Genomic DNA, 124,162 nt, shown 5'->3' on the forward strand with positions numbered 1-124,162 from the left:
TTCTGCTGCACACCATCAGCCCTCACTGCAGGACCTACAGTAAAAGGTGTTGTGTACCAGAGACCGATGGTTTCTTGGGGTATTTTTGGTGTAATTCTGTCACTTCTTCTAGAAAAGGGAATGGCAGCAGCAATGTGCAAGGTGTGAGGAGTGATCTGGAGCTGACAACTGTTCAACAACCCAACTGCAGCAGGCTGCTGAGGATGGTACAGCTGGAGAGGAGGTGTGTATGGGTGAAGGAGGGATGGTGACAGCCCCAGGTCAAGAGGCAAGGTGGCCAAACAAGGAGGCTGTGAAGGGATCCAGCACAAGTCCTGTGAGGAGAGGCTGAGGGAGCTGGGGGTGTTGAGGCTGGAGGAGGCTCAGGGGAGACCTCATCACTCTCTCCAACTCCCTGAAAGGAGGTTGGAGCCAGGGGGGGGTCGGGCTCTGCTCCCAGGCAGAGATCAGTCAGACAAGAGGCCATGGGCTTAAGCTCTGCCAGGGGAGGGTTAGGTTGGATATTAGGAAGAAATTCTTTGCAGAGAGGGTGCTCAGACATTGGGATGGGCTGCCCAGGGAGAGGGTGGATTCTCCATCCCTGGAGGTTTTTAAGAAGAGACTGAATGTGGCACTGAGTGCCATGGGCTGGGAACCAGGGGGGGAGTGGATCAAGGGTTGGACTGGATGCTCTCGGAGCTCCTTTCCAACCCGGATGATCCTGTGGGATTCAGGCTGACACCCGGGAAGGGCAGACACATGGCGGAGTCCCGGGGGGCAGCGGGTGACACAGGAGAAGGGAAGAGCCCAGGCAGCGCCATGCTGGGACCTCAGCGAGATGGGGTAGGGGTGTGAGCAGGATCTGGGACTCTCGTAGCACTGAGAAAGCAGGGAGAGGTACCGGGACCGGGCAGAGGTACCGGTGTGGTGTGGGTGTCAGCAGCCCGCTGTGTGTGTGTGTGTGTGTGTGTGTGTGTGTGTCAGGGTGGCTGTATCCGAGTACAGGCAGCGTGTGTGTGCTCAGGCCTGGTGTGCATCAGGAGGGCCGAGCACAGGCAGCTGTGTACAGGCTTGTCTGAGCGGCTGTGAGGCGCTTCCCGCCGCATCCTTCCCGCCGCCAGCTCCGCATCCCCAGCCCCGCATCCTTCCCGCCGGGCGCAGGCCGCGCCGCCCTCACACGCTGCGGGTTGGGCGGCGGGGCCGCCTCCTTCCCTCCCCCTCCCCTTCTTCCTCCTCCCTCCTCCTCCTCCCTCCTCCTCCTCCTCCTCCCGCCGCCGCCGGGCCTCTCTCCTCCCGGGCCCACCGCCCCCGGGCCCGCCGCCGCCCCGCCCTCCGCCTCCCGCCTCCCTCTCTCCCTCTCGGCCGGGCGGCAGCCGGCGCGGCCCCTTTAATTCCCCCGCTCCCCTCCCCCGCCCGGCCGCTCCAGCCTCCATTTTCCAGCGGATCCGGCACCTGGAGGAGGAGGAGGAGGAGGAGGGGGTGGCGGCGGCGGCGGCGGCGGGAGCGGCCCGCACCCAGCCCCGTCACGGGCATGGCCGCCAACATGTACCGGGTGGGAGGTAAGCCCCCCCCCTCCACCCCGTTCTCTCGCCACCCTCCCCCGGGAGACCCCAGCCCCGCCGCGGCCCGGTTCGGCCCCACCGCGCTTCCCTCCCCTCCCTTCGCTCCCCTCCTGCGTGCGAGCGGCGCCCCGGGGGCCCGTCGGGCCGAGGCGGCGGGGCAGGCCCGGGGCGGGGCGGCGGGAGGCCGGGAGGGGAGCGGTGGAACGGGAGGGGAGCAGCCCGGCAGGGTGTGAGGCCTCGGGGGGGATCGGGAGAGGAGGGAGCGGGGTTAGGGGCCTGGGGAGCTGCGGGTGAGGGGAGGCCTGGCCGGGGTTATGCGGGGTGAAGGGGCTGCGTGGGGAAGGCCTTGCGTGAGGTGAGAAGGGAGGGGGTGCTGGGGTTCTGTGGGGTGCGGGGCTGGGGTTGAGGGTGTGGAGATGGGGAGCCCTATAGGGGTGGAGGGTGCAGGGATATGGTGAGGGGCGGTGGGTGCTCGGGCAGATGGGGAACCCCGGGTTGGGTGAGATGGGTGGGGGAAAGGCAGGAGAGGGATCCAGAGGGGCCGTGAGGAAGAGGAGCCGGGATGGAGCCTGGGATGGAGTGAAGTGAGTGGTGAGATGGGGGTCATGCGAGGTTGTAGGGGTGGGGGACCAAGGAGGGCTGGCTGAGGGGAGAAGGAGCACAAAGATGGGCAGAGGCTGCCAGTAATGGGGGCACACATGTACACACACACAGACACAGGCATACACACACTCACACACGTACACACACACGTACCCAAATACACACTCACTCTCACACACTCACTCACACACACTCACACTCTCACACACTCTCTCTCACACACTCTCACACACTCACACTCTCACACACACATACACTCACACACACACAAACACACACACTCACTCACTCTGCCTGATGCACATCCCGCTGGTCTTGGCCTCCCCTTCCAGCCTTGCTGTTTTGTTGTGTGCTTCCCCATTAGTCTTCTGTTGGGGTTGTGCTGCTGTCTGATTGTCCTTTGTTTTGACTCCCGTGAAGAGAAAGGGGAGGCAGCAGGGTTTGGGGCTGCGTTTTATGGAATATAAACTGAGGGTGGTCTGGCATGAATGTGTGCTCGGCCATTTTCCCTCAGAAAAGATCTTCTGTGAAGCTTCCTTCTCTTCAGGACTATAGGATTTGTGGAAACATGTTTTAGGGTTTGGTTGGGTTTTGGTTTTTTTTTTTTTTTTTGAGGAGGTTCTCTCCTTTCCAGACTGCCCTGTTTCTCATGGAGTTCTGTAAAACTGGAGTAAAGTAAACAAGAGAAAAAACACAGCAAAGGTGGCCCAACCACCCTGTCTGGCTGTTCTCCATCAACAACTGCTTCATGTTCTTTCTGCTTTTCTGGCCTATCCTTACTTTGTGCTCAAAAAATGTAGTGGTTTTTTTTTTTCCCCACATTGGTACCTCTTTTCTGGTTGCACATGGTTTTGTAGAGGGATAAAGTGGCTCTCCTGGCTTTGTTTCATGGGTTGCTCTAAGCTGGTACTTTGCATGTAGTATTTGGTTGGTTTGGAGATGCTGAGAGTGGAAAGATGGAGGGCGAGGTGATTTGTGGAAATTCACAGTTTGGTTCTTGGTGTAACTTGCAAAGGGAAATGGTTCATGGGAATTACTCTGTGGCATTTCATGTTACAGGTGCTGACTGTTGTCTCTAGGATTGTGTATGGCAAAATACTGTGCACCCCAGAGGTGGTGAGAAGGGAACTGCTGATCTGGAGCCTGGAGCCTTTCCTGGTAGAGCAGGGTGCTCAGGGCTCTGTCCAGCCTGGTTCTGGGTGTCTCTGAGGGTGGTGATGCCACCCTTACTTTGGGCTCCATGCTGTGTTTGGCTGTGCTTATAGCAAATCCTTCTTTCTGTGTCCCTGCTGGGCACACAAGCAGTTCCCTTGTCCCTCATCCTACCCCTCTGCATCCTCTGAGCAGATCCTGGCCCTACACCTCCCCCTCAGGAGTTTTAGGGAGCAGTAACATCCCCCCTGAGCCTTCTCTTTCCCAGGCTCACCTCACCCATCTCTCTCTGCCTTTCCTATGCTCCAGCACTGACCACCACCACCACCACCACCTCAGTGGCCTTTGCTGGATTCCTTTCTGTATGGCACTGGTGCTGGGGAGCCCCACTGGGATCCAGCACTCCAGGTGGCCTGAGGAATTCTTAGCAGAGGGGCAGGATCTATTCCCTTGTCCTGCTGCCTGCACACCTGCTGACCAGCAAGCAAGGGTGCACTGCTGGCTCCAGGGCAATTTGTTGGTTTACTTGATGCTTTCCTCTAGAGGTGCTTTGCTGACTGTACCTAGCAGGGTGTTACCCCACCCCAGGTGTGAGGCTTTGCTCTAGCTGTAGCTGAACTTCTGGAGGTTTTCATCAGTCTGTTTTCCAGCTTGTTGATGTCTCTCTGGATAGCAGCCCTGCTCTCCAGTGTGTGCTATGGTTTTCCCAAGTCCCCAGACTTTCAGAAAGTTGTCCTCTGGTCACTGTCCAGGTTATTTAAAACCATCTGAGCAGGGCTGGCCCCAGTGTTGATCCCCCAGGGGTGCCATTAGGAACCAGCAGCCAGGTGAAGGTTGTGAGGGCTGATCACCACCCTCTGAGCCTGGTGTTCTGCACAGTGTGGTTATCCAGACCACAGCTCAGCACTGCTTCAAAAGATCCTCTGGGAGACTTCTCGTGGCCTTTGACGTGAAGTTAAGGTGTCCAACATCCTCTGCTTTCCCCTCAGCCATTCTTTGTATCCCAGGAGGGGAGTCAGGTTAGCCAGGCATGATTTGTCTGTGGTGTTTAATCCATTTTGGTCTCAATCACCTTCTTGTCCTGGAAACTGTGTCCAGGATTCACTCCATAACCTTTCTGGGCAGAGGACAAGGCAGCTGGCTGATAACCAAGGTTACAGTGCTCCATTATTATCCATATGGATAAAGTCTGGATTTGACAGATTACCAAGATCCATGGATGGATGGATACAGCTGTTTCTGTATGAGTGCTCTGTTCAGCCTGAAGAGTTTGTATTGTTGAGTTGTTTCTGACCTCTGGTGCTGCTGTCTCCCACTAAAGGTTTTGTACACTGAAATTGTGTGTGAATTCCAGGGCAGGATTAAATCCTGAATGGGATTTGTGCAGTCATTTCAGACACTTCCCACTGGAGGACAAACATTCAGCAGATAATCTGTTATTAGCCTTGTGGCTACCAAATTGTGTTGTATGAACTCCAGACCTAACAGCTGCCAAAAGCAGCTTGTTCACTATAGATCAGTAGTGCTCCTGGGAGTATGTGTTGAGTCAGAAAGGAGGGTGGTCAGAACTCCTGGCCTTCTGAAACATCATGAATTTTTTTTTTCATTTAAATTTTGATTTAAAATCAGGCCCACTGTGCTTCTCTGGCAAAGACTGATTTTAAATACAGAGTTGACAGCTCTTCCAGAGATTTTGAGGTGTCTTGTTTCTTTTTAATGTTGAAGTGGAGTGGTTCCTGGATAGAAGAGCTGAGGAATACACTATGGGGGGGCTAAAGGTAGCATGCAAGTCTTCTCCTCTGCCTTGTGTAGCAGAATGGGTGTTTTGGGGGGGGGTTAGGGGCTGTCTCTGGAATGGTTGTAAGACTCTGTGGATAGATTGGTGGTGTGGAGTTGCTTAGAGAACCCAACTGTTTCCTGCCAGGTTTCCACTGGTACATTTATGATGGGGAGAGGGTTGGTTCCTGATACAAATGGGAGATGCTTAAGGTAGCACAGCCCATGGGAGATGTGAAACTTCTTAAATGTGTGGGAAGATGCCAGGGTATCAAATGCCAAAATCAAGTATGGCATCTTTCTCTTTGTCCAGAAGGAAATCCTGAATTGCTCCAGTGTAGTAGAAGTAAAGGTTTTCTGAACAGCTGCTACACAGCCATGAAATAAATGGCAGAATGATGATGTGAGTAGGTTGCTTTTGCTTGGAAGGGGTTGTGGTGGGCTGGCCTGCTGCTTTATGGAGTGAACTGGCAGCCTGCAGGATCCCAGACTGTATGGGAGTGTTGGATAAACACCAGATCTGAGAGGCTTGGGACCTCTGAGCTGGAATCTGGGGCCTCTGATGAAAAAATGCATGTGGGAGAGAGATGTTCATTGTTCTAGCTAGTGCCAGGCTCTGCTTTCAGGAGAGTGCTGTGTCAGCTGCCTGGAACAGGTCATCTGGGTATCAAGAGACTTCCCAACAGTTCCTCTGTCTCCACCTTCTCCAGCAGAGTTTAACTGGAGTACCACAAGGATTTCTTCAGTGGTAATAACTGCCCAGGTTTATGCCCCTGTGGTGTTCCCTTGGTGGAGTTAAACAGCAATTTCTGCATTTCCATCTGATTTGAGGAGTTTAGTAATTTTCCACCTTCTCTTCTCCTCAACCTTTGTTTTTCCTGGATTATTTTTAATCTGCATCAGCTACCTGATCTGGTTTACTGTGGGACTGTGTGAACAGCTGAATGGGCTCAGTGGGAGGGCTGGGAACAAGGGGATGGGGAAAGAAAGGAGAGGAAGGAAGGTGGAAGAAGAACTATTGAAGCCAACACTTTTGCTGAGACAAATGCCAATTTATACCTTCAGATGAAAAGCTTCTTTGTATGTTCCTGACTTTTAAAAGTGACCTTCTTGTTTGGGAGCATACTGGCCTACAAGATTACCACCACTTCTGAGTTTGGGACACTGAAGTTGTGTTTAAATGGCACTGGGAGATGTGATCACAGGTCAGTCAAGCACATATATGCTAGACTTACCTGATATGAGTGAAGTGAGTGACCCGACAGTGCCTGGAGTGGGCACCCAAGTTTGCCAAAAGCTTTATTCCAGTGTGCTGAAGGCTGAAGTTCCACAATTTAATAATTCTCCCTTAATAGATTAGTCCTGGTATTGGTGCTGCAGTCATACTTCTCTTTTCAGCATATCCAGCCCCAAAGTTGTTATGAATGGCATAATTTCTCTGTTATTAATTCCTGGCTGGGGACCACAGTTTGACCATCTCCCTGTCCCTTTTCCATACTCCCATGTGGAATCCAGGCTCTCCTGGTGGCATACAACTCCTAACATCCATCTGCAGCCAGAGAGCTAGTTGGATGCACTGTTCCTCTGGACATCACAGTGTTGTCAGGGAAGTTCTGTGCTTTTTCTGGTAAAGAATTGAGGTACAGAGCTATTAAGGAATAGGAGCTTGTTGTTAAGTCCAGATCTGGAGCAGGTAATTCAGATAATTTCACTTCAGGGTCATGCGTGAACCCTTCTCTGTCCCCCCTTTCTTTGTTATCAGCATGTCTGTATTTTGAGTTGCAGGAGGGCTTACTGTGGGATTTCTAATGTTGTTTTATTTTGAGGTTTTTTATTAACTTTTAGCTGAAATTGAGTATTTAAAAATAACCTGATCTGAGAATGCATTCCATGGAGAGAGGTATTAAATAAGAAGTAAAGGTAATAAAAATGAGTTTTTTCTTGCAACTTACTAATAGGTTTCTCTTGTCATTTGCCCCAGTAAATATAGGATGGCTTCCAGCTTATCACCTTTCAGCACCAGCCAGGCAGTGGGTTTCTTCATCACTTCCTTTCATTGTTTCTGCTTATACAAGTTTATCTCCTTGTGTTTCACAGTCTTCCTTCCCTTCTTCCCCCATATTGACCTGCCACAGTTTTCATTAGTAACTGAGGTTGCCTGGTGGGAAGCATATTGTAGGCATTGTGTTGGTGCATGCCCTGTGGATTTGGAATATCCATAAAACTTTCTGGAGCTGGCAAAATGGAGTGAAAGCACTGAGCTTGCTTCTGCACAAGAAGGGACAGCTGGTTGTGTTCTCCCTGGCTTTGTCCCCAGCAGGGTGGTGCTCACCTACTCCTTCAGTCTCTTAGTGGCCTCTTTGATGGCTTCTTGGAAAGTCAGCCCAGTAACAGAGATGATTTTCTGCTGGATTAGGGATTTTAAACAGTTCCTGGGCTGGTGTGTGAGAGGCTGGGCCAGGGTAGCCTGCCAGGAGGGCTGGGGTTTTGCCTTTCACTGGTGGTGAATAAAAGACACTTGGTAAGAAATTGTGGACAAGAGACTTTTAGAGTCTAAGCATCTCTGTTTGTTTAACTAGTGAGATTTTTGGTGAATACAAGAGGTTTGCCTTTCACTTGCATCCTGGTGCTGCTTTTCAAGCAACTTTTGATGTTTAAACATCCTGATTTTAAAGGAATTTATATTAAATATATATATAATATACATAATATATTAAATATAATTTATATCATATATATGTTTAATATATATAAAAATATATTAAATAATTATTCCCAGTAGGACAAGAAGAGAATAAGGTAGTTGCTTTTATTGTTTTACTTTGGGTTATAAACTACTGAGCACTTTGAGGTTGCTTGAAAGCATGAGAATGAACCCTTGGAGATCACCTTCTGGTTGTTCCACACATCCTCTGACAAGAAGTAACCTCTTAGATCTGTGTCACTTCTGCTCCAATTAAGGAGTTTTTGCACTCTACCTCATTGTTCTGCAAGTTCATTATTTTTTTTTAATCACAAACAGGTAACTCAGCTGCTTTGGCTGAGTTCACCCTGAGGTTTAGATAACTGGAATTGTTGAGAAAAGATGCTCTTTTTTTATTATTACACTTCTGGGTCTTTAGTATCTTAGAGATCACTGCTGCACATCTTGTACACAAAGAGGCTTTTGCTTCAAAGTGTTTTTTAAAGTCTGGTATGATCCTCTCTTCTTCACTTGTAAACCCAAATTTGGTCTGTTGGCCTGTCTGTTGTTAACAAGAACTAATGAGTTGCTGCAGTAATTATTTAACATGTAAGAAAGCATTTCAGTAGGCAAAGGAATTTTTCACATTAAAAAAGACAACTTTTTTTTAAAACCAACTTGGTTATGTCACAGTTCAAAGGGATTTGAGCCCAGGTGTTTAAATGAATGATTTCATTTATTCTCCCTTGCAGACTCCCAAGTTTCTCATGTCCAGCAGGCTATGAGATACAGCTGTTCTGGAGGTTAATACATGGTGAGCCCCTCAGCTGGTGCTGGGTATTGAAACATAACAAAATTAAAGACTTAAATAAACCTGGCAACCTATTTATGTCCATGTGTTTCGTTAATTTTCTTTAAATATATGGTAAAGCCTAAGATGAATTTAAGGAAGGAAGCGTTCTGTTTAGAAACTTCAGGAAATGCCTTATCCTCTCCCCTGTGCTAGTCCTGCACACTTGTCTTTTTTGGATATTTCTTAGTGATTTCAACACTATTTGATGCCTCAGGATACTTGGAAACCATTTTTTATCCCAGTGGAGAACTTAGCAGAGCACTGTCTTTAAGGGCTTGCTTCTGATGGACTTGTGTGCTCCAAAAAACCCCAAAAAGTTGGAATTTCAGCCTGACCTCTGTGCAAAAAGTTTGTGTTCACTTTAAAGCTTTGATGGTTGGATGAGGTCTGATGGAGGAGTCCCCCCCTGATCCTGGATTTGGGGTGATAAGTTCCCTGCCAGTGTGGGGACTTGTCCTTTACCTACATCTCCATTACTTGGGGGATGTGGGTGCCAGTAGTTTGTCTTGTGAGAAACGTGAAGACTTCCCCAATTTGTTATCCCCTTAAGCTGTAATGGAAGGCTTAAATCTTGAAGAATGAGGTTTTCATCATGGTCTCATGCAGAATTAAACATCTGTTTGTTGTATCACTCCTAACTAAACCTCTGCTTCTGCTTGCTGAAGCAAGTGGGGGATGCAGATGAATCTCCTTCAGAGGAAGGACTCGTAAAGTATCAGTGAAGATTCAGGCTGCATCTCCCAGCCCAGAAGGAACCAGGCAGACATTCTCCTTTTCCAGCTTTTTGGCTGTATAATTTTCAGGAAGGAGGAGTGTTCCTCAGATAATTTTCTCTTGATGTTGATCAATGAAGTACAGCAAATAAGTTAGTTGGCAGCTCTAAAGTGAGTTTGCAGGCAACAAAAAAAACCCAAAAAAACCCAAAGGTTTCTCCAGTCTTTTACATATGTGTTACTTGCAAGCTGTTTGGTCTTTGTGGTGTCTGGGATTTCACAGCTCTGGTTCTGCCTCTTGCCAGACCACTGATTGTGATTTGTGTCAGATGTGGCCCATGGGAATATTCCTGTGAAACTGCACATGATGTGCACTGATTAACTGGGGGATTTCATACTTTTATGCAAGATCTAGGAGAACAGACAGTACTTGACCAAGCATGGAGTGGTCTGTTGGCCACTGGTTTAGCTCAGAGTTTGTCCTTACAGAGTTTTCAATATCTGCACAAACTGGGACCAGGCAAGTGAGGTGATTTCTGCAGATGTTTCTTTCAGTAGCAGTGTTGATTTAAGCAGTGCCTGCTCATAGGCACTTGTTACTCTCCTCCTGTTGCTTCCTTAGCTGGGCTAACACAGTGTGCAGTGAAGGAAATCAGGAAATATATCTATATATTTGGTTGGGAGACAGGTTTTTGGCTGGGATGAGTTCCTGATCGTGTTTACCAGGCGTGTGGCTCCTTCCATCCAAGGAGAAGCTGTCATAACTTGAGGGGGTGGTATGAGAGGGTGAGGGATGAATCAGCTTCACTGGCATTCTTGTTTGAAGAAACATCTGCAAAACTGTGGCAGGAGTTGGTACTTCATCCACGTTGTACACTGTGAAGCCATGATGGGTTTGAGCTGGCACTGAAACTTCTGCTCCTGGATTTAATACACTGCCATACCATGGCCTAAGCAGTTAATTGACTTCTACTAAATGAAGACAAAGTGCTCTTAAACAAAATAGAATAGTAAAACTTGTTGTTTTGTGTATTTCTTGAGAATGATGCCAAACTTAGGGTCAGAGTACTTCAGAGGTTCTTGTTCTGCAGCTCTTGGGATACTTGCATGGAACATGAAGTGGATTTCTTGTCAGTGTCTGTGCTACCCAAGTATCTTTTGGAATATTATGTTTTTCTTATCTGCCCTTAGCAATGAGAATTGCAATCGAACAGAGAAATGAGAATTCCAATGCCATTGTCCCCTGCACCCTAGTACTCTCTTCCATGATTAAAGGAGCACTCATCTTCCTAGATTCTCCATCTGCTCAAGTGTTTCTCTGGCTCTTCAGTAAATTAGACTGTCCTGGTTTTCCATTACAACCCACCTTAGACAAAGGTTTCTCATTTTTTTTTTTAGGCCAGGATTATTTCCACAACCTGGTTCATGGTAGAGCCCCACAAAGAGCTATACCCCAGATGAAATGATGTAGGTTCACCATTTTCCTGCTGCAGAAAATAGTTGTAAGCCACGTCATCACGAACTGAAGGGGCAGGAGGGGTAATACAAAGCAGGCTTTGTGTCCAGATGACTTTGAATTGTACTGAAATATCTGATGTAAAACAGAAGAACAAGTGGTTCTCCAGGAAGATTAAGTGTATGCCTGCAGGAAGCTGGAGGGGGATGGCTTAGTGAACCAAAAGGCCCAGTACCACATGCAAATGTGCCTCAGTTACAGCTGGGGTATTGAGAGGATAAACTGAATTTTCTTCTACTTCCCCTTATTGATTCCTAGCATCAGAGCTGCTGCTTTATCCTTAAGGTAGTGCTTTGGAAGCATTTGGTTGATTTCCAGGTTTCTCACAAATTCTCTACTCAAAACTTGTTTGTTCACAGTTTCCCTACCTTACCTTTGAGCTGGCATCCCTAATAGAAGTTACTTCAGTGTGGCTTAGTTCTTAGCCAGGAAGTGACCCATCAAGAAGAGCACCAGCAAATTGGTGTCCTTTGTGGGGTTTTTTACCCATAAATCTCTTGCACACTGAAATCAGCCAACAATGCCATAAGAAACAGAAGTAATCACTTTGACTTTATGTGAAATTTGTGTTCTTTTTTCTCTTCCCACCCCTTTTGTGTTGCATTTTTCCTAGGGAAGAGGCTGTATGAACTCTGTGTCTCATCCAGAGCTCTCATCTCTCGAGTCTCTGGATTGTTGCTGCTAGGCAGAATACTTCCCTTCTTTCCTGGCAGAGAGGATAAACTTTTGGGAATGCACATGGCCATAATAGATAAAATCAGAAGTTAATTGAGCCCAGGACCTGCCTGGAACAGCACTGACAAGAGCGATAAGAGGAGGTGTGTAGGAAACCAAGCACTTTTAATAATTCTCCCAAACACTGTGGAACCTCCAGTGATTTGCTTTAAAATCGAGTCTATTAATTGTTTCTGAAGTGGGAACCACTTCATATCCCTGATCATGTCTTTTACCTTTCTCACTTTCTCCTGTAGTTTTAGTATCACTGGTTTCAAGATAGGGAGTGGTGATCAGAACTTAATTATCTTTGAGACTTCTGTCCCTCTGAAATGTTTGAAATCAAACAAAGGGTTCAGGAGTTAATAGGGAAGAGCTAATGCATGGGTAATGGAGTTGCATAAACCTTGTTTCACTAAAAATTAGGCAAAAGAATGATGTGGGGGAGCTGGACAGGGATTTTTCTTCACTTCTTTGACGTGATAAAAAAGAAAGAACAGCAGAGCTTTGAGTAGTTCCAAATCCCTTAATGATCCAGAGTAACTGGATCAAGCAGTGATCAGTTTGTCCAAGCAAGTTTCATGTCACCAAGTTACACAAGTGTTTTTGCTCTAAAATGGGAGAGGATATTTCTTAGCTTGAGTAGAGGTCTGTGTGGTAGATACTTGAGTTTTTGTTTGTAACCATTACAGGTCCTTCAGAGGTTTGAGTTTATTTACTTTTGTTTTTAATGCCTCTTACTACTAGAGAAGAGGTTGGACTTAATAAATCTTGTATCAGCTTTTTCATAGGTCTGTGTATAATCCATGGTCCTGTTACAGGAGTTTAGGGTTATAGTGTGAGGAATATCAAACCTGGATTTTTTGGAGGCAGCTAAAATGAGAATTTTCATCTCAAAACAGCCAAGTTATTTTGTTTGTGCCTTTCCAGATACAAATTCTTCACATTTGAAGATTTTAGAAAATTAGAAAATGTCACATGATCATGAGGATCATGTTTGATCATGATCAGTTTGTTTACTACATGAATGTGTAATAATCTTTGCTTATTCAGAGTGTTACAGTTTGGGACTTTTTAAGGTGACAATATTAAAGTCTGCTCCTGCTGCTTGATCATCAGGGCTTTGATCATGTTCTGCAGTGTAACCCACCTTTAGAAATAAGAGTGTAATCACTGGAAAACAAGATGGATTAACAAACCCTAGAAAATCACCTGCTTGTTTCTTACAAGCATGCTAACTCTGAGATAAAGCATGATATTAAAGTGTTGATGTTTGCACCAGTTATCAGCTTCTACCCATTTTCATACTGGTGCATGTTGCATGGGGACTTGGCAAAAAATACATAGTTTTTTCACTTGTACATTTATAAATTTGCCACTTTTTGTTTTGTTCTTACTGCACGGGGCTGGACTGGCATCTTGTTCTGTGTTTTATTATTGCAAAGAAGAGTAGAAGCTGGTATGAAACTGAGAACATGGACTTCTGCCACATGTTTTGAATACGTGGGGCTGAGCTTCCTTTAGTACAAAGCAATTTTGAGTGGCACTTTGCATGTGTGTAGATGCATGCTTGGAATTTGATTGTCATTATCAAGGCTTTAGTGTATTAAATGAAACTGGGTTGTCCTTTCCTTCTGTGGATCCGGACTCTTCACTTTGCAGCTCCAGGGTCCTTTCAAGTCATGTTGTTTTTCTTGGAGAAATGGTGGAAATAGGAAGTTGAGCTGAACATGGTGCATATTTTTAGAGGTTTTACAGTATATGATAGAAGCTGATAGAATCTGAAGAGGCTGCATGCTTGCTCACCACTAAAGTGCTTGGCACGTGGGTGTTAGGATGATAGATTTGATTTTTTTTTTTTGATATCTGGGTTGTTGACTTCTCAATACAACCCCATAGGTTCAGAATTGCACAGGCATCCTTGTTACACTCTCTACATGCCCTCCAGGAGGGTAAAAAACCAACTTTCTGGTTTAAGGGCTGTTCTCAACAAACATTTCACCTAATTACAAGACAGCATTGTAAATCCAAATTTATTTATTTTTTTTACTCTATGATTTCAGAGTGTAACTAAGTAGTCACGACTGCTGTTTTAGGACTGTGCTCATGTAGCTCCCTATGTGTAGGCCAACTCTGAATGTCTATTGAGCTGGAAAGGTAGCAGAGGAGTCATGTTATAGAAACACTTCAGTGAAGACAATTCCCTGCCAGGCTGAACTAGGAAGTTGGGAAGGGAAGGGAAGAGAAGAGAAGGGAAGGGAAGGGCTGCAGCAGTTCCTTCAAGAGTGTTTTCTGGCTCCAGTCTGAGAAGCTGTGAGTACATCAGGAGAATTTGGCCATGGAATGGTTTGCTTCTGCATGGAGCCATCCCACCCTCAAACAGAAACTGCAATGTCTGGAGACCTGATGGTGACTTACATACATTTTCTTGACTTCCCATGGCTGACAGCTCTGCTGGTGGCAGCCTCTCCTGCTGAAGGAAGCTTGCTCTGGTGTTACCAGACTTGGAACTCTTTCCATGGTGTGGTTAGAGATGGGGTGGTTGCTGGTCTGGATGGATGTGCAGGCACTGAGTTGGGCTCTGGTTGCAAATCTATATGTTGGAAGTTTACTGCAGGCTTTGGACTAAAGAAAAGGGTTCAGTGGTGCATTATTTATTTGTTTTGATCTCTGTCTCCAGGAGCCTTTTTGATTTGATCACTTTAAATGATCACAATTGGATCACTTGATTTAGCTGAGGCACCTCAGTCAGTCCCTATTGGATTTAGTGGTGGTTTTCTCTTAAATGTATGAAGTGGAGATTTCTGCAGGAGGTGCTGCTTTCATTTGCCATGGCCCTCACTCCATAGCTCCAGGCATTTCAGGTTGTGTGTTTGTATTGCTGCACCACTGGAGATGGAGATTGCTTGACTTGTGGGCTGACAGCAGTTTTAGGCTCTCCAAGCCTCCTTTTTCATGAGAATGGAGTCCAGGAGGGATTGAATTATCCAAAATGTGAAGTGATTGACAGCTGCAGGACCAAGCTGCTGAAAAGTTGAAAACTGGAGCTGTCTGAAATATTGGTCCAAAGTTGATCACTGAAGTCTCTTCCAACCTGGCCTTCTGTGAAAGCTGGATCAGAAATCCATAGTTAGGAGTTTAAAGTATTTAAATATATAAAAGATTTATTTATTTACAGTATAAAGTAGTGTACAAAGGAGTATTTGTTTCCTGTAAGAGAAGTAAGAAAGCAAGCAGGTCATAAGTTCGTGCACTCTCTTGATGCTCATCTTTAATTCAGGGCAGCAGCTTTGGGGATTGGGCAGGGGAAATATTTGCAGCTGTGAAGTTACATCTGAAAATGCACATTGTACCCAACTGCTGTGGTGAGGGTGGGAAGAGTCCTTTCTTGTGGGCTGTCACTGAGCAGTGGGTAAGGTTTTCTGGAGGTAAAACAGGGAATATTCAGCAAGGTCACTCCTCAGAAAGCACTTTTAGCTTGAAAGGCAGATGTAGGTTGTGAAGGATAAAAATACTTTTGGGCATTTTTGCAACTTGATCACCTAAAATCCTTTAAGGTTATTAGGTAGCTCAGACATGTCTGATCTTATACATATATAACCTCCAGACAGTCTCTGTTCTTTCTCTTGTGGTACCCCCTTCTGTGATTGTCTTTTCCACGGACTGATGTCTATTTAAATCAAGAGCTGATATGAAGAGGGCAAAGGGGGAAGCTATTTAGCAATAGTGTCTTAAAAGCATATGAGGACCAAAAGGAAGTTTGTTATGTTTATTACTAATTGATAACAATTATTTTACTGTCTTTGTGGAAAGTTTCTATTTTTGATAGGCTGTAGGATGTCATTCTAGTTTTAGGAGCTGTGCTGTTGCATGAATATTTTTTCTGGCAGCTCAGTACCTGTGTTCACAGCATTGCTTTCTAGTAAGCTGTGCACAGTCTCAACTTCAGAAAAAAAAGTCAGGGGATGTCAAGGTTTTTGGGATAGATTTATGTCTGCAGGTCCTGCTCTATAACAGCATAAGCAAGAGGAAGAAATACACCTGGAGTTTGAGTCAGAAGGTGGTGATATTTTGATGGTCCTCACTTTCTTGTGGTGTTGCCACACTCCTCAGTCACCCCTTAAGTCTGATCACAGATAATTGGGTGAAATGCAGGAGTGATGCTGTTAATTGTCATGATGTGGCTGCATGGCTGGTTGTGAGTTAAAGCTGCAAGCTGGGTGCAGTTGTGGGATTGAGTCTCCAACCTTTTTGTTCAGGTGGTGGGGTGGTAAGGGGTGAGCTTCATTTGCTTGATAGAGTTTCTAAGGAGACAGTGTGAGGGATGCAGATGGGCTCATCCTTTTACTCAGCTGGGTAAGTAAGAAAGCAAATAAACCAGCAGTTTGTTTCTTCTCATCTGTTTGAAGACTCTGACTTGTTTTGCCTGGCTCTACTTTCTATCCCTAGACCTTATTTTTTGTTTTTAGTGTACTCTTTCCTGGAGCTGAGGTGTGTATCTTCCAGTTGTTAAGAGGGTTATTAATTTTGTCTTTTTTTTCCCCATCCTCAGCCCTGGGTGCTGTGCACACCCAGGATGTTTCCCACTGACAACTCCAGTGTCAGGAGACTGCAGAGATTCTGTTATCCAAAGTGTTTGTCCATGTGGGGTTGTAGGGTGTGGGATTGAGTCTCCAACCTTTTTGGTTGGGTGGTAAGGGGTGAGCTTCATTTGCTTGATAGTGTTTCTAAGGAGCCAGTGTGGGGGATGCAGATGGGCTCATCCTTTTACTCAGCTGTGTAAGCAAGAAAGCAAATAAACCAGCAGAGTTTTTGTTTTGAGTGTACTCTTTCCTGGAGCTGAGGTGTGTATCTTCCAGTTGTTAAGAGGGTTATTAATTTTGTCTTTTTTTTCCCCATCCTCAGCCCTGGGTGCTGTGCACACCCAGGATGTTTCCCACTGACAACTCCAGTGTCAGGAGACAGCAGAGAGATTCTGTTATCCAAAGTGTTTGTCCATATGGGGTTGTAGGGTGTGGGATTGAGTCTCCAACCTTTTTGGTTGGGTGGTAAGGGGTGAGCTTCATTTGCTTGATAGTGTTTCTAAGGAGCCAGTGTGAGGGATGCAGATGGGCTCATCCTTTTACTCAGCTGGGTAAGCAAGAAAGCAAATAAACCAGTAGAGTTTTTGTTTTGAGTGTACTCTTTCCTGGAGCTGAGGTGTGTATCTTCCAGTTGTTAAGAGGGTTATTAATTTTGTCTCTTTTTTTCCCCATCCTCAGCCCTGGGTGCTGTGCACACCCAGGATGTTTCCCACTGACAACTCCACTGTCAGGAGACAGCAGAGAGATTCTGTTATCCAAAGTGTTTGTCCATATGGGGTTATAGGGACTGCCCTGAAAGCTAACTGGGAGGAGTTGGGAAGCCAATAGGAGAAGGATGTGCTTCCCATGGCATTGGAGGGAAGTGGAAATCAAGGGGAAATGGTGCTGATGGGGAAAGGAGGTGTTTTGGGGGGTAAGGGGGGATGGAGCATGGTGCTGTATCTCCTTTAAAGCCAGTGTGTAGGGAACCAGCCCTTGCTGGGTTTGGTGCTTATGAAACAGTGTCAAAAGGATCACTCTCACCTGATAAAACATCAGTTTGGGGAGGAGTTTGGTAAACTTAAAAGATTTCCATTTCCACAGTGAGTTAGGAGCATTTCACTGGATAGCTTCATAATTTTAGTGAAAGTAGTTAAAGTCTTTATGAAAAATACAAATTATTCCCCCCTGATCTGCTGGCATTCTGTTTGAGGGGATTTGCAGTGCACTCTGCACTACTTGCAGAAACCCTTTTTCCAGGTAATTTGAGTAATGGGAAATAGGTTTCCATTAGTTGCATAGCTACTGGTGGAATGCTTGGCATAGTTGTGGGATTAGTCTGAAAAATGGATGATAGGTACTGGGCTGTGCTTCTGTGACACAAAGAAGCCACCAAAGTGTGCACCTCTACCCTGTGCCATGGCTCAGGACTCCCAGGGGACAGCTTGGGATCTGCCAGCACTTACTTATTTTGTGTGAGCTTCTTCATTTGCAGTTCCTGATCCCAGAGTTTGGGCTTGGGGGATGTTCCTACTGCTCATCAAAGCAATGTTTTGGGAGTTTTATTATTCAAAATTGTTGGGTACCACTGTTCTTCATTCACCTGTGATAAACTTTCTTGATATCCATGCAAGGTTTTACAACCAATAAGCTGTAGTTGCATGAAAAATTAAGTTAAGGTGCACTTGAGGTAGAAGATGTGTCTTTGGGATGATAAGCACGTGTGCACACACATAAAATAAACAGAAAAATTCTGTGAACTAGGAAGATTTGTGGAATTAAAAGACAAAGTTGGGTTTGCAAGCATTCCAAGGAAATTGAGGCTGACAGCCTGGGTGGTTGTTCCTGATAAGAACCCATTCAGTGGGGGAGCCTCATGCTCATTCCTTCCTTGCAGATGACCTGAGTTGTGCCCAGAGGCTATGGATGTTCTGCTCCAAACACAAATGAGCTGGGAAATGTGGGGGGAAATCGGCTTAAATTTAGTGGACAGTCTTGGGGAGGAATCATGGCAGGTCAGTGACAGGGAGGTGACTTCATTCCTCTTTTTTGCTTCACTTCAGACTTATGTTTTGCCTTCTGGAGTACTGGGAGATTTATCCCAAGTCCATTCAAGACTCCTGAGCTTATGTTTCCTTACTTTTAAGGAGTGTTAAAACTTAGAGCTCAGTGATATCACATTACTCATATGGCACCTCTTGATGCCATTTTTTTATTTTAAGGAACTACCTTGAGTAAAGAACTCATTTTCTTCCTGCAACTGGTTTGTTTTTCTTGGAAGTAGGAGCATTACTGACCTGTCTGGTTTACTATATGGGGTTTGTTGATTGTATTTTAGGATAATATAGGTGTAAAAAACCAGAAAGTAGAGGGAAAAATAGGAAAGAGAGGAACTATTTGTATGGTAAGTAAATGGGTATTACATGGAAACTGAGCTGGAAGGGAAGAAGAAGGATCATGTTGATGGGGAGAAGTGGATTTTGATGTGAAAAAGAGGAAGCACATAAAGAAAACCCTGTGATCAAAGTGGAAATAATCTGATCAGAAGGAGAAGGAAGATCATATGCTTGGCTTTCCAAGCTGACACTAGAGCTTCATTTTCTTCTTCTTCAGATTGCACTCAAGGCATATTCCTTCTACTGGCATGGATTTTGTATTTCCTCACTTAAAATCCTGTATTTAACAGGAACATCTGAAATACTTTTCATGGGAAGAAATGTGTTTGGCATGGTGTCTTTCACAGGTATACATGTGAAGCTTTGATTTTTTAATTTTTTTTTAGCAGTTCATGTTTTAAAGAGTTCTTTTTCTCTTTCTCAGATTATGTCTACTTCGAAAATTCTTCAAGTAACCCATATTTGATAAGAAGAATAGAGGAGCTCAATAAGGTAAACAGTTTTTCCCATCAAGCCTTTGAAGTTTAATTGAATTTATGATCTGTTTGAATTGATTAATATCAAAACAGTTATTTAGCAGTTCCCTGGTAATTAGAAGCTTAAAAAGACTTTTTGTTCTGATAATTTGCTGGAATGCTTTGAGATTTGCTAGGTTGTTCTCTTCTCATCAATGAGAGGTCATGCTCAAGGTGATTATGCCCACCTGGAGGGCCAGAGGTTTCTGCAGTTCTTCAATCCAGTGCCAGGATCATGTGATATGAAGATAAAATAACAGTTTGCCTACAGGATGGAGAGCTTTGTAATTTGATCTTCCTGGGGGTAGAGTCTTGCTCAACAGGAAAGATTGGAGCTATTATCTGCTCCCTCAGACTTTATCTTTGCTGGTTGTGTCCTTTGTGCCAGTGGCTTACTTCACCTGCCAAATTTCCCTTTCATTGCATCTGAAAGGGAGGGCTGCTCATTTCTAATAGTTTGTGGGAAGCCTGGTGATGCTAATTTTACCTCGTTGAGGAGGGAAGGCTGTTCTGACTTGTTATCCATGTCCTAAATATGCAATGCCCTAAATATGCCACTTGCTCAGGTTTAATACCATTGGAGTGCAGCCCACACAGAACTCATCCCTGGTTTGGATTGGAATTAAAATTAACTGACCAAAATCAGGTCTTTTGTCTTCAAAGGTGAAGAAACATGTCTTTCTTTCTAAAACAGATCCTTGGAAGAGGACATTTAGCAGTAGAATGACAAGGAATCTGAAGATGAGGACATCCTTGTAACTCCTTTTTAATGGAGGTCTTTTGAAAAAAATACTTTTGTCTCTCTTCCATTAAGGAAAAAAATAGAGTTTCTAGAGTGGGTCTGTAGCCAATAGTGCAGATATGTTGACTGCTTCCTAGGGAAGTCATTTTTTTTCCCCCTCTTCATTCTTCCCCAGCAAACAACACTTGCAGCCTGGATCTTTTATCTCAGTGCAAGTCTTGCTTGAGTTACAATTTCTCTGCCCTACTATTTGAAAGGTTAGGGGGTTTTTTAGTTTGTTTGGCTGTTTTTTTCCCCAGGTTGAAGTGAATCATGGATCTTGTGCTGCCTTATTTTTTACAGAGTGTGAATGAAGCCTGGGCAGTTAAATGAATGGATAATTCCATCTTGTAGCTGTCTGTGTTTTAACAAGATGGCTCCTGCCTTTTTATTTTAGTTCCTTAAAATGTAGAAGTTCTGAATTATTTAACAGAAAAGGATAGAAATTCTGCAGGCTCAGTACCAAAACCTGATAGGCTGCAAGGGAAATATTTGGGCATTTTTTATTATCTTTGTGTTAGGAAAACAGGTATTATGAAAGATCAAACTTACACTGCATTCACATCTTGGCAGTCAGCATGTATATCAGTTTTTATTTCGTTTCCTTGTGCAGGGATTGCTGTTCCACTACCTTTATTTGAGACTTCCCAGAGAGGAATTCGTGTCTTTTAAGTTACATTTGTATCTTTTAATTAATTGTTGATTTATTATAGAGGCAGTGGATGGCAGGAGCTGTTAGAAACCAGTAGGTGTCTTTCCTTTTAAAGTTTGTAGAAAGCCAGTTTCACAGTTTGGCAGATACCATGTTACAAGAGATTCATCACCTTCCTCATTTTAAGAGTTTAAAAAAAAAAAAAACCAAACCCAAACCATCCCAAACCTTTCAAAAATTCCAGACTTTGTTGTCACTGGTTTAATGTCTTGCCTGGTGCAGCTTCCTTGGTTCTCCTTTTGGGATGAAATATTTGTGCCAGTCATTGTTTAGCTCACCACTATTGTCAGAGAAAGAAAACCTCATGTGATTTCTTTAGTGAAATAGTGGCTGGGGTCTTTCTTGCTTTCCCTACTGCCTTAGAGAGTTTGGAGAACCTGCTAAACTTGAATTCTGTTCTTTTATTTCACAGCAATTTTTATTGGGATTTAAAGATGCTTTGGAGTTCTGCTAAACGTAGGCATCTCCTCAGGAGGAGCCAACTGACTTTAAAAGGGATTGTAACTGCAAGGAAGTGTTTGGTGTTGATTTGGGGTATTTTTTCTCAGCCCTTGAAACATTTTTAGCTGCTAAAAATGCTGACCCTGCAGACACAATCAGGAGGGAAGGGCCAAACTTGGTTTTCCTATAGTGGAATGTTCCAGACTGGAGTTTGTGTGTTAGACCATGGGTGTGCAGCTTGAGGGCCTCAAAGGTGATGCTCTGTGACTCTTGTACAAAATTCCAAATTATTTCTGAAGTTTTCTAGTTTGGTGTATTCTGTTCTTGGTGTGTTCTCATTTGGTTTTTCTCCCTCTTTTCCTGTTTCAGACTGCCAATGGAAATGTGGAAGCAAAGGTGGTGTGTTTCTACAGAAGAAGAGACATATCAAGCACACTCATCGTATTGGCAGACAAACATGCAAGTAAGCTTGTTTGTGTTCAAATTATTTCTTCCTAGCTGCCAGACTTGAATAGAACTCTGAACATCTCAATATTAGTAATATTTTTTGCTTTTTATATGAACGTGCTCAGTAAACACATTTTAGGACTTGGATACTGCAAGTGCTTTTGTTCAAAATAAAATAATGTCAAGGTTGAGAGGAGACTTGTGAGATGGAACTGTTTTTTTTAATACCAGACTTTCTGATTTAAAAAAAAAAACCTGAAGTTTTTAACATATAAGACATTGTTCATGTTACTTCATCCTCCTTTGCATGCATGCATTGTATAACTGATTTATTGATTTCTGTTATTTTATGGGATGTTAATTTATGTTGCTGTGTACTTCTCTGTCAAGAGGGTTTAGAGGCATGTCAGATCTTTAGCTGAGTAGAGATGGCAGCTCATTTCTACACAGAAATTTAGCATTACAATTCTCTTTTAATTACAGAAACAGTTTTAGAATTGTAAGAAGTGTATACAGAAGTAATTATGTATCTGTATAGATCAGATGTTTGCCTGTGTAAATCTGTATAGACAAGGTACTGGAAAAAAATTCAGTTTCCAGTAACAACAACAACAGCAATAATAATAATAATAAACAAATCAAAACCCAAACAAACAAAACAAAAACCAAACCAAACCAAAAAAAGGTACAAAATAGCTGAGAAGCTGCTCCCAGAAGGCTCTCAAGAGGAGCATCCTGCTCCCAGGGAGAAATAGTCCAATATATGACACATCATTGGGTGCTTTTTCTGGCCCCTCATTAATGTATTTGAATATTTCCTTTTGTAATAAATCCTCCTGTAAATAAGTCCCCCCCTTTGCAACTATACCTTGGAAAAAAAGTGGCATTGAGGTGAGATTTGGCTTTGTTGCAGAACTGCAGTAGCAGGCAAAGCTTTTTTTCAGTGGATCAGTGGCTATTTTATCCCAGAATACTGAAACTAATAGGAGCTTCACATAAACAAGGTGACTATTGATTATTGTCTCACTTCACTAGGTTCAGCAAAGGAAGCAGGTAGGAATGATTCAAAGAAACACAGGTCTGAGACTGGAAATGAAAAATACTTCAACCCAGAAAGATGCTCTTTGAACCTGCAAAGGATGAGTCCTTTCTGCAGTAAATTAATTTTTCTGCAAAAAAAAAAATGGAAACAAGTAATTCATTTTTTATATTAATAAGTGTTGGAAAGGCAGGAAAATTGTTCCATAGCACAATGCTATTAATAGAGCAAGCAGAGATAACTGAGGCTGTCTCTTAATGTACATTTTGTTAGTAACTAACATTTTTTCCAGTATATTTCTTTCTAATGAAGAATAAAATTGCTGCTAAATTACTCCCATTTATTTAGACAGGCTGTTGTGTAACTTCCTTTCTCTTTAAGGAGAGAGAAGAGAGTAAAAAAATAAAGCTTTTGAACAGCCACTAGTTCTTTATTCTGTAAAAAAACCCCACAAATCATACATCCTGCATGATGAAATTGAATTTTGTGGATGTTAAGATTCTAGCAGAGATACTCAACACTGTCATTGGCTTAAACTTCATTTCCATAAAGTCTCCTGTTGCCTCATTTTGATGCATTTGCAGTAGATGTATGTATCTGCATCACTGATCTTTTAACTGCCTTTGTTCAGCTGATTAATGGAGCTTTCTGACTGCAGACATTTCTGGATTCAGTCTTCTCTTCAAGATGCCTCTATTTTAGACCCACTGTTGAGATCAGTGCAGTGAGAGAACCAAATAATAATGAGAAGATACAGACAGAACATGATGGCAGAAGTATATATGTAGATTAATATTTTTTTTTCTCTTCCCATAAAGAATAAAATGGGATTGTCAAATGAATCTTGCAAATTTATAATAAAAGCTCTTGAGCTCTGGCTTGTATAATCCATCAGATATCTGAAGCAGACAAGGCTGGGAGATGCCTTTTCTGCTTTATGAGGAGAAATGAGTTGGAAGCACTTTTTCTGCAGTTGGGGACTGTAAATTAGTACCTGATGTGTGCAGCTTGATTCCTTGATTTGATCTGTGATCTTACTATTTTTATTACATGATATAAACCTTGTCTGGGCTATCCTGTAAATCTTTCAGCCTTTTAGTGGTTTCCATACACTGTTAGCACTTTTTATTCATAAACCTCTTTAATCACCTCACAAATTTCTCCAGCCTGCAGAACAATTTCTCCACCTAGCTCTGAAATGAACCTGTTTTGCCTGTAGGAAACCACTTCATGTTTTTGCCCAGAGACTTTATAGTGGTATAAGGTAAAATATTGCATGCAGGCAGAACTTGCTGGAAAAGAAGTGAGAAAGATGTTGCTCCTCAGCCTGCACTTGGATGCTGTTACTCTGTATTTTCTCCCTATATAGTTTTCTATCTAATGGCTTGCACAATTCCTTAAATCATTAAATGATTAATTCCAATAGCAAGAATGTGACTCCTGCTTTCTAACCACTCACCTTTAGCCATCTCCAGTTAGTTGTGAGCTGCCTTATGACCAGGTTTTTGCTTTATTAGAAGTATTTATCCTGATTTGTAAAGGTGAGTGACTGGTTGTTAGTGGCTGGAGAACTGACTAGTTAGTGCCAGCCAGCTTGGCAGGTTTGGAGCTGCTTCCAGCAGCTGATGTTTGGGTGCCAGGCACACATGACTGCATGGTTTTAGGAGTGCCAAAGCTTCTAAAAATAAATATCTTGCAGCAGCAATTTGTCATAACTCAATCAGTCTGAGTTGCTTGAGACCTGTGTTCCTGAGCAGGTAGGAAGGCTGTAAACTTAAAAAAAAAAAAAATTAAGATAACATCAGTCTAAATGCAGTTTGACAATGATTTCCCAAATGATAGATTTTGATTTATTCTTTATTTATTCCTTCCATTTTATTCCCCTTCCCCATTTTCTCCCAACACCACACATGCAGATTGAAGAGGACTCAAATTCATTAATCCACTTAATGCCACTTTTGGCTCTGTTGTTACTGAGAGGAAGAAACTGCAGTTTTTCTTTTCTGTGGGTGGTGCAGAGAGGAAGGATCAGCCAAGGGTCTGTACAAGTGTCTGTTTGCTCTCTGTGCCACCTGAAATAGTGGCCATGGCTGCAAAAGATGATCAGAAGGCATTTTGGAAGGGATCATAGTGAGGTGATTTGATTAGGTGACAAACTCCTGAAGAGTCAAGGTGTAAGATATTTCTATTTGAAAATTTTCACCATATTTTCTGTGGGGTTATATAGCTATGAATCAACATCTGGTTTTCAGTGGAGAGAACATTAATAGAGCTGAGGTTTAATATTGAGTAGCTGAAACTGGACCTGGGAAAAAGAGTCTGGTCTGCACTTGCAACACTTCTTTATTATCTTTCCAAGCTGCTTAGTTGAGCTCTTACAGTCCCAGGAGTTTTACTTCTGAAGGAATTGTTCTCCAGGTCAATACCTCTGTGTTTCACAGTGTTTTGACCACAGTTATTTTTATTTTACTTAACATTCTGTTGTTAGTGACACCATGCTAACTAATTCTTTTGTTAGTGCAGACAACAACTCTCTACACCCAGTTTCTGTATCTTGTTTGCCTTTATGTACATTTCTGAACTCTTCTGTGTAGCTACTCAGACAACACCCAGAATGCAGAGAAAGGTTTGCTGCTGTTGTAGAGAGCTCAATCTGATTTATATAAAATTGCTGTTCTTCTGTCTAGCAAATATTGATGTTTAATTTCACATCTCACATGCCAGTCACTTTAAATTACAATGACTGCCTCTTGGGATTCTCCTGCCAACTCAGTGTTTACTCTCCCTAATTATTTTTCCCCATATATCCTAGCTTCCATTTGAGTCTTGCTGTTTGTGTCCAACCAAACAGAAGTCATCCTCAGGCTTTGTTAATGTGCTATTAATGATTCTGTCATCAAATATAAAATAAGACTTAATCTAAATGCTCCTTGCAGCATTCCACTGGCTACTTCTGGATAGCTGATACATTGCTCTTTGTATTAAGACTACATATTTAGTTTTAAATCTGCATGAGCACATCTGCCAAGCCAAGAGATTAATTTTGAAGTGAGGCTTTATGAGGGCATTGAAGTCCCCATATACTCTACCTGCTGTATTCCCATGCCACTTACTCTGCAGGAGTGCAAGGGATGCAAGCAAGTCTTTCTGAAAAGATTTCTTATGTATTTTTTATATATATCTTTAGATATTTTCAGGCTATGGACCTTATTTTTCAGCATTCTCAAGGTTGAAACCTGCTTCACATAGAGCTTGAGTGCTTGATATAGAAAGGTGAAATGCAGATACCCCAGGGTCAGCCCTGCTGGGGTTTTTTAGTCTGATTATTGTCTGATTAAAGCCTTTTACTGCCTGCACAGAGGCAGTGAGGTGATGTTAGTTTCTCTTTTTGCCAAAACCACTTTTGCAAGACTTCAGTGAGCTAGAGAGGTTCTTGTGCTGGATCTATCCCTGTGTCCTCTCCTCCTTCCCTTGCTTCCAGATGCCTCCACCAGCTTCTTTCTTTTCTGTACTAAGTGGTTGTGTAGATTTTTTTGTTACTTCTCAGAGTATCCCAGCCTCTGTCTTAATGAATTACATGTCTGTGTTTGTTACCTGCAGAAATGTCTCTCTTTAAAAAAAAATAATTATGCCTTTTCAGTTTGAAAGATTGTGCCTAGTGCAGCTGACATAAGAAAATACATGCTTCCCACCTTTCTGATTTTATTTAAAAGTTAGACAAATAAATAAAGTCCCAGTTGAATGATGAGCCAAGCTGAAGGGATGCAGTTCTTGGGTTAGTTTGGTGGTGCTGGGTGGTTTAATTTTCTTTGTAGATTTGATTACTATGTAGTGATTAATATATATATTTTTTAACTGTGTTTTTAAAAGCTCTAGGCTTTGAAATACACTGAAGATATTAAGTATTTTGGGTTGCTCCTCACAGTATTTTTCCCTGCACTACACAGTGCACTGCTCTCATTTTCCAAAACCTTGTTAGTGCATAGATGATGCCTTTTCATTTGTGCATCCTTTGGTTTTTGGGCAGGCTAGCATGGAATTTGCTGACTTGGTTGTGGATTGCTGCTGGTATATTTACAGCTTAGCTCAGCAGCCCCAATATTAATTTTCAAATAAAACAGAATGCAATTCAGTAAGTAAAATGCAGAACTATGAATCCGTGGCACAAATGTAAATTTTGTGTTCAAGTTCTTAAGAAAAAAATGCTAAAATACTAAAAGTGCATCCAGATGGATGCTTAGCAGTTCATCTGGTGTAAGATGTATATTGCAGTCTGATTTAATTATGCTTGGGTTTTTTTCCTTTGTTATTAATGCAGCTTACTTAAAGGTGTGTATAAACCTCATGTCTTTTTCCAGGACAGTGAAACAGTGATAAGTTGTGGGGAACTTGAAGGGTAAATATTTTTTGTCCCCCTCTTTGGTGGCCCATTTAAAACTTAAATGTGATTTTAGTGTTTTGTAAAATGGAGATCTCTCCTTTTTGTTTGCTTTCTTCTCACAGGATTAGTTAACTGTTTATAAGGGTACAGCAGTCATAACTCTGCCTGTGTGTGTTTCTGACTAGGAATGTTTCTTGGGAACAACTGTTGGATTAAGCTGCAGGCATAGGGATGCTCTTTTTTTAAGAGTATTACTCCCTTTAAACTAAACTTCTACTGCTAATGGCTGAGACTTTACAGCTCATTCTACTGGAGTCTGGGAAACTTTTCCCAGGGTTTTGGGAAATGCAGTAGCTGCCCAAATTTCACAGGCAAGGAAAAATTCTGTTTTTTTTTCACAGTCCTTGATCAAGGAGAGATGTTGTAGTTTTCTTGGAGCATTACAAGTTTAACTTATAATGGACAGGATACTTGCTGTTGAGCACAAAACATACTAATTGATTTCTCTACAAGAAAGGTGCCTAGAGATGCTCTGGATCAGTTCTGTAGTGGTGTGGATGTGATTTTTAGATACTTACCTTGGCATTCATTGAAAAAACTGATTGGGTAGAGATTAGGTGGCTCAAAGGCAGAGGTGGTGGATCCTGACTGCAGAATAAAGCCAAGATTTTGAAAGGCAGAAGTCCTGCCAAGAGCTGAATCTTTGTGATGTGGTTACAAGGGTGGCCTTAGACCCTTGTTCCATCCCAGTCAACCTTGTGACTGTGATTTATTGGCCGTGGTGAAGGTGAAGAGAATAAAATGAATTCAACAACTTGCCCTTTTTAGTGGACATTTGCTGCAGAAGCTGCTGGAAGTCAGAATGGGAGGATCTGTTATATCCCAGAAAGAAGAGGAGGGGTCTGTGGTAGCTGATGCCTGATAAAAGGGAAAAATTTCATTTTTACTGCCTCCAGTGAGGCTGATGGTGAGAGCAGTGATGGTCTCCAAGAGAGCTGGTCTGGTGGTGGCAGATTCAACAAGTGTGACCTGAGGGTGCCTGGAATGCTTTGAACCCAGTGGTGAATAAATAACAATTCTTCCCATGAATTATTTAATGGATCCATGCTAATTATCCAGTTGTTCAGTTGGCTGAAGTGTGAGGATTCAGACAAAGTTGGATTTCACCTAAATTATGTGTATCTTTAGCAAAAGTTTTGGAACAGCTCATTCTGACTGGCTCCAAATCAATACTTGCACTTTTCTTGATCATCAATTTTTGTCTCTTCATAACTAGGAGAGATGGAAGAAGAGATGGAAAACCCAGAGATGGTTGATTTACCAGAGAAGCAGAAGCATCAGCTACGCCATCGTGAGTTGTTTCTCTCCCGCCAGTTGGAATCTCTGCCAGCCACACACATTAGGTAATGACTCATTTCTTTCAGCCCTTTTTATTCCAAAAAAAAAACCCCCAAATTAATGTTATTATCACTGAAGTATTTTTCAATGTAAGGATAAATGCTGTGTACAACTTCAGCAATGCCATCTTGTGAATCACGAGACTTTGAAATGATTTTTTCATAAAACCTATTTCTCTTTTTTTAGAGGCAAATGCAGCGTTACTCTGTTAAATGAGACAGAATCCCTTAAATCATATCTGGAACGGGAGGTATGAACCCATTTTGTGAATTGTCAAGCTTGAACACTTTATTCTGGCACAATTCAGGGTTGGTGGCATTTCACAACTTTTCCAAAAAAGAAAGTTGTTCTCTCTTGCTACACTTGCTGGATGGGCACTGACAGGGGGAAGCTTTAGGCTTCATTCTGATATAAAACTTTGTGAATCTGGACTCCAGAGCTGCTGGTTACACCCTTGCAACAGCAAGCTGCCTCTCCTGTGAAGAGAGCCCTCCTTGCTTATCAACCTGGCAGCCTGGAAGTTCAAACCTGGAGGCTCATGCCCCAGAAAAGAAGAAGTTAGAGATGGAGTAAATGTGAAGAAGAGAGCAAGCTCTATATTTACTTTATTCTGAAGTTTTACAGATTTATGTTCCTGGGTTTTAAGCTTGATCTGAGTTCAGATTTCTGAGGAGCTTTATTCTCTTTTTTTGAGTTCATTGTTCAAAGTACTTACCTGTAGTCATCAACCACACAGATCCTTGAAAAAGTCTTTCTCTGTTAACTTCTAAGTCCTGCAGAAATTTACCTATCCTGGCTCTTTAAGGTTACCTTAAACAGAATGCTTGAAACAGCACTCTTGTGCTGTTAATCACTCCTCAGAATGTAAATCTTGAGGTTTACTTTTCAGGTATTTTGGGAATTTAAAAATGGCAATTATATTTGAATGCCTTTAATTGTGGCTAGACCTCTGGCTGCCAGCTGGGTTAGACAGTCTTGGAATATGACAATCTGGGAACTTTACTTTGGGAGATTAGCAAACTATTTCAGTGTATTATTTGAAGACATCTGCAGGCATTACATTTGCATCTAAAAACTTTAAAATGTTATACAAGAGAGGAAATCTTGTAATTAAAAGCAGTAGGCTCACAGTCATCACCAGCCTTTAAGAAACAAGAAGAAAACAGATCACTTGTTGCAAGGAGCATTCTGTAGTCTCTTATAGTTGGACTTTCTTTTTAACTGTTGGGTTTTTTTGTAGTTTTCTTTAATCTTTTAGCTTTCTTTAGTGTTTATTTAAGCATAAGATTAATTTTAATCCGATACTCTCGTTTAAGAGAATTTTAAACAAAGCACAAGGATTAAATAGTTGCATTTCTCTTTGGAATGTGAAAGCAAAAACATGTTGAGGCTGCTCAGGGCTGCCAAATGGCAGTGCATCAAACAAGGGATTTTGTATTCAGCAAGGCTTGTTACCAGCTAACAGCCTAGGATATGCCAGTTTGAAAGCAGAAGTTAATCAAACTAAAATCAATTTAGATTTCCTTGTACCCAGCTTCTAAGTAGTGTTTGTTCTCCATTGCTCCCAACACCTTTTTTATTCTATGTATTCTATTTATTATATGTACCCACCCATAACATTTTATTTTTATTTGTTATGGGTGGGTACATTGAGGCAGAGGAGGGAATTGGCTTTTTCTAATCATGCAATAGCTCATTTGCAGATGTAGGAACAGAAAGACATTTCTCTTTCGCTGCTTCCACTTGAACTCTCAAAATGGAAGAGGAGTGGTGCAGGTTTATTTTTAAAACTAAGCAAGCACTTAGAGATTTCACAAAATGAGAGAGTTCCCTGAATGTGTCCTGTCACTTTGCATGGCATTTTGCTGTGGTGTGAACTGACTTGGACAGATGGTAAAGAAATTAGAAGCTCAGGAACACAAATGTTCTTGGGTGGAAGGTAAAGAGATCAAGAAAAGAAGGTAGTTGTAGCCTGATGATTTGGTAGTACTGGATAATACCCTTTTTAACAGTTTCTTCTCTGCTTTTTTAAACATTTTTTTTATCTTCCCTGCCCCTTCTTAATCCATTCTTTGCTTTCAAAATGCTTTGAGATTTATGGGTTTTTTTACTTCTGTCAATAAAGCCCAAGCAGTTCCAGGGAATCTGTCATTTGTTCTCTTATATGTTATGATCACTAAAAGTGTAGGTTTTCAGCCCAAGACTTGTCTGCCTTGACTTGAAAGTAGGTTAAGCATGCAGACAGAATCTTTTAGGGAGATAGTAAGCATAGCAAAATTATTTTTGTGTTACCTGATCTCTTCCTTCCACCCTTTTTCATCTTCACTGGGAAGATTGGCCATTACATTCAGAGAGCAGGCTGAAGAGGGGGATAAGTGGTGACTTTTTTTACTGTGCCTCACAAGATTGGGTCTGTGAGTAAGGATGGTCTGGAAGTAAGGATGAAAAAAGAGGGGAAAAAAAACCTGGGAAACCTCAGTTTTCCGTAGATAGTGAGGAGGGCATAGCCAGTTGTGGCAAAACCATTAGATTCCCTTATTTTACAGGAAACTATTTTATATATATATTTTACTGTTCTGCTAGGGTTTCCCCAGAGTCCTGTGTGAGTTTTGCCTGCTGGGCAAACATCTGGCATTTCAATACCTTTTAGTTCCTCCCCCTACAAGTGAAATCTATATAGTTAAAGAATATTTCACCCCACTTCACCCAAACTGTCTTCATGAAAGTAAGTTTGCAAACTGATGAACTAACCACTCTTTCTGTACTGTACTTCCACTTGGAGCCTGTTTTCTTTTTCCAGTTCTTCAGCAGTTTCTTGGTGGTTTTGGTTCTTGGCTGGAGGTACAGGTAGCTCAAGGGGTTGGGTAGGGAAGCTTTGGGCATGTGTAGCACTTCAGAGAAGTAGAAAGTCATGGCTTAATTTTAACTCTTAGCAGGTTATTGTAATTTTCCTGAACATGTTAGGGGCTTTCCTGGGATCTGAAATTAGAAGAGAAAACCCTTCTTTTAATTCTCTGCTTCAAACTCAGCATCCACAGCTTCGATGGATAAAATGAGCATGGAGGATTTTGAAGAGCCATGTTTTGGTGTGAACATCACTTTTCCTTGTTAAGGCCTTCTGAAAACTCATTCATGTAGTGGCCATCAAGAGTTCACATGCAGTTTAGAGTATTAAGGATCTGCTGTGTTCCATAACTGCAGTTCCCACTTGCCCTAAACTTGACATTTATTAATATTTTCAGAAATCTCACTTTACTTTGCATGAACTGAGTTTCATGCTTCTGTGGACAAAGCTGGTAGGGGAATTGCATTACCCCTGAGGATTACAGTCTGGTTTGTAGTCACACTTCAGCCCCTAAACTTCCATCTTCTCTTTGTTGAGAGGCTCTAACTGGGGAGAAGACACCACAAGCTTTTAATTCTTTCATTAAACCTGCTTCATCAGAGACAGAAGTGGACACCATACCGAAAGCCTGAGCCAAGCAGAGAAGGATGAGTTTATTTTTTAGAGAACCTTCACAGCAGCAATCTGTAAAGAGAAGGAGCAGGGCATTCAGCACTGAAATATGGAAGGAAACCCTCACTGAATTCCCCTCCCTGGCCAAGACAGACTGTGTTAACCAGTCTGTAGAATTTTCTTTCCTTGGGGCCCACACTGTTTGCTTTGCATATTTGCTGGGCAATGTGCCTGCAGAGCACTGATGTTGCCCTGTGTATACTTTGTGCCACAGTTTTGGTATTTGGGAGCTGGAACAAAGAAAGCACTATTTCTAATATGGGAGCTTGCAAGACAAAACCTTTCCCTCTGTTTAATTTATGCAAAATGCATTCTCAAAATATTGTGATACCTTTGTGTGTCTGTGTGTCAGGGAGCAAGAGACCCAGGTTTCTTTACACAGCTATAATATAAATTAGTTTTCAGCTACTCTGAAGCTTCTTTCTGTCAGCTGGGGGATGCTGTTTGACCCTGGTGCTGGTGGGAGGAGGATTCAGCTCTGTCAGAAACATCACTCATTTAGGATGCTGCCAGATCTCCCCCCCAGCTCCAGACCCAAGCACAGCCAGCACTTCCAGTTGCCTTTTCTGGGTATTTTGCCACAGCATTTTGCCAAGTGTTCTCTGTGACTTTTATGCTTTTATCATGACATAATATGAGATTGTTCTTACCCTTGGAGTTCATGCTTTCCCAGTGGGGAAATGGCATGTTCTGCTGGAGATCAGTGAGAGTTATTGTCCTGCCTCTTGTGCTGTGCTTTATAGGTGATCCCTTTTTGTGCAGTAGCATTTTTGGGGTAGAAAAGCAGGTTTGGTTAGCTTGTTTGGCTATTTGCTGGTTTCTCTCCTCCCTTCTATAAATACTGATCTTTCCCTGAAAAAAAAAAAAAAAGCTTATTTTTGTTAAAGTTTGAGCATAAAATACAGAATTGATGTGTTTAACACTCCTAAATTCTGTTATTGGATGCTGGATGCATTTTACATATAAAGAAAACACAGGAGACCTTAACCCTATGGCATCAATATTGGATTAGTATGTGTTATGTGCAGGGCTGGGAAACAGATGTAGTATGTACCTTTGAAGCCCTAATCCCCAGAATTTTTGCCATGTTACTGGAGAAACTCAAAGTGATTCTTCCTTTTTTTGAGCTTTGTATGACAGATTGAGGAACTCTTTTTTCCTTTGCACCCTCTTCATGAAGATGAACAGGGCTTGCAACTGATGCTGGTTTTGTCCTGATTTTTGTTTCATGCTGTTGACACATACAAATATAGGGAAAGGGAAAATGAGGTGAGCATGAAATGAGATGTATTTAAGCAGGTTGCCTGCTATCAGCACAGAAAGATGGAGAAAATGAGCCAGAAAGCAGAGATGACACATCCTGTGTTTCTGTTCGGGAACATTTCTCTTTCCTTGTGGTGTGGATGGAGGTTACAAAGGGGCTGTGATTATTCAGGACCTGATCTCTCTTTCTACCCCATACCCCACACTATGCCTTGAAGGAGCATACCTGCTCTGTGATGTGTGCAGAAAAATTCACTTACTTTCTTGTTTCACTTCTAAAGAGTTAAAATTGTGGCTGTTTTCTTTCACCACCCTGGCAGGACTTTCTTATTCTGATGTGAGTTCTTGCTTTAATTTTACATGCCCAGCTAGCAGAAGCCAAGCAGCTTTTCTTAGGGTTTTTCTCATTTACTTGAACAAAAGCAACAAACTAATTTATTGCCACCTGCAGCTACTTACTGCCACTGCTAAATCTGCTGCCCCTCTCCTGGTAACAAGCAGAGGGAAACATGGGGAAGCAAACAAAAAGCATCCCAAGCACATCCTGGTCTGTACAACAAGAATTTAGTGGGCAGGTGAAGGGCAGAGATTCTTCCCTTCTACTCATCACTTGCAAGACCATTCCTGGAGTGTCATGTCCAGTTTGAGCCCCTCCCAGAGCCATTGACATACTGGGAGTCCAGCAGAGACCACAGAGGTTGTCTGGGGCTTTGTGTCTCTCTGGAGCATTTTGTGGTAGAACTGTAACACTCTGAAGTCACACTTGAGTTTGTACTAATATTTCTGTTTGGGTAAGTCCCTAGCATCTATATGCTTTTTTGGTATATAGGGAGGTGCAATTTAATGGTCTGAAACAGCTGATGTTACCAAAAATTATCTCCTTGCCCTCCTGAGCCCTGCTTGTGCAAGACAGACTTTGTTCTCTTCAGCTTCAAAGAGTGTATGTTAAGGGAATGGCCACTTCTGAGGAGAGCTGTTGCACTTGCAGTATAGAGGAGGTGGCATTAATATAGGGTTAAAAAATAGTATTGTTTGTTCATCCACTTAAAAAATCTATTTATAGGTAGTAAAACAAAATTTTAAAATATAAAAGATGCTGCTATGTACACAAGGCTGGAAGTAAAAGCTAATAACACTTTACTTTTTTGCTCTTGTTTCATTTTTAGGATTTCTTCTTTTATTCACTAGTATATGATCCTCAACAAAAGACCCTACTTGCTGATAAAGGAGAGATTCGAGTTGGAAACAGATACCAGGCAGACATAACAGACTTACTAAAAGAGGGTAATTTCCATAACTTATTTAAATTGCCAAGAGGCCGTGGTGCATGTGGTCACTTTTATGTGCCTGGCTTGCATGAGGTGTGGAAGGTAGAGGTTTCCAGTGCCAGGTCATGTGTACAAAGCTGGCTTGAGGTGTTGGTGACTGCACACAATTAGTTATGTCTCAAACCAGGCTTTAAGTGGGCATTTGTCCAAATTGTAAAAGTTCAAACAAATTGAAATAATTGGCTGTCTCAAAGCTTGCAACCTTTTTATTAACCAATTTCAGAATTTCCATGGGAAACACAAACTTCCATTGCATCTGAGAAGCCTTTTGTGTTTTCAATCAAGCCCCACTTCCCTAGAAGTGCCCCTCCCAAATTATTGCCAATTAAATGCTGTTTCTCCTCATCAACTTGCCCATTATTGCTGGGTGCTTTTTCCTTGGAGCCTTCTCTCCATCTGCTCTGTTGGCTGCCAGCCTGGATTTCTCACCTGCAGAACAGGCAGGAGGAAGAATTTGCTATTCCTGAACATGTTGGGAGACCTCAGCCTGGCCCCTCTCTGTCATGGATGGAGCAGCAGGATCACAAGGACCCTGGCCCAAGGAAAAGGGAGTAGTGGCACTAATTTTTAGTAGCTACCAAATAAAACTAACTTTAGATTTGTCTTTGCACTTATCCCACAGATCCAAAAGTGGGTGAAAAAACTGGGAGTGCTGCCATCCAGTTTATTTTTTTTTTTTCTGAGACCTGTGTAATGCACAGGGAATTGTTGGTGTGCTCCATGGTGTCACCCATGTGGGAAGGACCTTCCCCAAACTGCATGGGGAAGGATGTGGGAGCAATGAGGTGCTTCTGGCTTTGCTTAGGAGCTTTGCTGGTGCTGTTAGGCTCATGTTAGAACAAATTGGTTAGGATTCCTGTTTAATTTCTCTGTGAAACTGGTATTTATCCAGCAGCTGGGCAAGTCTCCTAAGTGAGGATGAACTAATTTGAAAGGCATTCTCTTCCTTCAGCAGGCCAGTGTGGGGCTTCAGAGAAGGATAATCTCCAGATGTTTTAAAGGGAGCAGAAAAAAGGGGGAAAAACAAAGAAAAAAGTCTCAGTAACTCCTGTATTTTTCCAAGGTGTTTTGGTGTGTGTAGAGTCATGAAAATAGAAACAAGAGAATCAGGTGCCATGATTTCCCCCTTAGAAAGCATCTGACAAAGCTGAAGCAGCTACTTTTTGCCTGCTCAGAGCAGCTGGAATTGTGCCTGTTTTCCTGGAACTGCTGCAAGATAAAGGAGAAGGAGGAGGAGGAGGGGCTGAGGAGAGGCTGTCCAGTTGGGAGAAGGATGTGCTGTTCCCATTATGTGAATCCTTTAAAACCAGCTCTTCAAAATCTGATTGTCTGATTCTGGTGAGCTGTGTTGCTGTCACTGTGAAGCTGAAATTGTCACAGATGAATGAATGGGTGAATGTGATTTTCAGTGGCCTGTTTGGCAGAGTAGCTGAGGTGGATTAGCAATTGAATTCTGGTGAGATTAAAAAAAATTTAGAAAGTATTTTTATTTTAAACCAGCTATGCCAAACCTTTCTCATTTGTTTTTCAAGCAGGTGAGGATGATGGAAGAGATCAGTCAAAACTTGAAACAAAAGTCTGGGAAGCCTTTAACCCACTAGTAGACAAACAGATTGATCAGTTCCTGGTGGTAGCACGGTAAGAACATTTTACCTCTCCTTCAGACAAGTAAATGATAACTCTGCCAAGCACATTTTATGCTCTTTTTGCTTACTATTATGAATGCCACTTTTGGTTGCTTGATTTACTTGCTGCACTTTGAAATGATGGATATTTTACATGCCTTCCTAAGAACTGCATGGCTTTAGGAACAGTTACTCAAATTTACAACTTCATTAATCACTTTCATAACAGAAAAGCAAATGGCAGGTAATAATTAGAGTGTAATTGGTCAGGTTTTCCAAATACATTGGCCAGAATGCAGATGTCTTAGTGGATTAAATTCTTGACAGTTCATTAGTCTGTCCATTTCCTCCCTTTTTCAAATCCAGTAACATTTTAACATCCATTGATAGCTTGCTAAGACATCTGATAAAGTGTTTTTCATGGAGCATGGATGCTCTATTGCCTAGATTCCAATAGGGGAAGCACAATAAAGTAAGACCCTGCAAATCTGTACAGATGGTGAAAATGGGTGCTTTTATTTAAGCCCAAAGCAATCTTTATTGATCAACTCTTCTTTAAAATGTTCTTGAACTTTTTCACTGGTCTTCTGGCTGTTCACTGCTGCCCCACTGGGTTTGCTGATACAGCCCCTTGAAGGTGTGTGCTGTAATGAGATTCACTGGAAAGATCAGTATAAAAATCACTTCTGTCTGGCATCAGCAGAGAGATCCAGTTTATTATTAGATAATACAGAAGGATCAGTTCAGCTAAAGCTGGGGATGGGGGAGTTGGGAGGCTGGGAGGAGGTGGAAGTGTGAATTGCCACGGAAACCTGGCTGGGGGAGGCTGCTTTGAATTTTGGCCAAAATTGGCTATTTGATGACAACTAATGCTTTAGCATTTATCTTTCCTGCATGATTTGGCACTAGAATTTGGGTTTTTTATGTGCTCAACTCGTTTAGGGAAATGAGCTGAGCAGAGGGGAAAAAAACCCACACTTTTTTCTGTTGTAGTTTCCCAGAGGAGTTCAGCTCCAGTTCACTGTGCAGGAGGCATTTCACCCATGTGGTTTAGCAAGTAGCAAAGGGAGTAGGTATCACTAGAACTACTGCTCCTGTTTGAAGGTTTCTCCAACTATTTTTTTGAGAGATCAAATGAGGAGTATGGGGACTGTGGGCTCACAAGGATACATGACTGACACTGGGAAGTATTTGAGAAGTGCTATATTCTTATGCAGGGTATATAATATATTTATATTGTAATATAAAATGGTTTCTAATTTTCCTGAAACGTAGAAGAAATGCTTGCATTAGTTAATTGTTTTTTTCTGTCTTTGTGATCTCTCTCTGTGTGGACAGTGCAGTGCTTCTCTTGTCAATGTGGAAGGGATTTTTGCCATTCATAAAACATCCTTGTAATTGGTTGCTGTTAAACTTTAATTCTTGAGAAAGAGGGGGTAAGAGAGCAGTTCAGAACTTCTGTTAGTGATCCTGGAGTCTTTCACTCTTCCCCTTCTTATTCCTAAGCCTTTTTGGTCATACAAACTTAAGTAGAGTAAAACATTCTCAGTAACAAACCAAACTGTCTTGTAAAGAATGCAAATTATTATCTGCCTGCCTGCAGTGTGTTACAAAGCCAGAATGCCACTCCTCATCACTTCCCCAGCACTGGCACCCTTGGGTAAGATTGTTAGGGAAGAAAGCAGTCTCTGGCTCAGCAATAGTGCCTAACCATGTCATCTTCTTACTGAGAAACAGGAGCCTGCTGATCTCAAAAGTGTTTGGGTGGGTGTTTATATTGATGCTTGTTTTGCATGCACAGTTAATGCTCTGCTGGATTTCTTACAGGTCTGTTGGTACCTTTGCCCGAGCCCTGGATTGCAGCAGTTCTGTCAGACAGCCAAGTTTGCACATGAGTGCTGCAGCAGCCTCCAGGGACATCACACTGGTAAGATTGTAAAGAGGACCTTTAAGATTTGGAGAGCTGCAAAATAATTCACCTCAGCAGTGACAGTTGGCAAAGAGAGAGTGGCAGATGGATTGTAATTGTGGCCTGCTGTGAAGCAGATCATGTCTTTGTAAAGGAGCCCTTTATTTACATGTGAAGTAACATTTTTTGTGCCTCCCATGGTCCATCATGGAGAATTCTATCATAATAAAAGAAAACAAAAAACCAACACCAACAAAACAAGCAAACAAACAAAACCCCAAACAAAATAAGTGTTTTGACAGTATGCTTCACAGCCCATCTTTTGCATGGGCTTAGGGACTGTCTTGTAAAGAATGCAAATTATTATCTGCCTGCCTGCAGTGTGTTACAAAGCCAGAATGCCACTCCTCATCACTTCCCCAACACTGGCACCCTTGGGTAAGATTGTTAGGGATTAAAGCCTTGTGGTCAGATAAGAAATTTCTGTTGTTCCAGTTCTTCTCTTTGACAAGCTTCCTTTTTAGAGTACACAAGGAGTGATGGCATTGTTAATATTCTGTAATAAGAAATGATTCTGAGTAGATAGAGGAAAGGTAAAACTTGAACTTCTATGCTAGAAAAAGTTTAATGAAAATTTTAAATTATTTATGAAGTCTCCAGGGAACTGTTATTGAAGCCTCATCTCATAACTGCAAAAATGTGAAATCATTTAGAACAAATTCTGGGATAAACCACTGTAAATTAATCATGCACATACAAACTGGTGTGATGAAAGGCAAGTAACATCCTGACTAAACCAACAGAGACCAGGAAATAAAGCCAGGCTTGCATCTAATACCAGTTTCTCCCTTGCAGTGTGTTGTAGACAAGTTGCAGACAGTTGTAGCTCAGCTTTCTGAGGTATAATTGCTTCTGGAAGTAATTATTTTTTCCTACTCAGCTATGATATGTGACTCCACTTGGGGTTTTTTTTTGGTATTTGTGGCCTTTGGAGGGGGAGTGTGTCCTTGTGTTGCTCTTAAATATTTTTCTTAAGCAATTTTCATGGATTATTTGACAAAGAAAGTGAATGGCTAAATTTATTAGAAGTGCTCTGACCTCTAGCATCATGCCCCATCTGTGGATGGCACCTAACAGTGCTGCTCAGTCCTGGAGTGAGTAGGGCTCTGTCCTGTGCATTTTCATGAAGCATTGCTACTGTGGTGCTAGTGGTGAGTAGATAAAAGTAGAAATTATTATTATATAAGGAGTTGTGTTCCAAAAACCTCACTATTATTAGTGAATATTCAACTTGTATGCTCACAGTTACAGTGAGTCTGATGCTGGAACAACTTTTTACTGATTTTGTGTTAGAATACAGCACCTTCAAAGCTTGATGCAGAATTTTTGTGATTGCTGTTTCACTGTTAAGCACTTTTCCCCCTAGCTGCTTGTCCTAACATTTGTCTTTCTCTTTTGCAATCATGTAGTTCCATGCTATGGACACTTTGCACAAAAATGTCTATGACATTTCCAAGGCAATCTCTGCACTTGTGCCACAAGGAGGGCCAGTCCTGTGCAGAGATGAAATGGAGGAGTGGTCTGCTTCAGAGGCAAACCTCTTTGAGGAAGCACTAGAAAAATATGGAAAAGATTTCACTGACATTCAGCAAGATTTTGTAAGTATGTAAAATAGGGGCCCAGATGGTGACCAGTTCCAACCAGTGGCAGAGCTGGTTTCTGATTTGTCTAAACTGTTTAAGTTTTCTTAGTGCTGAGAGATTGAACTGCAGCACATGTCTGGCTGTACACTGAGGAAGGGCAGACCTCATGCTGATGACAGCCTGTTGGGTGTTAGGATTCCAAATCACAGATGATGGCTTTTCAGTTTAGAGATGTTAATTTAAAATAGACTGTAGCTGAGAGAGGATTTAGGAAAGTGTTGTGACAGCCTCACTGCTGTGGATTAATTTGTGTTAGAAGGAGTAGTACTGGGCTCTCTGAAACAGGAACATTTAGTAATTTTTCTAATGCTGTTTCAGAAAGGGCCCTTTGAAAGTTTTAAAAAGGAAACCTTGTGCATCCAAGGTAGGAGAACCATAGCTTGGCCAGAGCTTCACCCAGGTGCTGCAGATGGGCTGGAGCACTGTGAGGAAAGCCAGGTTTTATTCTGTCACTTGGAGTCCTGGAGAAAACCAAACAGTTTCAGTGTAGCTTGTCCCATCTTTTAGACAGGGAGATTTAGAAGCAGCACAACACTGTGGTCCTGCTGAAATCCTTCTCAGGCAGCAGAGCTGACATGGCACAATTCTGTTAGTAGGTATTAATATTATTTTTATTTTTTTTTCATTAATGGGACAGCTCCATAGAAGCTCAGCACACCAGAACTGGTTTGAACAGAGTTTTGAGCTGTGCTGGCATAGCTGTAGCTCTTGCTGCTCAGGCAGAGAGAGTGAGATTGAGCCCTTTCACATCTCTTGCCTGGTTTACTGTGGAGCCAACTCAGCTTGAAGGTTTCCCTCTAACCTGCTCTACTTCTACACTTAAAATCACTTCTACACATATAAATTCACCTTTACAGATGGTAAAAATAGATGAAGTAAATAATATCCTATATTTTGAAAAGGACATTTAATTTAGCATGGTTCCTGTGTGCATCTGATGCTGTTGGGAGGTTCAGGCAATGACTGACTTTTTTTGTTGGCAGACTGCTATAAACTGTCCTGTCAAAGGAATCCTGTGAATTTCAGTGAGGCTGTATGCCAGCTCCATGCAATGACTCCTGCTTTTCCTTTATGTCCCTAGCTCCCATGGAAGTCCTTAACAAGCATAATAGAATATTACTATATGTGGAAAACTACAGACAGATACGTTCAGCAGGTAAGAGTCAGAATCATCTCTTTCCTTCTAACAGAATCTGGTTCTCTTGCCTTTGAAACCAAGGACTCTTGTTGTATTCTCTCTCTTGGGATTCAGCTTGGGATTCAGGTGAATTCTGTAACATTCTGGAGCAGGGAACAGTCTCTCTTCACTGAACTTGTCAGCCAGGCTGTAGATACAAACCTGTGGCATTGGTTTTTGTGCTTTATTTTTGTGGTTGCTGCTGCTTTACTGTTTTGGAGCAACACTTAATCTCTACCTCTGACAGAGTTTGAGGTCAGCATTAACCTCTATTTTGACTGTTTCTGGAGGGTGGGCAGTTGCTTTATAAGAAGCACCCATGCTGATTCCCCACCTCTGCCTTCTGATGTACAGAAGTTTCCCCACATAAGTGCTGTGAGTGAAGTGTTTGTCTGGGAAGTGTTGATGGGTCGAATTCCCAGACTTGTTATACTTGAGAATCAACTTTGACTGGTGATTACAATAATATTTATCTCTTACTTGTTTAAATATGAAAGCTGTTTGGTCCCTTAAGTGGAGAAAGCACAATGCAAGCAGCATGCAAAATTGTGCAGACTTATCAGTTTCTGAAAACTACTTATAATATGGGAAAATTAATTAAAAGAAGGGGGAAATATACAATGGATGCTTCATGATGATTATCAGTATTATGTTTAGGCATCTATTTAAAATATTAAAGAATGTAGAGTTATAAAAATGTCTTGCCTTTACTTGCTTCATTGGAAGTTCATCCTGGGATAAAGTCTAGATGCCTGAGGCACTGACCAATATTTGGCTTGTCCTGTGGTTGGGCACCTGGGTCTGGAATGGGATTTCTCTGATTTCTTTTTTGATTGGATCACTATTTAAATTCCAGAGGGGTCCTCAGGAAAAATGAAAACCCTTTTTGCATCAATTCTGAATTAATTTTAAAAGAAATATTAACTGCATCCTCACTCCAATATTTTACCAAGTTCATTCTTTGACTGAAACATTTCCCTCTGGTTAGGAAGTGGCAGGAAAGTGAGATGTGATGGAAGCTGGCACAGTGGGGAAAAATTCTTACAGAGAAATGAGGTCATGGTCTTTCTTTCCCCATTGAGCTGTGTGTGTGTTGTTGATAAAGTGAGTGCTGTGTGACTACAGCTGTTTAGGAGACAGTAGCTGAGTGTACTCAGCCTCTACTGAGCTCAATATTTGCACTAAGTGGAATCCATTTATCTTCTTCCCTGCCTCTTTTGATGTTACCCCACTTCTTTTAGTTATAAAAATCCATCTAGCAATATGGTAGGTATCAGAGAAGTGAGGGAAGTTGTTTTATCAGTCAGTGAAAAGTAGGATCTTAGGCTGTTGCCTGAAAACATCACTCCTGTGCAGTCCAAACAAGAGTTATTGATTAAAGATGAAAATGAAAAGCATCTCTCTGCTGCTCAGAAAGTCCATGATACGTTTGCAGTGGTGAAGTTTTGTTTCTGCCCATTTTGAGGTGTGTAACAGTGAGGAGAGAGGAATTTCTTTGGAGTGGCATTTGGGGAAAGCTTCCAGTTAGTGATCTGCAGTTAGGAGGCAGGATGAGTAGAAGCTGGAGAGGTAGGAATTGCAGTTCAGACATATGACATCAGTTAAGCCTGAGCTGAAAACCTCATCTCAAATTCCCACTCCTCTACAAGCAAATAATGCTATTAAACATTTATAAATAGCCTGGAAGAGCCATCTATAAATAACCACAAAAGTGCAGAAAGTTGTATTTGAAATAATGGTATTTTACTTTTAGATTTTACTTGATGTATGCAAAGTCTTTGACAAAGCACATCCCTCACCACTTTTTCTGTTTCCTCCTAGTTTTTTGTCTGTGTAGATTTTTTCCTTAACTCTAATACCACAAAATGGTTCTGGGGCTGACAGCATTTTTCTAAATAACATTCTCAAATGATTAAATATTCCCCAGATGTGTTATTTTCTTTAAAAATAATATTGATACCTGGCTCATTCTTGTAGAATCTTTGAATGAACTTACAGATGTCTGATTAAACTGCCTCTCTGACTTACACAACATAGTAATGAAGTTTTTTGTCATCAGTCAGTTGCCTGCTTTAATGAAAAAAGTTAGTTAGGAGTTAGTTATTTAGGAGCTGTGTCAACCCTGTATTTCCTTTGAGATTTTCTTAGAGCAAGAAATAATCCTGTCATAATCCTGAAGCAGAATCCATCTGTTTCTTGCCACTGAGGAAGGTAAATTTTCTGTTGACTTCAAACTCTGCCTTAGATCTGAACAATAAGGTAATATTTTTGGTATACCTGGGATCAAAAAGCTTAATCCAGCACTTCCCTGACTTGTGAGTAGGATACTCTGATTCAGATCCATAGAAACTGACTTGTTTTGGGGTGTGCAATTGGATCTCTTGTCCAGTATTTTTTATTTGTCTTTAAATATACCATGCTTTGGAAGTTTACTTGTGTAATTAGGAGTTCAGTGGCTTTTCAAGAGAAAAATTGACCCTCCAGGTATAGGATTGCTAGAAGGAGTAGTTTTACTACAATGTCAACACAAAGTTTGTGGTCTGATTACCTATCCAAAGTTAAAACATAACACTTTCTGACTGTTGAGCTGCAGTTGAGAAGAGCTCAGGACATGGCAAAGGATATGCTTTATTTTATATGCTATATGCATATATTTTATATAGGCTTTGATTTATTTGTTTCATTTTTATGAAATGAGGAGCATGCAGCTTCAACAGGAAGATCAAATATTATGAATTTCTACTCTTCTGTTTCATATGTGGAAGTGTTGTTAGGAAAGTGTAGGAGGAAGAGACAGAGAAAACAACTTTTAAGGTATGGATGGTGTTGAGAAGATGCTGGTGAAAGTGGAAGTGTCCTATTTGGCTACATGAGGTAGGGAGATTAAAAGGAAGGAGCTCTGAGTAAATCCTCATGTAGGTAGGAATTATTTTCATTGTGACACTACCTTGCTTTCTACTTAGCCAAGAGCTGTGATTGACATCTTAATGTAGTAGCCTTCATTAAGCAGTGTGCTGGCAAAGTAAGAATAACATCAGAGAAATGGTTTTCTGCCTAAATAGGACATTTCATCCCCAAACACCTCCTGTTAAGTCTGTAGTAACATGGAACTGTGGTATTTTTGGCAAGCAAGTGACAGAGAAGGTGGGTGCTCCACAGCAGTTCTGAGATGTGTTGATGGAGCACAAGCAGCTGGAAACACTTCTCCCAAAAGCATCATGGACTGGGTAACTTTTCTGTCCCATTTTCCCCACATCTCAGCAGCACTTTATGTTCAGAGTGTTCAAATAGAATAAACAGTTTGTAAGATCTCCTCTAAATCAAGAAAATGGAATTTACCTTCCCCATCATCAATGAATAAAGGCTTAAAATTGAGGATGTTTGAGATGTTGCAGTGCTCTGTGGACTTCCTCTGCTACCTGGATTTCTTCTGTTATTTCCTCTATAAATATTCACTCTTTAGGAAATGACCACAAACATTTGCTATGTCTTGTGCTGTAAAACTCTTTCAGACTCAGCAGGTAGAATGGAAGATGTTAAATCCAGAGATGTTGGTATTAACTCCATGACAGCATTAAGTATTTTAATTATTTGGTCCCTGTGGGATAGACAAGTTGGTAATAGTTCACCTTTACAGATGGTAAAAATAGATGAGGTAAATAAGAGCATATATTTAAGATGTACATAAATATCTCAAAATACTTTGTTTAGATCATGCTACTGGAAAAAGTTTAATGTTCAGGAGGTTTCTTTTTAGGGTAGAGGGCATTCATAACTACATAATGTTAAGAATTTATAGCATAAATACACTTCAGGCACAAATTAATAGCTGGCAAAGGACCTTCCAAAGCACTTTATGTGAAAGGATTATTCTGAACTACATTTCAGGCACTTTTATTTTATACTTTCTGGTATCAGTCACTGTCAGCAAACATGAAACTCATCATACCTGCTCTATTCGTTGCCCACAGTTAGTGTAAAACCAACCTCTTCTTACCTGGTACATTGTGTTACCTTCTAAAACCCTTCAGTTTTTCCTAGTTTGTTAGAAAGGTGTATGCTTATTTTGAGCTGTGTGCTGATCCCCAGGCAGCTGCAGGAGAGGGGGGTTTGCTAAGTCCAGGTGACTTATTTCAGTTGTTCACTCAGACTTAGCACCATCAAGCAGACCTGGGGGGTGAGGTTAACATCCATCATCAGTTTACTAAGATGGTGTTTAATACCCTGAATTAAGCAGGAATCCAAGGCAAATGACTTTATGTTGTGGACAGCAGAATATTTCAGCTGCTTGTAATGCATTGTGCTTGCATGAAGCTTTTCCATTTGTGTATTTCCAATGCTATAATATATAAGTGCTAAAGTTTTTACAGGTCTATTACTTGACTCCCAGGTTAAAATAGTCCTTGTTTTCCTTTTCCTCTAACTGTTTTGTTTTTTCTTTTGGTTTTAAAGAAACGATTGAAAGCAGCAGAAGCAGAGAGCAAGCTAAAACAAGTGTATATACCCAACTAGTAAGTAACTTTTTGTATTGTTTTGTTTTCTGTTTCATTGTAGAGGATCTGATATACCAATTCCATGGCCTGCCAGTGTTATATATTTGCTTTAATTACATAATGAGAGACACAGTTGAACAAATAACAAACCATCTACTGATGCTTTCCATACCTGCTGACCTCCCACTTCTGGAGCAGAGGGTATTTCCTCCACGAGTAGCCAAGGGCTTTTCCTGCAGGGCTTTTCCTGTGCTGTCCCATTGCTGGTTTCCTTCATCCTGTGTAAAGCTCCCATCTAAAAGCAATTGTTAGTTATGTTCTCATTTTTATTTTTACAATAACTGGGATCTGGGGACTTAGTGAAGAAGAGAGTAGCTGATTTAACTATTCAACGTGTTACTCATTTTTTCAGTTGCCAGGGGACCACCAATTTATATATAGCTATATAAAAAGTAATATATAATGATATATAGTATGTGTATATATATATAAGGATATATTTATGTTTAGAGAGTGACTGTAATGTGTTTCTTCTCTTGCATTTCTTCATAACCCAGTCAACAGTTCTTACAGTGTGGAACTTTTAATCTCCTTTGTCCTTTCTTTTTTCAACTTTCACTCCCACATCCCTTCCTATACATAGCAGTCCAAGTAACTCCTTTGCTTTTTTATGCTCTCTTCTTTCCAAATGAACTTTTACCACATTTTGTTACTCAAGACAAAACTTAAGTTTCATGTATTTAGCTTGCAAGACAATCCCTTGTTTCTTGTGAAAATCATGGATCCCTGAGTTGATTTCTTTTTCACTTTGAACAATTTCAGTACCTCTCCATGAATGAACTAAAAAAATTAAGTGTAATATTCAGGGTGAAATCAAACAGATTTCTTGTCATGTGGTTTTTCACTTGTTGTGGATGGTGTGACTCTGCAGGGAGACACTGGACATCAAATTAAACATTAAATTCACAGTGTGCTGAGCTTGTGAAGTAAGAGCCAATGTAATTTAGACTGGAGATGCAAAAGGAAAGTGCAGCTGAGAGAGCCTGGTAGTGTTGCTGTTGTGTTTGCAAGGTTGTGGTGCTCTTGATAATGGCTGTCTGGAGTGGTATCTTGTTCCTCAACACTCTATCTCAGCAAGGTAATCTTTTTGCTATCTAGAAAATGTAAACAAATGAGTAACTTACCTCTCTACTTTAGGAAAAGGCTTCTGTCTCTACCACGGTGGTTGCTGGTTTTGTCTCTGGCTTTGATTTCCAGTCACACTTGTGGATGTTATACCTTAGCATACATATTGTTTAATTGATAAATGGGTCTGGTTTTTCTCCTCCTTTAGTATCCTTTCCAGTGTATCAGGACAAATAGCAATTGCCTACATGGCTACTTTAATCCTACATGAATGCTTCTGGTGCTTTTTTGCTGTCAGTACCTCCAAATGTGGGAACAACAAAGTATTTTTAAGATTTTGGGGTTATTTCTACTCAAGTTTCAGTACAAGGTCTCGGGGAACGTATTGCACCTATGTGACCTGTGTCAATTTCTTGTGACCCAGAAGAAGATTTTATTCTTGGCTTGTAATAGCAATACATGGTGTAGGGATCTAAATATCAATGTTACTGATTTGTCCTTATCGTGTTACTGACCCCATTCCTGTTTTGAGGCTTGAACCATAATGATCCACTTGTCACCCCCAAAATAAATTGCTTGATGTAGGCTGTCACACCACCCTGTGCAGAAGCTGATTGAGTGAAAACTATTCTAGCAATAACTGGTGTAAAATTGTTGGCAGAGAGACACCCTGGAGGATATCAAACACAAATAATCTTAATTTTTTTTTGGTGTCGTGGCTGTCTGCCACTGATAGGACTTTCAGTTGTTCCTGTGATGTTTTCAGTTGTTCCTGTGATGTTAATAGGAAAATCTAAGGAGGGAAGAGTAAAATAATAAGAAAACCACTTGAAGGAATCTTTAAAGGTTATTTCTTATGCCACATACATATGATGCAGTGAAAAGTAATAGCTCTATATGAAGCTGTAGAGCTGGTGGTTTTTAACTTGAGACTGTTTCCCAAATTTATTATGTGGATAACTGATTCATGGAGTGTCATGTGAGGTTATCAGGTCCTAAACCAATATCTTAGATATTGGAAAAACATACACATCCAAGGTATTGGACAAACATTTCTCTGTTCCTTCCAGGAACAACTCTGGGTTTGGGACAGAACCTGTAATTGATATACCTAAATCCCATGCTTGTATCCATGGCTTTGCAGTGCATCCCTTAGGTTGAGAAGCACTAATACTCTTTCCTGGTGAAAGGAAGAAGTCTAAAACCAGTTGGATTCTGCATTCAGGAAACAAAAGAAATATTTTAGTTGTTTGCTGTAGCAATTTTATCTGTCAGTGGCATTAAATAAAGCAGCAGCAGAATGCACAGAGACATTCCATGTTCTTACATGCTTCATATTCCCATCTGTCAGTGGGAATGTGGGGCTCAGAGACTTTTCTTGTTGCAGATGTAGTCTCATTCTATTTCTCCTTTTAGTGTGTACCCAAACATATTCTTCAGACTGCTGTGGAAATCATATTCTGGTTTTACTAATCCTCCAGGCATCATGTGGTCTGCTTATGTTGCTGATGCTTTTTGGGATTCAGAAATCATGAAAGCTGAGACACAGTTTTCTGTCCCTTGTCTCTTTTTTCCTTTGATCTCAGTGATAACAGCAGAGGTGAGAACAGAAAAAACAAGAATGAAGTGCTCTGTACAATCCCCAGTCTTCAAAATGTATGGATGTAAAATGTACCTTTTAAATTTAGATCAGTAAATGTAAATGAATACATTCTACTTGCAGTATTTTATCTGAGAATCACAAAGCACTTCTACAAGCTTCAAGTGCTGCCTCACAAACACTTGTAAAGTGGGGAAATATTCTCCCTCTCCTGCCTCTTTTTTTAACTGAATAGAGAAACTGGAGGAAGAGTTGAAAGCTTTGGATGACTACAAGATGGATAAAATGTCTTTGTTTCTTGGTTGTGCTCTGCTTTAAGAGCAAGATTTTTATCCTTGCCTGTTTAACTGTGCAGAGTCCATTGCAGTGCTTGTCCAGTTTCCTGAATACCTGGAAATCTTCAGGGATGTTTAGCTTGTAGTTGTTTTTAAAAACTAAAATTCTCTCCCTGTGCAGTGGGTTAAATTCTAGTAATTCCATGTCATGAAGGGACTTGTGTATTCTGCATGGTTTGGGATTATCTTCAAATTGGGTTTTTTAGACAGGGTCTTAATTCCAGGATGTGTGGCTCCCAGTGCTTGCTTTCCATGTGTGTTTTATCACCTTGGTTCCTTTGGCTGAGGCTGATACTCTGCAGAATACAGCTCAGAAATGGGTGTTTGTGATCCCTGTTCTAACATAGCTGACTGCTCCATTGCAATTTAAAAGACTTCCAGTCTTGATGGAGGAACTGGTAATGATAGTTTACCACACCATTAGTATTCTCACTACCTTATTTGCATCTTTCACTTCAGCCTCATTAATTGCCTAATGATTCATCCAGTTATTCATCTAATTCTCTTGTTAATAGCTGTAGCAGGCTTTGGTGATATTAAGCAAGTTTAATTAACGTATCATCAACAATTATGAGCCTTTTACTTCTCAGATGATGATGATGATGATGATGACATTAGCTGCCTTATTGTTATTGCCACTGTGGAACTTGGGGCAGCTCTGGAGCTCCTTGCAGTTACTTTAATTGCACTTTTCCAGAATCCTGAAGTCAAGTTACTGTCACAGCTCCAGCCTGACAGTTTTGTCATCAGCTCTCACCCATGCATCCCTTTCACTTGTGTTTGAAATAGACATTTGGTGGGGGTTGTGGGGAGGACAAGGGACTCAGACCATCACCCTCCTTTCTGCAGGAAAATCCAAGGACATCTTTGTACCTGAGGCATGCATCCCAGTGCCTGCAGTCTTCATAGAATCACAGAATTGGCTGGGTTGGAAGGGACCTCAGAGATCATCAAGTCCAACCCTTGATCCACTCCCCCCGTGGTTCCCAGCCCATGGCACTCAGTGCCACATCCAGGCTCTTTGGAAAGATCTCCAGACACGGAGAATCCACTACTTCCCTGGGCAGCCCATTCCAATGCCTGAGCACCCTCTCCAGAAAGAAATTCTTTCTCATCTCCAACCTAAACCTCCCCTGGCACAACTTGAGACCCTGCCCTCTTGTCTTGCTGAGAGTTGCCTGGGAAAAGAGCCCAACCCCCCCCTGGCTCCAACCTCCTTTCAGGGAGTTGGAGAGAGTGATGAGGTCTCCCCTGAGCCTCCTCTTCTCCAGGCTGAACACCCCCAGCTCTCTCAGCCTCTCCTCATAGGGTCTGTGCCCGAGTCCCTTCACCAGCCTGGTTGCCCTCCTTTGGACCTCTTATTCTCTACTCAGCATTTACAACCAGGTGCTGCATGATGCTCAAAAAAACCCCAAAACCTTTTAGTGCTTTACTGATGGACTGAAGACTCTTTTACTGCATTTTTTTTTCCAGAGGATAAATCAATGAATAGAAGGCAAGCAACATGTCTGATACTGAGCCCTAAAACCTGGAGTGGAACCTTAGTTTTCTCCCAGTCTTTTGCTCTCTTTTGTAACAGTCTGCATCTGTGAGGACTGTTTGTTTTACAAGCATGTTGGGAATGTTTGCACATGGAGCTTGCTAGTGAATCATTGGCAAAAGTTCTTTTGAAGCAGGTTACTATAGTGACATCCCAGAGAAAATGCCAGATAGCATGAATGTCCCCTCTCAACTTCCCCATTGTTAAATGTGTTTGCAGATCTCCTGCCATCTGTGGTGTCAGAATTTCATGCCATTCTGATAAGCCCCCCGAAAGACTTCAATCTTCATAAGAGCCAGGCAAATTAGTAAGCAAAAGGAGAAGAAAACCTAAGCAGGCTTGTTAATCTAAATGCTTTTTCTTTTTTTTTTTTTTTCCCTGTTTTCTCCTTCTTTTGGGCTGAATAAAGGCTGCTCAGTGTACTGAAGGAACAGTGTTTCAGTGCCACGTAGCCTCCTAAGCTTTCTCTTTGCAGGAAGGCCCTGAGCTTTACAGTCTGAAGCACCACCAGAATATTGTCTGATCTTTTACTGAGACTGGGCAAATATTGTCTTACCTCCTTATACAATGTCTGTGTGATCCTTGTAGGCCATTTACAGCCAAATCTGTTATGTCTCTGTAGATATGGAGCTTTACTGAGCTGTGTATCTGGACATTTTCAGATGAGCAGAAGGATGACCTGGCTTCCAAGGCAGTGTAAGCTTTCCAGTAGTGTTTGGGTTTATTCTGGAGCTTCAAGGACCAGGTGTCTTCAGAATTCAGTCACTTTGCTTTCAGGGCTCACTGCTGAGAAAGTGAAACCTAATATTGATGTCTTATTAGAAATGAATTTGGCCATATTCCCCCAATGCTGCTTTTGCAGTGCCAGCCAGGGTGAAAAGTAACAACTATTCCAGGTCACTGAAATATCTGTGACCCTTTGTCAAGTGTGCAACTGATGCACAGAAAAATGTTTTCAGGGAGGCTTTTTTAAGAGACATTTCTGCTTGAATAAGTGGATTCTAAATCATGGGTTTATAATTTGAAAAGAAAAGGAATATACCCACTCCCTTCCATCTTCAGGTAAGAAAACAAGAGGGAAATGAAGTCAGCACTACACTTCAGGTTTATGTTCAGAAGCTGCCACCAAAAGCTGCTGCTTTTTGTTGGTTTTGTATACTGAGCTCTTCACCTGGGAGTCTTGGGTGTTTTAAAAGCTCCTGTGGTATTCTTTGAAACTTCTTGTGTGACTTTTTCCTCCATTCCCCAGAAGTCCTGTTGCCTCAACACCAACTCTCAGCCCTTCTTGTTCCCTCTCATCCTCAGGATTTTTTGGGGGACACCAGAATCTCTGCAGAGGTTTTGTAGTATTCCATACTGCTCTCTGCACCAAGGATTTGGTTGCCTTTCCATTCTTAGCTCTTTCCAGGAACTTTTTTTCCCTCTTGAGTCAACATTTTGAAGAGGAGATTCAGATGATATATTAGAATGTGTTAGTGACAGCTCTCAGTGCATTTCTTCCTCTCTGGATGTTAAGCTTTCAGACTTCTTCCTTTCAGTAGAAACCCAAATGTTTTTTAATACAAGTGCAGGCCATAGTTTCAGCCTTGCCAGCAGGCTCATGTTCATCAAAATCTCTCTGTATCTGCCACATCCAGAGATTTTATTTGACATTTTGAGTGTGATTGTGCCAGTTGTGTCTACATGATGCAAACATTTGCAGTAAGGCAGCCTGAAAATAAAGACAGGTAAGTACAGCTTGCTCTGGAAGCCCCATGACAAACAAACTGTAAATCTGCCAATATTTTTGGCCCCTATTTGTCTTAAAACAGGTAGGAAACTGCGTGCCCCAAGTAATGCTTGTCCTCCTTTTTGCTTTGTGTTTTAAGTAACAAGCCAAACCCCAACCAGATCAATGTAAATAATGTCAAACCAGGAGTGGTAAATGGTACTGGAGTGCAGGCACAGAACACGGCAGCAGGACGAGCCTGTGAAAGCTGTTATAGTAAGTGACATGCCAGTGTGGCACTTGTGCAAAGAGAGTGTGAGTGCTGGGGTGCAAACAGGAGCCTAAAAGCTGTGTTGTGGGGTTGGGAGGGGGGAGAAAAGGCTTTGGAAGGGTGGGGGGAGAAAATTTGATGCAGCAGCATTTGAGCAAAGTTGGGGTTTTTTTGTGTTACTGGTGTTACATTGGTAAATTAATTATGGAATACTTCAAGGGGGAGTTAGGAAATGTAGCTGCTGGGCAAAGGCTTTGATCACTAAGGTGTGAAATGGACCATTTTTCATGATTTTTATTAAGATACCAAAATACATCATATCTTTGTATTTGATCTGCTGCTGGATATTAATATACTGAGTTCTAATACTTGACCTCCTTTATGGAGAGCCTTTAAAGCTGCTCACGTGTAGGACTGTGTAGAAATAAGTCACAGATCCATCTTACATTCTTCTGTTGTAAAATTAATATTTGGGGAGGTCCTGAAGACAACCTCCTCTCTCTCTCCCAGGGTCTGTAGAAATCGTTGTCTACTCCACTTGCAAAACAAGAGCTTTTAGTTCCATTAGCAAGAAACTCTCCCACCCTACTACTTATTTTTTCTGTTCATGCTTTAAAACGGGCTTAGATGTGTAATTAATTTTGCTGAATCCCCACCTTGAACAGTGGGGATGGCAGTGAAGCCAGCAGCAGCAGGTTTTCTAAGGTCTGTTTGAGCTTTGCGCTGTCTGTGTGATGGTTTTTCCTTTTGTGATGCCTTTTCTTTTGTGATGCCTTTTCTTTTGTGATGGTTCTAAAGATAATAAGCTCTGAAAAGGGATCCGGTTTAAGGATATATATAATTTCCACCTTTGTTATCTCTAGCCACACAGTCTTACCAGTGGTATTCTTGGGGTCCCCCTAACATGCAGTGTCGCCTCTGTGCATCCTGTTGGACCTACTGGAAGAAATACGGTGGCTTGAAAATGCCAACCCGGTTGGATGGGGAGAGACCAGGACCAAACCGTAATAATTTGGTAGGTATCACAAAATGGATTCCTTGGTGCTCTGGTCTGGAGAGCTAGGTGCCATGATAGCTAATGAATTGTTGGTTTTTCTTCAATATTTAATGATGAAATGAATGCCTTCAGGCTCTATTGTTGTCTCTGGGTTTGGGATTTCGTGTCTTCCACCTCAGCTTTGACTAGTAAGTAATTCATGGCTAAGTACTCCCCTGAGAAAAAAAACAAACCAAACATCATTTGCTTAGCAAAGCAGCCATCAAATGCATGGGATAACTTAATGAAGATGGAAAAAAATTGAAATGCCAGCCACTGTTTCTGCTATTCAGTTTCCATTGTTTTTGCTGTAGGGAGAAGAAGACATTTTTTTTCCATGAGGGGATTTATTTATTTAACTTGTTCCCTTTCCTGAGGCACACTGAGAACTAGATCACCCAAATAGCTGGTGGCTTTTTAGAGATCCCTTATCTTGTTTTTCTACTTCATTCTAATTTTTTTAAATTGATTCTCCTTCCTCTTGGATAGGTGTGAGTTATCATTACGTGAGTTTCTTCTGATTTATTTTTCCCCTTTTATATAAAAACCAAATTCTTGGAATTTTGCTGAAATTTGTGAAAGCACATGCTGCAAGCATTGAGCTTTCTGGGAAAAGTAGCTGCATCACATAGAAGGGTAGTGCACACTGACTTCTGGTCTTAGATTAATTTTCTTTCCTCTCTCCTAGTCTTTGCTGTCATTCCCTTTCTGTTCTTTTTCTTGTGTTTAACATCTGTCCTTTCCAGGCTTCTGTTTGCCTTCTGAAGCTACCTTATTGCTTAGATAACTGCCAGGTTTTATCAGCCTTATACCTCTTGTTTGTTAGTTAAAAAAGATGTAAATAACCAGAAAGGGGAAAGCCTTGTTCTCCCCAAGCTGAAATTTCTTCCCTGTTTTCCAGCCTTGGACAGGTTTGAGATACCAAGGTACTGCTTCAATTATCTTACTGGTTGACTTGGTTCCTTTTCATTAAGGAATACTCTGTTTGCTCTCTGTAGATAAACATCTTTCACTATTATTATTATTTATTACACGCAGTGAACATTTGACAGCTCTGCAGATGCATTAATTGAGTTCAGAGTGAGAATTAAAAGCAATGTTTTCCAACTTTGAGACAAAAACATTCTTGCATGCTCAAAGCTTACTTTGGGAAGGGAGTTTGTGATGTGTATTTTAGCCATACAGCTACTTTTGTCATTTTCCTCTCCCTCATACAATTGTTTTTTCCTAAGGAGTTTGCATTCTACATCCAGGGCACCTCTAGGCACCCAAAGTTTGAGAGTTTCTATTGGCTCTGTAAGCACCAAATCATATGATAGCACCAGGTAACTTCTTTAGTTCTGACTTTTGGATTCCTACTTTAAAACTTGGGACAGCACAGAGATAAATACTTCCCTCTGAAGAGAAAAATGTTTACCCTCCTATTATTCTTTTAAGGTATTTTGGAAGAAAATCATAAATGTTGATGGGTGAGATTTGGGGAAGGGGGGAATATTTTCATCTGTAATACTGTTTCTGTTCATATCTTGTGAACCAATGGTTTAAAAGTGATTTTATATTCTATTCTTCTTTCCAGTCATACTTTCTAATAGTTATTTATTAGAAACAATATTTATTTTTCTGTCTTTTTTAGAAACTATCTTTATTTTTCTGTCTTTCCAGAGTCCTCATGGGGTGCCAGTACGAAACAGTGGGAGTCCCAAGTTTGCTATGAAGACAAGACAAGCTTTTTATCTCCATACAACAAAACTGACCAGAATTGCCAGACGTTTATGTCGAGATATCTTGCGCCCTTGGCATGCTGCAAGACATCCTTACTTGCCTATTAACAGTGCAGCAATTAAAGCAGAATGTGAGTGGTGATGGAGCCAATAAAGTTTGAGTTGCAACTTCTTGACATGCTCTCTTGCATGTAGCTACTTGTTTGACAGAATCTGTGTGTTTTTAACTGAGTTGATTTATTTAGCATTCTGTGTTAGTCTCCTGTTGCCAAGATGCACTCGCAGCTTGTAACATTCCTTTTGATTGGAAAGCTCTTTCAGGACACTTGAGTTTATTCAATTGGTTCTGCTATAATATCTAAATGTCTTTATTACTCTAAATATTCTTCTTTATTTTGCAGGCACAGCACGTTTACCTGAAGCATCAGAAAACCCATTGCTGTTAAAGCAAGTGGTTCGGAAGCCTTTAGAAGCAGTACTCCGGTATTTAGGTATTAAAAAAAACCCCACAAAACCCCCATAACAAACAAAAAACCCAGCTAATTCTCCTAGCAATTTCTTCTTCCATTTAGCTACTGGCTCTGGATTAAAAAAAATTATTAGAATCTTCCCATGAACTTGTCCTTTTTCCTGTTCTTGCTTAATTTAACAGACTGGTGGCTCAGCAATCCACTCAGTATCAGAAACCTTTCAAATGAAGGGAGGGAGGTGTTTGCTGTGGCCTCCTGTGTACGTGGGGTAAATTTACCATCTGACCAATTTGGTCAGTCCACTGTTAAACTTTTGGGGCTTTCTGGAAGCAATTGCTATAGTTATATAGCAGTATTATGTTATAGAACTTCCAAGAGAGTTCTGTGTCCCTCAGCATGTGAATCAGTTGCAGGCTGTTCTGTGCTGGAGCTTGTCACAAGGGGATTATATTTCCATTCTTGGTTTATTTTGTTTGTACATATTTATATAAGTGTGTGTGTATGTATACAAATGTTTTCTTGAGGAATTGGACCTCACAGGATGATCTGTGGGGAGGGTACTGAGGAGCTCTAGCCAGGACATTGGTGTAAGTTTTAATGCTGGAAGAGGCCAACTCTGAGAGATGCCAACTCTGACTTGAAATAAGTGCAACAATTATTTTCCACAGTGTTGATGATTGCTAGAGATACCCTAAAGCCATCTCAGCTTGTTAAAGCAGTCTAACTTTTGAGTCTTGCCATAGAAACCTGTCTTGCACAAGTGGTACTTTGAAGATGTCCAGCTTAACAAGGAAATTAATTGGCTGTTTACACTGAGAGGAAACACTGGAGTTTATTTTATGTTTCTTTGAACATTTCTGTTGAGGAAATATTGCAAGGCTCAGGGTTTATTAAATATTTACTGCCTCTGTGTTGAGTGTTGTACTTCTATTGTATACTAATGAGGTACACAGATTGAAAAATCTTTGGATATGTATAGGGCAATCAAATAAAGCCAATAAAGGGAGAAGTTTTGCTGTTAGATAAAATCCTGCTTTTTAATAGTTGTACAGAATGTACCAGTAGATTTTGAGATTTCATTAGTGTCAGGGTCTCCATTTGACCACAGAGCTGGGGGAAGGGAATGAAAGAAATGGAAGATGGAGTCAGTCTGTGTACTCTTTATTGAATCCTCATTTGTTTGGCCTGTTTAGAGTTTTTACAAACCTTGCAAAATTGGGAAAGTTGTAATTTCCCTCAGAGTTTATAGACAGGGCTCCCCAAAGATGGCTTTTATATACACCACCCCCAAAATGACCCCAAATTGTTGGAGAGGAATGTTTTAGAAATAGATACAAAGTGCTTTTGTTACCAGCTCTTAATTTAGGGCAATATTATGATTTAGGATAAAATTCTAACATTGATTTTAACATCTTCAGTAGAGGTGAACTCCTAAACATACTTAAATTGCTTCATATAAATAGTAATCTCCAGTCAAAATCATTGACTGACCTAGTTTGTATATCAGGTGATGTATACTTGGTCACCTTGGAAGTTTTCAAGTTGTTTTCAGATTTATAATCCCAGTATCTGCACTGATAAAAAAGAAAACCCCACATTGTTTTGTTTTTACTACAGAGTCTCATCCATGTCCTCCAAAACCAGACCCTGCAAAGAGCCTGTCCAGTTCTCTCAACAATCTGACTCCTGCTAAGTTTACACCTGTCATTAATAATGGGTCACCAACTATCCTGGGGAAAAGAAGTTATGAACAACACAATGGAATGGATGGTAAATATTTTTCTGCAGAATGTGTGTTGTCTTTGTAGGTTTTTTTCTTCTACCCTTTTGGTATACAAGCAGATTATGTAGAACTGTGTGTGTGTATACATATATATATAATTCCAAGCTTCTTGAGGGAGGTTATTTTTTTCCTTTTTTTAAATCACTTGTCCTGTTTCTCCTCTTGGATGAGACAGGTGATGTGTACTGTCTGGGTGCAAGTGGGTGCCCAGTTTCACCAACCTTGCAAGTGGGATAGTGAAGGAGAAACTTCCCTTCAATTTTTAAATGAGTAGAATGCAGAAAACCTTAATAACTTTCTCCAGTGATATTTTCTTTTGAGGTTTACCACCTTTTTAACTCCTCTGTAGTGGGTGTGCAGTTCCCAGGTAGCTTTCAAATGGTCTTAAGAGGAGTGAGAACATGGAGAGTAGCTCTCCTTAAGAGAGGAAAAGCTGATTTAATGGTGACTCTGAGCAGGGAGGGAGATGCAGACAACATCCGAATTTTTTTCACCTTGGATTTTTAACTTCACCTGTGGTTTATCTAAAATATAACTGCAAACATTTGATAGCTTATTGCTTGTGTTGTAACGTTAAGAACTTTTTAAACTGCTGCTGTTCAGGTTGCTGATGTGATGTTTTTCTCTTTTCTGTTCACTTGTGCTCTGTCAGGCAACATGAAGAAGCGCCTGTTGATGCCTAGCAGGGGTAAGACCTTGAAGCTGCGCTCAGCTTATGCTAGGAGAGTGATTTTTAGTTTCATCTGCTGGCTTGTCTGTGCTTTGTGGCTAATGAGTCTGTGTGCACCTTCTGTGTTGATGTCTTAAGTGTTCCTTGGGTAATCATTTCCACCCATGGTTATGCTGCTCACCTTCCAGGCTTTTCACATGCAGCTGACACAACCGTCCTGAAGACGTGAAGTGAAATGTTCCCCTCTGATTGCTAAGTCTTCAAGTTGACAAGACATTTTCCTAGCAATTTTGGGAAAGTGCTGAGAGCTGTGATGGTTGGTTTTGAAGCTAGGTGTTGCTTCACTGTTTAACTTTTAAGAATCCCAAGTTTCGTGTGTCCTGAACTACTTTAAATTCACATCGACCAAAAGAAATTATTCACATCAAGACCTGAGTTCAGGCCTCTCTATTTTCCACAGTGAGTGGATACTCACTGGTGAGAGCCTGTCTGCAAGTTCTCTACTTGAGGTAGAAATGGTTTTTAGAATTTCCACGGGTTAAATACTTGTTTTCTCTGACTATTGGATGGACTTGAGAAGTTTTGCTTTGTGATAATGCAGGGAATGTACATAAGATGTCACTTAACCAAATCCAACACAACAGACCAATGCTGAATAATTAGGATATTCAGATGCCATTGTGAGACAGGCAAACACAAAAACTTAAACTAGGAAGGAAATGGCCCACACAGCATGCCCTGGTGTAAGCTTTGTGGTTATGGCTGAGACAGTGGAACTGTTACCAATATTTACCTGCATGCAAATATAAGTACATGTGGAGGATGCAATAGGAATGAGGACATTGATTGTCCCACTGTCTTGCTCTCTTTGGGAATTTACACCTTGGTAATACTGTGTTTGTTGAGTTTTTAATGTGTTTTCTAAATTTTGGGGTTGCTACCTTGTTCAGTTTGGCTTCCTGGGGTGCTTTGGTGAGTGATGTAGATGGGGAGTAGCCCACTGAATGTCCTCAGCTCCTAGTGACAATCTGCCTGCTGCCCCCTGCTAAATGTCCTCATCAGCAAGGGGACTGCTGAGTCACTCAGCAAATGACACGTTTCTAAAACTCTGAGATGTGGCCCAAAAGAGGGAAGTGGAAGAACTGACCATTCCCTGAGTCTCTGTCTGCATAGAGCACTGGATTTGATAACTTCAGTCCATTTACTTACTGGAAATGGAGGATTCTTGTTATAGTGCTTTAAAATGTCTGTCTGCTGGTATGCATATTTGATCAGATACATTTCAGGCCATAACTGTTGCTAGAACAGTTTGCAAAAAGAGGATTTTGGAGAAGTATGTGTTCAAGCTGCTCAAAATATGTGTTTCTCTGAAGCAGAATCCATGGTTGTGCAGGAGATGGCTCTCACCAAGTACCTCCTGCTTCATCTGCTTGGTCTGTTCTCAGCCAGCCACTGAAATACATGAAATAGTATTTGTTCCTGGATATGATTCAGTCCCAGAAACTGTTTAGCTGTTTAGTTTTTCATAGAATCATAGAATGGGCTGGGTTGGAAGGGACCTCAGAGCTCATCAAGTCCAACCCTTGATCCACTCCCGCTGCAGTTCCCAGCCCATGGCACTCAGTGCCACATCCAGGTTCTTTGGAAAGATCTCCAGACACGGAGAATCCACTACTTCCCTGGGCAGCCCATTCCAATGCCTGATCACCCTCTCCAGAAAGAAATTCTTTCTCATCTCCAACCTAAACCTCCCCTGGCACAACTTGAGACCCTGCCCTCTTGTCTTGCTGAGAGTTGCCTGGGAAAAGAGCCCAACCCCCCCCTGGCTCCAACCTCCTTTCAGGGAGTTGGAGAGAGTGATGAGGTCTCCCCTGAGCCTCCTCTTCTCCAGCCTCAACACCCCCAGCTCCCTCAGCCTCTCCTCACAGGATCTGTGCTCCAGTCCCTTCCCCAGCCCAGTTGCCTCCTTTGGACCTGCTCCAGCACCTCAATCTCCTTCCTGAGCTGAGGGGCCCAGATTGGACACAGGACTCAAGCTGTGGCCTCCCCAGGGCTGAGCACAGGGGCAGAAGCCCTTCCCTGGACCTGTGTCACTTAGCACTGTTCCTCAGTTGCCTTGAATGTGAGGTGCTTAAACTTTGCTCATTCTGGTCATGGCCAATACCAGTTTCCTGTACCATGCCAGCACTGGGAATGTGATGCTCAGACATCTCCTGAGCCCTGAATGGTTTCCTGCAGGGTTAAAAGCTTCAGGGAAGCTGGTGGGAAGGGAGAGGAGGAGGTCAGAGGAGAGGAAGAGCACAAGTTGGAACTGTTGTGAAGAAGGGGTGAATGGCAGCAAGAGTGATGAAACCTGATCAGAATTAAAAGGTCTGAATCAGTTTTCTCTCCAGAATGACTGATTTTTTTGATTTGTAACTGACCAAAATAGAAGAAAAATATTAAAATGTTACAGCAGGTCAGATTCTTCATTTGCATAGCTCCTGTTGATAATATGGAAAAATATAGGTGTTTTTTGGTTTTGTGTTTTGCCTTAAGTGCTAAGTGATGGTTTAGGTCATTGTAGGAGTGTACTGCAAAGAAAAGCTGATGTTGAGAGGAGACTTCATGGAGAATTTGTGCAGGAAGACCTTTAAAGAAGAAGTTTAAATGAAAATGATGCTCTTAAATAGATACAACTAATTATGGAAATGGTGGAAATTGCTGAGTCCCTTATAAGAGTACTTCAGCTTTTTCCTCTTGAATTTTGTTATTAATTGGTTTGGGTTTTCTTTTGCTGCTGTAACTCCAGCTAAGTATCTTTTATCTTGGTTTTTTTTTTTAACCATTCCTTCTTAACCTGGAAAGCTGAACTTCTTCAGGCCTTGACTATGATTTGAAAGTTTTGTTTGGTGCTTGAATTCCAAGAACAGGAAAATGTTCTTAATCTTCTCCCTCTTTTCTCCCTCCACTCTATTTCATAAGAAGGGAGTAGTCTTTTCATCTGTTTTGTTTTCCTCTTTCCCTTTCATTGCATTGGAGGCATCTTTATATATACAGTGGCCTTTCCAGCATTAGGTTAGCATGGACAAACTCCTGCAGAGTCCTGTTTTTATGGTATGAAAAGCACATGGAATCTCCTAAGATGTTCAGTACAGTGAGATGTTAAAAATTTATTATGTTGGGTTTTTTTTTCATTAATTCTCTGGAGCTTGGCTGACAGTATTTGCCCTAAAACTGCCTCTACAGCAAGTTTTACATTCTGGACTCTATTTTTTTCTTTCTTTCTATTTTTTTTCCTTGCAGTTATCTAGTGTAGGGTTATACTTGTCTATGTAAATTCCTACTGGGGCAAGGGGGGGAGCATTATTAGATATTTTTCCCCCCTCCCCCTCTGTTTTATAGCATGTTAGCTTTCATCTAATCAGATTTGCTTTTCAGGGTCATCACATGCACTCTCAAATTGGTAGAAAGAGAGAACATGAATGAGCAGCTGAAATAAAGGGAAGGCTTTTCCCAGCAGCAAACTTGAATGATAAAATGGTAGGAGATGAAATGTTGAAAGTTGGAGAGGGTTTATAGAAGAGCCATGAAAATGGTGGCCTGGAAAACACACTGTTTAATGGAAAAATGCTTTAGTCAAAGTAGAAGTTGTAGATGTTTGTCCCTGCTGACAGGAGCAGCAGAATTTTAATAATAAAGGGCTTTTCAGTCTAGCCAGGAATGGAATAATGAGCTGCAGCAGCCAGAAGGTACAGTAGAACAACTTTGGCTGGAAACAAACTGCAAATTTTTAGAGTGAGATTAATTAACTATTGGAATACCTTGCTCCTGCTGCTGGGGAGTTGTAAACCAAAGTAGAATGTTGATCTAATTTAACTTGTTGATTGTTTCTCACCTCCTTTTTAAAATGAACTCCTAGAACTGGAAGTATTCCTCAGTTTCATTAGTTTAATTATCAAGAGATGAACGTTGAAGTGGAAATACTATTCTTGATAAAACATCTGTTGAGATGAGACTATAAGGAAATTGTCTGGCATCAGCCACAGAGGTGATCAGTTTTATTTCAAAGTTTTTTTTCCTGGATGACTGGGATCTTGCAGAAAATGTGGACTCACCTGTGTGAATAACTTGTATTCAAGTTAAACCTTTATCAGCAGTGGCCCTGGCTGCCCTTCCTGCTCCTTCAGAAATGGCTGGGAGGGAGGAATGGTCCTTTTTAATGAATAATGTGATACTTGGGACACTGGGGAAAAATCCTGGCTTTAGCTGTTGATATCCAGCCCAGAGGAATACTGACCAGCACCAAGAGAGAAAATGTTCAGTGCTTTATAAAGGAATGACTCTGTCTTGCCAGGAGCAGCACAGCTGGGAAGAATGACAAGTTGCCTGAAATACTTTCTGGGGACCTCAAGAACCATATGCCTGTGCAGCTTCTTAACTTGTAGATTAAATGCCAAAAGCACAGGTTATTTTTGAGGCTTGTACTTAGGATTTTGCATTCAGGTGTTCAGAGAAACTTTTTCCCCCTTGCCTTTAGTTTAACTGTGATGCTGTTGAATGGAGAAAGATCTGGAAATGAGATAAAAGATATGAGCATCATCCTTATGATGGTAGTGAGAACCATTTCATTGGAGGGATGGCATGGAGTGAGATGTAAATGTTGATTTGAATGAGAAGAGAGTGCATATCCCAAGGCAGTGGTAGGGAACAGGTATAATTAATAGGAGGAAAAATGGATGCAGAAAAATACAAGGGCAGAAGTGTACTGATAGTACAAAGCCTGAACTTGTAATTAAGTGGGATCTACATGTGTAGTGTTTATCATAAATATACCCATACACACTTGAATAAGGTATGTAATATAATTCTAGGAACAGTGAATAATTCAATGGCTTCTTGTTTACACAGCTTGAATCAGCAAAACCTAAAGCAGTGAGGGCCATGGTTTTGTTACACCTTGGTTTGGGGTCTTTTTTTTTGGTTTTTTTTTTAAACTGCTCAGTGTGTTGCAGCCAGCCAGAATATCTCATGATGCCTCTTTCAGAAATGCAGGTGGATAATATTGGTTGATCCAACACCAGCATAGATCTCTCCATCCCAACACAGAGCTCTCCAGTTTAAAGAGATTTGTCCAAGGGTAGCTACTGACTCACTGTAGTTGGATGTCACTGCTCAGAAGGTATTAGTAGGGTCCTTGAAGTTCTCTTAGCAGAAGGTGCAGCTTTGCCTGAGCAAACACATCTGTGAGACACTGTGAAGCAAATTAACATGAAAGTTAAACCAAGCATTTCAGGAGGTACTGTCCAGATCCAGTGAGGTTGATGTTCAGGGGCTAGTGAAAGGAGGGGGGGTTAACAAACCACTTCTTACTCATGCAAGATTAAAGCTGCTTTTTGTAGAAGCTCTCCTTTGTTTAATGTTGTCTTGGGTTTATCTGTCCAGCAGAGAACTGTTACCATTTCTGTGTTTCCTTACAACCAAACCAGTCTGTGTTTCTGTTTGTTGCATGGGGCTGGGCTACTGTATTCTCAACTGTGTGAATCTTTCCCTTTTTTTTAACTTTAAATCTTTTTTTCCTTTTCCTCTGCCACTCTTGGTAGGAACTTACTTAGGTAAGTAAATTGAAATTTTAGTATCATTTTTATATATGACAGAATTTTAAGAAAATGTTGGTCTAGGGTGATGTTTGGGACAATTTATGCTCTGTTCTGCTTGTTGCACTTGAATTCCTGAAAGTGCAACTTGAATTCCTTTGATTGTTAGGAGGTGGACACTCAGTCTGCTCACAAAACACACTCTTGGCTGTTAGAGAGGAGTAATAGAGACTTCTTATGAGCTTGCAGAAACTCTATGTGTGTGTATATGTCAACACACAGAGACCACTTCAAGTGAATCAGTAACTTGAAAGTGAAATCCTGGTTCATCAAGCCTCATTCATGCAAGAATTTTTATATTTTTATTCTAGCTTGCTCACAAATGTGGTACTGTTGATGTTTTGGTCAGAAACCCAGGAGGAGGAGTACTTTTGGAAAAGGAAAATGTATATGAAAAACACATGGAGTTTTAAAAGCAGTGTCTTTTAGTGTAGTAAACTTGCTGGCTGTGAAGGTGTGTTAAGATCTCAGTATTCATCATGACTCAGGAGATGCTTCTCAGTGTTTATTGCATGTTCTGCATGATACTTCTCTTTGGCAAACAGCATTTTTACAAAATACCATCTGTGACTGATTCCTTGATGTCCTGATTTTTTTTTTTTTTTTTCTTAAAAGCATTAATTCTATTAACATGAGATGAAGGACTCATATTTTTGTGTGTGGTGGATATGCTGAAGGTTGGAGTTTGAAAGTTCTAGGACATATAAATTCAAACCTCCCAAGTTAGGGGAACTCTTTATCTTTGGTGCTAGGGACAACTCCATACAGATTTCTTGTGTCAAACTGTGAGAGAGTCTGTGAATACACAGGAAAAGTACTGGAGGATTTCTACAGAGGTAGAAAAATGACCATGGTAGGTGCTTATCCTGCAGCTTCTTGATGCTTGCTCTATAACTTGTGAAAATACCCCTGCACACCAGTCTGCATTGGACATAGTGCTGAAGGTTTCCACCCCCTGACTTCTTGAAATGGCTGTGGAGTGTTGTGTGGAATTTGCAAAGGAACACCAAAACAAAACCAGGTTGAATTTAAGCAGTGGGAGTAATTTTTGGCTGCTCATTCAGCCTTCTCATCAGACTCACAGGGCATGGGACCAACCTGCCCTGAGGCTTCCAGTGGGACCAGATCTGTTGCTTTCCTTCCTCTTGGGAAATCAGATTCCCTCCTCCCACTCTTTGTTGTTGGGTGCCAATTCTTTCTTACCCCCCCAGCATGCTTTATTTGATGCTTTATTTGCTACAGGAAGCTAAAGAAGCTTGAGTATTCTTTTTTTTTAATTTGTTTTAATCAACCTGGAAGGGTTAGATCCAAATGCTCCAAGGTGGTTGCATGAGAAGAAATTCTGGCTGAGTCTTCTCCAAAAGATAAAAACAGCCTGCAAATTAACAAGACTTTATTTGCTCTTTGTGACAGTCTTTCCCCACCTGTGTGGGGTTTTTTTTTTTAATAAAAGTATAGAAATAAATGTTTTGTGCAACTTTGTGATACTCCAGGAGTAAAGATCATTAGGGCATTTGTCTTGAGCCCAAATCTCAGAGTGCTTGTGCTTGAGAAACAGCTCTAAAAACTTGGTTGTAAAGTTGTAGTAAGTGTTTTGAGGGTGTCAGTGTCTGTCCTGTGATCAGTTGTTTTATTCCCATTCTTACCCTAACAAGGTATAATGGTTTGTGGCAAAGGACACCTGTGCTTATCTGCAGGTATAACCTTAATTATACCTTGGCTATGTTTTATCCTCTGGGACTTGCTCTTTATTTCATTGTCTAGAGGAGAGTTTGGCAGGAAGAATTGAATGGGAGGAGATTTTTCAGGGCTTTGGGGTGTTTTTTTCAATACTATAGGAAAAAAACCATTTAATCTTGAGTTTTCAGAGTACATTTTGATTTCTTTGGCTGGAAGAGAGTGGAAGATTTGCCTTCAGTTCATCATTGTAGACCTTTATGCTATGTGGCTTTAAAGGTTTGGCCACCTTTTTTGTTTGTTGGTGTTTTTTCTCTTATTTGGAGGAGTTCAGGTTTTGTTTCTATGTGTATGAAATATTTTAAATTCAAGCAGCTGAACCTTAGACATCATTGAAAGAAACAGTCAACACTTTCTACCTTGTGGCTTCTCTGGAGATGTCTCTATAAAATGAAGGTTTCTTTCCTAGAGAGGAGCTGCCAGAACCTTGTTGGATTATTCTCCAGGTTTATATTCATATGCTGCCCTACTTTTACAACCTTCTTGTGGCTTCATGTGTGTTGAGAGGTCTCTCTCAAACCTTCATCTGGGAAAATGGAGCAAGCACCTTGGAAAGGACCAAGTTTTGTATGGTCAGTGACCTTTCTGTACCACTCCTCCCCTGGAGCTGGAGGGTTGGTTTAGTTTCTTAGAGCTGCCTGTCTCACAAACCTCATCTCTGGCACAGAAACCACCCAAAAATTTGGGGTGAGGATCCATTGTTTCCAGTACAGATGCATCCTGGTGACTTGGCAGCTGTTGTGCAGTGGGTTGCAGATGTTCTGCTGTCTTTATGCAGCTCTTTAGTGAGTGTGGTGGGGCAGATTTGCTCATTTATTAGCAGTGCTTCAGCTGCATATGCTTTTAGCATCTAGTTTTATATTTTATTTATTTTATATTTACTCTTTCAAGCTTCTGTTATCAAAGTGTGACCAAAGGGAAAATCCACAGATTAATGTGGTCATTGAGACCTTATTACTGTGATAACAAGAAAAAAAAAATTGAAAATATAACTTTATTTTGTGTCTTATTTTACTGGATCAAAAAGTTACCAGGGGCAGCTTTATCCTAGAAGTTCCAGCTTAGGGTGAGGTGTGTCCCAGGAGTAACTTCTCTGCTTTTTGAGGGCTCTTGGTGCTCAGAGTGATAATTCTGCTCACCCTTCACTCAGGTTGTGTACAGTATGCTGAATTAGTTCTGGTGCTGTTTACTCTCTGTTGTACATTCAGCAAGTCATTGCAGCAGCCACAGACCAGCTCCTCCTCTTTTCTGGCATCAGGAATGTTTCTAGCACAAGGAAAGAGCTGTTCTGTAGTGTAGTTAAAATTAAATGTGTGCCTTCAATCCAGGGCTTAGCATCAGTTGATTTATTCACATCTCTCAGAGCTCCTGTCAATGGAGAAAAATATTCTCTTTCTGTAATGCAAAGAGAAAGAAGAAACAAGTGCTAGAGCTTAGCTCTAAAGCCAACAGATTCAGGTTTCATCCTGCTGGCTGTGCTGTTTCCCAGCATCCCTGGAATTCTATCCATCCCTTCCAAACAGCTGCTCACAGCTGTGTTTTGGATGCAATTGCTATTCCCATGTAACAAGGACTGATTATTTGGTGCCTGCATTGCCTCTGTGAACATCCAGAGCTTGTCACTGCTCTGCCTTGGAGCTTACTGTGTCTGTTCTTCAGATGTGATGGAAATCTTTCTGACAGCTATTTCTTCATCTCTGTGGATATTTAGGCACAAAAATGCTGCAAAAATCAAAACTAAGTCTCTTGAAGTAGCTAAAAGCAGACCCCTGCATAACATGGAAAATGCACTTGATAGAAACTGTTGATTTTAATGTAGGTGTAGTGATACTTAATGCTCAGAAAATGTCCCTGTTCTGCCTTCCTGATATGTTGCCATGCCATATGTTTCCTGGCATGCTTGCTGGGAGTACCCTGTGTTTGGTTTTACCAATCTCAAGGAACCTCTTGGAGCACAGACCAGGAGCTGTAAATATTCCTTTTATTTCCTATAGTTTGGCTGTTCCATCCCAGCTTCATTCCCTAGCAATGGGAACTTTCAGAAGTCTAAGCTGGGATTAAATGTGGAAGCAGAATTCATCCAGATGACTTCTGCATCCAGTGCCAGCATTTGCTGCTCCCTGCCTTGGATTCCCTCTTGGATTCAATGCAATTCCCAGCAAAAGAGGCTGGGAAAGATGGTTTAGTGCACTGGTGTGAGTGGAATGGTGTTTTCTGGGAGCATGGATCTTAGAAAAAGGTGTTAACCAAATGGTTTATTGGGCCTCCCAGTCCATTCCATGCCATACCCTGCTGCCTTGGAGCTTTTGTGTGTCCTGCAAAATGCAAAATACAGCTCAGTACATAGACCATGGGAAGATGATGGGGTATCTGGGAGTATAGCAAGTAAGGCAGTGAAATCAAACCATTTTTCTTGGTGCTTTGTGGTTGCTGCTTGTGCTACTGGAGAAGGACTTTGTGTGATAGCTGGAGTCACTGGGATCTGTGACTGATGGAGCTACACCCATGGATGTGTCCACTTCTGGTAGGTTCAGCAGGTCCAGACTGTTTGCTAGCAGTTTGTAGATAATGTCTGAGCTCTGAAGGGTTCCTTGGGGATCCAAGGATCACAGGAAAAAGATTCTGTTTCTGTCTTGATACTGTATATCTTCCATCTTTTCCCTCTTGATGTCAGTCAGTTTCCTCCAAGAATTCCTCAAAATGGCAGGGTTTTCCCAGGATTTGGGGAAAACCTCAGGTCTGAAAGGAGGAGGTGTACTTCTAGTGGTAGTTTGAAGAAAGAAAGGTGTGAGTAAATGGAGAAAGGACTGAGCAAATGGAACATATTTTTACCTTGGGGACCCTGCTCTTCAACCCATGTTGATATGGAAGCTCTTTTCTCAGTTACCTTTCAAGGAGGGGAGAATTTAGCTTGGCAGACACCTCTTGTTTTAGCAAAACAACACAGTTGCAATCATAGCTGCGTGTGTTTTGATTTTGTACTTTTTTTCTGTCTTGGCAAAGCAATGGTCTTACCAGCTCTATTCTCTTTCCTGTTTGTTAGGTCTGCCTAACCACGGACAAACCAGACAAATGGTAAGAGAATGTTCATTTAACCAAAACAGGGAAAAGAATTATTAACCACCCCCCTAGATAGAACACCCCATTAAACCCTAGTGTTTCACTTCCATCTTTGCTGTTTGCAGCTGGTCATAGTTCCCAATTATTTGAAAAAAAAAATTATTATTTTGGGGCATATAAAACGTTGGAAGTGGTTAAATGCAATTTAAAACTCAAATCCATCTCTATATATTTATATATAAAAGATTCTATTTTGAATGGAACATTTTGTTTCTGCTCATACAGAAACTGAGTGGCTGTTTATAGCAAAGTTCTGGGATGTGTTTCTAGGTGGAATGTGTTTCACTGGAGGAGTGAGGTTGAAATGATGGAAGGGTTTGCTTGGAAAACAGTTTATTTTTCTTAGGAAGTTGGCGTGCAAGTTATCTGCTGAGAATGCTTGGGGGTTTATCTTTTTTTTTTTTTTTTTTTTAATACAAATGATTCCTAGCCATTCATCCATTATGCTGAGTTTTATCAAAGGACAGAAGCAACTAGCCAGTCTGATTGATGTGTCTCTGGCAAAATGCTTTCTCATGAAATTCCCAGCAGTGTGAAGGGGTCAGCTCAAAGATCACCTTCCCCTCTTAGACGTGGCTTATGGGAGAGAAGTTCAAGCATAATTCTTTTTTTTTTTTCTTTCTAACCCCAAAACGATTTCCTGGTGTTGATGAGATAGAGCTGATATTAGTGAAAGTAGAGTCACTTGGGTGAGGGTTTTGGTGTGGCTGATGGTCACTGAATGGTGATCAGAAGCATCCTTAAATCTAATTATGCTCTGGGATGGTGTGCAGTGTCATGAGGTTAGGCTAGAGCTTGAGCATCCTTGTCTGCTTGTAATAATGAAGCATTCATTGGGTTTGTTACTGGAGCATCTGATAAGAAGTAGTAAATTGTATTCCTCCTTGAATTCTGCTTAATTTCTTGTCCCTGAGGAGACTGGCTACTTGTTTGTGTCTGCTGAATAAACCAACTCAGTGCAGTGGGGAGAAATCTGTGATGATCTAACACTTGAAATGTTTTGGGGTTCAAACCCTGAACTGCTGTGGTTTTGGGTTGTTTGCTGAAGTGTCCTACTGACCTGGAAATGTTAAGCTCCACTTTTCAGGATCTACCATTTGAAAGAGATTTTTTTTCTACCTGCACAGAGCAGGCAACCTGGAAGCACAGGGGGTGCCCATTTTAGCTGTTTCCAAGAATTTCTCTCTTATTTTCCTGTATGTGTATGTGGCATGTGTGAAGAAAACACCCTTTGCAAAACCTAGTGGCAAGGATTTTCTTGGAGAAATCCAGAGGGGGTAAAAAAAAACCCAAAACACAACAGAAAAGCCTTTTATTTGAAACCTTTCCCATAATAAACCTCAAATATAAAACCAATTCCTGAGGTGTTCCAGTGGTCTGCTGTGGTGCCAAAGTTGTCTTGTGTAACCTGGAGGTGGGCAACTAAGAACTTAGATCATTGCTGCACTTGTATATAACATCTTGAAAGAATTTAGGGTTTTAAAAGGTGGGATTTTGTTGGCTTATCTCAAAAGCCCTGATCTACAAAAGCAGATTGAGCTAGCATGGTTGACTAAGGCTGGTCAAAAAAAAAGAAAAAACCAAAACAAACCATAAATATTTGTTTGTTTTATTTGAAAATGAAATAGAAAAATAAAATAGGGTTTGGTTTGTGGGGTTTTAACTTGGTTGACAGACTGAAGTCTTCCCTTTCTAAGTTGAAGTCTGAAAATTGGGTTGAGCTTTTGCCATAACCTGAGACTTAAGGACTTGAGTACCTCATGTCCCCACCTTTCCATGCCAAGTGGATCTCCCAGCCCAGACAATCCCTCATGTAAATGCTCAGATTCTGATTTTCTGGGCAGAAAGGGGAAGCCTGGGTGCAATCTGGTCCCTGTGGTCTGACCTTGGAGGCTAGCCTGTGAAACACCAAAATTCAATTTCTCCTGGCCTGTTTTCTGACCAGCTTTAATTTATTCCTTGTGAAATTCGTGCATCTTTCCTGACTTGTCCAGTGTTACTGATTCCAGTGGGATTTCTCAGCAGAACTGGACTTCAAATGATCAAGGACAGCTGCATTTGAGAAGCTTAATCCTTTGCTCCCTTGCATCTGCACCTCTCTTAATAACAGCTCATGTTTTTTCCAGCTGATTGGAAGAGGGCTACTGTGGGTCTGGAAAATTATCCCTGTGTTGATTTGCAAAGCAGATGTGTTCCATATATTGGAAATCTGTGGTGTGAAACACTGAGAGGATTTTCTGATGAAAGCTTTGTAGTACTAGATTTCTTTTCAACCACCTATTTAATGTGTCATTAAATATTAACCTTCCTAGAACAAAAAGGACGTGGGTAAGTTTGTTACTCCAAAATAACTCCTGTAAATTCTGATTTTTATCATTGATTTGTTGTGTAGCCAGATCTCCTTCCCCAAAATCAATAGATTTGCTCTAGATTTATGGCAGTAGCTGAACTCTAAGTCTTAATGCTCAGTCTTTCAAACTTGATCTCATCTTTCAGACACAAGCAACAGATTATTGGTAATGTCTTCCATTTATTATCTGTCCTGTCACTGGAATATTGCTGTCTTATTATATATTAAAGGTGCCTGACTTCTGCTTGTGGAACATTGCTTTTATGTGAATTCTGTGTTCAGCCATGGGCAAGAGGGGATATATTTACCAGCAACTCTTTAACAACTACTCTGAAAAATGTAATCCTCTTTTCCTTTGAGTGCCACAGGTTTGTTGCAGTCTGTAATTGTCCTTTTTTTGTGTATCATGTTAGGGACCAAGCCGAAACTTGCTGCTCAATGGGAAATCATACCCAACAAAAGTCCGGTTAATCCGTGGTGGATCCATGCCTCCAGTGAAAAGGAGGAGGATGAACTGGATTGATGCACCAGATGATGTTTTTTACATGGCCACTGAAGAAACCAGGTGAGAAATTCAGGCTTTACAGAGTATTTAAGGGAAGGGGGGGGGGTGTATGTGTGTCCCTCCTGGATGTTGCTGCTGGTTTTATGGGCAGATGAGGCTCTCTTCAGCACATCTGTTGCAGACACCACTGCTGGTGTTTAAGTGGATAAAAGTTGTCCTGTACCTAATCATCTTATGCACGTGTACTCCAGAAAAAGCAGATTTTTTTTTTCTTTGAGAGCAGTTCCTGTAAGAGGGGAAGCAATAAGGGGAAGATGATTGAGGTGGGGAGGTCCCCTGGTGCAGACCCATAAATGCCTTTGGAGGTCCCAACACTGTCTCTGAGTAAGAGGACAGCAGCCTGCTGGCATACAGGTGATGCTGAGGAACATGGAGCTCTGCAGACCCTGTTGCATGCTGAAATCTCTTGCAATTACCTCTCAGGATGTCTCCTTGTGTGTCTCAGCACTGAAACCTGCCAGTGACACAGAGTGTTTCTAGGGGCTGGGTTGCATCATTTCTTTGGTGTATTTTTACCACCAATAGCAGTGAGATTTAGTCCTGCAGTGTCCACCTTCCTCTTTTGGTAGTACTGCTTCTGCTAGTCCTTCTTGTTAGGCTGCCAACAGGATAAAAGTAAGAAAAGAAAGGTTCTTTCCATGAGTTTTGCTTGAAACTCTGATTAGAGGCTCCTGGTGAAGCAACAGAAGTTCCATGGTCCAATCCCTACAGCAAAGCTTTTGTGTGCATGTTCTCAGGACTGGGTTATTTCTTAGGAAGGGGGCCCTGCTCCTGAGTGATGTCAGAAGAGTGGAGACATGTGCTTGTGTCTGAGCCCTTACAAGTGACCTAGGAATCCAGGAGTTTTGGGTACTTCATCCCTTCTGAGTGTTCATTTATTCAGCAAGAAGTGCACAGTCAGTGTCCTGACATCCCCAACCTCCTCCTCAGCCTGCAGAGCATTTCAGGTGTCAAGTGACTGTTCTGTGGGCTGAGTATCAAAGATGGGCTTCACAAACTGCAACTGGTAATGTTCAAGTTACTAACCACTGATCAGTTGGATGATCAGATTTCAGTGCAGGAAACACCACCCCCTTCCATTAGAACTCAGAAGAAACATGAAATTAATTTACTTGTGACACATGTTCCTTTCATGCAACTGTGCATTTCACACCAGCTTACATCTTTACATTGTTTTTTCTTCTCCTTTTCTGTTCCTATGAGATGCTGTAAAAGCAAGCTGTGGGATCCCTCATATAATGGAGAATTAAGTGAGAGAAATATTTCATTTTTAAGGGGAGCAGTGAAGAGGTGCTGGGTTCAGCAAACCTTCAGCTTTGGCACTGAATTCCAGTGCCATTGTGGGTGTAGTGTGTACAGCCTCTAATTCAGTCCATAAATGCCCAAGGCTTATTTCATAATCCTGCATCTCCAGAACACTTGACATCTGTATCATCCAACCCACAAGGAATACTGCAGGTCAGTGATAATGCCACTGCAAGGTTCCACCCTTGCTCTGTACACCCAGTGAGAATATTCATCAAGTGCAGTGTTGGTCATGAAAAAATTTACTGTAAGGGCACAGAATCTGCTGTTTGTACCAAGGCAGGAAAGATCCCACAGCAACCAGCACAGCTCTGATGCAGAAACTGTAGTGCAAGGATAGGCACCAGCTCAGTAAGACCTTACCTCTTCCATTTCAAAAAAGAAAAAAAAAAAAAAAAGAAAAAAGAATGAATGAAAGAACAGGCTTCTTTGTCTGACAGCCTTGCTGCTTAGCTGACTGACGAGTGCTGAAAAGAGATGTTTGGCAGGCTGCTGAAAAGCAGGGAAGCCTGAGCAATGTAGCATTGTAAGTGGCACGGGTTTTCTGTTGGGCATTTCACCTCTCACTTTCCCCTGAACCATCTGCTGCATTCCAGTGTCAAGAATGTAAGGCTTGTTTGTGAGCTCTGAAACAATCTGAGCTTTGTCTTGGCTCCATAACAATCAATCTAGCAGCAATATCTGCATAACATCCTCCAGCTGAGGGTCAGGCTGTGTTTTCAGGCCCAGAAAGCAGTTTTCCTAAAGTTTTCCACCACCACCACCCCCCCACTTCTCCTCTTTTTGTGTGGCACTGTTGGGGATGGTGTTAGAAAACTGGAGAGCTTGGAGGGAGAGGTTTGAAAGGTTGGTTGGTTGAAAGGGAGAAGTTTTTGAACTCAAGCCTCACAATAAGGGACTCAGCATTTATAATTTATGCCAAGGGAGGCAGCAAGTGACCTGATCAGAATCCAGAGCTGCTAGGAGATGTGTTTCTGGTGGCAACGTGTCTCATTCAGCTCTAAGCAGCTCTACTGCCTAAAAGTAGATCAGTGAGTCTTGGAAAATTCATCACATTGAGATTTTAAGTTGGTTTTTTGGGTTTTTTTTTCTCCCAACCACCACTTTTCCACCTTTTCCCCTCCTCTCTCCACCCTGTGTTGCCTTTCAAGTAGAAAGTGCTGGAGGATTGGGGACATGGAGCAAACAAAAGTCTGCTCTCTGTGCCTGAGCTCCATGTAGCAGGCTTGTTCTGCTCAGTGGGCAATAAAAGCATGTGAAGAGATGGCCAAATCAATTAAAAAATCTTCAATAATACCAGAAGATGTTGTTTTGTCAGTGCTGGTGGTAAGGAGGATAAATTTTAGGGGAAGGGAGTGTTTTGAGAGGTTTCTTCTACAAATGTGTTTTGTCTTTTCTCCTTTTTTTAATGAAAAAAAAATTGTTCACAGCAAAGTTAATCAGAAATGTAAAAATTATATTTGGAAGAGAGATGATTAAGTAGTTGGGGACTGTAATGTTAAGTTAAAAACTGAAGGTACTGCTACACTACTACTCTGATTCTTTTTCACTTCCCTTTTGAACCTCTGTGTGCCTTTGGCTACCACAACATACTTTGGAAGTTAATTCCTCATTTTAATTACAGAGCACATTCTTCATTTTACTGTTTTTTCTCTCTTTGTTTTTTTAGGCTACTTCCAGGCTCTGAGCCTGGTATTGACAAGCTGAAAGAAGGACTCAATATTTGCCTCCCTCTACCTTATTTTGCTAATTTAAAGAATTTCAGTGTGTCCTCTCTCCATTCTCACTCTCTCTTTTACTTTGTCTTCATGTGGAACAGATCTTCCTGCATCTAAGACTTGTTGCTAGTCCTATAACACAGAGAGAAACTCTTTAACAAATACAAGGTTTGAATAACACTCTTTTCTACTTTGGGTACGTGAACTGGAGGAGAAATAAAAGCATGAGACAACCTGTGAGTGTTCCCAGTGGAGGTGGGAAGGCTGCTTCCCATTTTAGTGGCTCTCATGGAGCTCCCCAGCTTGGCTCCAAGGGAGACCAAATGTTTCTGGCTTGTTCTGTGACAGATTTCTTTTGAAGAGGCAGCTGTGTGCACCTGCTTGGGGCTGAGGAATGTCAGGGAGCTCTGTGGGAAGTGGATTCACAGGAAGGAGGTGATCACCAGTGCCAGGAGAGGTTTGGTTGTGACTTCTCTAAAGCCACGTTCAGTTTTGGCCCCTTCGCTACACGAAGGACGTGGAGGATGTGATGATCTTAAAGGTCTTTTCCAAGTGGTTACAGTTGTTCCAAAAGATTCTTCCACATTTCCACAAAGGTGTTTGGGGCTGTGTCTGTGTGCATCAGAATAAATCAGTGGTTTGTAACCTGGCAGGCTGGCAGCAAAACCCTGTGGCCTTTTGTGTTTTGGTTGGAAGCAGAAGGTCCTAACAGGCTGACTCCTGTTCTTACCTCTGCTGCCAGAGTGGTTCCAAAGAATGGTTATCAGTATGGTGACAGGCACTTTATATATGCATATATAACAAATATATATATTTTTTAATATATGTATTTAATATATGTATTTACCTCTGCTGTTAAAGTGGCTCCAAAGAATGTTTATCAGTACGGTGATAGGCACTTTATATATATAAATATATATATAAAAAACAAATATATGTATTTTTAATAGATAAATATATGTGTGTGTATATTAAAAATATATATTCTTCTATATATTTATATAGGGATATATAAATATATATATCCTTTTATATATTTCTTTACCTCTGCTGTCAAAGTGGTTCCAAAGAATGTTTATCAAGATGGTGATAGGTGCTTTATATATATATATAGACACATATAAAACAAATTTATATATATATACACTTATATAAGTATGTATGAGTGTATATATATACATATATAAAACAATTTTACCTATTTCAGCTATTATATTTACAGCTGTAGACCCTAGTCCTGCAGTGCTGGAGAGGAAGCGTTCTGAAACCCAGAATGCAGTCACCTCTTCATTGGTGGGTGTGTAAATCAGAAAACACAACAAATTTACCCATTTCAGCTACTACATTTACAGCTGCAGACCCTAGTCCTGCAGTGCTGGAGGGAGAGGAACCCCAGGATCCAATTTCCTCTTCCTGGGTGGGTTTGTAAACCAGCAAACCCAAACCCCTCGGGGGAAGCCACCGCCGAAACGAACCGCGTCGGCCCATCCCATGGGCGAGCAGCACGTGGGCCTGGTTTCACTTGGAGAAACCAAGCAGCCTGCAGTGCCTCAGCATCCCACTTTTTTTTAATCAGTTCCTTTCCTCCTCTGGCTGCAGGAAAATCCGCAAGCTGCTCTCCTCCTCTGAAGCCAAGCGAGCTGCCAGACGCCCTTACAAACCCATCATCCTCCGGCCCATCCCGGCAGTGCCGCTGCGCCAGCCCATGAATGATGAACCCATCATCATCGAGGATTAATGCAGGCCCAGCAGCTCTGCCTGAAAGGAGCTTTCCTCCTGGCTCCACTTGGGTTTCCATGGTGACAGCGTTGAACTCCACTGTTGAAGAGGGGGAACTTTGGAGGAACCGTTTTGCATCTTTTAAAACCCTTAAAAGGAACTCAGCCCTGCTCTGAGCCTCTGACCGCAGACTGCTCTCTCTCTCTCTCTCTCTCTCTCTCCTTCTCTCCTCTTTATCTTTTGCCTTCTTTTTTTTTTCCTTTTTTTTTTTTTAATTTTGGTAGCCTCTTTTCCCCTTTGCTTCTACCCCTTTTGTAGGCGGGGGGAGGGAAAGTAAGTTTAACTTATTAAGAGAATGTGGAATAGTACTTTTTAGCTTTGTTTCCTCTTCCGATGTACGAAGAGCTAGAACCTTTCATTTTGTGACTGAGCTCTCATTGCAAAGCTGTTTTTATGAGGCTGTGTTATAAGGTTTTTATTTTCCTTTTTTTTTTCCTTTTTTCTTTTTTTTTTTTTTTTTAATTTTGTGGACGGTGCCATTTTTTTATTTCATTTATATCGTTTCTTTTGTAGATAAAACCTCCAACCTTTTACCTGATGTTTGGAAATAGGAGCTAAAAGCCAGCCACAGGTTCAGCCAGTTTTCCTTGGTCCTGATACATATTTTTTGGATCGTTTTGCACGGCCAGTTGTGCTCATGCACTAGACAGAAACAACTCAGGCTGAGAAAGGAGTGAGCTAAGGACTGAAGAACCTTGCAGAACATTACACTGATGTTGTGTGCAGTGGAGGCCAGGCTGCCAGAGTTAGTTGTCCTTCCTCTAGTCAATCCCTGGGAGATCTGGCCCATGGCATTTTTCCCAGTAACCAGCAGTTTGAGTGCTGCCTTCTCTCTGACATCTGGAATCCTACGTGCTGTTAAACCACCACAAACCCAGCAGTAGGTCCAGCAGTCCAGCAAGTGTAGTGAATTGCTTTGCTCTGGCTCCAAGAGTCAAGTACACCAATGCCCAGGGACATTTTGCTTAGAACTCTGAACCTGTTTGTGCATCAGTGGTTTTGGACACATCTCTCCCAGGACGAGACCTGGTTTCTCTTTAATTGCATTACTGTATGTTTCCCATTTTGAAGGGAATTTAAATTTCAACTGGGTTTTCATTTGAACACATTGTGTCTGAAACTTGAGTGTTTTTTCCCCTCCTGGACATTTCTTGTGTTTGAGGTTTCTTGCATCTCTTGAACTTCTTATGTATTTGGAAGTCTGTATCATTTCTCTTTTCACATGTCTTCTCATTGCAGTGCATTTGCTCAATGCCCTGCTCTGTTTTGAAAGGATGTAAACTATCATTTGCAACTTGTGCTGATCTGTACCTGTACCTGCCTCAAGCAGACACAGCATGTAATAACCCCCAAGTCATTCCATACGTGTCAGCAGTGAGATGAGCCAAAGTTGTATTTGGGTTATCACAGTCCAGCCGTGATTCTCTGCAACTCTGCTAACCCACCAGGTTAGATGGAAAGGAGTCCCCCACAAAATGAAAAAAAAAAAAAAAATTCAGTTAACTTTACTTAATAAACCTGGAAAGTGAGCTTTTGTGAAACAGCTGCTTTTTGTCTCTTCTGGAAGAGCTGCCAAGCCCCTGGCTCAGGATGTCACTTGCCTCTCTGCTCCCTCCTTCCCATCCCAGAGCTGCTCTCAAGTGTTTGCAGTCCCTGTGCTGCTGTTAGGATGGACAGAGTCACTCAGTTTGGTTCCCCTCGTGTGAAGTTTCAACATTTCTGCCACATCAGGCTGTGACTCCCTCCCTCCTCCTTCTCCTCCTAAACACAGCAGCAGATGCAATGCCCTGAAGGAGCCTTTTGTCTCTTGGTGGCTCATGCCTCTTGCTGATCCATGGCAGGACACTGGCATGGGGCAGAGGGAAATCCCTGGGGTTTAACAGCTGAACCCACTGACATTTAAGTGGGTTTTTTCTACATTTCACTCCTTACAGGGATAAGGAAAGCTCAGTGTTTGGTCTCATTTGCTGGGAGTGGTGAGATTTACTCCTGAGAGTAGCTGTGACACTTAGCAGATGTAAGTGTATCCCAGCTGCTGGTCACCTTCTCCTACCCTAACTTCCAAGCAGGAGGGCACAGCCATTCCTGAAGGATGTGCCATGGAGGAAAGGCACCAAGCTTGCAGCCTCCAGCCTGTGTGAAGTGGTGCAGAGCTCTGCCAGAGCCTCTTGGCAGTCTTACTTTGTTTTACTTTGTCCCCATCACTCTGCAGGATTAACCCTCCATACATAAGAAACACTGCTGGCTGCATGAAGGTTTTTCAGCTCTTTCTCTCTGTCACAGGGCAGTCTGGCAGGGATTCCATCCTGTTTGCAAAGTGGTGATCTGAAGAGTGAAAAATCTGCCTCTAAATTCTCTTCAGCCCCTCTGCAGTGGGATCCAGGAACGAGGCCTCAGCTGCAGCGGAGGTTGTGTTCTACCAGGGGATCAGGGAGCTCTGAAACCCCAGGGGCTAGGGGAGGGAAATGCCCTGTGGCTACTGGTGCTTATATCGAGCTGTTGGTAAGACTTACTGGAGCTGCTGGGGCTGCAGGAAGAGCTCAGAATAACCACACGGGGGTGCCAGCCCTGCAGTTTCCACCAATTTAAAAATATTTCCTGGAGCAGCTCCAGGGATTACTCTGGGAAGTAGAGAGAATATCCTGTGCTGGCCTGACTTTGAAGGATCCCTTCCATGTCCTTGAATATGGGTGCCATGCTTTTGGCAGGTGGTAGCAGCCTTCAATCTCATTATGTTTTGCTGGCTTTTGTTTGGAAGACAACCTTTAGGAACCAAATTAAAATACTCTTAGGACATGCAGAGGGTATGGTAGGTATGGTAGGTATGATGATCCCCTCCTGCTGTAAGACCTTATAAAAATAAAAGCTCCCAACAGCTGGGGCAGTGTCCCATTTCTGTCCCATTTCCAGCCCTTAAAGGATCCCTGGAGATTTTAGGGGACAGATTCTGATGGGAATTCACCAGTGAGAGGCACAGGGCTGGTTTTGGGAAGAGCTCACCCACCTGGAATGTGGCATTGCCACCACATATCCCCAGTCCATAGTAGGATTTGCCACGTACATTTGGATATTTCCCTTATCTGTGTGTCTCTGGCATCCCTGCCCTTCACTGACTTTCCTGCCCTGCAGAGGTGGGAGCAGATGTTTTACAGGCTCAGCTCTGATCCCTTTGGAAGAGGCTGTGCTTGCTTCCCACATGGATATGGAGCCTTCCAGCCTCCAAACTTGTGATGCTTAGAGTTCTATGGGCTTAAAAGAAGCAGGGAGCTGCTCAGGGAAGTCTTTTTTTTTTTTTTTTTTTAATAAAAAACCAAAGCAAAACAGAACATTCCTATGATACTTCATGGCAAAGTGTTTTTGTTACAGATTTGTTTGGGGTTTGTTTTTTTTTTACTTAGGTTTGGAATTTTGTGGGGTTTGTTGTTGGTTTTTTTTTTTGTACTTTGCATTTTACAAGCTTGTCAGTAGCAGCTCCCTGTGATCTCTGCTTTAGGGGCTGTTAACACGAGGGCAGCTGACTGTCTGCAAGAAAACCCTGTTGAAACAGTGGGGAAAAAAAAAAAAAAAAAAAAAAGCAAATCCTGACCAAAAGTAACAGTTCTGAAACTTGCATTCCTGCTGTGGGAGGTGGGCTGGAACAGGGACACTACTGGAGAGTTGTAAAAGCAAAATACACACTGAAATTCCCTTTGAAATGGAAATGTGGAGCCTGTGCCAGCTCTGCTGTGAGCATTACACAAGGCAGACCTTGGGATGGCTGGGAGGCTTTTTGGGCATCCTGGTCAGTTTAGGGCATCCTGGAGCCTTTTTGCACCACTGAGATAAAGCCAGGGGGTGGGTAACCTGCTAAAAGGATGGCCCAGGCACACAGGGGTAGTGGGGTAGTGGTAATGGGGCTTGTGTGAGCCTGGGGGACTTCTGGGAGGACCAAGAATAAAATCTAAAAGGTTTTGTCTGGGAGGAGGAGGTCAGGTTTGGAGACAGCTAAAGAAAGTAAACCCGGTGTCTCTTCTGGTTTTCTTAATCCATCAAGAGGACCCAGGCTTAAAAAGAGCTTTAACTTCAGAATCAGGATTGGCAGCAGTGTTAGAGGGAGAAAGGAGAGATCACTGCAGAAGGGTAAGCCCCAGCCTGACAGTAGCTGGCAAGTATTTGGTTGGTTGTTGGGTTTTTTTTCCTATAAACGTGTTTTTTTAGTCAATGGTTTTCTGAGAGAGCCTACAAGAGGCAGCAGTGATGGGACCTTCTCTGATCCCCTCCTTCAAGCTCCAAACATGCCTTGAGCATGGCTGGGCTTTGGTGCCATTCCTGAGGGAGGAACCTGGTGTGTCCTCCCTGTCCCCTCTGCCTCCCCTTCCTCCCATGCCCAGCTCTGAAACCTGGCTGAGAGACTCTGAGGATCCCATTTCACCCGTGCAGGCTCTCAGGAGGGAAAAGCCATTTGGAGAAAAAGCCCCAAATAAATTCAGATGGGCTGGGGGGGAGCCTTGGGCTTGTCCCCATCTCCTCCTCAACCTGGAATAAAGTCAGGCCAGGTCATGGCTGAAGCAGGTTTGATTTCTGCCCTGGGGTTTGCAAGTTCATTCACTGCATTCCTGGAGCAAATGTAACATAAATTCAGCATCTTGCTGCAGACAGCTTCTTCCCCTCCCGACTGCACAGGGATTCTCCACCTGGATCCAGTGCTCCATGGGATGCTGGCAGTGTCACAGCCAGCAGATTTACAGGTCCTTGCTGGAGGGTTTCAGCCAGGTCATGCTTCTTTGGAGACTTGCCATCCCAGTGGTTCCAGCAGGAACTTTTCCTGCTGCCTGCATCCTGGCTGCCCCTGTGCAGGACATACGAGAGGGGAACATGTGGATGTGGAGATGGAGCCTGGCCAGGCTTCACTTTTTTTTTTTTTTTTTAATCCATTTTTTTCCATTTTTTACTCCATTACAACTGCACACTTTTTTTTTTTCCCCAGGAAAATGCTTATAATGTCTGGTGTGGAGTGCAGGAAAATACATCCTCATGGGTGGGTCTTCCCTCTTGAAGATGGTGTGGTAAGGGGACATGGGGACATCACAGCACACAGATGGCACTGGGATAGGTGTGTCCAGCCCCAGGAGCTCACCAACACCCGTGTCCTGGAGGTGGTGTGCATGTGGGGCACAGACACTTAAAACTCACTTGTTCACACTTGTCCTGTGCCCATTCTGGTCCCTGAAACCTGGTGGCACTGTGGCCAGCTTGACCTCTGGCCACTGGCTGTCTGTGCAGGGCCACGTGGTTGGGGAGAGTTTCATGACAAACAGGGCCAGGAGCTGAACTTTGCCACTGGAACCTGGCTCTGACCACAGCCTATCCCCTGGGACAGCCTTTCCTTCTCCTGGAAAAGCTGGGGCAGAGCTAAAGGTCTCAGCCAGCCTCCCTGTGCCCTCCCTGCTGCAGCCAGGGCTGGAGCTCTGCCACAGTGCTTGGCTCCACCAAGGTTTTCAGAGCCTTCCAACCTCCAGCTGGTTTGCTGGGTTGGTTCTGGTTGAGCACTGCTTCCCAGACCCCTGCATTCCACCCCATGGAGCCACAGGGGGTGCTTCTTGGAGATTCTCATTCTCCATTCCAAGTATCTGCATCCTTGGATGCACTTGCAGCCTGCTGGGATGCTCCCCAGCCTGGCTGGCAGCTCCAACCCCTTGAGAAGGGGCTGCAGGGACAATGGGGACATCTATTCCTGCTGGCAAGGGCAAGTGGGATGCCTGCAACCCCCTTTATCACAGGCCTGACAGTGCTATCTGCCCTGCTTGCTAACAGCAGGGGCTGGGATGCCTTTTAAAGGAGAGAAGCACCAAGTGGGTGCTCAGAGCCCCAGATAGGAGGCTCCAGGGCCAGCCTGTGATAGCCCAAACCCTGCCCAGTGGCATGTGCTGCCTGATGAGACCCAGCTCCTGCCAGCCCCTTAGCTCTGATTCTCCATCTCCCAGTCTCTTGCTAATCCCTCCTAAGCCCCTGGGTTCCCCTTTCTGAGCCATGTGCTGATCCCACTGCCAGCCTTTGGCCACGGGGCTGGGTATCCAGCATGTGTGGGCTGTGTCCCCCCATCCTGACCACCCCAGGACTCTGTGTGTTGATGGGGAATGAGTTTCCCCCACTGCAGACAGGGTGCTGCCCTCCTCACCCTTCTGTAACCCAGCCTTGGGCAGCCATGGGGATGTGGGGTGGCAGGAAGGCCAAAAATAAAAAAGAAAAAAAAAAGAAAAAAACACACACAAAAACCCCCAAACAAAACAACAACAACCAAACAAAAAACCAAAACACAAAAAAAAACACAAAAAACCCCCAAAAACTCAAGCCAAACAAAAAACCCCAAACAAACAAAACAAAACACAGGAAAAACCCCACACACACAAAGAGAAGAGGAAAGGAAAAAGGAAAAGGAAAAGGCCTTTTGCTTGGTTTTGTGAAAGTTCTGTCCCATCCCTGAGCACCCACCAGAAAACTGATCCAGGCCACAGCTGGAGCCCATCCAGTCTCACCATGAAGCTTCTGCCAAGCAGGGAGAATTGAGGGAAAGTGCAGGCAGAGGTGGGGGAACTGGTGATGCTGGACCAGAGGCTGCTCTGCCATCTCTTACTGTAAGCACCTGGCCTTGGGCTTTGTCTGTGGCCATGGGGTGACAAGGAGATGCAGTGTGGCACCCTGGGGGACTCTGATGTGAGGGGTGGAGAGGGCTGGGTCCATGGGTGCACACAATGTCCCAGCTGAGGCTCTGGGAGGCCATGCAGAGTTCACTGTCCTCTGGGCTAACTCAGGGTATTTTTTCCTTAAACTTTTTTATTGGGGTTGGGTCATCTTCCTCTGTCCATCCACCCCCCCCCCCCCCATATCTCTTCTTGCTTTCTAACAAATCCAGCTGATGCTTGGTGCCAGAAAACATGAGGCAGAGGTGAGCAGAGGAAGGTTTTCCAGCCCTGGCTTCCCATCTCCTCTGTCTCCTTTAGTTTTTGTGGTATTTGCATCTGAAAGAAGAAGAAAGAGCTGAAGGGAGGCATGGCTGGGAGGAGGAGAGGTGAGCCAAAGGAGAGGCAGCCTGGGGAAAATTATTCCTTACTTTCCCTTAATCTCCCTGCAAAAACCTCTCTGGATGACCTGCCCTAGGATGAGGTGCTAAACAGCCTCCTGCCTTTTGAAGGCTCCCGGTGGAGCTGATCCCTGTGTCACGGCCAGAGCTGGCCCAGCACCACCAGCAAAACACAATCCCCCCACATCTTCCAGCCCAACCTTGAGCCTGGGGGTGGCTGCTGCTGCCCTGGGGATGCCCGGGTGTGCTGGCACCAGCTTTGGGATCCGGATCAGTCCCAACCAGCAAAGGGATGCTGCAGGGATGTGGCTGCTGCTCTGGTCTGTGCAGCATCCCTGGGAGAAAGGGTTTGCTTAAAAAAAAAACAAAACACAACACAACAAACACTTTGGAGAGGGATGCTGGGCTGCCAGGAGCCCTGTGGCAGGCAGCCCTCCTCCCCCCATGTCCCTCCTCCCCTCCCGTGTCCCCATGTCCCCTGCATCAGTAATTAGGCTATGGCCAGGTCAGCAAAGACCAAACAGCAGAACCCGTGATCCAAAGTGTGCTGGGCCGGGGAGCCAGCTGGCTGGGCGGCTCCGGAACCCCCGAGGCAATGCAGGGCTGGGAGCCACTGGAGGAAAATGGGTCAGGCACCATCGGGAATGGGGGTGGGAGAGGGTCGGGGAGGGGGGGATGGTCCCCTCAGCGGGGACACCCCCCAGCACTGCTGCTGCGGGAGGCATCCCTGCCCCAGAAACCTCCCCTGGGTGCTAAAAGGCAGCTTTGGGAAGTGTCCCCAGGGAAATCCTGGCTCAGCCCTATAGAGCCCCAAATTTCTGATGGAAATGCAGGATCTGCTGAAAACGACCACCACCAATCCCTCGGGCTGGTCCCCAGCCTGCTCCTCCTGGCCTTGGCACAGCGACAGACCTGTTCCCATCCCGGGAATTAGCGCGGTTGTCCGGGAATGTGGCACAGCAGGGTCAGGGATGTCCCCCGAGTGTCACGGTGCTGCCGCACGCATCCCGCATCCCCCTGGCACAACTCCCGTGTCCGGTACCGGGGGGGTTGAGCCCCAGGGACAGTGACACCGGGGGGGTGAGCCCCAGGGACAGCACGGACATAGGTGCAGGAGATTGCCGAGCCTAAACCAGGGCAGATGAGGACATGAGGAGCTAAAGCCACTTTGCTCCCGGACGAGCATATCCGCTGGGGTTTTAGCGCATTTGCAGGCAGGGATTCACACCTTTAGGTGATTTGTCTTAATTCTCCCCAGCCTCTATGTGTGAAAAACCCTCAGTGGGGGAGAGCCTGGCTGAGGGCTGGTTCTGCAGCATGGGCTGTGCTGGGGATTCCACCTGGGGGCTGCCTCCCTTCTCCTCCTGCCTCTCCAGCCCCAAGAGCTACACCCCCACCTGAGATTTCCTACGAATCCAAAGGATTTAGACAACAGACCCTTTGCAGGACATCTCTGCAGTGCTGGAGAGGAGCTGCTGCAGGGGCAGTGGTGGCACCTGCCTGCTTGAGGCCAGCAGGCACACCAGGTACATCCAAGGGTCCCACACGGTCCCACCAGAGGCACTCGGCCTCCCAGAACTCAGGATCCACAAATCCCCAGCTCCTGCCTTCCTCTGGAGGCTGCCGGGGGTAGCTGGGGCCGGGTAGACCCAGGGGCACCAGCACCACCACCTGCCCCTGCACAGGGACCCCCCAGGCCACAAAGCCCCCCATTGTTGTGACAGCAGCTGGGAACGGAGTGATGGGGACGCCTGGGTCCCTCGGGCACAGCGGCTGCGTGGCTGATGGAGAAACCTGCTGTCGAGCATCCCCATCCCATTCGGGCCCCAGGCAGCCCAGGGTGACCCCGTCCCATCCCGGAGCCCTGGGTTCTCTTCCCAGCGCTATCTCGGTGCCTGGGGCCGGGTGCTTGGCAGCTGCCGGCAGAGAAAGGAGGAATTATGTGACAATGGCGGCGGCGGGGAGCCAGGCTGGCGGCTGATGAATAATGCAACGGCTTCGCTTTCGGGAGGAGCAGATTTCCTGTTTACCAACACCCGGGACGAACCCGCAGGGTGGCGGTGTAGGAGTGCAGCCCCCCCGAGACCCCTGGCCGAGGGCTCTGCCACCCCACTCGCGTCCCCTGATGCACCCTTTCCGCGGCCCCGTGGGGCAGGGTCCCGAGCACAGAGGGGCTTCCCCTGATGCGGGGGTTCTGCACCCCACCACGGGATGTGATTTAGGGGAGATGAAGCCGGCACTGGCAGCCCGGGCATCGCTTCATGGCTCCCTGAGCATCCCTTTGTAGCCGCGACTGCCGGAGGGATTTTTGACATGGGCGTTTCCATGGCAACGGGAGCAAAATGGCGCCGGGGAGCAGGAGGTGGTGGAGGGCTGTGGCAGAGCAGCCTGTGCTGCTGGGACAGGGGGTGCTGAGGGTGGGATGGGAGCTGACAGAGCCCCTGTGTTGGGCTGGCCCCGGGTGCCAGTGATGAGCAGGACTGTCCCGTGATGCTACACCGTGCCAGGACATGTGTGCCGTGCCATGCCGGACTAGCCAGGCCACCAGGAGATGTGCCCTTACCCCCCTTGCTCTCTCTGCTCCCCCAGGACCTCTCGCCCTTGTCCCCCCGGGCAAGGTCTCCCATATCAGGCCCCTTGTCCTGGCTACTTAATCTGGGTTTCTCAGTTACCCCATCCGGAAAAAATGTGTCTAAGAATACCCAGCACAGGCACCGGGCTTCCCGGGGCGGGGAGCTGCTGCTGGCCCTCCCTACTCTCCCTGCCAGCCCCTGCACCTAAGCACCATCCCACCGAACCAGCTCCTGCAGGAATGGGACTGGGAGTGAGTGTTCCAGCTCTGGGGCCGGGCTCTCTGAGAGCAGCTGCTGTTAAGGTGTAGCTGGGGGTCTCTGACACCACTCTGTCACCCCGAAGGACCACAGCAACCAGCTGTGCACCCCTCTGCAGCCACACAGTCCCTGTCTTCCACCAACCCAAATGTACTGGGCTGTGTGTGTGCTCGGAGCTTGAAAGCACCGCCCCAGGTGTTTTAAGGCCCCTGGCCTTAAAAGAGGAGGTGAAGTGTCCCTTAGCTAAAAGAGGTGGCAACACAGCTCCTGTGCTTGCTATGTGTCTCGCCTGGCTCTCCCCAGGCTGTGGGGCTGGGGATGGTGGCAATGGGATGTGCCTGTTCAGTGGGATGTGTTCCCAACCCGCAGGGATGCAGGAGTCACCCAGGGACAGGCCACACGGCACCGCTGCTCGGGGACCCGGCACAGAGCTGGTATAAACTCACAAACCACGTTGTTTAATTGCAACCTTTCCCCCCCACCCCAGGAAAAGAGAATCCTGAGCGCTGGCATCCTTTTGGAGATAGGAAACAGGGACGCGGGTGGGTTCGCTCCACCGGCCGGCACCGTGCACCTGCCGCGCTCCGGACCACGCCGTGCCGTGTCATCCCGTGCCGTACCGAGCCGTACTGTACGGACCGAACCCCGCCGAGCCTTACCGAACCGGGCAGACGCTCCGCGGGCAGCCCCGCCCCGGCCCCCCCCGAGCGGCGGTGGGGCCAGTGGGCGGGGGCCGGGCGGAGCGGGGAGCACGGCGCGGCTCGGCACGGCGCGGCTCGGCACGGCACGGCTCCGCTCTCCCGCCATGGCATCCAAGTGCCCCAAGTGCGACAAGACCGTGTACTTCGGTGAGCACATCCCCGGGGCCTGGCCCCGCATCCCCCTCCCCGAGCTGGGACCCTCCGCTCTGTCCGGACCCCCCATCCCGGAGCCAGCCCACACCCCCTTTCCCAAGCCCCGGTGCACCCCCGGGTCCTATCCCCCCTCCCGGGGCCGATATCTCCGAGCCCGGCGCATCCCCGCTCCCCTTCCCCGGCCGGGAGCACCCAAAGCCCGGCCCGGCCCCGGCTGCTTCTCCCTCGGGTTCCCCTTAGCAGCGGCCGCGGCTCCTCTGCTTTGCTGCCCTCCCCGAACCCCCCTGCCCGGGTTGATGCTGCCGGCTGTCCCTGGGGTCATGGGGGGTCCCCAGCACCCCGCTCTGCTCCCTGGGCTGATGAGGTGAAGCAGGGTGTGGGAGCCCTGGTTGGGGGATGTGCCTGCAGCTTGTTTGATGCCGGGGAGGGGAGGGAAAGAGTGGTCATGTCCCCGTGTACCCCCTGTTTGAGGCTGTAGGATAACCCAGCCCATCTGACCCAGATGGGGTCGGGGCAGGGGGGCTGCCCTGAGCTGGATGCAGTGAAGCAGGTGGTGGCAGGTGCAAACAAAGCCCTTTTCCCAGCCCATGTGTTCCCACTCCTGGCAGACCCCACTCCAGGTGTGTGCTCCTCACCCTTCCCCATCTTGCCTCTCACCCAGCCCTCAGCGAGCTGCTCTCGTGTGAGCCAGCTAATGAATGGCTTGAGATTTTCAATAGGACTTTTTCAAAGGCAGCATCTGGCCTTTCCAGGTCCATCTCGGCATGCCTGGGCTGGATTTGGGGAGCAGCGAGTCCCTGCAGGTCTCTGAGGGACCTGCGTGGGGTTGTGGCTGCTCAGCATCTCTTGGGAACCGGGGCTGAGGTGTCTCCCATCGGACACACCGGGGTGGGGGCTGCCTCCTGGGTTGTAGAAAAACTGCTGGGGGCAGCCAGAGGATCCCCTGCCCTGGTGCCTCAGCTCTGCTCAACGAGTAGCCTGCCCCAGCCCACTGCCCTGAGGTGTGGTGGTGCCAAGGTAGGAGCTCCCTGTCCCCCCTGGCACCAGGGTGGGCATCCTTGGGGTGGGCATCCCGGAGTGCCCTGCAGGCTCAGGGTGGCTCTGGGGTTGGGTCCAGCACACCAGTCTGGCCCAGCCCTGCCTGCCTGCACCCCTGCCTGCCTGCCCATCTCCCTCTGGAGCTCCAGGGTCCAGTCCCTGCTGCCTCAGCATGTTTGTTTGGTGGAGAAATACCAAAGGGTCCTGATGGTGCCTGAGTGCTTGAGGCATTGGTGCTTTCATTCCTTTCCAGCCATCTCCAAGTAAACACAGAGAAATAGGAATCTGCTGTCTTCCTCCTTTAAATAAACCTATTCCTGTGGAGGTGGGAAGGGCTCAACCCCTTGGATGTCTTTCCCTGAGTGAATCTTTTCCTTTTTAAGCAGAAAATAGAATGTCTGTCCAGCCACCTGGGCACTGGCCTGGGGCCAGCGTTGCTCTTTGGGGGGAGGGCTGGGGCTGGGCTCAGGGCCCCCCCATTTTGCTGCCAGAGGTGGAATTCCAGCCCCCAGCCTGCACTCTTCCTCTCTCCTCTTGTGCTTGGGGGACTTGGGAGTTTCTTGGGGATGTGTCCTGGGGGGTGGGCAGTGCTGTCCCCTGTGCCCTCAGCTCTTTCTCCCCGGGGTGGGGGTTTCTGTAGGTGTAGGTGTCTGTGTCTCAGTCTCTGCTGCTCCTCGGAGTCCCTGTTCCTGGGGGACACCTTGCCCTGTCGTGCCCAGCAGTGGGGAAGTGGCAGCCCCCATCACACACCTCCCTGCAGGGACAGCTTGGCCCCCGCTGTCCTAAGGGAGCCTGGGAGGTGGGTAGGGACAGGAACGAGCCAAAAAACTTATCTGTGCTTGGAGCTGAGATAGGCTGGAGCACGTCCTTGCTGACGCCTTGAGCTTTTCCTTGAGGAACCGCCCAGGCTCTGGCAGGATAAATCCCGGTGCGTTTATTTAATCCGTAAAAACCGGCTGCCACCTCCGAGCCGTCTTTCTGGGATGTGGCTCCTGTTGGGATTGCGTGGTTCGGTGGGAAAGCAGTGGGAGCCTTGCTCCTGGGTTTTGGGAACGCTCCTGAATTCCTCGGCTGTCCCAAAGCTGAACAGGGAGGTGATTCATAAAGCCCCGGCTTGTTCGGGAAGCACTCCTCGCCTGTGCTCAATGAACGCTGCCAACTACAACTTCTCGAATGCCAGGGATTGCAGCCCTGGGTCATGTGTGAGAAATGCCACCGCGTCCCCTTCCCGGTGCCTGAGCGGCTGAGCGGTCCCGGGCACCGATGGAAAACTCATTTCCAGCCTGCCTGTTGCTCCATGCTCCCTGGAAAAATCCAGCGGGCTCCTCCCTGCGCAGTCGGGAGGATGTGGGCGTTTCCTGAGCTACAGAATGAGCTTTTTTTCCTTTAAAAAGCATAGGGAAATACAAAAATAGTTTTCTGGCTTTTTTTCTTTCTTTTTTTTAAAGCAGGCTAAGGTCTGTGACATTGTTTCCAGGAGTGGCTGCTGCTAACTTTCCCACTCTGGGGAGGCTGGAGGGATGAAGTGAATGTTTAACAGGAGGAGCAGCAGCTTTTCTGGCAGCTCCCAGGGCCATTTCCCACCCCGTGCTGGCAGGTGGCCGCAGGTTAAGGTTGAGTTATCTCCTCTGGCAAGAAGCTCCAGAGGGACCAGAGCCACCTGAAGCCAAAGAGCCACACGTTTCCTCAGCTCCCTTTTGCATTGGGAGCCTTAAATTAGTTTTGCAGGGTCACGGGAAGCCCTGGCCCTCTTTTCCCAGGGAACTGTGTGGGATCACAGCAGCGGGGGGTTTCCTGTTTTCCTATCCCAAGCACAAAGCAGGCAAAAACCCCAGGGATGTGGCAAGCACACGTGCAGTGGGCCTGCTGCTGGGTGGCTTTCAGGGAGCTCTTTGCACCCCATGCTGGGGTGTCCAAGGGCTGGCAGGAGGCTGCTGCCCTGATTGTTTGGGAAGGGGCATCCTAAAGGGATGCGGGAGTCACCCGCTCACCCCGCTGTCACACTGATGTCCTGTGGGGTGCAGCAAGGTGTGGGGTGCTCTCCCTGCAGGGTCATCCCTGCAGAAATCCAAGCTCCAGAAGCCACTCTGCAATTAATGAGTAACTGCTGGCCTTGGCTCCGGGCACTGCACTGCCAGCAGCCGGGCAGGAGGGGCAGGAAGGCTTCACTTCCAGCCCTTCCTAACAAAGGAAGAGGCTCTCCAAGCAGAGCCAGAGGAGCTGTCTGCACCTCAGCATCAGGATGGCCCCCAGCTTGGCAGCAGGGATGTTTGGCTGTGCTCCTTGGGTGACTGCCTGCACCCCTTGTCTTGGGGTGGCTGCTCTCAGAGCCTCCCGTGGGCCTTGCAGAACAGTAACTAAGGATGCACCAGTTCCCTGCTCCCCAGGCAGGGCCCTGCTGGGGAGGAGATTCCTCTGTGGGAAGCTGAAGGGCTGATTAGCATTCGCTTTTCCCTCAGGAAAATAGCATGAGCTATATAGAAAATAATCTGTGGGAGGGTGGGACGGGGTGGTTTGAGGTCTCGGGCACCTCTCTCTCACAAACTATGAAGCTTTGGTGGAGCTGCTGGGGCTCCTGCAGGGTGCCAGCATCTCCTGTGTGTGTGTTCCCTGGCAGGGAGCTGGGGTTCAGGGATCTCCATGGATGTGCCCATAGGGGTTGTGCCAGGGGCTTGTGGTGGGTGCCCCCAGCTCTCCCTGTGCCACTGGAGGTTTGGGGCTGTCAGGCAGCTCCCCACAAGCCCAGCTGGTCCAGGGGGACTCCATTTGGTGTCTGGTTTGTGGGACTCTGGAGCCACACCTCAGGTCCTAGGCAGGACTTGGGCAGAGTTCCTTGTGTTCCCATCCTCCCTCCCTCCCTATCCCTGGCAGGAACACAGGGATGGGGAGAGGGGAGATGATTGGACTGGAAAGGAAAGGCAAGGAAAGGTGGAGCAGGAACACACAAGCAAGAAGTAATGGGAAATCTGCCACTGCCATTTTGCAATACAATACAGAGCCTGGAGCCTGTGCTCTGGTGCCTCTTTGGCCTGCAGTGGGGTGGTGGTGCCCATCACCTCTGCCAAGGGGCTGTGAGGCTCTGGAGCAACCAGGGGGGCAATGGTGAGGGGCAGCAACAAGAATGAGGTGTGGAAAGCCCCCCCACCAGCCTGCTGTGCACTTGCTGATGGGGAGCACTGGTTCTGCTGTCCCCAGGGAGATCCTGTGGATCCTCTCCTGCTGTTTTCTCTGTTGCCCACAGCCCTGGGCCAAATTCTGCTTGGAGCTGGGTGTACCCTGTGGCTGCAGGCAGCTGGCAGGCTGGGGGAGGCAGCTGGGGGCTGCCCCAGCTCAGCTCTCTGCCCTGCTCAGTGTGCTGGGGTGAGAGGGGGGCTGCAGGCTGCCAGCATCCCCGCCACTGCTCAGGGGTCCTGCCAGCACCTTCCCTGCCACAGCAGGAAAGGAAAGCAGCTGATTTCTTGGGCTCAGCCCTGGCACAAAACACTGCTGATCCTCTGCCCAGCACAGCCATGGTGGAGCTGCCCAGCCTCAGAGCCAGAGGGGTCCATCCCCATCCCCTGCGGATGCCCCGTGGTGAGGAGCCCCTTGGAAAACTGGCTTGGTGGAGATTGCCCCAGGCCCCTGAGCCAGCCAGAGAGGTTGAGGGCTCGTGGCCAGGAAAACGTCTGCAGTGGGTGAGGTTTTGTTGGCAGAGAGGCAGAGAGCAGCCCGGAGCTGTGCCACGAGTTGGGGACCATGGCTGGAAATCGAAGAACCCTCACTCCCACCCCAGTGGTTCAGCTTTCCTGGGGGAAAAAGTCTGAACTCCTCTGGGTGGGCTGGAAGCAAGGTTCTGGGAAGTGGGACCTCCAGCCTGGGGTATTCCTTGTTCCTCCCTGGTGAGGCTGCACTGAGCTGGCTTTGTTGCAGGCTTGGAGGAAGCCCAAGAAGGCAGCAGCTCAGAGCTGGAGGGATTGCCTCTCCTCACTGCGGGGGAGCTAAATATACACAGCTTGGCCCCAAAATCCCACTGCGGGGTAACCAGAGGGGGGGAGAGGAGCTCCTGGTGTGCCTGGGGATGGCAGGGGTGGGGAAAGGCAGCTCAGCCCCTTTCCAGGGGACTGGTGAGCTGGTGGCACAGCCCATCAGGGCAGGGCAGGATATCCTCAAGCTGTCCCTCTGCCTTTTCCATCTCCTGGCCCTGCTGTGAGGGGGTGGGGAGGGTTTTGTTTCCAGCCCTTTACCAGGCTCCTTTCCCCGTGCTCCTCTCTCTTATTCATTCCTTTGTGCCTGTGGCTGCTTTGAAGCACATCTTCAGTGGGGCTGCCAGCATCCTTCTCCTCCAGGGATGTCTCTTTCTGGGTCCCTAGGGGGATTTGGCATCTTTATCTCCAGACTGGGTTTTCTCAGCCCTTCCCTTTGTCCTCCTGGGGCTGTGGTGGGATGGATGGGGCACAGCCCAGCCCTTTGCAGAGATGTGGCTCTGCACCTTGGGTTGGTTTTGCAGAATAAGCCCCGGCTGGAAGCAGAGCTGACGTCAGGCTGGGGAAATTACCTGTGTGAGGGCCCCCTGGCTCTGAGGCTGGGAGGAGGAATGCTTCCTTCCCACCCTGAAAAGATGCTCCCACCTCTGGCCCACGCCAGCTGCCTTGCCTGGGCACAGCAGGCAATTAAGGGATGAGCTGCTTTGTCTCCAGGGTGCGGCTGCTGCTGCCTCAGCATCCCCCTTGGTGCTTTCCTGCTCCTGATTTTTCCCTGTTTCTTGTGAGCTGTGCTCCCTGCCACCCCACAGCTCTATCCTGCAGCTGGTCATGGATGGACCCATCCGTGCCCCCAGCTCTCCTCCTCAGGGGTTTTATCCCTAGGGGAGATGTTTATTATCCATGGGTGCTCCCAGGGCAGGCAAAGCTCAAGCCATGCCCATTTGGCAGAGCCCAACATCCTGCAGCCAAGTACCCTGAGCCCTGCTCTTCCTGGGTGTTTAAATCAGGCAGGTTGAGGGGACCACGTTGTCACAAGTCTGTGTGTGAAGGTTTGGGATCCAGCAGAGTGGGGCAGGACGTGTGTGTGCTCGGTGGGATGCTGAGAGAACGTGGGCACCATGGCTTGGGGTGACATTTGGTGTGACAGCTGCCCCAGCAAAGCCTGCACTGGAGCCCTTTCCAATCCTGTGCTCCCTGTGCAGGGCTGGAGGGAACCTGGGCACTGCTTTGCCTGTGGTGCTGATGGGGGGTGACCCCCTAGAGTCAGGGGGTATAGAGTGGAGGTCCCCCAGCAGCTGCCCTGGGGGGCTTTGCTGTGGTAGGGAGGACCTGGCCAGAGGCTTCTCCTCTGGAGCTGATGGGGTGGGTGTCAGGAAATCTGGGTGCTGGTGCTTTTCCTCCACAGTGATTTAGTGGTGAGGCAGCCCAGCCACGAGCAGGATGCTGCTGGCCTGGAGATGGGCTGGGGTGACTCCAAACTGCTCCTGCAGCTCCACACCAACAATCCTGCCTGGAAAGGCATCCTGGCTGTACCAGGCCCAACTGGGAGCCCCTGTTTGCAGCCAGAGGATGCCTGACCAGTCCACGCATGGCATTCCCACCCACGGGAATTCCCACCCTGCAGTGTCCGGGCTGTCCCCATGCCCTGGCAGCAGGACAGTGCACCCAGGCTGCCTCCTTTCTCCTTTCCCATCCTCTGCCAGGGGCTGTGGGTTCCAGCAAGGTCCCTTTTGTTCCGTGTGGCCCAGGGATGGTTTAGGGGATGCTGTGTGTGTGTGTGTTATGGATTCGTCAGGGATGCACAGCTGCCTGAAATATTACGGATGGAGGGGACACACACACACACACACACAATGGGGGTGTATTTCATGCAGCAGGGGCAGGAAGGAGCTGGTGTGGGCTGTGTCCAGCTGGAATTGCAATGGCCTCCAGAAAACATCCGCCGGGAGTTTCCTCCTCGCGTTGTACCCAGGGCCGTGACCGCGCTGAGCCCCGAGGGTGGGAGGAGCAGGGGGGGAGGGAAGGAAGGGAAGGAGGGAATGAGATGGATCCTGAGCTCAGCCTGGGCTGGCTCTGCATCCGCTGTGACAAAGCTGAGCGGCTCCTTGGCCCCAAGCCCCTGGCTCGGCTTTCAGCTCATCACGCTCCGTTTCCCTCCCTGCCTCTCCCGGGGAGGGCACCGGGTCCTGCAGGGGGAAGGGCTGGGGGGGCTCCCGAGGCATTGGGGGGCTTAAACCTCTGCGTCCCCCTCTCTTGGGGGGAGCCAGGGGCTGGGGGAGCAGGAGCTCTCCTGAGTCTCAGTTTCCCTGGCATTTCCCCTGAATTTGCCCTGGCAGCTGTGAGCAGGCAGACACAACCCCCCAGGCTGTGGCAGGGGGTTCACTCTGCCCTTCACCCCCATCTTGGGGTCCACTTGTGTGCAGCATCTCCTGAGTCTCAGTTTGAGGCATTTCTCCTGCATTTCCCCTGGCAGCTGTGGGCAGGCAGACACAACCCCCAGGCTGTGGCAGGGCATCCTCACCCTGCCCTTCACCCCCATCTGGGGTCCACTCATGCAGAGCATCTCCTGAGTCTCAGTTTCCCTGGAATTTCCCCTGGCAGCTGTGGGCAGGCAAACACAACCCCTAGGCCACAGCCTAGGGGTTCACCCTGCCCTTCACCCCCATCTGGGGGTCCACTCGTGCAAAGCATCACCAGGAAGAGGGGTTTGGATGATGCTGGTCCATCCACCAAGCCTGACCTCCCCCTGGCTGCTTGGGGACCCTGCCCTGCACCCCAAAGTGATGGGTCTGGCTCTGCCCCTTGGTGCTGCCCTCCTCTGCCATCAGCCCCCCAGCTCTGGGCCTGGGCTGAGTTTTTTGGGTGGTGACAGCAGTTGTTTCAGCTTATCTGGGCCCCGTGGCATGGCCCGGATGCAGCTGTTTGCCTTGGGAGGAGGGTGGCTCTGAAAGCCAGGAGCTGCCTTTGGGGAGCTCTTGACCTTCATCTTGACCTAATGCAAACAGGTGACATTTTGCTGAGGTCCCTAGGGGAAAAAAAAACAACAAAAAAACCCAAAAAAGAGCTGGGAAACTTGCCATCATGGGGGAGGTCTTCTTGTAGAGCAGGGCCGGGGGCTGGTTATGCTTTTATTTGCTTGTTAAATGTTTTATTTGGCTCTTCTGATTTAGTTTTACGGTGGCTTTAATGGGGTCACGGTGTTTTCCAGCTGTCTCTGCACATGTGTGGGGGAGAGAGAAGGGGAATGGGAAGCAGTGGGGGCCAAGGGGCAGCACCCAGACCCCAGGAGCTTGGAGTGGGGACAAGGAGTGCAGATTGAGGACTGGCAGCCCATGGTACCTCCTGGCGTGAAGACACACAGCTTGGGGCCAGCTGGAGGGGGTGCAATGGTATAGCTGCTCTCAAAGCATTTTCCTCCCTTGTATTTGCTTATTAAGACTTTGGAATGTTTTTTGGTGCCAGCAGTAAAGTCACCCCAGGGGTTTGTGGCACTCTGGGGTAACCATCTGTATGTCAGTCCTACTCCTGAGCTGGCAGTGAGGAGGGATCACTCTTTTCCATAGGGAAAAATCCATTTTTAGGGGGTTGCAGAAGCTGCCTGCCCTCCCATCCTCCCAGCTGGAGGCAGGAGGGTGTCCTGGGAGCAGAACTGAGGGGCAGCTGCAGCTGGGGCTGCCTGGGTGTGGATGGGGAGGAATGACCCAGCTGGGGTGGGCATGGCAACTCCAAATATTTGAATGGGAGCAGGGTCATGGCAGGTAATGGGGCTGGTAAAAATAGACACGGGGAGGAAAACCTGACCATTGCTGGGCTGGCATAGTGCTGGGAAAGGATGTCTGTGCCATGGCAGGGCCAGTGCAGGGGGGGGCGTGTGTGTTGAATGACCCTGGGACGTTGGCAGAGCATCCTTTGCAGCATGGGCTGATTTGCAACCCCCTGCCATTAGGAGCCTCCTAATTCAGGGGCTTTAGCAGGTGCTGGGTGGTTGCTCAAGCCCTCCCTTGTGTCCCTGGCAGCTGAGAAGGTGTCTTCCCTGGGCAAGGATTGGCACAAGTTCTGCCTGAAGTGTGAACGCTGCAACAAGACCCTGACCCCGGGTGGGCACGCTGAGGTAAGAGCTGCTGGGCTGGGTGGGTTGGGTGGGGAGGGGGAGATGTGCTGCCATGCAAGAGTGGGCTCCCCAGCACCCCAGAGATGAGGTGTCCCAGGAATTGGGCTGGGGCAGGTACACAGTGCCATGGGATGGGCTTGTCCCTCTGGCACCCGAGCCTGGGAACACCCCTGTGGTGTCCAGTGATCTCTGACCCAGGGTGCTCAGAGATCTCTGAGTTGGGTCAGTGCACCCCAGGGTGGGCTCCCAGGCAGCCTCTGCCAGGGCTCAGCATCCCCTGGCAAGTGCTTGAAGCAGCTCTGGGCACCAGGCAGCCTCCTTTGGACACTTCAAAGGTGTTAAAACCCCCAAAATGGGGGATGCACAGGTTGCCATGGTGATGCTACCCGGGCACTGGTGATTTGGGTGCCCCAGGGCTCGTGCTGGACTGGGATCTGGGATGCCACTGTGGATGCCCAGTGCCTGGGAGCACCAGGGTGCTGTGTGGCAGTGGCAGGTGCTGAGGGCTGGAGCAACTGTGTTTTGCTTGTGCAATGCCCAGGGTGACACCCTCGTGCCTTGGGTTTTGCACAGTGCTTTCTCATGCCAGAGTGTCACCAGCTCTTTAGCACGGGTTTAACGTGTGGCACAGCTGGGGAGCAGGCAGCAGGGAACAGCTGAGCTCATGGCCACCAGTCCAGGGTGGTTTAGTGGGGCTGGTTCTGTTTGGGAGGCTGGGGCTGGTTCTGGAGAGGATGGGGCTGGTTCTGCTGGGGAGGATGGGGCTGGTTCTGTTTGGGAGGCTGGGGCTGGTTCTGGAGAGGATGGGGCTGGTTCTGTTTGGAAGGGTGGTTCTGGTTCTGTTTGGGAGGGTGGGGCTGGTTCTGCTTAGGGGGGATTGGGCTGGTTCTGTCTGGGGGAGGACGGGGCTGGTTCTGTTTGGGAAGGTGGGGCTGGTTCTGTTTGGGAGGGTGGTTCTGGTTCTGGAGAGGACTGGGGCTGGTTCTGTTTGGGAGGGTGTTCCTGTTTTGGGTAGGATGGGCTGGTTCTGTTTTGGGGAGGTGGGGCTGGTTCTGTTGGGGCTGGTTCTGTTTGGGAGGGTGGTTCTGGTTCTGGAGAGGATGGGGGCTGGTTCTGTTGGGGAGGGTGGTTCTGTTTTGGGTAGGATGGGGCTGGTTTCTGTTCGGGGAGGATGGGCTGGTTCTGCTGGGCTGGTTCTGTTTGGGGAGGATGGGCCAGTTCTGTTTGGGAGGGTGTTCTGGTTCTGTTGGGGGAGGATGGGCTGGTTCTGCTGGGGAGGACGGGGCTGTGTGGGTGGCTCTGTGCTTGGGGCAGGGTTGATCCCCAGGGTTTCGCAGCTTTCCCATATAAGGTTGGGTTCTGCTCCCTGGGGGAATGGCAGCCCAGCCCCACTGACCCTGCCCACAGCAGGATTTGGCCCTTCCCTGGTTTTTTCTCCCTCCTTTCAAGCCAGGACGTTGAGTTGGGTCAGAAAGGTGTCCTGGGGAGAGCAGCCCAATGTTTACCCTCCCCTCCAGCATGGAATCCCTGCCAAGACACTGACATTTATCCCTGGTGACATTTTCCAGCTCCCTGCTCCCTCCCAGCCTCCTCTTTTGGCACCCAGGGGAAGGGTCCTCACTCCTCACTCCTGCTTGGGTGCAGCCTCATCACCCCACAGCAGAGGGGGGGAGCACGGGGCTGAGATGCTGGATGGGGCATGGAGCAGGAGATCATGGAATCAGGGATGTGTTTAGGTTGGAAAAGACCTTTAAGGTCCATCAGGTCCAACTGGTGACCCAGCAGGGCCAAGGCCACCACTAAACCTGTCCCTCAGCACCACATCTCTGTGGCTTTTGAAGGATGGTGACTCCACCACTGCCCTGGGCCAGGGCCTGACAATCCTTCCTGTCAGTGCAGAAATTGTTCCTAATATCCAAGCTAAACAGCCTGAGGCCATTTCCTCTAAACCATAATCAGGGTCTGACTTACCTGGGGTTCTGAGGTCCAGTTACACCACTCAGAGTTTACTAAAACTGCAAACAATGTCTCAAGGCTTGCCAGAGTTTTCTCAGTTCAGAGAGGGAGGTTAATGCCTGGCTTTCTACTCTTGGTTTACATTAATTTCCTTGTTTACTTAGCTCAGATTTTGGACGCTGTGGGATTTGTTACCTACACCAGCTTTGGTCCCCTTTTCTGGACATGTTTCACCCCTCAGTGTCCTCGTAGTGGGGATCCCAAGACTGGGCACAGCACTGGGGATGTGGCCTCACCAGTGGCACAATCCCTGCCCTGGGTGCCCTGGGCTTTTTGGGGTGCTGGGATGTGCCTGTGCCAGAGGATGGCTTTTCCAGGGGGGTCCTTGGGCAGGGCAGCCCCACTCACCCCTTGCCCCAGCCACAAACACCCTGTTTCTCTTCTCTGGGGCTCTGGTTCCCATTGCCTGGGGGAAGCTCCAGGGCTTATCACCTGCTTCTTGCCTTCCTGTGACAAGCTGATAGCAGGGCTGATAGCAGCTGGGCTGGGAACAGTGCCCACACCAGGGCCTCTGAGCTGAGGCCAAGGCAAGGGAGGAGAAGTTTGGTGGCAGCCACGGTGCTTTATTTGCTAAATAACTGCCCAGGGTGTTTAATGGGCAGGGGGATGCCTGCCTGGCTCCTGGGGAACACGACCAGGCTGGGAGCCAAGGATGCTTCTCAGATAAAGGATGCCCCTGGGTGCTGGGTGCTCCCAGAACAGGCAGAGAGCTCAGTGCTGGCAGAAATCCTTGAGCACTTTTAATCAGTTTAATCACTTGCAGGCACCCTGGGATGGAGGCATGGCTGGGGGGGGGGGTCTCTTAGCACGAGTGGGGATGGGAAATGATGCTGAGGGAAGGGAACTGTGATGGCCTCTCAGCACCCTAACAATCCCCTCTCTCCCCAGCACGATGGGAAGCCCTTCTGCCACAAGCCCTGCTATGCCACGCTCTTTGGCCCCAAAGGTATGTCTGTGGCATGTCTGTGTCCCCCTGTGCCTGTGCCCAGGGCTGCAGGAGGGGTCAGGTCCCCCCATGGCCCTGAAAGCATCCCTGGGCCAGGGCATTGAGCATTGAGCCAGCATTTTGCTTTTGCAACCCTACTGTTCCCCCAGAGGGAGAAGAGAGGAGGAAAGCTGCTGCAGGGAGGAATCTGTCCTGACAGTTGGCTTTTTTAATTTTTTTTTTTTAATATATATATATATTTGAAAAACAAATTCCCATTCTAACAGAAGGTGGAGCCCCTCTCCTATCCCAGCTGTGGCTGGGGAAAGCCTTGGCCAGGAGAAAGCAAGCTAAGGCTGAGGTGTAGTGGTGACCACAGTGGTCCTGGGGCTCATGGGGTTGGGGGAATGCTGGGGGGAGAACGGGAACCCCAACTCTTCCCAGGCTCCCACAAACTCTCTCTGCCCCACTGCAGGGGTGAACATTGGTGGTGCTGGGTCCTACATCTATGACAAGCCACAGATTGAGGGGCAGACAGCTCCAGGACCCATCGAGCACCCAGTGAAGGTGGAGGAGAAGAAGGTGAACGCTGCACCACCCAAGGGACCCAGCAAAGGTGAGGGGCAGGGCAGGAAGGGTGGGCTGTCCCCTACTGTGGCATTCAGCTCATCCAGAGCCACCACCACGTTTGGTGACAGTGTGAGGTGCAGCCGTGTGTCCCCTCTGCCTCCCACATCCATGCCCTCTGTCTCTTTCCAGCTTCCAGTGTCACCACCTTCACTGGGGAGCCCAACATGTGCCCACGCTGTGGCAAGAGGGTCTACTTTGGTAAGGGGGTGTGCAGGCACTGGGTGCCTGCCCTGGGGTGGCACTGTCCCCTGGGGCTCCCTGCAGTACCCCTGGGGCACAGGGGAGGGAGGACTGGGAGAAGGGTTTGGCTCAGAGGGGGGGATTTGGGGTGCAGAGGGATGTGGCCAAGGAGCCTGAGGGATGGGACATCCTGGAGGAGCAATGTTTCTCCCTGGGTGCAAGGTTTCATCTGCTGTTGGATAACAGGTAGTGTGGGGTTAATAATTGTCCTTGGCCACCTTCTCTTTCACTTGCAGGGCAGCAGAGGGGTGGCAGAGCTGCTGTGCGTGGGGCTGCTTTGGGATTATGGGTTTTTTATGCAGAGATGATGTCCCTTTGGGGTGTGCTTCCCTTTCTGTGTGTGTGTCTGCAAGGGGGGGGCTGGTGTGACCCTCCCTCCTTGTCCCTGCCTTTAGCTGAGAAGGTGACATCCCTGGGGAAGGACTGGCACCGTCCCTGCCTACGCTGCGAGCGCTGCAGCAAGACCCTGACCCCGGGGGGCCACGCTGAGGTAAGGATGTCCCAACCCCCAGAGCCCTGGGCAGAACTCCTGGGGGATGCCAGAGGGGCAGGGATGAGCCCTGCTGTGCCATGCTGGCCTGAGAGAGCAAGGGAGGAATGGCAGGAGCATCCCAGGGGAGTGTGGGGGTGATAGGACAGGGGTCCAGGCAGGGGGATGTGTCCTGGGGAGTGGGTTTGCTCCTGCCTCAGGTGACATGTTTGTCTCTCTGCCCCACACAGCATGATGGACAGCCATACTGCCACAAGCCCTGCTACGGGATCCTCTTTGGGCCCAAGGGTGAGTGCCTGGGGTGGGGACCCATTCCTGAGCTGCTGCTCTCAATGCCACCACTCCCTGGAGATGTCACCTCCCTGCCTGGGTACTCATCCTTCTGCATCTTCCCCTGTTCAGGTGTCAACACTGGAGCTGTGGGAAGCTACATCTATGACAAAGACCCCGAGGCAAAGAACCAGCCCTAGATGATGTCCCCCCCAAGCCCACTGCCTGCTCTGTGTCCCCATACTAACCTCCTGCTCACAGCCAGAGCTGGCCACAGAGCTGGGCTCTCTCTGCTGTCTCTACTCGGGGCAGGATGGCCCTGCCCCCCAGGGTTATATATCATAGTCTCTAATATAAGCTTCAGTGTTTAAAGGGAAAGGTAAAAAGGTGTCTCTGGTGGTCCCCAATGCCCTCTGCCCTCTGCAGCCCTCCCACCAACTGCCCCAGAGCAGGGGGCAGCAGGGTGGGTGTGGGGATGTCACCATATGTGGGACAGTGGGTGGTACCCGAGGGGCTGATGGCAGGGGGAAGGTGATGGCAGGAGTCCTACCAGAGGAGGGTGCCCATCTGGCAGCCTTTCTGTCCCTTCCTGGCCTCTGTGCCCTGGTTCTTACTCTCCCTGGGCCCCATGGCTGACCCTAACCCACCACTGGGATCCTGGGGGCTGGCAGATCTCTGCATCTCCATCCTTGCACCCCCAGGGCATCCCTGTAGGTGCACCCAGGAACGTTTTGGGTTTGTGCCTCCCTCCCCCTGACCTTGGTGGCAGAGCCCATGATGGCAGGAGAAGGCACCTGGGGGAGTGGGTTGCTCCCCACCTTCCGAGGGCAGAGTGCATTGGGCTGGCTGGCTGGGTGGTGGGCATCCACCTGCTTGCCAGAGCTGGAGGTTTCTCATTGTTGTTGTTTATTTATGAGCTGTTTGTAAATGTGCTCGCTTTGGAGAATGATTTGTGCCCCCCACTCTCACTCACACCCCCCACCCCCTTTGCACACCCAGCCCCCTTGCTGCCCAGAAGGCTGGGGAGGGGTCAATGCAAGGGACCCACAGGGTGACAAGCCCTGGGGTACCAGCACTTCACTCTCCCTGGGCTCCCGGGGCTGGATTTTGTTATTTGCTGACAATAAAAGGTTTTGAGAGATGCTCTGAGTCACTCAGCTCTGGGAGGAGGTGGGAGGAGGTGGGATGGGGTGGGGTGGGAAGGGATGGGATGGAATGGGATGGGGTGGGAAGGGATGAGATGGGGTGGGAAGGGATGGGGTGGGAAGGGATGGGATGGGGTGGGGTGGGGTGGGAAGGGATGGGATGGAATGGGATGGGGTGGGAAGGGATGAGATGGGGTGGGAAGGGATGGGGTGGGAAGGGATGGGATGGGGTGGGGTGGGGTGGGAAGGGATGGGGTGGGAAGGGATGGGATGGGATCCTCCCCCTCTTCTGAAGTAAAGAGATGGCTTTTGTGCAGCAGGGGACACTGTTCCCCAAGGCTGGGAGTGCTGAGCAGACGCAGCCCCTGAGCTGCCGGTGGGAAAGCACAGCCCCGCGGCAGTGGGGCAGGAATGCGGTGCGGGGGCACAACCCACCCCCCCCCCAAACCCTTGGGAGCCTCCAAAGTCCCCAAGCCAGATACCAGCTCGGGCTGCCAGACCTGGTTTTAGACATCCAGATATTCCCCTTAGGAGCTCGGCGTCTGGAAAGCGAGGCACAGGGGTTGCCAAGGCAAACAGCAGCTCTGGGAAACGCTGCTCAGGCTCGTCCCTTCCGACAGGTTCTTGCGAGGGCCCCGTGGGGCTGCCCCCCAAGAACACAGGCAGCCCTTTGGACCCGTTTCTCGGGGAAAACCCTGGAGCTGGTGCTCCCGTAGTGGCTGCATCCTGGTCTGGGACCTGGGGCTGGAGAGAGGTGGGTGGGTGGGTGCCAGCAGCAGCCCCCAGCTCTGCCCCATCCCTGCCTGGCAGCCAGGATGCTCTACCTGCCCTGCCCCATCACACCCAGAATTAACCCAGGTACCACCTGTGCATCCCTTCCCATCCCAAACTCCCTCCCTCCCTGTCTCAGGACCTCTGGATTAACTCATCCCAGCAGCCCTGACTCTGCTCCTTCCCATCCCACCCTGGCCACACTTTTTGGGGCTCAGATGAGGTGAGCTTGGTTCCCCCCTCCCTGCAGCAAGCATCCCCCCCAGAAGCACTGTGGATGCAGCCTGCTCTTGGCCCCACACCCAGACACCAGGGCAGGATGGAGCCAGGTGAGCAGGAACCCGGACCCTACCCGTCCATCACTCCTGGGGGAGTGTCGGGCAGCAGAGCAGCAGCCAGAGGATCCATCGGTTTTCCCTCTCCCGGCGGCGATCCCAGCAGGACGCAGCCTTTTCCCAGGCACCGAGGGTTGGGCTGTGTGTGACCGTGTTTTGGTGGAGTTTCCATAGCGACCTGACCCCTCTGATGCTTTAGGGGACAAGGCTGCTGCGGAAATCCCCCGTGGGCTGCAGATGTTGATGTTTCTCCCCATTGCCCTGCCTGCAGCTCTCAGGAAGGATCGGGGTGGGGTGGGGGTCTCACTCCCCAGAGCTCACCTGGCTCCATCCTGCCCTGGTGTCTGGGTGTGGGGCCAAGAGCAGGCTGCATCCACAGTGCTTCTGGGGGGGATGCTTGCTGCAGGGGGAGGGAACCAAGCTCACCTCATCTGAGCCCCAAAAAGTGTGGCCAGGGTGGGATGGGAAGGAGCAGAGTTAGGGCTGCTGGGATGAGTTAAACCAGAGGTCCTGAGATAGGGAGGGAGGGAGTTTGGGATGGGAGGGGATGCACAGGTGGTACCTGGGTTAAAGCCAGAGGTCTCGAGATAGGGAGGGAGGGAGTTTGGGATGGGAGGGGATGCACAGGTGGTACCTGGGTTAATTCTGGGTGTGATGGAGCAGGGCAGGTAGAGCATCCTGGTTGCTGCCCACTCCCAGGCAGCAGCTCTCATCAAATACAGGGTTTTATTTTGGTCTAGGGCTGTATTTTCCCCTTCTCTCTCCTTTTTAATTTTATTTTTTTTAAATTTTTTTTATTTTTTTTAAATTTTCTTTTCCCCATGAGAGTCTTATTGGAGGAATGCGATGAAATTAAAAATAGACAAAATTCATCCCTGCTGCAGGAGGGGTTGTTGGGAAATCTGCATCCATCCCATCCCAGCTTCCTACTACCCTGAAGGGGACAACCCAGCTGCTCAGGTTCTGGGTAAGTGACACCTCTGCCCTGTCCCCCTGTCCCCACACCTCGATGTAGTGGCTGGGGTCAGGCAACCCCTGTGCCAGAACGTGGACCCCAATTACATTGGGTACCCCCCAATTAAGAGCAGAAGGCTGAAGAATTTAGCAGGGCTTTGGGATCCCATATGGGGTTATCTGTGTGTGCTGAGGGGTTTGGACTGTTCCTGCTGGATCAGTGCAGAGACTGGGAGGTGACACAGCAGAGTGGCACTTTGCTCAAACAGAGAAGGCAGCTCAGACCCCTCATCCTTGGTGCATTTTTGTATGTATTTTTGGGAGGCCTCTGTGAGCTGAAAATGCTCCTTTACTTGAGGCTTGGAAAACATCCTTCCCCTAGGGGGATGTCAAATATTTATTTTCTTTTTCGGCTTGGACTTGCTAGTGGGATAAAAAGTTGGAGGACTTTGGTGATTTTGGTCTCCAGGGTACACAGGAAAATAGAGAATAAAGTGGATGCAGCTTTGCTTGGAAACCCCTCAAGCTCTGTGAACTTGTCCTGGGCAACATCCCCTTGTGGGACCCCAGATTTCCTGGTAGCCAGTGGAGCTTGAGGGGTTCCCTGGATCCCACCTGCTGCCACCTTGTGCCAGTGATCAACCTGTTTTGAGGTGATGGGTATCCCTGGGCTGTGGGAGGAGCAGAATTCTCACCCAATGGTCTTCCTCAGCAGGAGGCTGAGGGCACCCACACCACCAGCAAAGGGAGAGGGGAGCATACAGAGGCAGAATGCACAAAGGGAAACTCCCCAGGAGGGACTTGGCAGGTGTAGGGATGGCAAGGGCAGCCCTGTGCTTCAATATCTGTCTGAGCTGGTCTGTGGAGGGTAGGGATGGTGGTGTGGAGGGTCTCCCAAGATGCAGGGAGATAGAATCCTAGAACTGGCTGGGTTGGAAGGGACCTCAGAGCTCATCAAGTCCAACCCTTGATCCACTCCCGCTGCAGTTCCCAGCCCATGGCACTCAGTGCCACATCCAGGCTCTTTGGAAAGATCTCCAGACACGGAGAATCCACTACTTCCCTGGGCAGCCCATTCCAATGCCTGATCACCCTCTCCAGAAAGAAATTCTTTCTCATCTCCAACCTAAACCTCCCCTGGCACAACTTGAGACCCTGCCCTCTTGTCTTGCTGAGAGTTGCCTGGGAAAAGAGCCCAACCCCCCCCTGGCTCCAACCTCCTTTCAGGGAGTTGGAGAGAGTGATGAGGTCTCCCCTGAGCCTCCTCTTCTCCAGCCTCAACACCCCCAGCTCCCTCAGCCTCTCCTCATAGGATCTGTGCTCCAGTCCCTTCCCCAGCCCAGTTGCCTCCTTTGGACTTCTCCAGCACCTCAATCTCCTTCCTGAGCTGAGGGGCCCAGAACTGGACACAAATGGAGATGGGAGGACAGCACAGCTGAGCCTGGCAGCACAGCTCTGGTGTCCCCAAGGGAATCAGGGCAGCACAACGGGGAAGTGGAACAGATTTAAAACCTTTGCTGGGAAGTCAATAAATAGGAGCCAAAAGGGATGAAGTGCTGGAAGATGTGATTTAAGATGGGATATTAAAAGGGACCCTGCTTCCACCAGGGCCAAGAACTGGCTCCAAGGCTCCTTGGAGTTCAGCAGCGTGGCCAGGCTTTGGCTCAGCTCCCAAGGGAGGTTAAAGTACTGGGTGTAAATACTGGAGAAGGTGTAGGAGAGCAGGCAGGGATGAAAGAGGACGAAATGGCAGGAAAACCAAGCATTTGGGCTGTAAATCCCCCCTGCCAGAGCAGTGCACTGGGCTGTGTTGGGGGAGAGCATCTCCAGCAAGCTCCAGCCACGGCTCTGCTGAGGAAGAGTGGATCCACAGTGGATCCACAGCTTGTTGCTGCCTGGGGGTCCATCTGTGAGGGCATTTCCCCACCCAGGATGTAGTCTGGGTCTTGCAGCAAGCTTTATATCACCAGCCAGTTTCCAAGTGGGGTCAGCAGCTGGGAGACAACCCTGGGAGCAGCTGGGAGACAACCCTGGGGGCTCAGGGGACATCTTGTTGTGGGAGGAATACCTGTGCTGGTGGTATGGATCTTCCTCTCCTCTTGCTCTGTCCTATGCTCTGTCTTGCTTGGGTAAATCGGAGTGGCCCTAGCCCTCTCCTCTCCCTGTGCTGTCACCCTAGTGTGACAGTGACACAGCACAGCACTCCTTCACCTCCAGTGAATTTTTAACCAGGAATAGAAGCTGTGGTGTCAGCAACAGGGACCCAAGCCCGGAGCAAACGGTGCTGGGTGCTGGGTGGCTTCCCAAAGCAGTGGGTGTTGCCTCCTTGGTGATCCTGCCTGGATTCCATGGCCACAACAGCTGAGGCCATGCCAGGAAAATGCACCCAGCCCTTCCCTGGCAGGATTTAGCCAGGAGGTTTCCTTGGGCTGCCTCTCATGGAAAGCTGGGAGGGAAGAGCAGATGGCAGCGGCCAAACTGTACAGAGGGAGAGGGAGGGAACTGTGCCTGGATGAGATCAGAGATTTTCCAGGTAGCTAGGACTTGGGGGTGGTGGTGAGCTGGGTGCTCTTCTGTCCCACAGATGCATTCCTAGCAGCTGAACCCACAGAGCCCCATGGCAGTACCGGACCGAACCAGGCTGGTCCTGGGGCTCCCGTGTTTGTTATTTCTTGCTGAGTGTTAACATTAATTGCGTGATAATCCTTCACGCCTTGGCTCTTGAGGGTGAGAGCTGACTCCACAAGTGACTCCGGGGGCCGGGAATGCTTTTACCCTTCCCGCACGGACCCGGCGTGTGGCTGCCGGTACCAGCATCCCCAGCCGGGGGATTTCAGCATTACACCGAGAGCCTTTTGCAGGTTCCAACCCTTCAGGGCTCTCCAGCAGCAGTGCTGGTTGGTGGGTGAGCTGAGCTCCCCCCAGGTGGCCCTTTCCGAGTCCTTTCCCCAAATCCCTGCTCCCGCACTCCCTTTTTTCCCGGTCCCGGTTCTTCCCGGCCGGCAGCCGCCTGTCAGTTTGATGAAGACATGCCCCAGGGTTTTTCCTTAGGGTGTAATTTGTCCTGACAGCCACCTTCGTGCTGTTGTTTTCCCAGCTGGCTGGTAATGGGATTAGCCACGTGTAAATCCGGAGGTGATGGAAGGGAAGGGGGGAGGCGGACACGATGCCCCCCCCCCCCCCATTTTTGGGTACCCTGTGCTGCTTCACAGGACATCTCACGGCCCATTTGAAGGGATTTGGCATCTGGCAGCTCCCCTCAGCCTCTGCTGGGCTTTTTGGAGCCACTCTGTAATTTTCTTGTCAAATTAGAGTCCTGGGCTGGGCTGGGCAGAGCCAATTTGACAGCACTGAGCAGGCCCTTGACTTGCAGAAGCGTGGGCAGAAAAACAGCCAGGGAGGGGGATTTTGCAGGACTTGGAGTTGTGTGAGTGCTGGGACGATGCCAGCCGTGCCTCCAGCCCACTGCAGCACCCTGCTGCTGCTGCTGCTGCTGCTCAGGGATGCTCTTCAGTCACATTTTCCACAGGGAGAGAGAGGATTCAGCTCGGGAAAATCTGGGACTGGGGAAGAAATTAGATGAGGTGTTTTAACCCTTGGATTGGGATGCCACCAGCCTCTGGATGCATGAGTTTCCTCCCCCATGGAAACACCTTCGAGGGGCTGTGATGCTGGAAGTGTAGGAGCCCCTGCCCCACTTCAGGGAGAGCAGACAGGATGGGAGCAGGGATTTCCCCCCCTGGCTGGCTGGTGATGAGGAAATAGCTGAGTTTTTCTCTTTACATCAATTAAACCCAAATTGGTTTGTGTTACCTACCCTGCCAGGGGCTTTGCCACTCACTGCCCTGGTAACCAAGAGGGGCCAAGCTGCTCAAGGGGGATTTATGGGCAGGCAGCATGTGTCCTCCCTTTGCAACCCTTGGGAAACTCTTGGAAGTGCTTGAGGGCTGCCAGGACCTTGTGCCAAACATGCCACAGGTAGGCTCGGTGGTGCTGGCTCTTGCCAGTGCTTGCTAAAAAACCAGGGAGGGGACCCATAACAACAGCACCCAAACAAACCAAGGGGTCAACCCAGGTTGTTTGTTTTGGTTTTGGTATTTTTTTTTCCTTTGGGCTGTTGCTGTGCCCTGGGGGAAAAGCTGGCGCCTGACTGCGAGGGTGGAGACTCAGCAGGAGATTCCTATCGAGAGGACAGAGACAGCTGAGGGTGCTCTGCTTTAATGGTTAAATTAGCTGGAACAAGGTGCTCAGATAAGATAACTCCGTGGTTTGCTGAGGAGGTTGTTTCCCTGGCAGGTTGTGAACTTTGCTGGGAAGCAGTGCTTAGGCTGAAGGCACCATCCCTGCCCCTCTCCTGGAGCTCTCTGTGCCCAGCACCACATCTTGCCTGCTCCCTGCCCTTACCCCAACCTGTGGGCACTGAACACTACAGGATGAGCTGCCTGCTGCTCACTGCCCCTCCAAACCACTGCCAGACAGGTAGGACTTGGGTTTGGCTCTCATGGTGACCCTGGATGGCAGAGGAGCAGTGATCCCAAATGCCAGCCTCCTGGGATGTTCCCAGCCAGCTCCCTCCAGCGAGGCTGGGCTCAGTTTATTGCCCCACCGTGGCTCGTTAATGGGTTTCCCACACGGCATTAAAGGTGTTTATGGACTCCTTGGCTGTAAAAAGAACAGGAGGCTGCATCCTGCAGGCTCCTGAAGTGCTGCTGTGCTCTGAGAACACCTGCAGCCCTTCCTCCATCCCTACACCAGAGAGCTTTGCTGGGTGTTCCCACTGACGGATGGGATGAGGAGCAGGATGCATGCAGAGCCATAGGGCGTAGGAATTGGGATTTCTGACTCATGGCAACCTTGCCCTGCTTCCCACGGGTTCCCTGGGTGCTGACACCGTGCTCACCCCTTGGTGAAGCAGCCAGGGGGTAGCCCAATGTCACAGTTTAACAATTAGCAATTAAACCAAATGGCAGATGCTCTGTTAATCCCCCTCCCGGATAAAGAAGGGAGAGAAAATAAGGGAGAGGGACTTATGGGTTGGAAATATAACTAGTGAAACAGTCATGTTTCATCATAAACATCATGTCATCATCATAAAAAGGGAAAGATTACTAAATCTATACAAAGAGGTGTGCAGGGCTGGTCTGGCTAAACCAGGAGGGTTCCAGGGGGTTGTGCCAGGCCTGGAGCCCCATGCAGGCAGGGCTGGTGGAAGAGCAGAGTATGGGTTGGTGGCACCAGCTTTGTGAGAGCTACTCCTGGGTTCTGTGCCCTCCCTGGTGTGTGAACTGTCTCCTGTTGGGGAGAGCATCTGGGGGAACCAAGGGGAGGGGGGGCAGCTGAGTTGTGCTTCAGCCAGACCAGTTGGTGACTGATGCTGTGCAGGGACATGGGCTGCCCTGGAAGGGACAAAAGTGTCCCTGCCACAGGCTGAGCAGTCTGGGGAGCCCAGCCTGAGGATTTCAGCTGCTCACTGGCACAAAACCTGCCTTAAACAGGAGCACCACTGAAGGCAGCTGGGCAGTGGCCTCGGAGCAGCCATGTGGGAGGGGAAACAGAGCCACTGGAGAGGGGAGAGGCCATGCCTTGTCCCCTGCATCTCATCCAGCTGTGCCCCAAGTGGGGCAGGCAGGGGTCCTGGCCCAGGGAAGCACAGCTGGGAACCCTTGGCTTGGGGTAGGGGAAACGTGGGGTTCCTGACATAGGGTGCCTGTGTGTGCATGGTGCCTGGGGATGAGGAGGATGGGGAGGAGGCAGAGGGGACAGGCAGCCCCCCCTTTCTCAGCGTGACTCAGGCTGGGAGAGGGCTCCTGAGCCAGGTCCTTGGCAGCATGGGCTGCTGAGAACCCAGCTGAGCCCTGCACTGCTCTTGAAGAAGGGTGCTGGAGGTGCCCCCCAGCCTGCAATGGGGCTGCTGGGTCCAGGATGATCCCAGAACCAAGGGCAGCAGTGGGATGAGGACTCCCTTTGGGAAGGGAGGCTGGAGCCAGGCAAGGAAGGAATTGGAGCAAAGGATGAGCTGCACCTCTGGGGATGGCTTGATGCCTTTCCTCCTGCACCCACGGGTGGGCTCTGGTGTCGAGAGGGCCCTGATGGGCAGGCGTGGGGTGCTTTGTATTTTAGGAGGCAGACACCAGGCGGCCTGGTGCTGGGTTTCACAAGCCCTCGTGACCTTTACAGCACAGCGACGTGCCCTGGGGAGGATTGTTTCATACAAAACAGACCTTTGGATAGGCTTTCCACTTCCTTCACAGCCAAGCACAAAGGAACAGCAAGTCCTCACTCCGAATAAAATGACAAGAGGCAGCCCTGCAGATGGGCTCTCTCCCCACAGCCAGCAGAGCCCTGCGCCCACGCCATTCCCGAGGTCCTGCAAGAGGGAGAGTTACAGCCCTACAGCTCCCTTTTGCTGTATCTCCCAGCCCAAACTTCCCCACGGGCAGAGGACCCTGTCTGAGCATCGACTTTTGCTGTTTTTGGGAGAAAACAGATCAGTGCTTGGAGGGGGTGAGCCCTGATGCTCGGCACCCCACAAATCTTCCTCTGTGAGCCCGGTGAATTGGTAGATGCCTATCACACCCACCAATCACACCCTAACCCTACACCCAGTGGGGCTCCCAGTACAGCACCAGCACGGGCAGGGGACCCCAAGTGCAGTGACTCGGGGTGCAGAGCCTGGGGTGCAGGGGATGGAAAGGGTGCGAGGGGTGTAGAGTGCAGGATGCTGAGGGTGAGAGGGATGCAGGGGGAAGGATTGAAGGGGCAAACGGGTGCACGAATCAAGGGGTGCAGCACCCAAGGGGTTCGGGGGACGGCGCCCCGGGAGCCCTCGAAGGGCTCAGCCCCGGGCGGTGCCTCCAGCTGCGGGCGGGGCCGCACATCTGGGCGGGGCGGGCGGGCAGTGACTCCGGAGGGGCCGGGGGGGAGCATCCCAGAGCTGGTCCGAGCCCTGTCCCGAGCAGATCCCAGCCAAGAGGAGACCATGCCCAAGTGTCCCCGCTGCCAGAAGGAGGTCTACTTCGGTAAGGGCACCCCCCTTCACCCCCCCGGCTGCCTCCACCCCCTGCGGAGCTGTTGGGCTGCTTCAGCCAGGCTCCCCCGATGCTGCATCCCATCTCGGGGCACCCCAAAAGCTGCAGGTTCCCGCGGCACTCCGGTGCTTACAGGTCCCCGTCAACCCCAGTACCACGGGTCCTGGGTGCTCCCATGTTGTGCACAGCGTGGCTGCAAGTTTTGGGGGGGTTCTCAAAGCTGTGCACCCCTGGAGGGGGGGGGATTGTCCCTATAAATCCACCCAAGGAGGTGTCTGGCTGCAGGGTGGGTACTCCCAACCTGCAGAAGGGGCACAGCATGGGACCCCAGCCCTGTTCCCATCCCAGTATTGCCCATAGCCCTGTGCCAGTTTGGAGCCCAAAGGCCCATCCCTGCTGCTCTGCAAGCCTGGTCAGGCAAGGAATCACCTTCCCAAAGGGAAATCCTTCCCTGGGGCACGATCCTGGGTCAGTGGGTTTCCCACAGGCTGTCCTGTGTGATTTAGCACCCTGAGATAACAGCTCTGGGTTATTTTTAAGCCGCTGTTGAAGGGGAGCCACAAGTTTTACTGGGCTGCTGTCTGCCACTGGGCTTCAGCTGGATGCTCTGCCTTGGGACTGGGACCCCGAAGCTCCAGGCTGCTGCCCATTTTGTAGTTGTGGTCTTGCTTGTCCTTGCTGAGGGCATTTGGGGGGGATTGAGCCTCTCCCCCTGCCAGCAGCACCTGCTGGAACAGGCTCAGGTGGCCAGACCTCCCTCCCTACTTCCCTGCTTCACCTGGACTTGAGGACATTTGCAGGAGCAGCTCAAGATGCAGCTCCCTGCTGTTTAATTTATCAGAGATGAGGGATCTGGGACCTGCATGGCATCTTTATTACTCTCTCTGAGTTTTTTCCTGCTCTGTTTGTGCCAAATCATTTTGAAGTTCAGTTCCAGGGGCTCCTCTCCCTGCCCAAGATGATGCCCATTAGTGATGCCCACCCTGGGGAGGAATCTTGGGGCTGCTCTGGGCACTGCCTGGAGAGCTGCTGGGACATGGCTGGTATAGCAAACTTTCCCTGAACTTGAACTCACCATGTACAGCCTGGTTTTGAGGTGAGGGAAAAACACAGTTTGTGGCTCCCTCCTGTGACTGAGGGTCCTAGAGCACCTGATTTTACCCCTGTAGCTTGGTACCAGGAGCTACCAAGGGGTTGGTGCCAGTGTCTGCCTTTTCCTGTGGATCTGTTTCAACCCCACTCCTGGTTTTCCGTGCCTGCAGGTACAGCCATGGGGACACTGAGGTGTGGCTGTTTGACCAAGGAGTGGTTTAGGCTGACATTTATCAGGCTGCTCTTTCGAAATGTCTCTATTGATGTAGAGAGGTTGAGGAGGGTTCAAAAGCTGCTGGGAGGGCTGAGCTCACAGCCTGATTTCTCTGCCTGCAGATAAGGAGCACTGCCAGAGGAAGCAGAGGAAGCCCAGCTCCAGGGCTCTTGGAGCCTGGCAGTCCTCCTTCAGCATGCCTTGGGCTGCTTGTGGCCAAATCACCTCTGTAGAGAGTAGGGGTGAGGAAGAGATGATGCCCAGAGGACTGGGGATGGGGTTTGTGGGGCCAGGGGTCTCTTGCCTGCATGGCTGAGAGCCAGGGGACCCCCCTGCAAGGAGCCTTGGCAGAACTGCCCCAGATTCAGTGCTGGTAGGGAAGCTGAGCTCCTTCCAGAGCCCCTGTGATGGGAGGGCCCTGGGGCTGGCTGGCTGGGGGGGATGCTGCACCCCCCGATGGGCTGTGGGCACAGGAGGCTCTTTGTGCTGCTGGGGGATGGCAGCAGGGCTGCCTGGTGACATTTGGGTACTGCCTCTGCTCCCACCCACTGGTTTGCTCCTTGTGTAAGCTGTTGTGAGCATATTTGGACTCCACGGAGGTGCTTCAGGCTGCTGAGGGCTCCCCTGGGGCACGTGTTGCCAGCAGCCGCTCAGTCCCCTTGCTTGACCTCCTTTTGCAGGCATGGGAAGAGTGCTCAGACCTGTTTCTGATGGGGCTTCCTGAGGAAAGCTTTGCTTTGTCACTTAATAAATCCCCAGGAGCTCAGCTGGCAACCCGAAGAGCACATGCATCTGCAAAAAATCCCCTCCCTCCCCCAGCTCTGCCACCCTGCTCCCCATAAACACGTCCTGGCCCCAGCAAACAGCAAACTTTGTCCCATCCACAGCCTCCTGAACCCTGGCCAAGCTCCAGCCCTGCTCTGGTTTTCCATGGTGTGTGCAGAATGGGAGCTGTGGCCAGGGTGCCTGGAGCTGGAGGGGACTGGGTGGTGGTGGCAGTGATGGCTTTGGTTCATGGTTCACCACCAGAACTGCCAGCTCCAGCAGTCACTTGGATTCCAGCTGGCTGGGGTTGATGTTGGAAGTGGGGGGGAGGTCCCCAAATCTGTGGAATAGAGGGAAGTCTGTCTGTCTGTCTGTCTGCATGGATGCAGCAATATTCAGCTTGGGTGTGGTGGGGAAGTTTTGGAGCTGGATGAGTGTGGTAATGGGTGTGCACAGCAAGCACTTGGGTTTGAAAAGCTCTGTGCTGGCCAAAGAGACTTGAGAAAGTGCCCAAAAATGTCCTCCCTGGGGTCGATGGCGGGGAGATGAACCTGCCAAAACCTGAGTTTTTGTGCCTGCTCAGTGGCTCAGCTAACCCCTGTCCTTTCCATGGCAGCGGAGAAGGTGACTTCTCTGGGGAAGGACTGGCACAGGCCCTGCTTGAGATGTGAGAAGTGTAACAAGACCCTGACATCTGGAGGCCATGCAGAGGTGAGGTTTGCTGCCCAGAAGTTCACTGCCCCCCAAAACCAGGGGCTGTAAGGGGTAGAGACAGAGCTGGAGGGCAGTCAGGGCTGATGCTCCTTCTCTCTTCTTGCAGCATGATGGAAAACCTTACTGCAACCACCCCTGCTATGCTGCCTTGTTTGGACCCAAAGGTAGGGTCCCTGTTACTGGGGCTGTGGGAGGGAGGATCAGGGGCTCAGGGTTCCCATCTCTCAGTGGGATGCACTCCCCATCCCGTGCCAGGCTGACCCTGCTCTCTCTTTCTCTCTTTCAGGGTTTGGCCGGGGAGGAGCTGAGAGCCACACGTTCAAATAAACCTCAGGTTGGTATCTCCTGGCCCTGGCTGCCTGGGCTTGGGGAAATGGGGAAGGCAGGGATGGTGTGATGTCTTGCTGTGACTCCCAGTCCTCACATTGATGCCAGGGAGCACCCTGATGGGTTCCAGCTCCTCCTCTCTGCTATCCTCAAGTTACCACTAGCACTTGCTTTTGCTTTGTGTCCCGTTGAAGCACCGTGGTCCTTGGTGTGTTTCCTCTTCCAGCCCAGCCTGACTTCATCTCCCTCTTCTCTTCCATCCCTTTCCAGGGCCAGGGATCCCAGCAGAGCCCAAACACCCCTCAGCAGACACGCAGTTTTGGTTTAATTCACCCTGTACTAGAGTAGCACCTGAAGAGCAACAAATAACCCAGGCTGGGGCTGGTGTGGAGAGGGGTTCTACTCCAGAGGGAATGCTGCTGGGGCGTGGAGGTTCAGATGCCCCCCCTGGAGAGGAAATTTGGCTGATCTTGCTGAAGGACACCTGGAGAGGACACTGCACCCTGCCAGCCAAAACCCAGCCCTGCTTTTGGCACCCAGCTCTCACGGCTGGACCCACAATTGTATTCTCAATCTTTAATAAACCTCAACTGAAAGATGCTTCCTCCAGGTAGTGGCTGTCCTCTCTGTAAGGGGGATCCCACAGGGCTCCTTTGTGAAGTGTTTGCCACTTGCTTAAGTGCTTGACTGAGCCCCACAGTGTGTGCTGGCTCCATGGGGGTTTGCTCCTGGTGTTCACAGGGTCCTGCCCATGGATACCCCACCCAGGGGCTGCCCAAGCTGTTAGAGGCAGGAAAAAGAGCAAGAAGATGAAGAGCAAGAGCATCCCCCAAGGAGCTGCAGGCACCAGGGCTGAGCATCCCCCGTGGGAAGGGGGTGGTGGGGGTTATTCCAGTGCTTGGTCTTCCAGGGCTCAGGGGGAAGGTTCTACCCCAGCCAGGGCCTTTCTGGGTCTGTGTCATTGCATCTGCAGCAGCCTGGTGCGTGGTGGCTCCTGCCCTGAGCCCCCCTCTTGCAAGGGGGTTAAAGCAGAGGTTACCTGTGAGAGGAAGGCAAAGGTGGAGGATGGCAAAGTGAGAGGGGGCTTACAAAGGTTTCAACCTCTTTGCCCTGCTGGCAGAACAGCACTTAACAGATCCAAAAGATGTCAGCTTGAGGGAAGCTTCTAAAATGGTTTCTTAACCATGTCTTTCCCTAACCCGACCCACCCCATTTACATATTCAGAGATACTTCAGAATGCACGGGGATATTTTTATCTACAGTTTATTCATCCATTTCCTTAGAGACTGCTCTACATCTTACTGTCACACCAGCTTTCTGGGGCTCGGCCAAACCCCCTCAGGCTTGTCAGAGATAGATGTCTAATGTCAAAATCTTCAGTGGCAGAAGCAGCCTGATCTGATAAGCATCTTACAAACTTCCCGTGTGCTCTGCACCCACCAAACACACTTCAGGGGGACAAACTCAGCCAGCCAGCACTCCCACCCCATCACCACAACAAATGTCTGTGTCAAAGGCAAACCCTGCCTGTCACTCTTCAGCCACCACCAAGCCTCCCAGGCCCCTTGCCCTTCCATTCCCCCCCTTTCCAGCAGCCTCCCTGGGTAGCCAGCACCCAGGGCTCCCAGCCAACAAGACCCTGTCCTGCTCTGCTCTGCTGCTGGCACCCTGCCTGTCCCCTGGGTGATGGGGATGTGGCTTTCAAAGCCAAGTGGTGATCCAGCCCCAGCAGCCCTGAGCATGCTGCTGAAACGGAGTTTAACCCCAGCATTAAAAGAATGGCACACACAAGGCTCTGGATTTAAGGGCATCCAGCTGGGGAAGGAACCCATGAATCGAGGTCCTGGTCTTTCCCCCCCCAAAAAAAAATAAATAAAGGGCTCTGCACCAAAACTTTTCAGGAGCCTCTAATTCCAGGTGCAAACAGTGAGAGAGGTTTGGAAACACGAGTGCTGCTCGGGGAGGGGCTGGGGCGATCCAGCCCTCCAGCTGAAAGCCCTTACTGGGACCATTTGCAGAGCTGGCAGGGGCAGTGTCCTGCCTGGGGCTGCTCTTTGCCTCGCTTCCTGAGCCCCACGCGTGGTGTGGGTGTGGGGCTGGGGTCGGCTCTCCCTGTCTGAGGGCACACAGGGATGCTCCAACTGTACCAGCGCTCGGGAAACCTCTGGAAACCTCGGAAGGAGCCAAGCCCCATCCTGCAGCTGCCTCTCTCCGTGCTGAGCAGGTTCGTGGCTTTAAACTGGGGGTCCCTCCCTCGAGCAAGCTCTGGGGACAAAGCCCTCGGGTGGCGATTCCCCAGACAGCTCCTTTTTGCCTGTCCTGTTTCTCTGCCTGCTCTGGAACGTGGCACTCCCCCTGAGATGGCGTTTAGCCTCAGGACTTGCTGGCAGGATGCTCCCTCCCCTCCAAGGGCTGTGCTGGTACAAGTCACGCTCTGCCTGCTCCAGCCCTGATGCTGCGGGGATGGGCAGTTCAGGCACGGGTTGCATCCTCAAGGAAACTTAATCAAAGAAAACACACGATAAATTGATTTTTTTGTTGTTTTTTTAAACTCGTTTCCTCTTTGGAGGGGAAGCAGCAGCAGCAGCTGGCTTGCATTTGGGTAGAAAATCTCTGCCTGAGCCAGGTGCTCCCCTCTGATGTGCAGTGAGGCTCAGGCAGGGCACTGGAGGGTGGGCACCATCTTCTCACTAGTGAGCAGTAAATCTGTGTCCTCAAGTGTGAGCTGCACGGGCAGGCAGCAGCGTGGCTGCCAGCACAGCTCATCTGTGATGCTGCCAGCTCTGAGCCCTGGCAGGAGCTGAGGATGGACAAGGACAGTCCCTTCCCTCCCTGGGAGGCCATGGCCTACCTGTGCTGCAAACCTGGGAGCAAATCCCAGCTTTTTGGTGGAGCTTGGTGTGCCCTGCTGGCTGTTCCCATCCTGCAGGCTCTGGGAAGGTGTTTGCCAGCCCCCAGGTCCAGCCTGCTCAGCAGCCACAGCCATGGGGATGTTGCTGCCATCTCAAATGGGGGTCAGGAAAAGGTCCCAGCCCTGAGGTGACCATCTGGGACAACAAAAAGAGGCAGGTGATCACCAGCATGGTGATGCCCACCACCAGGGGCTGCTGCTTGGGTGGACCTGAAACCCCTAACCTGGGAGGAAGAGTCTGTGCTTCCTGTGCCTTTATTATTATTATTTCGGAAGCTTGGGCTGAGATCAGTGAAGTTGCTCTAGATGGTTGCTATAAACACTTCATCACTGTGACAAAGAAAACAAACAACATCTCTTGTTCCTCTGGCAGCTGGGGGAGGGCGAGCCCCAAAGCCCTGGGTAGGGAAGCAGAAGAGGTTTTGGCAAAGGACAGGAAACAGGCTGGGTTTAGAGGCTGAGCTGCTACTGCTCCCCACCCTGTCTCTGTGGTTTTCTGCACAGAAGGAGAGGGGGGTTTGGGGGGGGGTCCTTCAGCTGATCTGTAAGAGCTGTTGGTGTTGCTTCATCTTCCAGGGCAGGCAGGAGGGGCTGGTGTGGGTCCCCTGGCCCCGTGTCTTCCTCCCAGCACAGATTGCAGAGCCTTTAATCCGAAGCAAGTGACAGATGTGTCCCTGAGCCCACAGCTGGGAGCCTTGCTCTGTCCTGGCTGTGTCCTGGCAGGGTGACAAGGGGCTGCTGCCCACCTCTGGCCTGAAATGTGCCACAGAACCCATGGATCTGGTTCAAAGCTGCCTCCCTGGGATGCTGGAGGGCCACCACCCTGCCAGCACAGATGGGGACACTGGTGTGACCTTTGGTGTGGGGATTTTTTGTGTCACCCATGCTGGCTCCAGCCCCTGGGGGACCCTCATGGCAGGGCCAGGTACCTGCTGTGGGGTGCTGAGCTCTTTGTTTCCCTGCCCAGGGGGTTCTGCAAATAAAGCTGTGACCCCTTCAGGGACAGAAGGGCACAGGGAGGGCTGGGGAAACGTGGCATGGGGACAGCAGTGGCAGGAGTTCCTGCTTTTTATGGGGACACCCAGTTCACCACCACTTAGGGGATGTGAGGCTGGGTTGGGTTAAGCTGAAACAAGCCCTGATTTTTTTAATTTTTTTTTTTTTTTTTAGATTGAAAAAGTGTCTGGCAACCTCATAACACTTCAGGCATCTGCAAACTTCTTCAGGCAATGCTCTGAGGGACTGCACAGCTCATGGTGGGCAGCAGGAGCTCAAAGAAGCTCAAACCTCATTTCTGATGGGGAACAACAAATCCTGAAGGAGCAGAAGATACTGAAGGCAATGAGGCTCTGGGTAAGGGGGGTGTAAGAAGAAGCAGATGACAACATGAACCCTGGCACTGGAGGCTGAGGTCTAAGCAGGGAACCACGGGCTGTCCACACCTCCCTGTTCCCACTGCTGGTGGACCCTGAGGACATTTGCTACGTCCTGGTGACTTTCCCCAGCAAGGAGACCAAGAAGAATAGTTGGCATCAGGCCCTGGAGCTGCGTTTTGCTTTCATGCCTCTTATGTTCAAGGAGACAGGAAGAGTTTCCAAGGGGGAGGCTTCACACCAGAGCTTTGTCTTTCTCTGGTGAGTTTTGGGTTAAACACCCATGGGGAAAGAGGGCAGAGAGAGTTTCCATGCATAGAGAAGTCAGCTTGGTAAAGAGAGAAAAGGCTGAAACTCCTGAGAACAGAGAATTGTGAGATCTCAGATGGTTTGGTTTTTTTTTCCCTAATCCTTCCCACTTCACTTCTCATCCTGAAAGTGCAGACCTTGCATCAGAGAGCCTGAAACGCCAACGCCCTCAGTAAGCATCCAACTGCTGGGAGCTGACCTTACATTTTGGCACTAAATCCCACAAACAAGCCTGATGCAGACCCACTCACTGTGTCCAGGAAAGCCTGCACTGGAGCATTTATTTGTGTAGCCACGCTGGGCCCTCCTGGGAACCAAGTGCTCTTCACCCATCCTGTGATGCAATGCAGCGAGCTGAACCTGTGCCAGGCCAGCAGGATCAGCACCCAGTGGCAAAAGTTGGTGCCAGGAGGCTGCTTGTAGCTCTCTGGCAAGGAGATGCTTGTTTGTCACCTGAGGTGGCTGCTTGGAGTTTGCTGACGTAGCAGGGATCCCAGGGTGGATGATCTGGAGGGCTCCATCCTCTCCCTGTGCAAGGAGGGATGCTCAGCTGGTGGGGACACAAAGCTCTGTGTGCTGAAGTGATGTTTGTCCTGCTGCCTTTCCCTGCTTGGTGTCCCAACCAGGGGAGAGGAGGGATGTAGGGAAGAGCTGGGAGGGTGTTGGGAGAGGGGTAGGATCATAGAATCCTAGAACTGGCTGGGTTGGAAGGGACCTCAGAGATCATCAAGTCCAACCCTTGATCCACTCCCGCTGCAGTTCCCAGCCCATGGCACTCAGTGCCACATCCAGGCTCTTTGGAAAGATCTCCAGACACGGAGAATCCACTCCTTCCCTGGGCAGCCCATTCCAATGCCTGATCACCCTCTCCAGAAAGAAATTCTTTCTCATCTCCAACCTAAACCTCCCCTGGCACAACTTGAGACCCTGCCCTCTTGTCTTGCTGAGAGTTGTCTGGGAAAAGAGCCCAACCCCCCCCTGGCTCCAACCTCCTTTCAGGGAGTTGGAGAGAGTGATGAGGTCTCCCCTGAGCCTCCTCTTCTCCAGCCTCAACACCCCCAGCTCCCTCAGCCCTTCCTCACAGGAATTCTGCTGGATCCCTTCACAGCCTCCTTGCTCTTCTCTGGACCTGCTCCAGCACCTCAATCTCCTTCCTGAGCTGAGGGGCCAGAACTGGACACAGGACTCAAGCTGTGGCCTCACCAGGGCTGGAGCACAGGGGCAGAATCCCTTCCCTGGACCTGCTGGCCACGCTGTTCCTGAGCCAGCCCAGGATGCCATTGGCCTTCTTGGCCACCTGGGCACACTGCTGGCTCCTCTTCAGCTTCCTGGCAATCCAGACTCCCAGGTCCCTCTCTGTCTGGCTGCTCTCTAGCAGGGTTGGAAGGGACCTCAGAGCTCATCAAGTCCAACCCTTGATCCACTCCCGCTGCAGTTCCCAGCCCATGGCACTCAGTGCCACATCCAGGCTCTTTTTAAATATCCCCAGGGATGGAGAATCCACTGCTGGATGTAGTGGGTCCAGTAGGATGTAGGGAATGATGGATGTGGGGAAGAGCTGGGAGGGTGTTGGGAGGGAGCTGGAATTGTTTGCAATAGGAAATGGTGCAACCTGCCTGGTCTGTTCCAGGTGTGAAGTGTGAAAAGCTTCTCTTGCAAGGGCAGGGAGAGGAGCTGGGGGTCTTTGCTCTGCCAACACTTCTGCTGAGAGAGGGGAGAGGAGGGAAATGAGGAGCTCTGGCTGCTCCGAGATGGTGGAGGAGGAGCGTGGGGAGCAGTGAGTCTGGCTGGGAGACAGCCTGGCTCCTGCATCTGAATTCATGGGGATAAGAGCATTAACAAAAAAAGAAAAAAAGAAAGAGAAGGAAGAGAGAAAAGAAAGAAGAAAGAAAAAACCAAAGAAAAGAAGAGAAAAGAAGAGGAAAGAAAAGGAAAGAGAAGAAAAGGAAAGAGAAGAAAAGAAAAGAATGAAGGAAAAAACAAAAAGAAAAAAGTAAAGGAAGAAAGGAAAAAAAAGAAAAAACAAAGAAAAGAAAAAAGAAAAAAAATAAAGGAAAAAAAGAAAAAACAAAGAAAAGGAAAAAGAAAATAGAGGAAATAAAGAAAGGAAAACAGAAAAGGACAAGAACAAACAAAAAAAGAAAGGAAAAAAAAAGACAAAAAGAGACAGAAGAAAAGAAAAAGAAAAGAAAAGAAAGAAAAAAAAAAAAAAAGACGGGGGAAAAAACCAGAAAAAAACAGAAAAAAACCAAAGGAAAAAGTTATTTTCCCAGGAGCAGAGCTCACACCTCTCCCTGGGCAGGGCAGGGCTGAGGTGACCTCAGGAAGCTGTGCTGCTGCTGCCCGAGGTGGCCCTTGTCACATACAGTGTGCATGAGGCAATGGGATGTGGCATCATCTCTGGCAAGAGCCCCAAGGCCGGGAGCTGTCTGGAGGCTGAGGTTGCCATGGCAGGGGCACAAACAGCCCCGACTGAGTCACCAGGGAGGAAATCCCCCGGGTGACACATCCTGCCCCAAACCAGGCACCACACCAGCTCCAGGAACACAGGGAGGGGGGAGCCGGGTGGTTTCTCCCCAAGAGGAGCATTCCTTGGGGTGTCAGCACCCACCTGGACCTCCTGGGTGCAGAGGGTGACACTGGTGACATCAGGGATGTGCTGATGGGAGCCACTCGTGGGCATTTTGGTCCCTGGAGGGACAGGGGGGTGAGGGAGTGGATGCAGTGGGGCAGGAGCTGTGCTGCTGGTGGGGTGGCAGTGCCAGCCCTGCTGGGACACAATCCCAGAACCATTTGGGTTGGAAAGGAGCTCTGAGAGCATCCAGTCCAACCCTTGATCCACTCCCCCCGTGGTTCCCAGCCCGTGGCACTCAGTGCCACATTCAGGCTCTTCCTAAAAGCCTCCAGGGACAGCAGAGCAGAGGCTTCCCCCCCACCATCACCTCCTTCATCTCTCCAACTTTCTGCTGCAGGAAACGATTCCCTTCCCATTGGCTTCTCCCACCCTGGGGAAAGGCAGCGGAGCAGATAAATGGGGCAGTGCCTGCTGGGACAGCACTGAAGAGACTGGGGTTTTGCTGCCTGGTGTCCAGGATCCAACCCTCTGTAGCACCAGGTGCCTCGTGTCAGCTGCACCCATGGGACCATGGGCCTGGGATGGCTCCTGGAGTGGCTGTCCTGGCTCCAGGCCACTGTAGGACTGGCTTGTCCAGTGGGACAGAGGTGGCATGGGGACACGTGGGGATGGTGTCCCTTCCCAGGCTCTGGGATGGAGTGCATCACTCCATGGGTGAGGATGCTCAGTGGCTGGGGGGCTTCGGGAGAGGAGCCCAGAGGGGGGGTGATGGGCAGGAGCACCTCTCAGTGTGTGCCCTGGGTGCTGAGAGAGAGCCCAGAGGGGGATGATGGGCAGGAGCACCCCTCAGTGTGTGCTCTGGGTGCTGAGGGGGAGCCCAGAGGGGGGGTGATGGGCAGGAGCACCCCTCAGTGTGTGCCCTGGGTGCTGAGAGAGAGCCCAGAGGGGGATGATGGGCAGGAGCACCCCTCAGTGTGTGCTCTGGGTGCTCAGGCAGAGCCTAGAGGGGGGTGATGGGCAGGAGCACCTCTCAGTGTGTGCCCTGGGTGCTGAGGGAGAGCCCAGAGCAGGGATGATGGGCAGGAGCACCCCTCAGTGTGTGCTCTGGGTGCTGAGGGAGAGCCCAGAGGGGGGTGATGGGCAGGAGCACCCCTCAGTGTGTGCCCTGGGTGCTGAGAGAGAGCCCAGAGGGGGATGATGGGCAGGAGCACCCCTCAGTGTGTGCCCTGGATGCTCAGGCAGAGCCCAGAGGGGGGGTGATGGGCAGGAGCACCCCTCAGTGTGTGCCCTGGGTGCTGAGAGAGAGCCCAGAGGGGGGGTGATGGGCAGGAGCACCCCTCAGTGTGTGCTCTGGGTGCTCAGGCAGAGCCCAGAGGGGGGGTGATGGGCAGGAGCACCCCTCAGTGTGTGCTCTGGATGCTCAGGCAGAGCCTAGAGGGGGGGTGATGGGCAGGAGCACCTCTCAGTGTGTGCCCTGGGTGCTGAGGGAGAGCCCAGAGCAGGGATGATGGGCAGGAGCACCCCTCAGTGTGTGCTCTGGGTGCTGAGGGAGAGCCCAGAGGGGGGGTGATGGGCAGGAGCACCCCTCAGTGTGTGCCCTGGGTGCTGAGAGAGAGCCCAGAGGGGGATGATGGGCAGGAGCACCCCTCAGTGTGTGCTCTGGGTGCTGAGGGAGAGCCCAGAGAGGGGGTGATGGGCAGAAGCATCCCTCAGTGTGTGCCCTGGATGCTCAGGCAGAGCCCAGAGGGGGGGTGATGGGCATGAGCACCCCTCAGTGTGTGCTCTGGGTGCTGAGGGAGAGCCCAGAGAGGGGGTGAAGGGCAGAAGCACCCCTCAGTGTGTGCCCTGGATGCTCAGGCAGAGCCCAGAGGGGGGGTGATCGGCAGGAGCACCCCTCAGTGTGTGCTCTGGGTGCTGAGGGGGAGTCCAGAGGGGGGATGATGGGCAGGAGCATCCCCCAGTGTGTGCTCTGTGCCCTTGTCTTGGCAGCAGCAAAGCAGAGAGCTGCCTGAGGGAGGGAAGGGCCAGACAGAGGAATGTGTGTGGGGACAGGGGTGGCTTGGAGCAGGGTTTATGGAATGGTCAAGAAAACAGAGGAAATGAGCTCCAGCTGAAGGTCCCTCCTGCCTGGAGCCTGCAGCAGGGATGGGAAAAGGGAGAAGCAACGTGTCAGACAGCACCTGATAGCAGCAAGGTATGGAAAGCTGAGAAGGATGCCAAAGACAGCAGAGGATTATCCAGGTCTGATAAAGCTCTGGGCAGCAGAAAAGGACTTCATGGAGCGTTGGGAAGCAAAGACAAGGAATTGTATGGAGATGCCAAACCTCTTAGGAAGGAGAGGAAAGAAGTGGCTAGAGACTGCTGAGCTGGAGCTGGATGAGGAATAAGGAAAATGCTTTCCAGGCCATTAGGAAAGAGGAAGGATGTGAGACAACAGCTCCTAGAGAAGATATTTTAACAGTGATGTTTTAAAAACCCTTGAGCCTTCCTAACTCCCCCTGGAGCCCTTTCAGAGCTGGCTGGAGAAGAAGCTGGGATCTGCAGGACCAGCACTCAGCATCAGGAAGGGCTGAGCTCCCAGGATAGGGATGGGAGGCAGGAACCAGAGGGAAAGAGGGCAAACACAGTTCATGTTAGCAAGCAGAGTTCTGCTGAGGGGCTTGTAAGAGCTGTGTGATTTCTCTCCTCATTGCAAGCAGCAGTTTGGCTGCAAGAGGCCATTCCATAGCTGGAAGTAACTTCACGTGTTGTTTCGTGGTGCTCAGATGTTAGGGAAAAAAAGGGAAAAGCATCCCACAAGATCCATAGATGGTTACGAGCTGGATAATTGGCCAGGAAACCACCAGGGATGGCTTCAAACAGGTTTTAGGTGCAGGAAGAGGCAGGATGCCCACTGTGCTGCTGGAGCCCTGGTACCCACCAGGAGCCAGCACCCAGGAGCCCATCTCAGGGGGAGGTTTTGGCCATGTAAAAACCCAGCCAAGAGGAGGATTTGCCACCTCCGTGACAGCAGGCTGTCTCCCCAACAGCAGAACTGTTTCCTCCTTGTTGCTCCCCCAAGGATAAATCCCTGGGATTGCCTCATTGGAGTGTTTAAACACCTGGGGACCATGGTGTTGGAAAGAAGGAGCAGGGCAGGGATGGAGTCACCATCCCTGGGGACATTTATAACACAGGTAGATGTGGGGCTGAGTGACACCATGGCCACCAGTTGGGCTTAAAGATCTTAAAGGTCTTTTCACCCCAAAATGACGCTGGGATTGTACGAAGGTGACAACCCCATCCCCAGGAGCCAAAAGCTTGGCTTCTCCCATCACCCCAGAGACCATGCCTTGTCGCGGTAGCGGCAGAGCCGTGTCCCGAGAGAAAACGAAGTGGTTTTTTCGGGAATTCCTTCATCCCGGAGGGGCGGGGGATGCTCGCAGGACTGGGGGGCTGCGACAGGGGACACACGGGGAGGGGGACACCTGTGTCAGGGGCCACCCCTCCGGCAAGGCATGGAGACAGGTGGCTT

The 124,162-nt window shown here is 47.4% G+C and overlaps 3 protein-coding genes across 8 annotated transcripts; all 3 read left to right on the forward strand.

Moving 5' to 3' along the window:
• The first annotated feature begins 1,425 nt into the window (after window positions 1-1,425).
• On the forward strand, window positions 1,426-77,242 carry MTA1 (metastasis associated 1). Of its 6 annotated transcripts, none has more exons than XM_030455157.1 (21): window positions 1,426-1,538; window positions 18,934-19,001; window positions 21,328-21,421; window positions 28,102-28,228; window positions 28,410-28,473; window positions 34,170-34,287; window positions 35,867-35,969; window positions 37,784-37,883; window positions 39,335-39,523; window positions 40,650-40,724; window positions 45,198-45,256; window positions 51,707-51,822; window positions 52,681-52,832; window positions 54,516-54,705; window positions 54,976-55,065; window positions 56,662-56,814; window positions 57,480-57,515; window positions 63,080-63,091; window positions 67,914-67,945; window positions 70,754-70,905; window positions 75,528-77,242. In XM_030455157.1, exons 1-21 carry the CDS (start codon window positions 1,511-1,513, stop codon window positions 75,664-75,666), a joined length of 2,097 nt encoding a protein of 698 aa, XP_030311017.1. In that variant the 5' UTR covers window positions 1,426-1,510; the 3' UTR covers window positions 75,667-77,242. The 6 variants fall into 6 exon arrangements, with proteins under 6 accessions (XP_030311017.1, XP_030311016.1, XP_030311019.1 ...); XM_030455156.1 differs by having other exon boundaries at window positions 1,458-1,538; window positions 35,864-35,969; XM_030455159.1 differs by lacking the exon at window positions 63,080-63,091 and having other exon boundaries at window positions 1,458-1,538; window positions 35,864-35,969.
• Window positions 77,243-86,271: 9,029 nt separating this feature from the next.
• Window positions 86,272-101,275, forward strand: CRIP2 (cysteine rich protein 2). The gene is made up of 8 exons (XM_030455376.1): window positions 86,272-86,446; window positions 95,469-95,563; window positions 98,468-98,525; window positions 98,980-99,120; window positions 99,264-99,332; window positions 99,770-99,864; window positions 100,095-100,152; window positions 100,267-101,275. Exons 1-8 carry the CDS (start codon window positions 86,404-86,406, stop codon window positions 100,332-100,334), a joined length of 627 nt encoding a protein of 208 aa, XP_030311236.1. The 5' UTR covers window positions 86,272-86,403; the 3' UTR covers window positions 100,335-101,275.
• Window positions 101,276-110,250: 8,975 nt separating this feature from the next.
• Window positions 110,251-114,083, forward strand: CRIP1 (cysteine rich protein 1). The gene is made up of 5 exons (XM_030455377.1): window positions 110,251-110,358; window positions 113,055-113,149; window positions 113,259-113,316; window positions 113,439-113,486; window positions 113,750-114,083. The coding sequence occupies exons 1-4, from the start codon at window positions 110,319-110,321 to the stop codon at window positions 113,477-113,479; spliced, it is 234 nt and encodes a 77-aa protein (XP_030311237.1). The 5' UTR covers window positions 110,251-110,318; the 3' UTR covers window positions 113,480-113,486; window positions 113,750-114,083.
• Window positions 114,084-124,162: the final 10,079 nt, after the last annotated feature.

The sequence above is a fragment of the Calypte anna genome, chromosome 8, assembly GCF_003957555.1.
Source record: "Calypte anna isolate BGI_N300 chromosome 8, bCalAnn1_v1.p, whole genome shotgun sequence".
Taxonomy (NCBI): domain Eukaryota; kingdom Metazoa; phylum Chordata; class Aves; order Apodiformes; family Trochilidae; genus Calypte; species Calypte anna.

Excerpts from the sequence above, each read along its gene's own strand:
- MTA1 (XM_030455156.1), top strand. The coding sequence starts at position 1,511 with ATGGCCGCCAACATGTACCGGGTGGGAG. Across the intron at positions 51,823-52,680 it reads AGCCTGTGAAAGCTGTTATA|CCACACAGTCTTACCAGTGG; the intron begins GTAAGTGACATG and ends TGTTATCTCTAG. Across the intron at positions 67,946-70,753 it reads ACGGACAAACCAGACAAATG|GGACCAAGCCGAAACTTGCT; the intron begins GTAAGAGAATGT and ends GTATCATGTTAG.
- CRIP2 (XM_030455376.1), top strand. The coding sequence starts at position 86,404 with ATGGCATCCAAGTGCCCCAAGTGCGACAAGACCGTGTACTTCG. Across the intron at positions 98,526-98,979 it reads CACGCTCTTTGGCCCCAAAG|GGGTGAACATTGGTGGTGCT; the intron begins GTATGTCTGTGG and ends GCCCCACTGCAG. Across the intron at positions 99,865-100,094 it reads CCCCGGGGGGCCACGCTGAG|CATGATGGACAGCCATACTG; the intron begins GTAAGGATGTCC and ends TGCCCCACACAG.
- CRIP1 (XM_030455377.1), top strand. The coding sequence starts at position 110,319 with ATGCCCAAGTGTCCCCGCTGCCAGAAGGAGGTCTACTTCG. Across the intron at positions 110,359-113,054 it reads CCAGAAGGAGGTCTACTTCG|CGGAGAAGGTGACTTCTCTG; the intron begins GTAAGGGCACCC and ends TTTCCATGGCAG. Across the intron at positions 113,150-113,258 it reads CATCTGGAGGCCATGCAGAG|CATGATGGAAAACCTTACTG; the intron begins GTGAGGTTTGCT and ends CTCTTCTTGCAG.